The 144,179-nt window shown below is 27.8% G+C and overlaps 2 protein-coding genes across 2 annotated transcripts; one reads left to right on the top strand and one right to left on the bottom strand.

Annotated features, from left to right (window-relative positions):
• Nucleotides 1–5,592: 5,592 nt before the first annotated feature.
• LOC136091662 (uncharacterized) lies at nt 5,593–77,474 on the top strand. Its single transcript, XM_065819370.1, has 10 exons — nt 5,593–5,700; nt 7,457–7,505; nt 25,284–25,754; nt 49,678–49,735; nt 49,856–50,018; nt 53,534–53,762; nt 64,008–64,083; nt 73,186–73,235; nt 76,637–76,873; nt 77,041–77,474. The coding sequence occupies exons 1-10, from the start codon at nt 5,680–5,682 to the stop codon at nt 77,127–77,129; spliced, it is 1,443 nt and encodes a 480-aa protein (XP_065675442.1). The 5' UTR covers nt 5,593–5,679; the 3' UTR covers nt 77,130–77,474.
• Nucleotides 77,475–106,738: 29,264 nt separating this feature from the next.
• LOC136072135 (adhesion G-protein coupled receptor G2-like) lies at nt 106,739–137,706 on the bottom strand. Its single transcript, XM_065820628.1, has 12 exons — nt 137,582–137,706; nt 133,347–133,456; nt 130,934–131,001; nt 130,708–130,850; nt 129,643–129,887; nt 129,380–129,526; nt 128,756–129,281; nt 127,069–127,282; nt 120,644–120,912; nt 110,205–110,286; nt 107,025–107,443; nt 106,739–106,890 (listed from the first exon to the last, which is right to left on the bottom strand). Exons 2-12 carry the CDS (start codon nt 133,410–133,412, stop codon nt 106,835–106,837), a joined length of 2,235 nt encoding a protein of 744 aa, XP_065676700.1. The 5' UTR covers nt 133,413–133,456; nt 137,582–137,706; the 3' UTR covers nt 106,739–106,834.
• Between the last annotated feature and the right edge of the window lie 6,473 nt (nt 137,707–144,179).

A 144,179-nucleotide genomic window follows, 5' to 3' on the forward strand; every position in this document is an offset into this window, starting at 1 on the left:
TTACATGTTCCATATAAATCTACGAAACCAGAAGAAGTTACGGTTCAACCTAAATTTTGAGAAGGCTGATAAGGCGTACATCAATATTTTTCTTTATATATATTATATGGGATGAAAATTGGATATTATTCTAATGGAAATAATTTGAATAATGAATTGGATAATAATCTATTGGAAAATTTAACAAAAAAAGTGATATTTGTTTTTTTACTGAACATTAAAACTTTACAGAGTATTAAAGTCAAAAAATTTAACCAAATATAGGTGAATTATGGCAATTTTTGTAATAAAAATAACTTCATCAAAAATAGCTTTTACATTTGAAGAAGCAAGTTTTCTAAAAAAATATTAATATTACATCAAAATAAAACATGACGCATCTCTGTTTTTATATTATTAAACAAGAGATATTCACAGAAATTTAAAAAAAGAACCCTTTTATTTATTGGTTATACCAAAAATTAAATAATGAAACTATTTATAAAATTTGTAAATATGGAGTACATTTTATTTAAGGTTTTTTTTCTAATTTTTTAAGAGCAGACATATTTTCATTTTCTTCTGGAGTATATAATCTAAAATAAATTATTAGCATTATAAATATATAAAATTTATCAAAGTTTGCTGCTTTATTTAATATTATTTACCATCAGTTGCTATTAAAGGATACACATTTTATATTAATTATAGAATACAATAACGAGTATTTTGTTCAGGTTAAAAGCTATATATCAACAAACATGTATTGAGTTTTGAAATTGAAATAAACAACAACATGAACTTGCATGTTTGCAATCTTTTTTGTTTCTACCTTTTTACACTTAGTTTTTCATAAAGGCGTGGTAAGTTAAGAGTTATTGCTTTTGGTAATCAGTTTATTTTATCAAAACACACTTGCGAACATCAGGTTATAGATTTTTTCTAATAGCTTATTAGGCTACAATGCTTTGTGATCTTTTATTACTATACATTATTAAAGGATATCTAAATTCGCTCTTGCTTACAGTTGCTTTTAATTTAAGAGTGTTGCAAATCATCTGGGCTAGCTATAACAATAAGCATTATTCTCAAACTTTTTTAGTGTTGTATATAATTGATATATGGGAGTAATATGTGTAAAGTTCTAAAAAGATATTAAGCTATTTTTTCAAAATACTTTTCTTGCTAAATGATTGGATAAATGGGAACTTAATTTGAAAAAAATTATACCATGTTAATAATAGTCTATTGATATTAGTAGGTAAATTTTAAAACTGTTTTAAAGAAATCTATCGCATGAGAATCACACCATAGTCAAGTTTTACCATCTGATTTATAGTTTGTTACAATGGTTGTCTTTTTTATATCTTAGAGTTAAAACAATTAGAAAAACACACTAATTTTTTTATATCTTTATTTTTTAGAAAAAATTCTGAAAATCACGGATGTTTTGAGTTGTGAGGGTTTGTATAAGTATTTGAACTATATTGCACAAAATTAAATAGAAAAATCATAATTTTTTTTGCTATTATTATTTGGCTTTTATGAAATTACTCAAGTTCACTTTTATTATTCAATATGCTTTTTGACATTTGTTTTGATTTAAACATACGCGCTAAAGCCTCTCTTTCAAAATCAGCGAATCAGATTGCGCATATCTCTGTCTATTCTGAGTCTGTATAGGGTTTCAAATTATGCGCCCCGTCATACATACCATACATAGCATAGCTTTTAAAAACCGTGTAAGATAATGCAAAATCTTTTAAATATTAATTAAATTTTCTTAAAAATTATATTTTAAATAAAGAAAGAAAGAAAAAAATAAATGAATAAATAAAAAAAAAAGTTCAAATAAAAAAAATAAAAAATAAATTGTATTTATATTTTATCTTCCTGTTTTTTTTTTTTTTTTTGTTTTTCTTAAATTTCTTTTGTTGGATTGAAAATAGTTAAGAAAATAAATGATTCAAAGAAAAAAAAAATTGTTTTTTATATTTTATCTTCCTGTTTCTTTTTTTTTAATTTCTTTTGTTAGATTGAAAGTAGTTAAAAAAAAAAAGATTCAAAGAAAAAAAAAAATATTAAAAGAAATATATATATATATATATATATATATATATATATATATATATATATATATATATATATATATATATATATAGATAACAAAAACAAAAGGATAAAAAGTGAATGCACACACTCACATATAAATACATGGCAATCAATTAGGGGTACTTTTCACATAAGATTTCAAGAATATATAGTATAAACTTTTTTCATCCTCGATAATAAACAAATGATTAAGTTAAATCGTGTAAAAATCGTTAAAAAGTTTACAATAATTTTTTTTTTTTTCTTTTATATGTGCATATATAAAATTAATAAATATATTCATATTTACAGTGTCCGACAAAAAAAAAGGTTAGTTAAACTCTCAAAAAATTACTACAAAAAAGAATGACAATCAAATATTTTTTGCAACATATATACGGTAGACAAATTATATTCGGTAGTGGTGTAGTGGTGGTGCGCTCGCTTCATAATCAAGAGGTTCCGAGCTCGATCCCCATCACGTCCCTGGTAGTATCGCGCTCAACTTGTTTCTCCGCGCAGCGACCTTGTTCGTCAAGGTTCGTGTTTCGGAGCTATAAAGTTGAGCAAGGGTTATAACCACAATTAAGTAGCCTCCTCATCTGTAGTGGCCTTCTGGGCCTTGGGGAGGTGAAACAACAAAAAAATATATATATATTTTTTAATACTATTTCAGGAAGAAATAATTCATTTCAATAGTATCTTTAATATTCTAGAAATATCTTTGGACAAGTGTATCTTTAATATTCTAGAAATATCTTTGGGCAAACTACAACCACGTGTTTACGTAATTTTATTATTTGTCAATTGGAGCTTGACATGTCGAATTCCGGACAAATTTTTGGCGAGTTGTGAAAAAAAATATTTATTGTGAGCGAAAACGTAATCCTAAATTATTTTTTTTGCTTCAATTGTCGCTATTTCTATCAAAGCACCCAAGTGGAACAATGCGCCAGACAACTGTAAAGCACGATAAAAAAGTGAATGTATGGGGATGTTTTACTTCATCGGGTGTTGGTCGTTTGTATAAAATTCCTGGTATTATGGACAGTAAAATATACGAACAAATCTTAATTCATCAACTGATACTTAGTGCAAATGAGCTCTTTAAAGATAAAAGTTGGGTCTTTCAGCAAGATAATGACCCAAAACATACGGCAAACAATGTGAAAAATTATTTGAAGAACAAAAAATTAGTGGTTCTTTCTTGGCCAGCTCAAAGTCCTGATCTGAACCCTATCGAGAATCTCTGGAGTATATAGGATCATGGAATCAAGACAAGAGCTCCAAAAAATGAAGAAGAGTTGTTTCAAATTCTTCAAAATCAATGGAAGAGCATTTCTAGGGAACTCTCACAATCACTTGTTGAGAGTATGCCTCGTCGTGCAAGGCAGTGATCAAAAGCAGTGGCTTCACCACAAAGTATTAGTTTGGTCTATTTCGCTATTTCAATAAAAATTCTCAAATTTTCGTCATTTTTTTCTTGTTTTTTTTTTTTTATCTAAGAATCAATGCACCAAATAAAAATTTTTTGTTTATTTTTTTCTATATCCGTTGTAGAAATTTAGTTGAGTTCTCTTGCATGTCTATCTAAGCTTTTTTTTTGTCGGTCACTGTATATAAATCAAATCAAATAATAGTACTCTTATTTAACGCCTAAGAAGAAATTCAATTCATTTAGTAGAAGAGTTTCCCTAAGTTTTGTTTTAAATTGGTTGAGCAAAGAGAGTGTTTTAAGATCATCATTTAAAAGTATACTTCATAATTTAGGTCCTCGATTTTTGATTAAGTATATAGTAGCTGAATAATAGGTTTTGGATCGACTAAAGTTATTTTTTGAGAATCTTGTGCTGTATATATGATTTATTTTTTTAAAATTTGAGTAAAATAAAGGTGGTGCTGTTTTTTTTATCAAGTATAATAAACCTTGGTTTAGAGGATTCAGCATATTTCCAAAAGATGTAAAAAATAAAGAAAAAATATGATTGCGAAGTTAAATCAGGTACTATTCCTTCAAAAGTATCATCAATAAAGTTTGCAAAAGAAGTTGCGTTTACAGCTGTTTCTAAATATTTCATTTAGAAATATGATGTAGTTGCTCTCTGACACAGTAGTTAATTCTGGAGCAGTTCAACAGATATCTCGAATCCACTATCAGACGTGCAATAAGAAAGCAGCATTTACAAATGCAGTTAAGTGTAGATAAGATATAATAAAAACTACGAGTTTAAAAGCTTTAAAAATACGTACCGGAATCAGTTTTCCATACACATTTAATGGCAAAATTTTTATACTATCTTGTAATTCGAGTTTTGAGAAGTTATTTGCTTTACTAAATGAAGGCTAGTTTACAAAAAGAAATTAGTAGAATGGCTGAATTTATATGTATATTTTATACTGTGTAGTTTGTGCGTTTCTCTTAAGCTTCTTTGCACTTTTTCAAGATATAAAAGCATACGGGCAGATAGTCTAGTATAAAATTTAGGTAGAATTTTAAGATCCAGAGCTAATGATGTACTATAGGCTATTAAAGGAACATTAAAATCAATGGAGAGACATACCTGGTGTTTGAATCAAATCTTGGTTTCATTATGCTACGCAAATAAAGAACTTGATAACAATGAGAAAAAAATATTGCAAAAGTTCTTTTCTTAGTATCTGTTCATATGCATTATAAAAAGTCTGACAATCCAACCTTTCTAAAATATATAGACATAACCCAGAAAACATCACCTCGACTGTCACAGTCAGTAATTAAAGTTGCGTCATATTCTGTTAATTTATTCACAATGAAGAAGACAGGATATAATGTAAGCCGTTCAGCAAAGTAAGGATCAACTCACGGAGGTCGAAAAAGTACAAAAGACGGAGTATGGCAAAACAAACAAGAACACTTACAAAGCATAATTTAGATAAAGTTATTTAGTTTTTCACCTAAAACAAGGAAAATATTTTGTTAAGTTATAGTTTTACAAACTGTTTTTAAGATCATTTTTCTTGATTGATTTATCATTGTTAACATTAACAATTTAATTTAGTTTTTTTATTGTTAATTTTCAGCATTTCTTATACCTTCAAGAATCTTAAATTATCTAACTTTAAAGTTCAAATTCGATAAACAAATATCGAAACTTAGTCATTAAAAATGATTTAAAAAGGTGATACTGAGTAAGAAACTAATCAAAACTACAATGTCTTAAAAAATTGTCTATAAATTACGCAACGCTTCGACTCCTAAGAGTACTTTTCTCCTCTCCTACTGCTGTTTTTAAATTGAATTTAGCGTTACGTAATTTACCCATGATCCTTACCTCAAAATAAATAACAAATGAATCTGGTTTAAAATAACGAAGCAAAATTTTAAAAATTAAAGTTGTAAGTTTAACATTGTTTTTATCTTTTTGCCTCGGCCATTTAAGATGAATGATTCTAATATAGTATAAAATTGAAATTGCTATTAAAATGATGAATTGTATCTATGCACTCTATATTATTAATGTATACCAAGTCGGAATTCATAAACAAATAATCGAAACGTGTTGTAGATATTTTTAAACAAAGTTTGGAAATGTTTTAAACTAGTGTTAAAACTGATATTAACTTCAAAATATGTACTTGAATCTAGTAACGGTATTACATTATTTTTTTAGTTATAGTTTCATTTTGTTTGCATTTATTCTTAGAAAATATATATAGTTTTAGTTATCTTGTTTGGTATAAAAGCTAAGCTTATCTTTTAAAATCAAGTTAGCCAAAAATATGTCTAAACTAACCATTTTAAAAAACCTCAGAAGTAGCTAGTACAAAATCTTTTAAAGTTTTTTTTTTTGGACAAATTTATTATGAAACTTTTTTCAAAATGCAAATAATAAGTCTGAAACGTTTTGTAAAGTTTAATAAAGCTTACACAAAAAGCTAAATTTGCAGTAACAGATAAGTACAAAGTGGTAAAATCATTTATCACAAGGGCTAACTGAAACTCTCGTTGTGATATGATTATTTGACATTTAAAAAGGTTACAGTACAAGAAAAGTGATTTTTTCTTTATTCTTTTAGTTGTTAAATGGTAATTTAGATAATTAACACAACTAAATACCAGTTCTTTCATTTTTTTTTTTTTTTTAGTTATTTATAGGGAGTTTTTGTTAAACTTTTGACTAAAAGCTTTTTTTTTTAATTTTAAGCTAACGGTAAAGTTAATTTTCAATAGTTCAATTTAAGGAGGCTTTATTTTTCATAACGTAATATCAAAGAGTATGGCTTCCAGAGTTGTTTTTTGACATCTAAAACATTACCACCCATTTCGGGTCTGCATTAATGAAATAAGCTATTGAATTTTTTTTTTTTAATTTTGTTGGTTCTATTTTTTTGCTTTTGCTTTAATTTTATATTGCATAATTAAACCATTATAATTTTAATAATATTCTTGACACTCACGGTGGCGCTCTAGATGGCATGGCAGCTTCATTGAAAGTTAAGCTATTTTCTTACAGGGTTTTTGTTTGACATTATTTGCAAGAATTTATAGTTTTCAGCGAATCTTTATTTTAAGAAATTATTTCTTTTCTTTTGTTGGTTGAGTATTTAAACAGTTCAATATTTTATTTTTATTTTCAATTCAACTGTGTATTTAATAAAATGGTATTTGCCGTTTATATTATATTTGATGAAAACAAAGGACTATGTTTCAATTGGAAAATCATACATAATTTTCATCTACGTACATATGTTAGTTGATTTATTTTTGAAAAACTGCAGGAAACTCTGCAAATAATCTCACAGGTCAACTCTAGACAAATATTCTTACTCGAGGAAAATATTCCCACAGGTCAACTCTAACTCTTATAAGGCCCAAATGTATAAGCTAATAAATTTCTTTATTCCAAAAAAACAACGTCTTAATAGATCTTGAAAAATAACACATCTCTTACGGTTATTTTAGTTCTGATATGCTTAGTTATGCTATTTTAAATAAATTCTCCAACATATAAAGAAATATTTGTGTAGCCTATCACGAAAAAACAGATAGTATAAGTTTACAAGACTATAAAACATTTATATTACATCATTTGATATATTTTGTAATTTAAATAAAGTTGATGAGTTTTTTAATTTTGATAAGGTTTTATTTAAATTAGTTTAATTATTTTACTTAATACTGTTCTAAATATATATATATATATATATATATATATATATATATATATATATATATATATATATATATATATATATATATATATATATATATATATATATATATATATATTTATATATATATATATATATATATATATATATATATATATATATATATATATATATATATATATATATATATATATATATACACACGCGTAAGAAATTTTATATTGTATTGTTTTAGGTTGTGTTGATGCCGGCTTTGTTATACAGATATGTTGATGGAGATTATGGTACACATTTGTTTAAAAAAATAGTTTAATACAAGTAATACTAATCAGCAAAAAAAGACATTTGTTATTATTTTATTTTGTGTTGTTAATTTCAATAACAGACTAAAATTGAGTTATGCAATATTTTAATTTTATATCTATGGTTGTTTTGTATTTTATTCAATATTTAAAAAAAAAAAATACTCTCTTTAATATAATAGCCATTTTTAATTACCTCAGTAAAAACTATTAAACTAAAATATTATCTTAAAAATCTGATTAGTTTTCTTTGTTGTAACAAAAATTTTAGGAACCTTTAAAAAATAAAGATCTTGATTTAATTAGAAAATGATAGTTGCCAAATATATTTTATAAAAGTTTTCAATTAAAAATAATAATGTTAAATTTAAAAACATACGCAGATATTGGTATTAAAATATCTACTATGGAATAAAATCCCTTTCATGTAAAAAGCCTATATCCGAGCAGAAATGTTGCAGAACAGCCATCCAAAAAAGCGAAGTTCTGTCGTGTAAAAGAAGCAACGTTACATTTTATTCAAATCTTACTTTTAATGGTAAGCCGTGTAAAGTAAATTACTTTGAAAAGTAATCTTGGCTATAACTATGTAAAAAATTTAAATCGAAATGTAATTTACTTTTTAAATGTAAAAAAAGTTGTTTAAGAAGTAAATTTACGTAAATATAATATTTAAAAAACAAAACACTTACTTTACAAAGTAAAATAAAACTACATCTTAACAACAAATTACTTTTACGTGTAAAAGTAACTAATTAGCAAAGACAGCTTACATAAAAGTAATTTGAAAAAAATTGTTGTTCACATTTACTAATAATAGTAAATATTTTTCTTTGAAATTTTATACTTTACTTTGTAAGTAAGTAAAGAGTAAGTTATATTATTTACTTTCTCAAAGAACAGTCATTTCATGTTGATTTAAAATAAATTTTGAGGTAGGTAATGTATTCAAATCCATTGCCTGTTTGAGGACACTTCTGGGTAATACACTAAGTAATACTCTGATGTATGTGGGCAGTGTTTGTGGAGGGGCATCGGGAAAGGATTTTTTTTCACGCATATCATAAAGGGTAGTTCTATTATAACTAGAGACAAATATAGTCAACATGCGGATATACCAGTAGTGCAGAGACGGGCTCCCTCTTTTTTTTTCTTTGTATTCGCCTTTTTAATTAAGTATTTTGTTATGGTAATATAACTTAAATAACATTTTTATCCGCAAGGACATCGACTCCTAAAACAGCTTTCAAATATTTATAAGTCACTAAAACTATCTGATATAATTTATATGATTAAAGGAGTGTTTATTAGATATAATCTTTTATTGCGTTTTATCATATATAATCTATTTGAAAAAAGATGGTAAGGAAAGCTGTTCAATCTTCTACTATAGGTTGTGGGCACCCTAATAACCTCCTTTTTGTTGCATCAGTGTCCAACATGCACAAGGATGATTAGAAAAATAAAATCTTATTCAGATAAAATGGTGCTTTAGAATAAACTAGCATGAGTTACCCGGCGTTGCCCGGGCCAATATTTAAACTGGCTTACCTGATATCTGTACACAAAAATGGGCCCAAAAAATGGTCCCCCCTGACCCCGGGGTCAGGGAGGCCCATTTTTGGGCCCCCTTGACCCCGGGGATTGGGGTACGGGGTCAAAACCCAGCTAAGAACCTTCTCCCCCTCGAGGACTACCCCCATGCCAAATTTCATCGAGATCGGTCCGGCGGTTTGGATTTCTATAGAGAACAAACAAACAAACACACACACACACATTGCCTTTTATATATATAGAAGACTAGTAACTTTTTTAAAAAATGTTAGTTTGACTTTACAAGATATTTGTCGGCTATCAGTTGTCCCTGAATCTTGCGATTGATTTTTCACCCTTATTTCTTTTCTCTAATATTTATTTTTCTTTTTAGTTAGGGCTTATAACTTTTTAGAAAGAAAGATTTTTTGCAATAAAGTTTTGAAAAAGTATTTTTTTGATTTATTTGCTTTAAAACAAATTTGAAAAAAATAATAGTAGTAACTTTTTTATCGGGAAGAAATAACTTCGTTGCCCTGATAAAAATTTACGGTACAGGAGCCGGGCATATTTGTAGCTATGCTGCTGCTTTTCGCTTCTCTTAATCAGCGTGGTTGTTGTTAGGGCCGTCTCGAAGAGGTCTCTCATTTGGGGAGGGGGATTGGGGAGGCGGGTTGTATGTGTTTTTTGCCAACGAGACACACAAAAAAAAAATGCTCGATATTTGATATTTGCCAACTATACTTCGAAACTTGCCAGCTAAAATCCTGAACATACAAATGCGCTAACTCAAATGCATATACAACAGCTTGAGGGGGGAAGAGATATACCCTTTCACCCCCCTTTTGGGACGGCCCTGGTTTGCTCTGGTCAGCCCTTGTCAGCCCTATTTATTTTATTTTATTTGTTTATTTATTAATAGCTATTCATTAAACTGTTATCTGGAATGAATTAATTTCAATGAGTCTTTTCCAAACAACAATAATTCCTTTATTATTCTATTATCCAACAATTATTCTAGTTAGTCATTTCCAGAAATAACTATATATGGTTGATTGTGACGAAAAGTGTCTTGGTGTTATTTTGTCATACAAATGAAATAGCATCAAGTTCTTTTTTTTTCAGTAAATTTTTGTTCCTTTTTTTACTTTAAATTTTCAAAAGTTTAAAGTAAAAAAGTTAACAAAAGTGCAAATCACAATATTTAAACAACCAGATTCCAATCACATATTTAAAATCAGGCCCGTAGCCAGCTTTTTGTTTTTGTTTGAGAATTTTACTTTATGTAACGACATGGAGCAAACTCCAAACATTTATATATTCATGTTTATGTAAAGATTTTCATAAGCATTGCGATAATCGAAGTCTGTTAACAATAAACCCATAAAATGTTAGCTTCCCTTTCATGCCATTAACATTTTAAACTAAATTTAAGTTCATTAACAAGTCTCTAATGTCATGTAATAATCTCTTAGTGTCCAAAAACTATGACCATATAAATTTTGAGCAATCTCCCTAATTATTTAGGGGATTTAAAATATTATCTCTAATAAAGTTATAAGTTCGTCTTACAATCAAATTCAAAAAAGTTCGGAGCGAAAGTTAATTTAACTCTTGAATAAGTAATCAAATGACGCGGACTTAAAATTTGTCAAAAACTAACGAAAAAAAATAAGTTTTTATAAGTGACTTTAGTCTACAAGATCATTTGTGTTTTTCAAAAAATAATATAACATTGTTCAAATTTTTATTATTTTTATTATTATTAATTTGATAATTATCAAATTAACTTTCTTTTTCAAATTTTGTTTCTTCATCGATTTTTGTTTGTTTTTTTTTATTACATAAAGACATTCTTTAATGCAGTGATTGATTTTTAATTTTTATAACTTTGTTATTTTTCTAAAATTACCATTACATATTATTACTTTTCATATGTTAAGTATGCGAACGCCGGGGACAACAAGAACACAAAAATAGTCTCATTGACAAGCCCCTAAATATCCGTTCATAATAAAGTCATTAAAAACTTGTCATTAAAAGTTGATGATCATGTGTTTTTCTAAAGTTTGAATTTAATAAGTTTATTTTAGTTGACAATTATAGTTTTGTATTTTTTGGGAACATATCTAAAAAATTAATATATATGTAGCTGAAATACCAAACTCTTTTGTTTTAGTATGTTATTTTAGAAAAAGATGAATCTTTTTCTAAAATAACATACTAAAAACAGAAGAAATATTGCATAAATAACAGAAATTTTGAATAATTTTATTTTTTTAACATATAAATAAAATGGTTTAAAAAAATTTGATCCATGAAAATGTATGTTAAACAAAATACAAGATTTAACTTTAAATTGATTCAAATATAAGTATTGCGTGGTATTATACCACGTCAAAAGCGATGTTAAAAGGTTTCATAATTTGAAAATGCGGCGAAAAAAACCGATAAGAATTACTCTAGACCTTGATGATTTTTAAATTGTAAACAGTGTCTCAACGCAATGGTTACTGACCCGTCAAAATGAAGAATGCTAAACTTTTGTTTATCTCCTTGTACTTTTTTATTTAAACGGTCTTTAAATAAGCTTTTTTAATTGACACACAAAAATCATATTTAAATGAGGGATATCTATTAAGCACTTTAAATTAAACTACATCTTCTATATGTATTAAAGAATAGACATTGTAAACTAGTTGATCCTTACGATAAAGTTCACCAAATGAGTGCACAAAATAAGTTCAAAATAAGTAACTGACAAGCAAAATTAACATACTTTTTCATAAAAGTAAGACATAATAAAATTAGAACTGCAACTGAAAAATCTAAAAAGTTTGAAAAGAGTTTTTGCTTAATCTACCCCTTCAAAATAACTAGCCCAGTGTATATTAGAAAAAGTCTAAGTTCAGTTGCTTTCCATTTTTTAATATCTAACAAAGACCTTGCTTTTTTAAAAAATTCTCTTGGAATGTAACAACGTATCTGGAACAATAGATCAGATAAAGTATTGACTGTAATCTGTGACAATTTACAACATTTGTACCATTTAACCCTAAGTTGACAAATCTTCGCATTACCCCTTAGCATACTAGATGCATTAAGTCTAAAGGAACCTTCGCCACCATGTCACAATTTAATTTAATTAAACACGCAAATAAACAAACTCTTAATTTAATTTAACACAACACTAAGATGTTCAGAATGCTTTTCATGAAAAAAATTCAAATCATTTCTTAAAACTTATTGAAAAATGTGGGAGTATTATCTTGCCGCACCTCTTTCTTTTCTGAAAACAATGCTCCCTTAATACACTTAACAAATGCTAGGGCATTTGTTAAGTGTATTAAGGGAGCATTGTTTTCAGAAAAGAAAGAGGCTAGCTGGGGCATCACATTTAATAACAGCAAGATTAATTTCGTACTTAATATTTTAATGGATAAAACCATCTTTTGCAAGAACTTTGAACTCAACAAAAAAATTAAGTAGAATCTAGTATCTAAGATAATCAAAAATAGAATTAGGTTCTTGGGTACCACTTTTCAAAAAAATCTCTAAAATCCCAATTTTAGGTCCCCCAAAATTGCGAGTGCTAGGTCTAGGTTCTGACAGGAACTTTTATAAACAGCAATAACTTTCGGCAAATTTTATTTAAAATTTTTTACTTGTATGTTTAAATTGTGTCACTATTTTCGATTTTCATTGAATAATTTCCTACATGTTTTTTTATATAATATATTTATGGAGTATTATTCTATTTTACTACTAGCTTTCAAGCTGATTAAATTGACTTCATCACCTTCAGCTTTAATCTGAAGCTAATGAGATTAAAGCTGCAACCACTACTTTATAGACAACATAGTTGTTTTGATCCATATACTTTATCATAGTACATGTTTTTTTTTATACTTAATACTTATTTTTTCATTTTATAATACATGTTTTTTTTTTAATATTTATTTTTTTATAATACTTATTTTTTTATAATTCTTAAATTCTTAAGAAAATATTGCCCATTCTTTTTTAAATAAAAAAATATTATCTTACATTTTTCAAATCGCGGTAATTAACAAAGGCAATATTTACTCTAATCATCATATTTGTCCCTAAAGTTTATGCAATTCTATCATACGTAATTCTCTCTAAACTGTCATTACTAATGTTTATCAAAAATACATTCTGATTGTTGAAGTCACTTTAACTCATATCAGAATGCAAATATTGTCAACAGTCAGTGTGCACCAAGAAGGTCCCATATAATTTGCATCTTATGTATATAATAAATGATTTGTATCTTATGTATATAATATAAAAAAATTATTGGAAAAGAGTGGATCTGTAAAAACGATTTAAAAGCATTACATTTCTTAAATATAACCTATCCATCACAACATTCGCAGGTTTACTCTTCTTGAATGTTTTTGACTAAACCAATTTTTTTCACAACTTCAAAGCAGTTATTACCATCACTAGCAGAAACAAAATTCTATTTTGATCATTTTAAAAATGCAAACAGTGTCTCAATAAAATAGATACTACTGTTTAATAGTTACTGGAACATAAGTTAAATATATATGTTAAACTCTGTCAATTTATTTTTAAAAAATAAATAAATTCTTTTATAATGGTAATAAGTGAAATTCTAAACAACATCTTTTTAATGGAGTTTCACAGTGAAAAAAAAAAACAGAATTAGCAATTTCTCTTTAATTAAAATGGAAATATAATATACACAAAAAACTTTTGTATACATTATATTTTTTAATTTTTAGTTTAAAACTTTTTGGAACTTTAGTGAAAACCCGTCAAATCCCAAGATTTTCATCGGACCCTTCGACCCTTATAAAAACCAGATAAAACCCAATCAAGCAAATTTACTTGATTTTTTTATCATAAAACTCCGGAAAAAAATACCTGTAATAAAATTACCTGTCAAAATCCCGTTCCCGTAAGCCCAGACAAAAACCATACGGTACATTTTTGTCAATGTCGGCTGAGTATATATATATTATATATATATATATATATATATATATATATATATATATATATATATATATATATATATATATATATATATATATATATATATATATATAATATATATATATATATTATATGTATATATATATATATATATATATATATTTATATATATATGTATATATATATATATATATATTTATATATATATTTATATATATATATATATATATATATATATATATGTATATATATATATATATATATATATATATATATATATATATATATATATATATATATGTATATATTTATATGCTTACCTGGTTTACAATCAATGTCAAGCTGACATTGAGACAGCTGATTTAATGCGGCATATTAAATGCTTTAAATTGAAAGAAAATAAAATAATAATAATAATACAAAATTTAATCATCCATTTTAAATGACTTTTATTACTAAGTGTTACTATACTTATTTTATGATATGCATTTAGCTTTATACGTTCTGTTATTTTAGATAAGACAATTCCAGCTTTTCAAATTTTTTGCAAAAGCTAAAACTCAGGTTAAAAGCACAAAAAAATTACTGCTTTGACCACAGTGTGTAGCGCGGTCTAAATACTATATTTAACACGTGTCTAGAACTACCGGTGTAATTTTAAAGATATTTAACACGTTTTGAGGACAAATGGTGTTATTTGACACGAAATGTGTTGGCTGAGTTGGCGCAATTTTAAATATCTTGTCAGAAGTTTAAAATTTAGCTAAAAGACTCAATAACGCACCATTTTTGCACCAATATTTCTTGTTACTAGGGAGGCATGCAAATATAATCAAAAGTTGTAATGCTAATTAGTAACCTTTAAGATGTGAAATTTATCCTTCTTTTGAGCACCGGTAAAATATATCTATACATATTTATATGTATATATATATATATATATATATATATATATATTTATATATATATATATATATATATATACACATATATATGTATACATATATATATATATATATATATATATATATATATATATATATATATATATATATATATATATATATATATATATATATATATATATATATATATATATATATAGCATATACTGCTCTCTTAATTTCATTCCAAAAATCTTCAATAGGTCGCAATTCTGGTACGTTTGCAATATTTTGACTTCTGGGCGCATATTCGACATTTTTGGACCTCAAAAATTCTTGAACTTTTTTTGAGTAGTGGGATAATGCAAGGTTAGGCCAAAAAACTATTTCATCATCTTTATGAACAGTCTCTATAAATGGGAGCAAGCATGATCTCAAACACTTGTCTATGTACACATTTTCATTGACAGCTTGACCGGAAGGTGCAACATAATGCTTTTACAATCCCTTCGGAGAAATCGCAACCCAAACCAATAATTTTTGTTCAAATTTTGATTTTCTTTTTAATTTAACATTATTTGGTGTCGTAGTAACATCTGATGAATAAAATCCACTGTTTCCTGAACTATTACAATTACTTAATCCAAAATATGATTCATCGTCAATGATCACCTGTTTTTTTCGAAAAATTTCAACCAATTTAGAGCACTTTGGACGAACAAAAGATTGTTGTTCAGGAGTTCTTTTTGGAGCCTTAATTTTTTTTGATAACGAATGATTGTTTTCTGCTTTATCGTTTTGTATATGTATGATTGATTGATATTGAATTTTTTAGCAAGAGAACGTTGACTGATTCCATGTTGATGGTCGATTTTTTTTTCCAATTGTTTGATCTTCTTTTTTGTCATCTTAACTGCTTTCCTACTGCTTCCAACTTGTCGTTCGGGTAATATGTTGTTGTCTTTTCGTTTTAGAATATTGTAGAGCGTAGATCTTGGAATACTTTCCATCATAAAATGTTTTACAATTGCGTTTTTGGAAAGTTCTGGGTTAATTTCAATAAACTCGTACACTCGCTTTCTTACGTCATCTTGTTTCGAAGTAACTTTTTTCATCATTTCAAATTTGTTGCTCAGTATAAAGTTAATGAGTTTTGTAGAGAATTTAATTCTCTACAAAACGGCGTGCGAGCCAATCAAAATTGATAAATTTACGCAGAGAAAAAATTGGCGGGAAGTTTGTCCAGATTTTTTGGAATCACATGTTTTATATATATATATATATATATATATATATATATATATATATATATATATATATATATATATTACCACGCGGATACCCATCATGTTTGACAATCTCTACATATATCCCAGTCTGGTCAGTAGCTGCACAGCAAAAAGCATCTTTCCAACTTGCACAACTTATTGAACCAGCAATCAGTCGTTGCACTACTAACAGTGAACCACTAATTTTTAAAAGTGTATGCTATAATTCAAGTAATATATTTTAATAATAAAATTTAGCTACGCAAAAGACAATAAAATGTCAATATTCGCCATTTTTTTTGATTTTTCTAAAGCTTTTGATATGGTTGGTTACAACAAATTGCTCGTAAAACTTCAAAACTTGCTCTTAGCTGGCTTACATCGTGGATTGCTAGCTACTGTCAGAACCGTCGCCAATGAGAAAAACAATTGAGCATATAACCGAATGGAAATGTATTAAAGCAGAAGTCATTCAAGGTAGTGTTCGTGGACCTACTTTATTTAGTTGTTCATACATGATATGAACAATTTTTTACCACTTGAGACAAATCTACAAAAATACGCGGATAATATATTAACTTAAATCATCGATAACAAAGATGCAATAAACCTACCTCAATCTATTCTGGATAGCGTAGCGAACTGGGCTACTGTTAATGGCATAAAACTCAATCGTTTAAAGTGCAAAACATTATCGAGAGGGGGTCATCACCCTAATCAAGTTGCAACTCCTTCGCCAGTTCTTTTAAACTCTAAACTCGAATCAATTGATTGCCACAAGTTCCTAGAATCCTAATAAACAAAAATCAAAACTTGAATGATCAATGGATAAAAGTTCATAATACTATTAAGTACGTACCCTACTTACTGAATCGCCTTAAAAAGATTGGTCTTACTCAATTAAACGTACTTCAAATTTATTGATCTTACGCACTCAGATTCTGTACAGCGCCCCTAAACTCTCGTCTTGCAGTATTGCAGCAAAAAAAGAGCTACAACTAATCCACAACCAATCACTCAAAGTTATTGAGATCGATGTTATAAACTCACACCAATTCAATATCTGTCACAATATCGAAGAGCTTATGGATAAAACAAATATAAAATTACTTAAAAAAATCTAACCCAACACATGCAATAACTTCAAAACTTAAACCTTAGGCAGAAACCCTGACAAATTATTATATAAAACTAAACTGCTAACACTACATTGTATCAAAAAACGTTTGTTCAGAAATATTTACGTATATTTTGAGATGGTATTGAAAACCTCTTACCTTTGTAAGTAATTCACTATAAGTACATCTACCACTTTTCATTTTTAACCTAAGATATTAATACTCCAGATGCATTATAAAGAAAAAATTGTAAAATTGATTTATATGCTATGCAAGTTAAATAAATACTTATAAAATGAATAAAATAAGATAAAAAATATATATATATATATATATATATATATAATAAAAATATTATAAATATTTCAAAAATCAATTATAAATATTTCAAGTATTTCTAGAAGGAGTTATTACAGTTTAGCCTCTAGTAAATAAAATGTAACTAATTAATTTGATGGAAATACTGAAAATTTTTACCACAGATTCTAAATAATATTTTCTGAAATGAAAAGTTTCTTATAAAACCTTAGTCAAAATTTTACGTTTCTTTTAACATAGTTTGAAAATTTTGGGTGAGAAAAAAACACCCGAAAAAGTCCTTTGGAGGGGTGATAATATGAACCCTTGGGATACTATTGCAAGTGGTTTTAAAATCAACCATAACCGTCCGAAAAAGAATTTTTAATTTTAATATTTTTATAGTAAAAATGCTCATATTATGAATTTTTTTAAAGAGTTTTATGAAGTAAAAACATTTTTATAAGACTAAATTGATTTTTTATTGCAAATATAGAATAAATAACAACAAACATTCTTAAAAATTCCAACTCTAACAAAAAAATTGCTTTTTCTTCTACAAAACTAGAACCCACCACATCTCTAATGTTAAACATCAGTTTCGTTTTGATTTCTTGTTAATCCACAACATTTTATTAAGTTCATCATTTTTGTTTAAGTATTCAAACTAAAATTTATAAAATTTTGTTGGAGGAACTAAAAAAATAAATTTAAAATGCCCAATTCTGCTAAAACTCATGCCGAGTGTCGAAGCACAGTTTGCATTCTTTGCATGTCAAAATGTGATCGAAGTATAACTCCTTTCTTGAAAAGCAGATCGGCAAAACACTCTCTAAAACCATTAGACTTTAATGATGATCATCTTCCAAATGGAATGTGCCCAACCTGTTGTTTCATTCTGCAAAAAATTGATGACGGAAAAACATCACAGCCATTTTCCAAATTGTATAATTTCAGTTCAACTGCTGTAAAGCAATCAACAAGAAATTCTCCTGCATGTGACTGTATTATTTGTCAAATTAGTAACTCAAAGGGCAAAAATTCATCTACTTTGCACAGTAGTACTACTTAAGAGAAATCATATAAAGTTAAAGAACGATGCACAAAATGCCTTGCCGGGATTTTTTTTAATATTTAATATTTTTTATATATATATATATATATATATATATATATATATACATATATATATATATATATATATATATATACATATATATATATATATATATTATATATATATATATATATATATATATATATATATATATATATATATATATATATATATATATATATATATATATATATATATATATAAATATATATATGTATATTTCGCCGTCTGACAATAATTAAAATAACTAAGTGTATAGAAAAAAATTCACATGACAGGAGCAAAAAGAAGACTATTTTGTCACAAAGCCCCGTATGTATCGTATATAGGGGAAAGGCGCCTATGATGGCATAGCACCTATGATGGGATACCGGTCATATTTCCATTAAAATTGGTTTTGGTAAAAAAATGATTAGACCTACATGACAATACTGACTTTACATTAGTTTTAGTGAAAAAACGTCCCTTGTGCACAAGTATTGTTTTTATAATCAACAAAAATCGATTTTGGGATGTGCTGTTGTAATTTTATTTCCTTCATATATTTAAGATTGTGATTTTACTATTTACTGTGTAGAAATGAAATTTTCATGCATTTTATATTCAAGTTTTGTGCATTTAGTGAAATAGCTACTTTAATTTTATCTTTTGAACAAAGCAGACACAGCTTGTTTTAATGAAAATGATGACTTTTACCCATGATGGCATACTGACGAGTTGGGGGTGTTGAAATATTGACGAGTTGGGAAAACCTTTTTTTTTTATAAGAAAAACTTATTTTTAAGTAAAGTTAAAAGAAAGCGATGCTCCAAAATTTTTTTTTGGTCCAAAAAATACGTAAAACGTAATATATCCTATGCGCATGCGCAAAATTTTACAATGCTGGTGTGTAGCATGAAATGGTAAATTAGGATGGTTTCGAGTAATTTCTAGCTTTTCTGAGGGAAGACTCTAAGGTTAAATGAAATCATTAAGTTACCCTCGATCCTAACTAGCCCCATCCTCCCCTATGCCATCATAGGAGCAGTGGTTGCCTATGATGGCATACTTGTGCTTTTTTTTGCAATAAGAATAACTTATAAAAAAAATAAAACTGATGAAAACTCCTAGAGTAATTACTGTTCTAGATGTAACAAGGAATGTATCCATATCAAAACTTTTATTATTGGTCTTCAGGATACTGAATAATGAAGCTTCAAAGTTAAGTATGCCATCATAGGCGCCTTTCCCCTATACCATACATAGCATAGCTTATAAAAACCGTATAAGATAATACAAAATCTTTTAAATATTAATTAAACTTGCTTAAAAATTATATTTTAAGTAAAAAAAGAAAGAAAGAAAAAAATAAACAAGTAAATAAAAAAAAAAAATTAAAAGAAAACAAAAAAAATTGTTTTTTATATTTTATATTCCTACTTTTTTTTTTTTAATTTCTTTTGTTAAAGTGAAAATAATTAAGAAAAAAATAGATTTGAAGAAAAATAAAAAATAAAAAGAACAAAAAACATACATATATAGATAACAAAAACAAAAAGATATAAAGTGAATGCACACACTCACATATAAATACATGGCAAACAATTAGGGGTACTTTTTACATAAGATTTCAAGAATATATAGTATAAACTTTTTTCATCCTCGATAATAAACAAATGATTAAGTTAAATCGTGTAAAAATCGTTAAAAATTTTACAATAAATTTTTTTTTTTTCTTTTATATGTGCATATATAAAATTAATAAATATATTCATATTTATATAAATCAAATCAAATAATAGTACTCTTATTTAACGCCTAAGGAGAAATTCAATTCATTGACGTTTAGTAGAAGAGTTTGCTTAAGTTTTGTTTTAAATTGGTTGAGCGAAGAGAGTGTTTTAAGATCACCATTTAAAAGTGTATTCCATAATTTAGGTCCTCGCTTTGTGATTGAGTATTTAATGGCTGAATAATAGGTTTGGACTGACTAAAGTTATTTTTTGAGAATCTTGTGCTGTATATATGATTTATTTTTTTAAATATTGAGTAAAAAAAAGGCGATGCCGTTTTTTTATCAAGTTTAAACATAAATATAAGAATTTGATAAAGATTTATTTTGAAAACATTTAATATATTGAGTTTACTAAAAAGTATTTTTGTATGGGAGAGTTGACCTTCATTTGTGATAATCCTAATGGCATATTTTAGTTTGCAGAGAAGTTTTTTTATTTTTGTGAAAACCGGATTTATCCCATAAGTGCACCCCTGGAACTAAAAGTACAAACCTAATTGCACTTGCAAAAACAGATGCAAAACGTGCAGAAATTCTTGCATCTTCTGTTTTTGAAACCCAGGATGCATCTCCAAATGACAAAGTGCGACTGAACATATCAAGTGGGGGACCTAAATTTCCACTGAAACTTGGTAAGTGTTTTTTCACTTCTTTTTGCGCAACATATTGGTTTTCATTAGGTACAATTTAATCCATTAATCCGTTTTAAAATTCAGGCAGAGCCACTCTAACACAACTGTTTAAGGATCCTCATCCAACTGAAAGCCTTGTGACAGTTCAATTTAACACTGGTTTGTCCAACAACCAGATGAGGCAACTTGTTTTAAATCTTAACTCTGCAGGCCAACAAAAAATTGTTGAGTCATATTTTGCTAGGAAACTTGCAGAGCAAAGAAAGTTGCTCAAAGATCACTTTTCTGTTATTAAAATTAAATGTTCTGACATTGACCACCTTAGAGATGTTGTTAATTGTAATAATATTGGCAGCCTTCTTCAATTTATGGTATCAGCAAGATCTGTCTCCGAGGAACATCTAATTAAGATTGGACTTGATGGTGGAGGTGACTTTCTTAAGATGAGTCTAGGCATTATCATCGTAGTCCCAGAACCAACCAGTTCCGTCCTGAAAACTCATAAGCTTTGTATTTCTTCCTTTAAAGATTCTGGAGTAAAGAAACAGTTGATTATGGCAATCTTTGAACGAATGCCATAAAACTATGAGAAGATTACAAACCTGTTGAAACTCGCCAATATTGGTAGTTTTTCCTTTGTCTTGTCTTGTGACATGAAAGTTGCTAACATTCTTTGTGGACTTCAGTCTCATGCTAGCAAATATCCTTGCTGTTGGTGTGATGCAGACTCTTCAAACCTTGGAAAATATGGTGCACTAAGAGTTTTTGGAAGCATCAGAAAGGCTCACTAAGCTTTTGTTGCTGAAGAAAAGTAATGAAAAGGGTGCTAAATGCTTTTGAAATGTCATCATTGTGCCCTTGCTCAATATTTCATATGAAACACTCATTCTAAAAGCAATACCACCAATAGAACTTCACCTACTGATGGGTGTGATCAACCACCATTTCAAGAGTCTAGGCAAAGTTTGGTCAGAGCTCAAAATATGGCCAGAGGTTTTAACCATTCCTCTCCAACCCTTTCATGGAGGACATTTTCATGGAAATCATTGTCGAAAGCTGTTGAAAAATATTGATATTCTTCAGCAAAAGGTTGAAGCAGCAGCTGTGAGTGCAGCATTTCCCTATGTTGAAACATTCAGGCAATTTGATAAGTTAGTTACTGCATGTTTTGGAACCCATCTGGAAGAAAATTTTCAAGAACACATTGAGAACTTTAAAGCTGCATACCTTGCTTTTCCAGTCTCAATCACTCCAAAGGTCCACACTGTGTTCTTTCACGTGTTCCAGTTCACCTCCATGAGGCATCAAAGTCTTAAAATATACAGTGAACAAGCTACTGATACTTTTCATGCAAACTTCAAGCCTCAATAACAACGATTCAAGAGACATGCACTTCATCCAGAACATGGACTGCAATTACTTAACTGTGCTGTAGACTACAACAGCAAACATGTATAGAAGTCAAAATCAAAACATATAACGGGTGACAACTAAAAAAACGAGACTGGATTTAAAGACACATCTCTTTAAAGGAATAAAATTTTAAAAATAGGAAAACTGTTTTAGAACGTATTTTTATTCTAGTTTTTAAACATTTTATGCGTTTTTATTTTTTATAGAAAAATGAATAAAAAAATAAATTCAAAACAAGAAGAGATTAGAAAACGTGTGTATGAATTTTATTTAAATTACAAAAATGCTGGTAAAAAGTTCACTTATGACCACTTTAAAGTTGAGAATATACATAAAAGTACTATCTACAAGATAATTAAACGTGCTGAAAGTGAATCTGGGTACCAAAGAGTTCAAGGAAGTAAAAGCTAAAAAATGACCTGGACAAACATTGAAAGGCTCAAACTCATGTTTGACCATAAAGACGGAGTTTTTCAACGACAGGCAGTTAAAAAGTTCAACTGTACTTAGCAACACATTAGTAAAACATTAAAAAAATGAACAAATATTAAATCAAGAAAAAAAAATGACGATTCCAAAACGCTCTGACCAGCAAAAAGCAGCAGGTAGAACTAAGTGCAGTCGATTGTGTCAGAAATTCAAAAATCGTAAACCAATATTGACGATGAGTCTTATTTCACGTTAAATCACTCCAGTATCAATGGAAATGATATATTTTATACAAGTGATGTAAAATCTACTCCGTCTACCGTTAAATACCAAACAAAACAAAAGATTTAAAAGAAATTACTTCTATGGATTGCTTTTTCTGAAAATGGAATTTCTCCACCTTATTTTGTACCAAATGGACAGGCTGTAAATCAAAAAATCTATTTAAACAAATTTATTAAGAAGAGACTTATTCCATTCATCAAAAAGTATCATTCAGATGGTCCATATGTATTCTGGCCAGATTTAGCATCATCTCACTATGCAAAAACAGTAATCATGTACCTAACCAAGGAAAACGTGGATTATGTTGAGAAAGCGGATAACCCTGCAAACTTGCCACAATGTCGTCCTATCGAAAATATTTGGAGTATTTTGAAAGGCCTTGTCTACAAGAATAATTGGCATGCAGAAAATCTTAAAAAATAACGTTCTAGAATCAAGTATTGTCTAAATAAAATTGATATTGAGCTCATACGGAGCCTAGCTCAGTCTATGCCAGGCCTAGTTGATAAAGTCAGAAGAAATGGTTTAATTGAGAACAACTGATTATATATTTAAAAACTAGAATAAAGATACTTTCTAGAACATTTTTCCTTTTTGTTTTATCTTACTTCTTTAAAGAGATATGTGTCTTTAAATCCAGTCTCGTTTTTTCGTTGTCACCCGTTAATAGTGGAAAACGTGATTTTATTAGAATTCAGATGTTTTAACTATATGATGAAATCCATTATGATATTAGGAGAATCAAATTGTAAAATTATACAGAAATTTGCTTTGTTGTTCTTGCTTTTTCAATTGTTTTTGTTAAAAAATACATATTTTTGAAAAAAAAAGCTCAGAATTGGATGAATTATTAGCCTTATTAATTATTAGTACTAAAGATAGTTTTGAAACTTAGCCAGTATTGAGAAAAACAAAAATGCTATCTCTCACGGACGGAAATCGTTGATTTTAAAATCACTTGTTATGATATCCTATGGGTATGTACTACCATCCCTCCAAGGGTTTTTTGGGTGTTTTTTTTTTTTGATGACTCACCCCAAAATTTTCAAACCGTGTTAAGTTTTGAAGAAACTCTTTGTTTATTTGACTGGTACCTCTTTCATCAATGATATTATTTAGTTTAAGCATGTACCCAATACATTACTAAACAAAATGTTATATTACGACTTAGTGGAAATATCCATTCGAATCCAAAACCATTTCTTGAAATAAAATAACCAAAACTTGTCTGATTTGCTTCTGACATTTTATTATTTATCCCAGAATATAAGTAACTTAATTATAGCAAAATTTAATGTTTACAATTTGATGCACTCTAAAGTTGACTGAGCACAAGTATAAAGAGAAACATAACCGTTAAAAAAACGTTCCATGTTTCCAGGCAAGTTTAATACTATGACTATGGATATACATATTAGATATGTATTGATTTATATGCCGGGCCCTCCCCAGTTGGCATGCTTTGTCCGGAGGACGTCCGCCAGACGTTTTACGGACGTCTGGACGTCCATGAGACGTTCAACGGACGTCCCACAAACGATACGTGCCTACTGGGTCTGTACCTCCGGGCCCTAGTGGAACTTTTTAGATGAAATTTCTAAATAACTCCAATATTCTTTCTAAGTAGTCATTGCAAATATCTCCAACAAAGTTCATACAACCTTTATTTAAGCCAGTTACTGTTTCTCAAAAAAACATCTTGTTCTTTTTTTTGATATTCATTAGTTCTAGCATTGTTGTGATAAATACATATCCCTCTTGTTTAATCTTTTTTAGTTAGTATTATAAATATATACACAAACTTAAAAACTTTTTTTTATACTAAGTTTAAAGAATTTAAATAAAAATTAAAGCGCAGGAAAAACATCTCCAATCACTTCTGTGTTTTATAGCTCTTATCTTTAACTTGTGAAACTTATGAAATAAAATTTATTTAAAATATTGTTATAGTGATCTTTTAATTAAAATTTATGTTTCAAAAATTCTTTTACAATCAGAAATTTAAACTTATAACTCTTTTTTAGAGTTTCTATCAGTACAAACCTTAGAAGTGGAAAAACTTCTTACAACTTTTAAAATACTACCTAAAGAATATGTAGTATCGCTTGAGGTTTTTATAACTAGTTCTACTGATTATTGGGTTAATATAATTCATTTTACTATTGGAGGTAACTATGGAAATTACGGAGACAGAACCCCCAGCATTGCTGTTATTAATAACGTAATGCAAGTTTGTTCACCTGTCAGTGGTATTGTTTCGTATTGTGACTTCTCAAAAGAACTCATGCTTAATCAGTGGATAAAAGTCAGAATAAGTCAGTTATTATATAATGGCAACTACAATTATACGTTTCAAGTAGATCAGGAGACTGTTAAGACATGTATTAATACTCAACCACAAGAGTTTACTAATGTCAAACTTTATGCCAGCGATCCATGGACTTCACCACTACCTGGATATATAAGAAACCTTGTCGTAAGAAATGCTTGCTCAGGTATAACTTTTTATTCAACTTTACTATACTTTATTTTAAGTTAAAATTATTTTGTGTATATATATATATATATATATATATAAATAAATATATATATGCGTATATATATATATATGAAGAATACACGTGAAAAAACGGCATAGTCGCATTTAAAAAGTTTTGAGAAAGTATATATTAATCATTTAGAAAAGTTTTCATATAAATCATAGAAGTAAACAAGAAAAAATTATTTCTTGAATAATTTATCTGAAGTTTACATTTTTAATAAAATATTTGTAACTTTTATTAAAAACTTTTTTTTTCTAACTTTATACAAAGACTTTTATAAATAATTCATAAATACTTTCTTAAAACCTTTTAAATGCGACTTTGCCGTTTTTTCCCGTGTACTCTTCATATATATACAGGAGCGAATACAAAAGTGTCTTATACCATGTTGTCAGTGACGAAACCTGACAAGTTTCTGCAAACAGATTACTTCTTTCGAGCCATCAACGAATCAACTTTGTTTATATTAACAAGATTGTCGGTTTTAAATCTTATTAGAACATCTTTGATCAATTTATAAGCCAAGTTTTGATGTTTAAACTGATATTGTATTCTACCTGTCGAGGTTCCACAAAAGTATACTTTTTTGAGAACACTTTTGTTAAATAATGATGCGGTGGAGTACAACTGCAAGCAATCAAATGTTAACTGATGGAGTTAATGTGTAGTATAGTTTACTCTAAAGAATTTTTTTTTAAACAAATCAGAATGCTACTTTCAATATCAAAGAAGCAATTTACCTATCTAATTTTCTCATATCCTGCAAAGTCTAATTTTGATTAGCATGTTTTGTAAATTAATTTTTGCAACCTCTGCGAACCATAGTTTTAAAAGCAAAATTTTTCAAAATTCATTTTGTTGCAAAAATATTGAAGATTGGCAATCTAATATTAAATTTTTTATATTTTGTTAACGAGTAATTGCAGTAAAACAGAGGAGCATACTTTCTACTTTTAGGTCATTGCTTGCATTTCTCTTAAGTTAAGAATTTTTTCATCTTATTATTAATAAAACTATATTGAGAGCCACAGTTTAATTGTACTGAAACTGGATTAATGTTATGCGCGGCGGGATTTTGTCTGCTTGTTTCTACTGAAACTGGATTTACTTTTTTTCGTAAGGATAGGTCTGTTTTGTTTTTAGGGAAAAAAATTTTTTATCCCTCCATCAATTAAAATAAGCATACGGCAAAATTTGAAAAATGATGATTTAAATGGCATTGATTCTTTTGTCCAGCTTTTTTTAAAAATATATTTCCCATATCATAAGCTGCTTTTTCTGGATGCAATGCCTTCCAGTTGCATTTCGTGCTATGTAGGGGCTGGGACTGTTAAAACATTTATATCATTTTCAAACCCAAGTTAATTGAGTCAAAACAGGATTATTTTTAAAGTGTCTGTCAATTTTTACGAAGTAATTTAACCTCTCTTAAAACCCGTTTTTATCATTCTTATAGGTTAATCAGGAAATCAAATCTTTTCAATGAAAAGTTAAAATATGTAAAATGTGGCTCTTGATAATAGTCTAGCAAATTACTATTATTCAGATTTTTACCAAGATGCTTAGTTTGGGACAAGTAATAATACTAACTTTACGCTCTCCGTTTTTAGCTAAAACTTGTTCCACCACTAAATCAGTAGTTTTATCATTTGCGCAGGTTTATTGGCGAAAAGAAGGACATTATTAGCAAAAATGCTGCTTTATTTGCCAAAATTGCAATGTAAAACAACCATACGAATAAAAATTAAAATAGTATAATCACACGCGGTCCTACTGAGTCAGGAAATTTAGAGGATGATCATCAATCTATTTATGATAATTGATAAATTGATAAATATTTGACTATCCTTAAAGTGTATTTTGAATGTGTATAAGTTAAAAGAATGCTTAAAAGAGAAATGCCTCATTTTCTTCTTCTTTCTCTAGTGGGATTATCAATCAATTTATTCCCGCGTCTTCAGGTAACGCATTTTTGTTAATTAAAGTTAACAACTATGGAAAATATTAATTGGATATTGCAAAAGAGCTAAAATACAATTTTTGTTTCACAAAAGTGTGACCTGGCGCGGTCACACTGGTCTGACTGATTCTTTCAATCAGTCGATATTGAAAGAATCTTTAAACGTTATGCTGAATGTAGAAGTAAAAATATTGTTTTTCCATATTCAGTTAATGATCTACAAGAAAGGCAACTCAATTAAGAAAATAGAGATAAAAAGAAATGGATTCAGTTGTGTGCAATCTGTCTTAATTCAACGGGTTGAACATAAAAAATATAATCCTTAACCCAAATGTTTATAGTCTTCTTACCCTTTGATCTATCTATTAAAAATATCCAATTCCAGTCACAGAAACGTGGTTCACAATGGCATTCCTAACAAATTTGTTGACTGGACAAGTAAAAATATGGGTCTTTGTAAGTCTATTCCGACCTTTTCTATACTTAACTATGACACATCAATCAATTATATACTTATTCCATATTTATTTTGATATTTTTAGTAGTAAAATAATTCATTTTAAAATATTGTTTTAGGAGGGAAAAAAATTAACATGCGCATTTTTTCTACATGCGTAGAGCTATGAAGAGATTTATTAAATACTTTTCTTCTAAACGCTTATCTTTGATGGCTCAGAGGTTTTGTGCGATGTCATCAATTTTGTTTTGGGGGTTCTAATCCTCAGTTCGGCGTAATAAATTTTGATATTATTTTAAATTTGCCTAAAATATTTATTGCAAAAAAAATATGTATAGGCAAAAAAAACTTCTCATTATGAAAATGAAATTTTAAAATTTTCTCATATTATCTGCTCGATTGTTCAATATAAGCTTGTTTGTAACACTTATGACGCTTTTTTAGCAAAGATGATACCATTTTAGTAAATAGAAATTATCAAGAGAGGAAGTGTCATGGTAAATCTAAAATCGAAGTTTCAAATTTTTCATTAATGAGATAATATGTTTTATGTTTTTTCAACCTTCTCAATTTTTTTAAATACAATACATACAGTGTTATATAAGTGGAATTTTTACACTTGCATATAAAGTATTTGTACATATATATATATATATATATATATATATATATATATATATATATATATATATATATATATATATATATATATGTATATATATATATATATATATATATATATATATATATATATGTATATATATATATATATATATATATATATATATATATATATATATATATATATATACATATATATATATATATATACATATATATATATATATACATATATATATATATATATATATATATATATATATATATATATATATATATATATATATGTATAAATGTATATTTATATATTTAAATATTTATATATATATATATATATATATATATATATATATATATATTTATATATATTTATATATATAAATATACACTACGTCCATATTTAATCGAATAGTCGTACTTTTTGATATAAGATATCAAAGTTTTACTTACTATTGGGAGAGAAACTGTAAGTCTACCTGAATTATATGCTACCTACCTAATTATTAAGTTAACAAAAAATTTAAGTCCCATTAGATTAGTTTATAATATACTTGTCTTTTAATCAGCCTTTACGAGAATATCCACTATACATGTTCTTGGCATTCTATCTAACGACTTATCCAAATTGTCAAAATAAATATTATGCCACTAATTAGTAAGTTTTTTCCACATCTTGTGCATTATTAAACATTAGTTTTGACATTATGGTTAATTCCTCCCATTAAAATCCAATAGGAGAGAGATCTTGTGATTGGAGAGGCTAAATCGTTTTATTCAATATTTGATCGTTCTCGAACTTAGTCAAATAACTTGAAAAATTTTTTGAAAAATTAAGTTTTAGATATAAGCATTAAGTTAATTTCTTCTAAAAAAGAAATAGCTTTCTATTAAACCATTTTTCCGAAGGGTAGAATTTGATTTTATGATTTTTTGTCATTATTCTCTCTATTTTAACTAAGTAACCTGTTGCGTTCCAACAAAAACAACCCCACACCTTAACATTACATTTACAATGTTTTAAACTCAATAATACACACTATTTTACCATACATTCAACTATTCTTTTTTCCAGACAAACAATCTTATCTTGAAAACTAAAATCTTTCATTTAGGTTTGCAGGAGAAAATTGCATTTAATGTTTCCGCCTAAATACGCTGAAAAATTTTGTTTCAAAAAGCGTTTGCACAGTCAAAAGTTCAAAAAAACACTTTTTTTTGCCTTAAATTTTACAAATATCACAATCTAATATCCCTTAGATTCAAAATTATGTTTTAATAAAGAATATTTGTATATGCATTCCAAAACTACTATATCAGTATACAATATATTAATATCAAACTTCTTTTGATTTTTTAGTAGGATAAAAAATCAAAAGAAATTGATGTTAAAAATTTGTTCTTTAGCATGGCATTATTTAAAACAACTTTTTTAAAAAAGAATTGCATGTATTGCTAAATATATATAGATTGAATTATAAAGTAGCTTAAACCAATACAAATTTGAGACTGTAGATCTTCTGACACAAGTAAGTAATTACAAACACAAAAAAATACTGTGACTGAGATTTTTCTCATGAGTGTTTTTAACCCACAACTATTTAATTTCAAATGTGTTTGCTGTTAAGATCAACAACACAACTCAGAAGTTTGTCTTTTAGGCCTTTATCAGTGGATCTTGAATTCGGCATGCATCGATTCAGTGGTTTACTCATTGAAAACTCCAAGCCCAGTTTCATTTTTTTCAAATTCCTTAATGTGATTAATAATTGCATGTGCTTCGAGGGTAACTGGAATTCCAAGAGCTTGGTAAGAATGCTTAAATTCTGAAATATTTTGACAGAATCCTGCCTCCAAGATCTTTAAAAGCTTTTTTTACACATTGAAGCTTTCTGAAGCAATCAACAAAAGGCATTGCTTGTTATTCACAATGCTTTTGGGCAAGACTCTTAAGAATGTCAACATTCTTCAACAGTTTTTTGCATTCATTTCCATTGAACTGTCCCCCATGATATGCTTGCATTTGAAGGTGCAAGAGATTTGGCCATGCTTATGCTTGATCCTATATTTCAAGGAGTAGTTTGAAAATATGGTTGAAGATTCCAAAAAAAGATGGAGTTCCATTGGAGGAATTACATCAAGAATAAGCTCATATTGTGTGTTAGGGTTATTTAATGGAGGATGGACACCATTTGCATAATTATTAGTCGATTTAATTTTTGCGCCTAAAGAGAGGAATCCAGCATAGCTGTTGCATAAAAGACTAAATACTCTTGATTGGCCAAAGTTTGTAAGGTTGTTAAATTCGAAATCACACCAGCAGCATAGGTGTTTGCTAATAATACTGGATACAACATAAAATGTTGGCTACTTTTAGGTCGCATAAATATATGTAAGACATTTTTAACTTGTATGAGGCTTAATAGTATCCTAATATTTTCATATGTTTCAAGAATATCTTCTGCTGCAGCAACACTCAGCTATTTTTTTACTCCACCATCCTGGACAGAAAAACTTGATTGGAGACATAATGATCCTTGAGTATGACTTTGCTTGGAATATGTGTCAATTATGCTGATAATAATTTTCAAAAATGAACCAACTCCACTAATTCCAAGTTTAATTAAATGATGTGATGTTAGTCCTCTTACTGAGAGAATATGGTTGATTAAGGCATTTAAGATCTTGCAGTGAACAACTTTTCGAACTTGGCTTTTTATTTCTTTGTCAAGAATGAAAACATTTGATTTCATGAAAAAATCTTCAAATTTTTTCCGGAGGTTGTCAAGTTTTCGCTTCACGTTTGCCTCTAGTGCTTATTTTTTTTCCATTGAGTTGTTTCAAGCTGATGCAAGCCTTTTCCCACCAACATTGGAAATATTCGTATTGTTTTGAATTTTGATCAATGTTTTAGCTGTTTATCATGTCAGAACTTTAAAAGATTTACCTCCACTTGCTCGACTATGTTTGGCAGTACCTCCTGGAGCACCATCTTTTTTAAAGATTAAATCAGCTGCTATTTGTTCAGCACACTTATGGTCCTCTACAGCAAGTTTCTGTACATTTTTCCACCTTGTACCTTTATTACAAAAGTAGATGTCCTTTCGCAAGTGCTGACAAGCAAATACTGCATCTTTTTTCAGCTGGCTATAATGATGAAGGCTTGAGACTGAAAGCTTTAATACGATCAGTTTCAGGGTAGACTTAAGCTTTGATTTGCCCACCCTACAAATTGTATACTGGCAAGCACCAGAATACTTTGTAGATAGCTTAATGATAACAAAATTGAAATTGTACAAGTCTGGTATTTTTTCAAAAATACTAACAGTGTCAAGCTGTTGTAGTTTGCTTCTACATGAACTGCAAATGCCTGTTGGAATTTTATCATCATTGAAATTAATATTACACTTAAAAATATTCTTGACTCTTTCAATCAAAAATCAGTTAATATGCGATCACTTTTCTTCAAACATAAAAAGCAAACAAGTTTTCAACAATCATCATGATTTTTTGCTGATTTGGGCATTTTTTGACAAAGACAAATTAATTTTTAACAGAAATGCCAATTTATTTGTTTACAGTATTTCAGCGGCAAAATTTTGGCGCCAACTTATTTCAATTATATTGCCTTTAAATTTGAAGTTTGAATAAAGAAGGAAAAAAAAGTCAAAAAATAAGTTAATACAATCTTGTAAAAAAATATTTGCAAAATTTAACACATACAAAAGGTTTTTTTAGTGACTTTTAGCAGTGGAAATGCATTTTAAAAATTAGGTTTCTTAGTGCAAATTAGACAAAAACTTTAAATGCAATTTTCTCCTGCAGACCTAATTAAAGGATTTTAATTTTCACCATAATCTATAGAACCACCCCTCTAATGGACTTTTTGGGTCATTTCCAAAGAGGTTAGGATCACTTTTTGGACAACTTTGTCGAGTAACTATGAACCATTGTATATATATATATACATATCTATATATTTATATCTACTACAGCATATAGCAGCAGGCTATTTCAGTATGACGTCACACTGCTGACCTAAATCAGCAGTATAATATATATATATATATATATATATATATATATATATATATATATATATATATATATATATATATATATATATATATGTATATATTTATAGGCCCGGCGAAAGTTGAGTACAATGGTTAATTTTCACCCAGGCACCAAGGCTTTGAAGACGCCAAATTTCATTAAAACTTTGCTTTTCACGATAATATAAAAATATATAAATATATATTTTAATAAACTAATATACTTATTCTATGTAAGAATAAGTATATATTAATTTATAATAAAAACTATAATACAGGGTTATTCATTTGTATTTGCGCCTCTATTCTTTTTTATATGCGTGTTTATTTATTCTTATATGCGTATTTATTCATTCTTAAATGCGTTTTAAGAAAGCACAGTTTTTTTAAAACAAGTTGTTCTTGTTTACTGATAAACGAGATTATTAAGCAAAATTAACGGAATTTCAAATGAAAAACTTGTTTATTTGAATGAAACTGGACTTAATGTGAACACCAACAGCACTTTTGATTATTCGCTAAGAGGTGCGCCAGCAGTTTTACAGTTGTCTGCAAATCGTGGCGAGAATGTTAGTTTAATTTCTGCTGTTTCAACCAAGGAAGTGCTGGCTTATGAAATAAAAACACTGATAAACAAATAAAACGTTTATGCTGAGATCTATTAACTAGGTGGTTTTTTGAGACAAATTAAATATGCTGATTTCAAATATGAAAACCACTTTTTACCATCACGTCAAGTTGTAAAGATATTTGGGTTCAAATCTTTAGTATTTGGGGTAAAATATTGTCGAAAAAAAAGTTTTTCAAAATTATGTCAACCTCGGTCTCAAAAGAAGCGTATTTTCATATGGATTTAAAAAATGTAATTTATTTGTAATAAAAATAAGTATTTTTTTGTATTTTTCCTGAGAAACATATTGTTAAAATTTTTTTAAGAGTCTTTAGCATTTTTCACATAATTTTTTTTTAATAAATTTTAAGAAAAAATATTTATCTTTTCTAAAATTTCTATGAAAATAAGCTTCGTTTAAGACCCAGGTTGACATACTTTTGAACAACTTTTTTTTCGACAATATTAGGGACTTTACCCCCAAATACTAAAGATTTGAACCCAAATATATTTACAACTTAACGTGATGGTGAAAAATAGTTTACATATTTGAAATCAGTATATTTAATATGTCTTAAAAAACTACCAATTTAACAAGATTTCCACACAAAAAATTTATTGGTTTATCAGTGAAATTGGAGGCTGAAATGCAGATTCATTTTGTACTTTCATCACTATATGTTGGCACCAGCGATTAGGAAGGCAGATGTGGAAGCGCTTGTGCTTGTTATGGATAATTGTAAGTTCCACTTGAATCTTTTTCTGTTAGGCAAGCACTAGCCTCTCATTGCATTACTGTTAAGTATCTGCCAACAAACACGCCACAGCTCAATCCAATAGAAGAATTATTTTATTTTTTAAAACATACTTACAAACAGGGAAGAAGGCCTCAAAATACGGGTGGAGTAATCAGGAAACCTAAAAATATTTTGGATACTAAAGAGTTTAGTTTCATTTCATTTTACAATCAAATGCGTAGTTATATAAATCCATCGCTGGCTCGGCAACTATTTTTTAAATAAATAGCAGTGACAACGATCTAATTTAAATATATCTATATAAAAACATAAAAGCCTATCTATTGTTTATATAAAATTATACAAGAGATTCTATGAGTAGTTGACTCACGAACAAACGCGCATATAAGAATCAATAAACACGCATATAAGAATGAATAAATATGCATATAAGAATAAATAAACACGCATCTAAAAATAAACAGATACGCAGATAAAAATAAATAGACCCGCATTTAAAAATGAATTGACGCGCATATAAGAATGAATAACTTTGTAATTCAAAATTTTTAATTTTCTTAAATTTATTCAGTTGGTATAAGTGTCAAATTAAAAATTTTTTTGCTAATTCAAAAACAAATCCTGACAGGGTTGCCGAGAGAGAAGGGCAAAAGGGACATTGGTGCTCCGGGTGATAAGATATTAGGGGCGCTAGGAGACGACAAAAAAAATCCTAATGAGATTTTAATGACAAAAAAAATTTGTTTTTATTGATGAGACATAAAATATATATAATTTTTTTTTGTTGTTTTTTTGTTTTTTTATAAACATCTTTGCTTCCAACAAGGCTGAAAGCAGCCACTAATAAAAGTTGGAAGTTACTGAAAGAGGAAAGATGAAGATTGTAGAGTAAGATAACGATTGACAGACGACTTAAAGGATTGCAAATTATATGAGTCAGGAAAGCAAGATGAAGGAAACGAATTCCAAAGAGCTGATGTTCGAGGAAAAAAACTAGACGAATAAGCGTTTTTGGAGCACTTAGGAACAGTCACAGAAAAAGGATGACCCTTAATTGAATGACGATTAACACGAGAATGAATTATAGTAGATGGCACAAGAGACGCTAGCTCTTTAGAGCAGTGCCCATTATAGTATTTGTAGAAAAGGGAAAGAGAAGCAACATTACGACGATGTGATAATGGTTGGAGGTTGGCTGCAAGAGCAGGTCCAACTATGTTTATAACGCGTTTTTGCACCTTGTTTAAAAGAGAAAGGGCATCATTAGAGGATCCGCCCCAGATATGGCAACATTATTCCATTCAAGGCCGGATTTGAGATTTATAGAAATAGAGAATAGAATTTGAAGTAAGAAAGTGACGAGCTCGATAAAAAGATGCAACCTTAGCAGATGCTAATTTTGCAACTGAATATATACTTGGTAATGCGTATGGCAAATAACTTGCTTTATTTATATTACCAAAGAGTTATAGTTTTAAATAATTTATTGCATTAATAAATTATTTAGCAAATAAATTATGTAAAACTGTAATATAATCATCAAGTCCTATCACAAAGAACCGCTGTTGAAGAAGTTAAAAAATTGTTTAAAACCAAAAACTTTGGTGCGTTTTACGCTTTCTCATCAAACTTAGTTTATAATTTAAAAGTTTTTTTTTAAAACCGTGTTGCAAACCGTTGGAATAAATTAGCGCGTAGTGTAGTTTGACGTACTTACAGTAAATTTTTGAAAAGGATTTTTATGATGCTATTTTAGCTGCTTTCATGTCAACCGTCTGCATATAAAAATCTGATGTTGGTTTTCTTCATCAATATATAACTTTTTATGAATAAGTTTTATTGATTGTCGTAATAGATAAATAAAAATCTAAGATTTTTTAGATTTCAGCTGCAGTCCCGCTAGATTCCATCTAGCGGGATTGCAGATTACCGCTTTAAAATTAGCTGAAGCTCAGATTACCGCTATAAAACTAATTGTAAAACAACCACGGGAAACTACTGCTGCTCTAAAGCTGTTGCTTTACCTTCAATCAAAACATCGACCCATGATAAGCAGATGACTCGCCTCAGCAATAAAACATTATATTTTGCAAAGCGAGTGTTGATAGCGAAATAGAAATGAACCTGGATATGCAATTTTTTTCCATGAGTTTTCCAAACTTAAGCTTAAAGTGATTATCTTTAATGTTTTTATTACATTTAACAAGATCAATTTAAAATTGGGATAAACTGTTTTGTTAAGATTCTCACTCATCTGATTGAAAGATCAAGAACCGGTAAAAATTAAAGCTAAAGATATTTTGCATCTTATTAGTTTAAGGTAGTCTTCATTTTTCCTTTCTGCTAAAAACTTTAGGGTTCTTTCAACCAAATAAACTCAAAGAGTATATATCCGATTTTCAAACCTATATGCATTCTAGTTCAAACTTTTTAACACAATGCCAGTACCTGTTGTAGAAGATGAACGACCTTTAAGTAAACTGAAATTGATTTAAAAAAAACGATTTCAGGGCCATTATAAAACAAAAGATTTAAGAACTTTATCTTTTGAAGAATTGTTTTTAAAAAGTTCTATTTTTAAGATAAATTATTTATAATCTTTTATAAAAATTGTATAAAAATGCATAAAAATTTTAAAAGTTATTTTGTTAAGGCGCAAAAATATTTTTTCACCTACCTTCAAAATGTCTAGCCCCGGGCCTATATATATTTATATATATATGTATATTATATATATATATATATATATATATATATATATATATATATATATATATATATATATATATATATATATATATATATATATATAATTGATTTTTTGGCAAGATTAAATAAAAATAAATACATAATTTTTACTACTAAAAGTTTCAAGCGTTTAGCAATCATCAGGTAAAAATACATTTTCTTTTTTCGTTAAAAAATATGTTCGTAGTTAGAAGTATATTTTTCATTAATAAGCATCGCGACGTTCAAAAACAATTATAAAACTAATACTATTAGCGAGCGTGGTTTGGCTTTTTAATCCATGGTTCGTGGTTGTCAAGCAAGAACTTGTTTTCATGACGACAGATATTACTTCTGTTTTTTTATTTAATCATTCTTGCGTACCTTTGTATGATGTGATGCAATATGATATTTGTATGATATATATATATATATATATATATATATATATATATATATATATATATATATATATATATATATATATATATATATATATATATATATATATATATATATATATATATATATATATATATACTTATATATATATATATATATATATATATATATATATATATATATATATATATATATATATATATATATATATATAATATATATATACTTATATTTATATATAGTTTAGTAAAAACACTTATCTAGATTTTTCTTTAACAATTTATTTATCTATTATCAGGAAGAATGTCTAAACATCAATAAAATTAAACTATGGAAAAAATATTTTACAGGAAGTTGAGAATTGTTGTAATAATTAAGCAGGGTTCGGAAAATTTTGTATGCGCAGATTAAAATAATGTATTCACCGATAAATTGTGCGCATACTTATGCGCAAAACTTTTTTTTAATTTCAACCGTAACTGCTTTGACAAGACTGTCAGACAAAAAAACGAATTTTAATTCTAGTTTTTATGAAGTTTCCAATGTGCTTTTGAAACAAAAAAATCATCAGTTTTAATAGTGAACTAGTGAATGTAAACAGTTGTAAAAGTTTTAAATGAATTTAAAATAGCGAATTTAAACAGTTTTAATAGTTAACAACTTTTAATTTTACAATTAAATCTCTTTAATTAACACACTTTTATAATTAATAACTTTAAGTTATTAATTATAAAAGTGTTTTAATTAAATAGATAAGCAAGTAAAACGATAAAAAACTGAAAAATGTATAGTTTAATTATACGTTATTCATCAAACAGAAAAACAATGGAAAACTTTACAATAGTTAGATATTTGCAAAATCTCGATATAGTAAATTATATTATATTTATTATATTATTAATTTATTTTGCCGTGTTTTAAAAATTACAAAAAAAGATATTACATTAATAAAAAATACTGGCCGGAGCAAGAAGAAGACAAGATGTCTTATCACCGAGCCCCATCACCTTAGTGCTCTAAAACCTGATTAAAATTCACATACCTAATAAATGATAAATAACACAGTATAAACACACACATTTTCAGCAATAAAATAATTTTTTGCTAACAATATTCAGCGAAATAATTTGAAAAAATAAAAAAGTGCAAACAAGAGAAAATCATGAAAGTTATCAACCCACACTTTGTATAAAAATGCATAACATATAAACAAGAGCTATGTCTTACTAATACAATAAAAATAAGAAATAAAAAACTAATACAATAAAAATAAGAATTTGGGCTGGTTAATAAATATCAACAAAAAAATAAATGTAAAAGCAGATTTGCTTTTATGTGTATTGTTCATTACTAATGGTTTTTAAACCATTAGTAGCAAAAGCTAAAGAAAATGCAAAAGTTTAACTTATTATTTTAAGTGATTTAGTTCAAACCTTTTTAAATTCTCAAAAAAAATATTAAAAAAGATATTTGAAATCTAATATATCAAAATCCATGTTTAGCAAATGCCGTTTTAAATTCGCCTTAAAATTTTCCAAAGTACTATTTAAAACGAAGTTTTGTTTTTCATTAAAAATTGGATAAAAATTTTTCCAAACAAAAGGTCCCCGATATTGAATTTGGTACGAACTTAATTTAAGATGTATTATTGGAACGACAAAGTTATTCTCTGAAAATTTGGTAGGGTATTCATGAGAGATTTCATTAAAATAAGATTGAAATGTTACTGGAGATAAACCACGTTTTGCTTTAAACATAAATAGTAAAACTTGATGAATATTAAGCTTATAAATATTTAAAGCTCCAAGCTGACGTAAGTGAGGTTCACATTGAGCATTTCTGGTTGCCCCAAATATTATCCTGCAAGCATGTTTTTGTTTGTTATAAATATTCTTTAGTTTAGTGTAATTAGTGCTACCCCAAGTAACGTCACAGTATGAATGATAACTGTGTATAAACGAAAAATAAAGATTTTTTAAAGACTCATTATTATGAAAAGGTTTTGTTCGGTATAAAACGGAAATATTTTTTGAGATTTTACCTTCAATATACTTAATATGAAATTTCCATAACAGTTTTTCATCTAAAAGCACTTTCAGAAAGTTTGTAGTCAATTCCATTTTAATTATTATGTTATTGATTAAAAGATTGGGTAATTTAAGAGGAATATTCACGGCTTTACTAGGCTTATGGAATAGGATAAATTTTGTTTTCTCTGCATTTAATGAAAGACGGTTAATAAATCACTCATTGATCTAATTTCTCATTTACTATTCTAAAAAGAACATCAATATCTTCGTGAGAATAAAATAAATTAGTGTCATCTGCAAATACAACAGTATTGAATAGTTTTGATGCTAAATTTAAGTCATTTACATAAAGTAAAAATAATAAACGTCCTAAAATAGAACCTTGAGGTACCCCACAAGTTATTAAGTTGTTTTTTGAGTTTTTTGATTCTTTAAGTATAAATTGCTCTCTGTTAGTTAGGTATGATTTAAACCAAAGTAAACTTTGATTTTTGATACCATAATTTTCTAGTTTTTCAAAAGTATCTTATGGTTTGCAGTGTCGAAGGCTTTAGATAAATCAATAAAAAAACCCTCTTGTATAGCAATCACTATTAAACCCATTTGATATATGCTTAACCAATTTAACTATTGCATGGTCAGTGGAATGGTTTTTTTTAAAACCGATTGATTAAAGTATAAAATATTATTTTCAGTTAAATATTTATAAAGCCTGTTATACATAATACGTTCAACTACTTTCGAAAAGCAGAGCAAGACTGAAATTGGTCTGTAGTTTGAAACATTAGTCTCATCACCAGATTTGAAAACTGGTGTTATTTTTGCATTTTATCTGGAATATGACCTGATTTAAGTGAGAGATTAAAAATATGGAATAACGAGGGTTCGATAATATCAAAAATAGATTTTATTACATTGACATTAATTTGATCTATGCCTGCACTTTTATTTTTTATTCAGACTATTAAAAACATTATGCAGTTCTTTTTTGTTTAAAATCGGTTTGTCCTTAATTATATCAGTCGTAGTAAGATATGAATCAAATTTTTTTTGTCCCAATACAATTTTTGCTACTAAGCTTGGACCAACATCAAGGAAAAAATTGTTTAATTTCTTATTAACATTTTTGTGAAATACTAGTTTTCCATCAATAATAAGTTTTTGGGGTAAGTTGTTTTTTGCATTTTTTTTTCTTCCCAATCAAATCTCTAATAACACTCCGCGTTTTTCGAGCGTTTCCTTTGATTTTTCTAGTAATTTAGCGTAATAATTAACTTTTGATTGTTTTTAAGTTTTTTCAAATAAGGTTTTATAATGTTTGTAATTTATTTCATTTTTATAAGTTTAATTTTTTAAATATCTATCATACAATTTCTGTTTTCTCCTTGATGGTTTTAGAAGGCATTTGGTCATCCACGGGGATATAAATGACTTTGAATTTATTAATTTTGCTTTTAAAGGAAATGTTTTTTCATACATTTTACAAAATTGGTTTAGAAATAAATCATGAGCATTAATAACATTGTAGGATTGCAGAATAAGATTCCAATCGACGTAATCATTTAATAATTCTTTAAATTAGCTTATGGAGCTTTCATTGATTTGTCTCATTAATACTGTTGATTTGAGGGTATGATTATTTAGTATTGATATATAAAACATATTATAACTATTATTATTTTGAAATCTTGATAAAACTCTTTGCTTGGCTTTTAGAAAATAGATAAACTCTATTAAGAGATACACTGGTATGAGAAAAATAAAGTCAAGTTCATCTTGCATGGTGTTTGTAATTAGATTAGTTTGATTCTTTAATTAATATCTGAAATATTTAAATAACTGATGAAAAACTATATAAATGCTACTTCTTTAATAAACTTTTTTTTTTCTCACCTATCTCTTTCCTATACCCAACATATATTCGTTTCCTATTATGTAGCGATATGTTCTGCTATAAATCAGACGACTTGGCTTGTTCATGGCCGGCGCGGCCAAAAAAGTAATTAAATTTATAAATAACCCTCGTTAGGACCCCAAAATAACAAACAAACTTCCATTTTTAGGGATTATATAAAAAAATCTTTATATTTTGAAAAAAGTCTCCTTAGTTTGCTAAACCCCACCACCCCTAAATTAGGGGCGTGGGGTGCCTAACTGCGGTACTGCGTAAAAATAATGACTAGCTAGAGAAAAATTATATCGGTTTCTAACGCAGTGTTAATAAAAAATGTATTCAATATATTTTTATATATAACATCTGACAAAATAGCATTTTTGTATTTAACAAAAGAACAAAGTGATTTTGTTATATCTCCAAAAAAGGGAGGGAAAATATTGGCGTTAAAGTAATTTAAACAACTTTTTTTTATTTAAAAATGAGCAACGGAACAATCTCAAATCAAAGGAACTTTGATCCCCTAACAACTTTTTTAATTTATCAGCGAAAAAAACTCAAACTTTAAAATAGATTGTCTTAGTTTGAAAAAACATGGGCTTAAAACAATATAATTTTAACGTCGCGGTTCGTCAACCCACACAGAAGTTGCTTGTTTGAACAAATTTTTGTTCTTTATTGCTATGATTTAATGACAAAAAAGGAATGTTGCTCTTTTTTTAGGATAAAAAAAAACCCTTTTAAAAGCAGAGACTTGATTTGATGGCATTAAAAACCCTTTTAAAAACAGAGACTTGATTTTAGGACTATAAGAATAGCGCTTTAAACTCTATTTATTAGTGACTATTAAATTAACAATACAAAAACATTAATTGAAATAAAAAACTTAGAGCATTTGATTGTTAACTTGGGTAAAGCATGCTATATGTGAATATAACACCCAATACCAAAACATTCCTGTGTTATTCTGTGTCGATAGGTCTCAATAACTCGATTAGTTAGATATTTCAAAACGTCCGACATAACGAGAGTTTTTCTTAATTTAGACATTCATTTGAACAATATAGGTGAGGTGGTATATATATATATATATATATATATATATATATATATATATATATATATATATATATATATATATATATATATATACATATATATATACATATATATATATATATATATATATATATATATATATATATATATATATATATATATATATATATATTTATATATATATATAAAAATTTATTATTGCTCTGTTCTTTTAGAACATTGAGCACTCTGTTTGTAGAATACACTAGCATAGTTTATATATATATATATATATATGCAAATGTATATATATATATATATATATATATATATATATATAAATATATATATACCACTTTTTTAAAACAAAAGTGGTATATATATATATTTATATATATATATATATACCACTTTTCTTAAACAAAAGTGGTATATATATATATATATATATATATATATATATATATATATATATATATATCATATATATATATATATATATATATATATATATATATATATATATATATATATATATATATATATATATATATATATATATATATATATATATATATATATACCACCTCAGTGACCGAGTAAACGTGATTCTACAATCTTTTTTTGAGCCAAAAAACTGTTAATGTATTACATAAACTTTGAAAAACTGTTAATGCATTATATGATTTAAAATGTTGTTAACAATGATATTAAATATTATTTCTACTGTGAGCCATAAAAACCGCCATAATACAACTATATATTACATAATTATAAAAAATACCTAATAAAATATTTAATAAAAGTATTTTTTCAAGTGCAGGACAATTTCTGAAGTAGATCAGCAGAGTTTAAGACTTAACTTTGAAAAAACTATAAAAACCAGGGGTAAGGAGTCGTAAAAAAAAAAGTACTGACTCCAACTCAAATTGTCGAAATTTTTAGAATACGACTCCAACTCCAACTTCAAAGCAAAACTTTTGAAAAGTTCCTTGAATTCTCTAAAAATTTTAAATAAAAATTAAAATAATAACATGATAATTAAAAAACTTTTTTTTTTTGTCAAATTTATGAAAAGTTTTTTGAAGGTCTAATATGAATATAAGGTACATGTGTACATGCACGCGCAATACCGAGAAGTTTTACTATTGGAGATAAAGTTGCAATTTTGTTTAGCGACTCCGACTCCACTAAAAATGTCGCGACACCGCGACTCCGACTCCACAGCCCTGATAAAACCCTAATAATTTAAAAACGAATAAAACACTCATTTTTTTTAATTTTAGCTCTAATTTTTTCACTTGTGTTAAACTAGAGACTAGAGATATTAAAAAACACATAAAGAGAAGAGAGAGTTGATTAAAAACAGCCTGTTTTCGCTGCTGTGAAAAGAATTAGGCATCTCCTAAAATTAAAGTTTAAAATTAAATTAAAGTTTTAATTAAAGTATACAGATGTTAAGTTAGTTAAGTTATGTAATAAATCATAAACTTGTTTAATATATAGTTTTAAATTGGAATGATGTCAAGAAAAAGACGCAATGCTGAAATATGTTATGCTTTTCAACTATATTGTTTTAAAACACACAAACTGTAGATTCACTTAACAAAAACGTTTGCTGAAGCTTCTTTCTCTACTTACAAGAAGTTATTAAAGAAACATTGCAACAAAAATTTTTAAAAATTATTAACTAAGAATTTATTGAGATAAAAATCTTTAAGATGAAGTTAATCACTTAGTTACACCATAAGAATACATATTCTTAAAGGGATTCCCAGTTTTACTTCCAATAAACCAAATGTAGTCTATTTGCATATTTTTGCTACACATATGAGAATAATAAATTTCTCAGAAATATTTGTGCTGGTATCTGATACAAGTTTAGTATCTTAGTTAATTACGTCAAATGGTTTTTGTAAGTTAAAGAATGCATCTTATAATTAGAGTTTTTTTCTTTAGTTTTTAAAGAGTTCAAAGATATTGTTTTTAAACTAACAGCATGCAAAGTGCAGAGCTAAAGGCTACATGGAAAGTGAATATAGCTGTCTTGCATAACTTCCTATATGTGAAACTATTTACTGTTTACTAGGGTTCTATGCTAAAAAAACTGCAAATACTATTAGTAGTTCCTTCAACCAAATTTTCAAAGTAAGCGAAAAAGAAGACATAAAAATAAGTCAAACATTGATATTTGCTGCTCCCGCATTTTTATCATGATGTTAATCAAGATGTTTAAGTTAAAATATAAAGTCATCATTGATCCTTTGTCAACGTTAAAATATATAATGTCAAATATATCCATCAAGGTATTAGAGTTAAAGTATAAAAGTAATGATGTCATTATTTTTGCTGCATTTTTTTTTTTTTTTTTTTTATTTGACTTTATTAATTTATGGCTTTTCTAGTTAATACTATGTAGGGGTGAGGTGTATGAAGGTGGCTTAAAATCAAAATATAATCATTTTGTGATCATTTATGTGTTCCATGAATAAATTTACTAAGATTATCACAGCTATACCAAATGCCAAATAATAGCGATTATTTTAGTCTTGTTTGGTCTGCTAATTGAGTCCATTATATGACTTAAAAATTTTAGTTTATTTTGAAAGATACCTTTTCCACTTTATCTACCTTGTGTTACGGCGCTCTGTTATCAATATTTTATAGTTTTAATACATTTGTTGACATATAAAGGGGAGACAATAGTGACCATGTTTATGTTGTGTTATAAGTCTTAAAATAATACTATTTATCCATGTTTTACATGATATTTATAAATCTGCTTCATCTGAAAGTATAAAAAATTTTGCACATTTCTTCAATTCATCAACTGGTTGGTTGCGACATCATTTTAGATGAAATAGAGCAGAAGCAAGGGTATTTTTTTTTGGTCATAAGAGCAATTATGTCAACAGAGAATCTGTTTGAAGGTTGGTAATACCTAAACTTTTTTCCCAAATAAATATGCCCAAATAGTTTATTTTTGTATATAGGATCTTAAAAACTTCTTAAGAGTTTTTTTTTTCTTAACTTTTGAATTTAAAATTTGAAGTAAGTTTTAAGCAGTTTGTCTAACGTATATATACTCACTGGTGTTTGACGGTGCTACAATATGTAAGTACCAAGTTTATAGATTTTAATTTAATAAAAACTTCAGTATATACTACTATTTAATAATAGTTCAAGAATAAATAATGTTAATAGGGAAATTGATGGCAGAACCGCATACACTGCGCGACGTAATGATAAAACGCCCCAAAAATATTTATGAAACTCTACTATACATTTATATTTAAAAATTAATTTTTATGGTATATGAGAGCAAAAGGATCACAAGACTAAACAACATTTAAAAAAATTTATTTTAAAACTAACTCGCATTTTATTAAAAAAAAAAATTGTTTTTTTAGTGCCACAAAATTATGACACTTTTGGAAAAAAGTCATACAAACTGTCATTTATATAAAAAGACGTCTCAATTTTAACCAATCACTAAGGGTACTTTTACCATTTTTTTGAATCACTTCAATCATTCTAGAAGGTAAAGAATCATACAACTTTTTTATGTACGAAATGTCAATTGCATCCAATGCAGATGCGATGGATGATTTCAAGTTTGCTAGTTTACTAAAATTTTTACCACCTTCAAACACTGCATGTGACAGCTGTGCCAAAGCATTCTCAATAATGTTCAAGTCTGGAGATCTAGCTGGCCAATTCAATGTTTTAATTTTACTGCTGGTGAAATATTTCTTTACAATCTTAGCTGTATGAACGCTAGCATTATCTTGCTGAAAAACAAAATTTTCACCACCTATTACAAATGCTTCACGTCTTAAAAATTCTTGAACAATAAAAGATAATCCTTAGCCTTCATTTTTCCGTCATTAAAATTAATTTTTAATTATCATGATACCCAATCGCACGCCAAATCATTACACCACCACCACCCATTTGACGTCGTTGCTGTGTTACTGGTTCTTTACGCTAATCGTAAAAATAATAGTTCTATCTATCCAGCCCATCAAAAAATAATCGTTTTTTGCCATAAAATACTATTTGTTGCCACTCTTCTTTCCATGTTACGCGATTCTTTGCAAAAGTTATTCGATTGTTTATGTGATTTATTGTCAAAAGCGGTTTTTGCGGAAGTTTTTGCGCGAAAGGTAAAAAGCATTATGAATAACTCGCTGAACTGAAAGGTAAACTAGCAATCACACCTGCTTCTGCAGCAATTTGATTTACAGTTAATGAAGAATTTGAAGCTTGTCTCAACAACCTTTGCCTATCACGGTAACCTAATGTTGATGGACGTCCGGGACTTTTTTTTTATTCTATACATATGAGGACTATTAACGTAGTTAAGAGTCCTCATATGTATAGAATAAAAAAAAAGTCACATTTCGGCTGCGTCCAATAGCTCTAGCCATGTAACTAACGGAGTGAACCATTTTTGATGTCAGAGAGAACTTTTTTCTCATCTGGACTCAACGGTGCAGCACGAACCATTATTAATTAATTTGTTATTTTATACTTAATAAAAAAATACCTAAATTAAATTTTTGACAGTTCACAAAAAATTACAGTTAAATAATCGTCTGTGGTGTTTACATCAAATAAATATTCTTAATTGCCTACAACTGCGGTTTGCAAATTAAAGTTTTTTGTAAAATTGTCTTATAATTTTGTCGCACTGAAAAAACGGTTGTTTTTTTTTAAATACGAGTTACGTTAAAAACAAGTTTGTTAAAATGTTGCTTAGTGTTGTAAATCCTTTGCTGTCATGTTCAATAAAAATTAGTTTTTTAATTTAAATGTATAGTAGAGTTTTATAAATCTTTTTGGGGTGTCTTATCATTACGTCGCGCAGTGTATGAAGGCACAACCGTTTTTTAACATTTCTTTATGAAAAATGATATCTAATAATACCACAAGCATACGTTTCGTCGGTAAAAAGTTTATCTCATTTTTCATAAGTCAAAAAGGTAACCTGCTGTCCAAATGTTTCTATTCTGGGTTAAGCAATATTTGATTTCAGTATTAAACATTTGTGTCATCAGCATTATTTCATCAAGTGAAAAGATTTTTGTTATCAAAATAACCTAATGAGCTAAACAATTTTTGTTATTATAAAACAATTTAGGGATTTTTTTACTCTGTTTTACGTTTTAAAACGTTTTGATATATAAAAACAACAACAGGCTAATAAACTAAATAAAATGATTAATGTTTTATTTAGAATTTACAGAATACTATACTATAAAATTTGTAGGTTTCAACTATCTTTTAATATTAATTACTTTCTTTTAGTCCGAAATACAAAAATTAATAATAATAAAAAAAATTAAAAAATTAAAAACTATGTACAAACCATTATGTACTTATAGGCCAACTTAATCCGCAAACGGATTTAAAATATTACAATTATAACACAGCTCAACAAAAAAAAAATTTTTTCTGGTTCCGAGCAAACAATTCGTTTTTTGTATAGCATTTCTCATTTTGATTTCAAATATGCAACTCTTTTTTTACCATCAGGTCAAGTTGCAAAGATATTTAGGTTCAAATCTTAAATATTTAGGGTAAAGTCCCTAATATTGTCGAAAAAAAAGTTATTCAAAAGTATGTCAACCTGGGTCTCAAAAGAAGCGTATTTTCATAGAGATTTTAAAAATGTTATTCATTTGTAATAAAAGTAAGTATTTTGTGTATTTTTGGTGAATAACATTCTGTTGACTTTTTTTTAAGAGTCTTTAGCATTTTTTCACATAATTTTTTTGTCAATAAATTTTAAGGAAAAATATTTATGTTTTCTAAAATCTCTATGAAAATACGCTTCTTTTGAGACCCAGGTTGACATACTTTTGAATAACTTTTTTTTCGACAATATTAGGGACTTTACCCTAAATACTTAAGATTTGAACCTAAATATCTTTACAACTTGACCTGATGGTAAAAAAAGAGTTACATATTTGAAATCAAAATGAGAAATGCTATACAAAAAACAAATTGTTTGCTCGGCACCAAAAAAAATTTTTTTTTTTGTTGACCTGTGTAATCGGATTAAAGTACATGATTGAGAATAGGTTGCAAAATTTATTTTATAAAACTTTTTAACGTAAGTTATATTTTGCAGGAGAAAATTGAACAAGTTAGTTAGTTTCTCGCTATTAAAAGTAGTAATCTAATACATTTAAAAATAAATTCTGTAGTTTAAACTATACTTTAGGCATCTGCAGCAGGTATTTAATTAGTTGCTAATGTACTCCGGTTTAGCAAAAATATTCTCAAAATTTTATACTTTTATTAAATCATAATAAGTAGGGTACAATATAAAGCACTTTTAAATTTTAACTTCAAAGCATGCCTTATAACTTGAATGAAAGAGTTCTGAAAAGATTTGAGTTTGTTTTTCTGAAAAAACACAACACATTGTTTTACCAAATCAAACCAAAAGTAGCGTAATCATTTTTTACTTGTTTTTTGTTTTTAACATTTTCTGTGTTTTCTGAAAACAAGCCAAGTTTAATAGAACCATATCCCAGCAGGCACACAACGTTGAATTAACGTTGCATACACGTTGAAACTTGAACTTAACGTTAATACAACCTTGTATGCCTGCTGGGATAATGATTTTTTTTTCTTTTTTAACATATTTAAGGATTTCCAGCCAACATTGACATACAGGTTCCGTACGGGGCTCATACGGGTTGTTAACTGAGTCCCGTATGGGAAGACAAACGGTATCCCGCCAGATCTTAACCGCGGTTTTTATATGGGGGTCCATATTGGTATGCCCGCAGGGTATCGCGTTTGGGTCCCAGTCAAATGCCGTACTTTAAAACCGTAAGGGATCCATTTGGGTTTGCAACTGGGATCCATATGGGAAACCAATCAGGAACCCGCCTGATCTTGGCTGTAATTTTCCTCTGGGGCCATATGGGTATGCCCGCCAGGTATCCTGTAAAGGTCCCACGAGGTTTACCCATTGCAAATCTTGAAAAACAACGTTTAAATGTTTAACATTTACAAAAAAAGCAAATTTATATATAACTTGATTAGTTTATTTTTTTAAATAAACTAAAATTACAGTCGAAATTAAGCAAACTTTTAAACGATTCTTTAATCGTGTATCGAATGTGTTCATGGTTATCTCGTGGCAGATAACGTGGCACACTAAAAAACTGCGTCCGCCCCTGGTAGTTAAAAGTATTTAAAAGCTCTATTTGTATATTATATGCTTTTGCAAGTAATAAAAACCTAATCTAGCTAAAAACTATACAAATTATAAGAAAATATATACATATTTTGTTTCATTGATTTTAGAAAACGATAGATACTGCAAACCTCTATTAAACTTGTTGTTTAATGGATCATTATTCGGGTAACTAATTTATACAACATTAAAATAAATTTTCTATAGTATTCAATTCATTTAAATAATTTAATACTTTATCTTTTTATTTTGTTTTAAGTGTTGTTTTATTTTACCTTATTTTTTCAGAAGTATGCTTAATCTTACACTTCAAATAAGCTACATGTATGAGTCTAACCACTTGGCTGTAAACGTTACATGGCAATATTTCTTACCTATGTTACTAAAACTTGAGAGTGAATCATCATCTGACAGTTATATAAAAGTTGATTTAGGCAATCTTAAATATATGGTACATTTCTTTTAGCAATAATATGTGTCTTTAGATGCTTGAATTATGGCAGGGTGTATGCCGTGTATGTAAAATTATGGCAGGGTGTATGCCGTTTGTAATAATGCCGTTACGATCTCTGTAAAAATGACTTGATTGATTTTTAAAAGAACAATCATAAACAAAAAAAATCTTTTAAAATAAATTTAATAAGTAAAATAATTTAATTACGCTTGCTATTAAAATTATAAACTTTAATTATATAGAATTAATTAGTGATAATAACTGCAAATAATTTAATTAAAGTTATGTTACTGGAGGATAAAATTTAATCTTAAAATTTAAACGCGGATTTTAAAATCCCATTTAACTACTAACAAAACAATATTTATTGACATTAAACTCAAAATCTAAAAATGAGTTAATGTGGTTTTCATTTGTCAAAACCAAAAATAGGATAAAGTCCAGAAAAAATAAGGAATAATATTGTAACAAAACTTATAAATCATTTAACAACACTCTTATTTTATATATTCAGTCTTTCCTAAGAACAATTATTTCCAGAAAATACTAAATTGCAAAAGTTCTTTTCACTCATTATTTAAGATATTAAATAACGAGTGCGAACAATATATATTCATACTTCTAGAATCTCTAAAATACTAGAACGAATAATAAATAATTTTTGGTTATTCTCTTTTGTAAAAGCACGTAATATTCTTGTAACAAGCTCTTTAGGTTCAATATAGATCTGATCTATCAAAATAGATAGAGCTGATCATGGTATTCTAAATTAGATATTTTTTATAGATTTTAGCAAGGTTTTTGACGCAGTTGATGATTGTATTTTATTATAAGAGTAAGTAAAAATGAAATTAAAGATACAAACAAATCTTGCTTTAAAACTACTTATGTAATAGAACACAGCATGTTTCTTATGATTGCGGTAAAACGAACATAAAGATAATTAATTGTAAAGTTTTATAAAGATCCATATAGGTTTTGTTTTTGAATTGTATCAACAATTTTAACAAAACTTTTGATTTTAGAATAAATTTTATTTGCTGGCAACACTAATTTGTTTCAAAAGTCTCTAAAACTTCTAAAAGTTTTTAAATGAGAACACTTAATGAAGTTTCTTGGTGACCATCTCGGTGGAAAAGTCATATGAAAAATAACCATTATTAAAATTTTATATTGATTACATTTTTAAATTTAATGTTAAAAATAATCAGCATTGAAATTTCTAAAAACATTGCCAGACATTATAAGTCAAAACCTTACATAAAAAGAGATATATTTATTTTTGGTTATTTTAAATACGCTATCATCGTTTGGTGCATCACAGTTAAATAAATCTAAAGAAACATTTAAACGAAAAGAAAAAATTCAATCTGTCAAAAACCGAACGTACGCCGTAGACATACACAACCAATATTAACTAATTTAAATGATTTGAATGATTACCAAATAAATTTTTATCATTCTTTAGTTTTATGTAAAAAAGTAACGAAACAGCAACAAATAATTATAAAACGTTGTTTAATGTGTATTTATATTTTAAATAACAGTTATATTTAAGCTAAAACTCACTTTAAAGCAACTTTTTTATCAATACCAAAGGTCCTCACCATTTGCATATATGAACAGTTGTCAATATTTTAATAACGACAAACTTACAAATTAAACAAAGTTTTTTTTTATCTGTAAATTTATTCAATAAATAATTTTTAGCGCCCACTGTATAAAAGTTTTTATAACGAATTGCCATCAACGTAGACTGAATCTTACAAAAAATACCAAACAGGTTATCTACGACAAAACTCAACTATTAGTAGTGAAGAAATATAAGTACATTGGTACAGCTGAAAGGTCTGTTGGATCTCGGAGAAAGCCTAAAACATTAAAAAAAGAAGATCTGTGGATGGTAATATGGACCAGCATTTGTACCACAAAATCTTAGTTTATCAACTTGGACCAAATATAGAAGAACTTTTCCCTAATAATGACTACATCTTTCAACAAGATAACAATGCCAAACATACAGCACGGTTGAATAAAAGACATCTGGAATCGAAATTGATACCAGTTATGTTTTGGCCAGCACACTCTCCTGAATTAAATCCTATAGAAAACCTTTGTTCTATATTAAATAGAAAACTGCAAGATCGTCGGGCAACATATGAAAATGAACTGTTCCAAATTCTTCTTGCTGGTTGGAATGCTTTACAAAATGACTTATTAAAAAGACTTGTAGATAATATGAATAAAAATTGTCCTGAATTACTTTTATTATATGAGTTTAAGACATTTTTTAATAGTTTTTTTTATCAAAAAATTTAGTGTGGCTTTTTTTTTGCACCCCGCTGTATATCTTACACCTCAGCACAGAAGTCACAGATGTACCCGGCAGCATGTGAATCCTTACTTAAGCATGACTCGGGTTTTTTATGTAATCTGTGTTTTACCTTAGGGCTCAATGTAAAACGCGGAGTACATAATCCACTTTTCAACCGAAACGTACTAATTAAATAGTTTTATGCATGGTGGTACTCATTAAACAGGTTTATGCATAATGTATAAACGTACTCATTAAACAGGTTTATGCATGCTGCTTCTTGACTCTGCTTCTTTTACGGTTTTTCAGTTTTTTTTGTCTTCCGTTTCCTTTAAATAACGCTTGTTATTAAAAGGAAACGCAAGACAAAGAAAGTTCCAAATAAGAAAATACTTACAGCTTGAAAGTAATTTCTTATCTGGCACTTTCTTTGCAGTTTTTACCTATTTCATCTTTTCTTTTGTTATTTTGTTTCTGTTAATCTCGTCTTTCTCTGGTGTATCTGTCACTACTTTTGTTATTATTACATATTGCTACACAAGTTTACTAAATTCGCAAACAACTTTGTCAATATATTAATATTTGTAATCTTATAGATTATACAACTCTACACGACATCTGTTGTTGTAAACCGATGCAAATTTTCTATTAATACTTCCAAACTTTTATCATTTTTTGCTTGTAGTTTTTTAATTTTTATTATTATTATTTTTTTTTTCATAGTTTGTTTAAATCAACCATGATGGTAGTTACAAAGCGACGATATGTAGCTATCGAACAAATACAGACTTGTAATAAAAATAATAAAACAGACAATTATAAAAATAACTTATTGCAAAATTATATATTATTCCAACGGAAAATAAATTTTTTACGAATAAAGTTTTTATTGTTTATTGGAAAAAAAAGAGAAAAAAAGGTAAAAAAAAAAATAAATAGGAGAGAGATAAATTTTGAGAAAAAGCTAAAATTTTGGAAAAAAAGATTCATGATAAAGAATGATAAGTGCCCTTTATTTTTACAGTTGTAGTGCTTTGGAATTTCTACATTCAAAATTTTGAAAGTTGTGCAGTTTTTCTGTTTGAAAAGGTCTTTTAATATACAGTTTCATATTTTAATGTATATTTAAAACTTTAAATCTCTAAAAAATAACTCCCACTTTAGAATTTAATTCTATTTCTTTGTTTTTTCATTTTAGATTCTACACGAGTTAAGTAGAAATGGAGCAAATCATTCAATTGTTACAAAACTTCTCAATACTAGCTGCTCACCTGGTATATACATCATTGAAATTCCAATGAAGTTATCTTTTCAAAACTCAAATGGAAATTCTTGGTCGTTATATCAAACAGTAAAAAAAAATATATCTGAAAACTGTAAAGGATTTATTTCATCTCAAAAAGATATACAAAGTAATCATCAAACAGGTGTGTTGTCAAATTTATCTGTTATATAACCTATTTAATTCAATTAAGTGAAAACTGTTTGAAAATTATTGTATACTTTTCAATTATAAAAATTAAATCTAGAACAATACAAATTTTTTTAAATCTTATTACTAGAAATAGCGATCCCGGAAGTTTTTTTTAATCACAGGACTCTGGGGTCAAATACGATCACTCGCGAGATTAATTTCGGAAATATAAGTTAAAACTTCCAATCAGCTGAACCTCTTTTAATTTTAAAATCTAAATACGTCATGCTTATTTTATATTTAATTTTAAATATTTTAATATATATAGTTTGAAAAAAATTACATAAAACAATTTCTTTTATGAATGCAAAGTTTTGAAACATCTATAAACAACAATAACTATTACTAAATAAAAAGTAGCTTCAAAAGCAATAGTTTTATAGTTAAATTTGAAATTTTAGTTATAACATTAAATATTAAAAAAAAATTATTGTCAAAATACTTTTTTTTTAATTTATAGTTTAAATTTATAACTTGAAGAATGCGTATAACGGATTTAATACAGCACTATATAAATAAATAAACTTGGTATGGAGTATGAGTTCTAAGAGTTAAAACTTGGACTGTATCATGTAGACATTATTTTATACAGCTCTAAAATAAATAAGATTAAAAAAAAGTTATACTATGCCAGATTTAATTACGAATTACGTAATGAAATAAGATGAGATAACATTCAACAAATCAAATTAAATTACTTGATTTTGAGTGTTTAACTTGATTAAACTTCAATGCTACTGTATATTGCATAATTATAATTGGTTAACTAAAATAGTTATTAAGTTTCAAGTATATTTAAAATTCTAAATAAACATAAAAAAATGAAAAAATCTTTTTGTTATTTCTTTCTTTAAAATTAAAGTGAATGATTTAATAAAAATTGAATTATCATTTGTAATTATTGTACTCATTGATTTTTATTTCAATATTTATCTACACCCTTTTGCATTTAAGAGCCATTATGTGAGAAATATAAACTGAGTCTTGAAGTGATGTCTTCAAAATGCCTTCTTTTTTGAATATTTTGTTGAAAGTAATTAAGTTAGGCCGCTGTTAAATTTCTTTTTGAAAACTCTTGTTAATTGGGGAAATATTGGGTCCCGTAATTCGGCCCTTTTTGTAAAAATGTTTGTGCATGGAATGCAATTGATACTTTAAAGAGCAATATTAGCAACATAAATGTTAAAGAGGCATTTCTTTTTTATATTATTTTTCTGCTACTCCGGGTAGATTTACACACAAAAAATAAAAAAATTCATCACGGTTCTTAACCTGCCAAGAATGGGTCTGCCAAAAATGTATATAAAGTTGTTTAATTTCCTTATACATGATTCTTCCAATATTTAAAAAAAAGTCTATGTACTAAAGCGAAAAAAGTACTACAGAAATCCTAGAAGTAGTCTTATCTTGACACATTTTGAACTTACAAAATACCCTAGCAACGGTATAGATATGCTTAGCAATAACTACTATACATCGTTAATAATTAGTACTCTAATTAAGATTAACATAAAAGATACTTTTACAACGAAACTCTACAAGAGTGTTCGATAAAAATTATTTTCGAAGCTTTTTTAATGTAACAAAGTAGTTAACAATAGGTTTAAGTAACACGATGGCAAAAGTGTAATATCCAAAGTAAGGAAGAACTATATTTTTAAAATGACTACAATTTTGGTAAAATATGTGTGACTGTAATGATTTCAACACGACTAATTGCAAAATAATGATTGCTACAAAAGCAACTCCAAGCAATCATTGGTAATAATAATCTTTAGACAATTATTAATAAGTGCTTTTAAGCAACTTGATGAGGAAACTGGATTTTGGCTGAAAGATTTTTTTTTAGAAAAACTTTTTTAGCTAAATTCCATGAATGACAAAAAAATAACTCTACATGTTGATTTATTCTTTTTTAATGAAAATAGTGAAATGAGAAAAAAAAAATCTTTTTTACTGCTGCATATAGACGTGAGCAACCTTTGTTGATATACTCTGTCTTGCTGATGTTGTTTTGTCAAAAGTTAAAAATGATTTTTCTTATTTAAAAAAATTTCATACAAAGTCAGACTATGCACCATCTTATCATGGAAACATCTACTTAAAAGCTCTTTATAAAAATTGAAAAGCAAAACAATGCTTTCTGATTGGTAGATTACAATGAGCCTTCACGTGGAAGAATTGTGTCATCAGGAGTTTTGTTGATGCAAGAGACATTTAATTGACTGCAAAAGATCTTTATGAGACTTTTTATAATGGTAAAGGAATTTAAAATACTGATGTTGCTGTAGTCATAATAGACTCTAAAGCCTCTATTTATCAGGACACAATCTGATATCCAACATAAGCAGCTATCATTCTTTTTAGTTTTTCCCTGATTATATGTTAATTTGTAAATAAATTTGAATAGGTGAAAGTAAAAAATGGCACTATACAAATGTAATATTCAATATTTTAGTTGAAACTGTTATGCCCTTTAGTTCAACTTGCAAAAGTTGTACTGCACAAACTAATTTCAAAAAACTTCGTGTTGATAGAAATATTTTTGATAGAAACACAATTTAGTTGCGTTGAATCATTTTTTGATAATAAATCATGAGAAGAACACATGCTATCAGAAGATCACAATTTTAAATCTGTGCAGAAATCTTTGGTAAAAAGAGCAAGACTATCTTATATCAACAAAATAAAAATCTTGAACCTAAGTTCAAGAAAGTGAACCCAGAGCATGTTTGCCTGCAGCTCAGGACAAAGTTAAAGCCAATAAATATATGATTACTCAACAAGTTCAATCATTATTTTCTAGACAAGTAAATTAACTAAGAAATTTACTAATAAACAAAGTGTATATATAAAATATATGAAACGTGACTTCTTTTCTAAGGACTTAAGATAAATATTTTGCAATTTTTTTCTGGCTTCGAGTATATTTTTTTAGGTGGAGTAAACAAAAAAGAGCAAGATTACTGTTTACAATTTCTTGTGAAGAGTTTGTTCTAACTGGAGATAAAATTGATGCACTTGATGATACGAGATATAAAACTCAAAATAACAATATAAGCAACGATATTCAACTGATAGCATAGAAGAAAAAAAAAATTTATATATATATATATATATAATATTTATTTTTTTAATAATAAATATATATATATATATATATATATACATATAGATATATATATATATATATATATATATATATATATATATATATATATATATATATATATATATTTATATATATATATATATATTTATATATATATATATATAATTTTATTATCATTATATATTTGTTTTTTAAATATTGTGACGAAATGCTTATTTAAAATGTAATAAAAAGAACAAAACAATAAAAAAAATAAAAAATAAAAAAATATATATATTAATTTGTTGTAAAAAAAAAAGGATATTTAAATATCTATATATATATATATATATATATATATATATCTATATATATCTCTATATATTTAAATTTTCTGTTGCAGCTAACTTTTATGCTGTTTTTGCAAGTCAATAGCTTTCATAACAAACGTTTAAGTTTATAGGCTTCAGCGAAAGTCGTTAGAAAGTTTAGAACTGATTTTTACTGTTATTAACTCTTGCAGGCGATTGGTGGTTTAGTTAAAAAGTAGGATATACCTCTATATATTTTCCATTTTTAAATTTTTTTTGTTTTGAATGTTTAATTTAATCTCAAATTTTCTTTCTTAACATTCAAGGAGAAGAAATGAAATAAGGTCTAATTTTTTTTTGTTGTCATTACCCAGTCGGAACACTTCCGTCAAAAATTACGCATAGCTTCTATTGCGTATTTAAAATCCTCTAAAATAAAAAAATAAAAACACAATGTTCAAGAATAGAGTTTTAACTTCGTAAAATTAGCATTAACATTTTTCCAAATACCAACCTGGAAATTATTGTTTTAATGATTTTATCATTACAGAAACCTAGTATAAAATTAAATTGAGTTTCCTTTGAAACTTCAAAAAATACGTGTTAAACTTGATTAAAACTAGTAGAGAAATAAAACTCATTTTGGTTTACACCTTTTTTTAGGTTTTAGTTCTCAGAATAAAAATAAATCTTCCGGCTGAGTAGTTTTCTGATATTTTTGCTTGCACGGTTTTGTTTTAGTAGATTTCAAACAACCACTTTTTAAGTTGCAAACAATATTTAACGTTATTTAATTTAATAGAGAGCATAGAAAATAGTTAAAAACAATAAATTGATGAACAAAAGATTTTAAAAAACTGTAAAGTGTATATATCTGTATAACATGAGAAGGAAAAAGATTTCCTGTCAGAATTCAGAAAATAATCAAACATTGTTAATAATTGTGTCTCAAATATACAAAAAATCATTAACAATATTCTCTTATTTTCGAAATTTTTTTTTTTTTTAATCTAGTACAATTCAATCATCCTACAATTTAAATCTATTACACTTTAATCATCAGTATAGAATTCGCCGATAAATTCAGCAGAATGCGAACCGATACTTAAGAATGCCGTCCAAAAAATACAAAGTATACAACTCAGTGTTCTGCCAAATTTGGCATACCAAATATTTTTTTGGCAGCAAATGTGTGTTGCACTGGGCTCTCTATTATTGACTAATGCATGCTTTTTACCGCTTTTAGGTTTTTTGTTTCTGCATTTTATTGTTATACCCTTGTCCTCTATATTTTTGCCGTTCTTTGGTGTAACTTTGATGCGTTTTGCTTCTCAGGCATTTTTGTCTATATTGCAATAAATAATTGCAATTTTTTTTTTTTATGTTAATATTATCATAATCAGAAATCAATTCACTAATTTCTTTGCTGTTAGGTAGAAAATATCCTAGGTTCAACTTTGTAAAAAATAGCCTATTCTTTCATTTGGTAAACAAAAACTAAATAGTAAATCAAAATCAAATCAACAAAAGGTAGCAGAGCTGGTTTCATAAGCTATAAACAAGAAACATAAATAGTAAGTAACAGATTACTTGCAGGTTTCAGACTTTTTCTTTAAAAGAAACAATTAATTAAAGTATCAACAACCAGTGTGAAATTACTATCAAAAAAAATCATTCTAGTTTGCTGACAGGGTATATTTTCAGAACACAAGCTAGATGCCAAAAATTCAGGGCTTAATAAGTTGTGATGGGACATTATCATCTTAATCATACAAGGGTTCAAAAAAATTATTTAAAACAATCATTTTAGCCAGACTGCAAAATTTCCAAACAATTAGAAAGAGAAGATTATTAAATTTGTTTTTATATAGTGTCTTATTTTTCAAGTATTCTAGTTAAAAAAAACTAAATTATCATTTGAAGCAAAAAATAGTGCAGCTAAAGCAAACCATACTTTTATTTCTGTTAATTTATAAGTTTTTTTTCAGTATGTTAAATTTTAAATGCTAATATATAATCTTTTCAAATCTTTCCACATTGAACTTTTTTGCTGATTGTTGTAAAATATATTTATAAGTGTTGAATAAATTTATGCCAATGGAAAAAGAGCTAAAGACTTGCTAGCAAATAAAGCGCGTCACTTTATAACGATTTTTGAGTAAATTTTTATTTTCTTACATTATTGTTTCATTTTGTATTTTTAGTTTAAAAAAAACAATTTTTAGTATTGGGTCAATATTTTTGATAATAATTAAATTTGTAACATGGCGATTTATTACCACATGTCGCTATAGTTCTAGCAGCATTTTAGCTATCGATATTATTAAGATACATTGTTTGATATTATTAAGATGCATTGCAGCTAGTTACAATATAATAACAAATCTGTAGCTACTGGATGGCTATACATACTTATGTTTTGTAGCTGGAGATTACGATATAATGATGACTAAAGATTGTGGTGTCTATACTCACCACAGCTTTTTAGCTTGCGCAATCATTATTAATTGCTATTATTGCGCAATTATCATTATTATTTAATAATATCAAAAATAGCAATATTTTTGCTATTATTAAATAATTCCAGCGAACCGTAACATAACAACAAATCATAAACAAATTTTGACATTAAATAATAGTGACGTCTCTTTAATATTTTAAATTTGCATAGGTCTAAAAGCAATAGTTTATTTAACATTGCTCTAAAGCCACCTTTTTAAACGGTTTAAATTTGTTTTTAGTCAATCAATATATTCTTAAAGGCCCCAAAGGCTCAAAATCTTACAAGCTAATATATAAAAACAAACTAGTTATATAAAATCGACTAAATGCAAAATGTGGAAAAATAAGTATGACTTAAAAAAGTAAAAAAAAAAGTGTGCGTGTATATTCAGGTGCTCTAAGAAGTCTTTATTGTCTTATCACAAAGCACCGCGGAACATCATTTAACTACACTTTTTCAAGTAATTGAGTAATTAAACTAATTGAGAATTAAAAGTTACTAAACAACTTAAGATATAATTTAAAAGATGAAAGTTGTAATTGAGAAACGTAAGATGTAATTTAGAACACGAAAGTTGTAAATAAGGAATCGTAAGATGTAATTAATAACATAGTAGTTGTAATTAAGTAAAGCTTATAATATAGAATCTCAGAACAAGGTTCTTTGTAAATTATTGCCTTGATTTATCTTGTAAATTAAGGTTGGATCCTAATTTGACCGAGGTGGAAAGGTTGGCTTTCAATAAATAATAACACAGTTAGTTTCAGATTACTGGAATCTTCAAAAAACCAAGGAAAATGGTTCGACTTGACGAATGTTTGACCAAAGCAGTTTTCCGCTGAGTCAAACTTTGGCTAATATGAGATATTAGTTTCAGTTAAATCAATTGTTCTTTATACAATGCTTTAGCATTAACATTAATATGAAACATTATTCTAATAAAAGTGTGACACACGTTTCAATGAACGAAGTTATTTATTGTATTCTTGCTTCACTCAGAACAACATTCAAAAAAGGAACACAACGACATCCTTATTATTTGGTAATAAAATTGCATTTAAAAGCTAGCGGTCGTTAATTAGGAAATTTCTTAAACTATAAATTAATTTATTTTTTAACGATATTTTATTATAGTTTTATTTTCACTCTGATAAGGATCTATTGTATTGAGATCTAAATACAATGGAAAAAAAAAATTAGGCTACTGTTATTAATGTTTTATATCAAACGATTTCTTTTTAAAAAAGTCAGTAATTTTAATTTTTTTTTTCCCATGCAAGTTATTCGAATAAATTTGCTGAAAAAAGAACGAAAAAAATGGTTCATCTTAACAAAATTTGAGTTATCCAAGATTCCACTAAACCGGAGAACTTTTATAGTAATCAATTAGAGGGTTTCAAGGGACCAGATGAAACTATTCGAGATAACAAAAGTTCACGTTAACAGGTATTTGATTTACGGGGAACTAATTGTGTGCTATTAATAAAATAAATAAACTATTTTAAAAAAAAACATCAAAATTTAAATAATGTCATTAAAAATAATTCCATTTATAAGTCAAACACCAACTTAGGCGTTTCCATATTTGAAATTAGAGCATAATGCGTGGACGAATCTTGTACAACACGTGCACAATGACCTCCTATTATTGTACTTTTTGCCACAGTAACAATTCTTTCCAAATTTTGCTTTCTTTTTCCACAATCCCAGCACCAAATACGGGTGGAATGAAAATTGCATTTTTAAAGTTACTTTTAATAACCAGGTTGTTTCCACCGGGTTTAACATTAGACTGTTGGACCCTAAACGTAATAACTGACCTGGTAAGTTTTCAAACACCTTTTCTAAATTAGTTTTACATGGAGCATGTTACATGTTACAACAACAAAACTCTCTAAACGATTACCAGATGTAACCCACGGATGAAACATACCCAACATCCACTAGTTACAAGAATCTGCATTAAATGATCTTCTGTGAGTTTCTATCATGACGACATCTGTTGTTGCAATCAAATATATAGCTGCAATGAAATGTATAGCTGCAACCAAATGTATGTTTTCACCTTTTGAAGGAGGTATTTCCATCATTTTTCTTCTTCTCTGTTTGGCACTTCCTTGCGTTTTTCTACAAAAAAGCCTAAAATTTGTTTCATCCAATCAAACTGTCTAAGGAGCATTCAGTTTTCCTGGTTGTTGTTGTTTTTTTTATTTAAATTATAATTGTTGTTACGACTTTTAACAAATTGACTGTCGACTAAATCAACAAATATATTTTCTAAATATGATTAAAATCGGCTAATACATTTTTGAAATTGACTAAAAGTCGATTTACTCGAAATAGGGAACAAAAAATTTTTTCGAAATAATTACAATAAAAGTAATAAAGTAATTTATATTAACTTTCTATTTTTTAACATCACATCATTAAAATATAATGTAGCAAAACAAGATGATTTAGGGGCGCACCAATAACGAGACCCTAATGACTCCCAGACCTTAACGATTTAGGAACCGCTTTAAATACTTGATGAATATTAAAAAGTCTATAGATATTTACAATGTTATTGTATAGATGACATTTAGATTTTGGAGCTTCACAATTTAATTTTGCCTCAGAACCCCGAGCCAGCTTGGAGCTGCCCAGTATGAAAGTATTTATGAAAATAAAAAGCATAGAGTAAAAAAGCAAAGGGTAAAAATATAAAAAAGTATATATAAACTGAAAGTTTAATTAGGTTTAAATATTGCTAACATGTTTGCAATACTTATAATAGTATTGTTATTAAATGAACAAACAAAAGTTAAAAATTGAAAAAATTAAATTGAATAAAAAGATATTAGAATTTTAAGATTATTACTCGATTAAATCGAATTTTAATCGATTAGTAGAAAATCCATAGTTGATTAAACCGAATATTCAATTTGTCAAAGTCAACTAGTTTCAGTTTTTGACTAATCGGCTTTTTTTTATTATATTTGCAATTCAAAAAATGCGTCTACCATTTGTAAAGACTCTTTATATTTTTTTAATTGGATTAAAGGTGCTTTTGTGTTTAAGAAACTATAGTTATTATTAGACTACTAAACAATTTCGATAAAAATTGAGAAACCTTTATGAGTCAAGGAAAATCTAAAAAAAATGACTTTAAAATGAATGATAATGATGGATTCTTACTTTTTATGCAACTAAAACAATTTAAATCTTGTTTAAACAAGATTTAAACTAAAACAATTGAAATCTTGTTTAAGCAAGATTTAAACTAAAACAATTTAAATCTTGTTTAAACAAGATTTAAACTAAAACAATTTAAATCTTGTTTAAACAAGATTTAAACTAAAACAATTTAAATCTTGTTTAAACAAGATTTAAAATTGTTTCAGTTGCATTAAAAGAAATTTTTTTGCCTACTTTTTAAAACGTTTTAAAAAGTAAACAAAAAATTTCTTTGTATTATTCACCCATTCACGACGTTTAGGATTTTTTTTGGTTTTTCAAACTTCTGATCTTTTTTTTGTCTCCTGACATAAAACAATTCATAAAAAGCAGAAGGGCGTTTAACTAGTAAGTTACCACCGCTGTTCTTACAGATGTCGTATAAAAGTCGTATAAGACCAAAGCAGGCTTTAAAAATTGGATACCTTTTTTATGAAGCAATCGATAAACTACTGCGCCTCGGCTGGTTAAGTTTTTTAAACTTATTCAACATTGAGGCATCGAGCCTTTTTTTTTTTTTATTTTGCCTAAAATAGATTTTTTACTATTATATGTACCTCTTTAAAATATATTAATTTTTGTTAACAATTTTAGGTGTAAACACAATTATGTTTATTTGTTTATTCAATTATTTTTATGATTGTAGTATTAAAAGTAAATTAAAAAATTATTGCTTTGTTTTTAAATACATTCCGTTCCGAAATACTGTTCCGATTTGCATTCAACTCAAAGAATTATTGAAAAATAAATTATGTTGTTATTTTTTACAAAAAAAAATTTTTTTTTTGAACATTTTGAATATTTAATACTCCATTAGTACTAAACGTTCAAAAAAAAAAATTATGTAAAAAATAAAAAAATAACAACTATTTATTTTTCAATAATTCTTTATGTTTAATGCAAATCGGAACAGTTTTTTGGAGGGAGTATAATGTAATTTTTTTTTTTTTAAAGTTTTTTTTATAAATTTATATAACAAAATTTATTTATAATAAAAATTTATTTATAATAAAATATTTATTTATAATAAAATCTATAAACGTAAAATATATAAACTATGCACTTTTATTACATTAGAATATTATGGACGTGGTATATATTGGGATCATGCAAGTTCTCAATTATATCTTTGTATAAACCAAAATGTTCCGAGGTATTGTATGTAACTTTTTCTGATTAATAAAACTTAATATTTTGATTTTATAAATAGTTTAATTAAGGTAGTCCTATTATAAAAAAAGTGAGAATAGACTATATTTTATTATAGTTTACTTGCAAATTAGAAAAAACTATTTTAAATCAATTTTATCAAAAGTAGTAATCAAAAATTAAAATTACTTAAATATTATTAATTTTTGATTCTAAACCCTGTTAAATCATTTACACTCCATTGCAATCTGCTGCACTGCAGTCTCCAGATGGTCAACCTTAACAGAGGCGATTCTAGGAATAAAATTAAGGTGGAGGAGGGGAGCAGGGAGGGGTACCAACTGCATTTAAAAAAATATATAAGGTCTTCAAAACTTAAAAAAAATTAGTCAGTATATTCCTTAAAAAACTGAACACAACTTGAATTTCGTCTTTTCTTAGAAGGTTCAAACCTCCCCTTCCCCCATTTTGATCCCAATACACACCTTCCCCGCCCCCCGCCCCACCCCTCTCTGCGCTCCTCCTCTCCTCTAATACAGTTCATTGACGTAAGTTATTTAAATGAATATTTAAAAACTCTTAGTTTTTTAAATTTTCATGAATTTGAAAGATTTTTTTTATGAAACGTGCAAATAGACTATTAAGTTTAATGTTGTCTAGGAGTACATCAAAAGTGTGGGAACAGATACTCTGATTTTTTAAATTAAAATTTAAATACAAAGGTTTAGCACAGTTCATGTACTTATCTATTGGTGTATCAAAGTAAATGCATATTTGCTTTTATACATAAATAAATACACAAAATTTATACAGATAGGCATGTATTTAACATATATTAATGCTCGTAACAAAGTGTGCATTAAAATCAAATGCAAAGTACATTTTATGTCATAATAAAACTCACATAATATAAACAACATTTTTTAATAGTTATAGGAAAAATCATATAGATATGATATAGTATATACAGGCGGGGATGTAACATTTTTTGATGTTTGAGATACCTAGCTTCCAGACATCAAGCAAACTCTAAAAATTTATATGTTTAAACTTATATCAAATAAGGATGGTTTGCAAAAAGTTGCAATGATTGGAGCCTGGGAACAAAAAAGCCCTAAAATTTTAGCTACATCTGCCCCAAACGTGAGAGCAACAAGTAGACAAAATATCTTTTATATCACTCTTAACTAAATCTATATTCATCAATAAATTTTAAAATTCACACAATAATCTTTTAGCGTTCAAAAACTGACCATAAAAAATTTGAACCCAACTCAATTTGAGGGGGTTGCAAATTTTATAAGGCCATAATTGTTGAACGCTAAGAAATTATTGTGTGAATTTTAAAATTTATCGATGAATATAAACTTGGTTGAGAAGAGTAAAAAAAATCTTTTATCAAGTTGTTGCTCTCACGTTTTGGGCAGGTGTAGCTAAAATTTTAGGACTTTTTTGTTCCCAGGCCCCAGCCATTGCAATTTTTTGCAAGCCATCCTTATTTGGTTTAAGTACAAACATATGAACTTTTAGAGTTTACTCCATGTCTGGAAGTTATGTATCTCAAACATCAAAAAATGCTGAAACCGCGCCTGATATATTAAAGCGTACTTATCATAAAAGTAAACCTATTTGTTTACGCTAATGATATATTATATAACTAGATGTCTAACTTCGATCCGAAAAGTGAAGTCGCTTTTAACCCTTTTTACAAATGGCGGATTAAATTTGTAAACAAATATTTTTTAACTTTTCTTTTCTTAAATGATGTAAATATATTTTAAATTTAAATACTATTTACGTAAAAGTGTTAAGCAGAAGTTATATTACTTTTAAAATAATATATTATGATTCCTTAATTTATTTACGATTAAAAAGGGATTAAAGTTTTGAATAGAAAAGTAAAACGACAGACGCTTTTGAAGCATTTTTATGAATTAAAATACTTTTTAATAAACATAGGCTCATAAAAAAACTTTTGCAAGTGTTTTATAATTATTAAAATTTGTTTTCGAATTATCTTTAATTTATTGGGAACTTTTGACTAGCATTTTTAACTTTTATTACACACTTCGACTTTTACAAATTTTACAAACTTCCTTTTTACAAATGGCAGGCTATTGTCATAAACAAAAAAAAGGCGCCTTTATTTTTGTCCAACAAAATCCCGCAAGTTAAATGTCTACTTATATAATATATCATTGGTTTACGCTAGTTTTGATTGGATACCATTTTTTATTTTTCTTAATATTATAGAAAACTAGCAGAAAGCAACCCGTAATACGGGTTATGGTCGGTCTGTTACATAATTTATAGAGGCTGTCTTCCACAATTTAAAGTTGCGATACCTTAACTAATACCCTTTTAGAAAAACGCCTTCAAATTAAAAAAATTAAACCATCTGTAAAATTAACATAAAAAGTATGAGGAGGTAAAATAATTTACCAATTATTTAACATTATTTGAGTAATTTACAACTAACGTGTTCAAATGGTTAATGGTCAAATTATTGTAAGGCAGAACCATTTTCCTCGACATTCCTAAGTTCATCACACAATATGCTTTTAGTTACTTACACAAAATAATAACACTTCATCGTGCGTTAAATTGATGAAAAACTAAAGCTAAATTCTTGTTATATTTTTTATAAGATGAACTTTATTTATTATTAAGATTAATACGAAGTGAACTTATATTAAATAGGAGTTAATTTTTTGGTATCCCCTTGATTCATTTTTGTTTAAAAAAGAAAATTGTCTTTAAAACGTTAAATGCACACAACTAAATAAATTTATTAAAAATAACTAAGATTATTATAAATAACTTAGCAATTGAGTACAAATACGTTTCAAACATAAAAATTTTTATTTACAATCAAACATGTGTATTTTAATCTAAAAAAATATGTAAACTTTGATCTTTTATATTGCATTAATGCGCCATAAGACAAACCTAAAATAAAAACTGTAACAGATAAGTAGACATAAAAGAAAAAAAACCGGAAAAAAATTAATCTTGTCCCTGTTGGCTCTTAGTAAACTTTAGTTTAATTTAAAAGACATCATAACAGATTTAAAATATTTTAATTAAAAATCAAAATAACAAATGCTTCAAGGAGCCAAACTATAAACATTAAAGATAAAAAATCAAATTGAGATAAAAATAAATTGCATTTATATAGCTAAATATATTGTCTTGGCTTATAGTAAATTTTAAAAGCAGTGAGTTCAATAAATTAAACTACCAATTAATTATTTTTAACATTAGAATGTTGCATCATTATATTATGATAATTGGGTAATGAATCAATTTAAATATATTTAAGTTTAATTGGTGAAAAAAAGTTAGAATTTTAATTAAAAAAGACAAAAAACAAATCAAATATACAACATAATATATTATTTAAAAAAATTACAAATTTAAAAAAAAAATTACAAATAAAAAAAAATTAAAATAAAAAAAAATCACCGAAGAAAAAGCGGCAACAAAAAAGTTATAAATATCTTCACTGATTGAAGACATTTACAACCTTTTGGTTGTGGTCTTTTCTTCGGTGTCTCCTAACACCCCGGTATGGATGAGCCCTCCATTTGAAGAAGGGCTCATCCATACCACTATTACAACACCACTTATTGAAGGACCTCTCCGAGAGAGCTTCTGGGTGTTGGGAGCGATAATTTCTGTAGTGCTCAAATGTTAACAAATCTAAAATCACAAAAGCTCTCAAATGTTAATGACTCTAAAATTACAAATAAAAGGATATAATAAAAATTACAAATATTTGCAATTTTATTTAATCAAAATATAAAGCATAACCTCACCATTTTTACAGGAGGAAGAGGATGCTAAAAATATTAAAAATGAACAAAAGAGAGTAAATTAAAAAGGGTTAAATATGTGAAAAATTTTATTTAAATAAAAATAGAATATCTTAAGTTTCCTTTTAAAGCTCTAGGACTTTCTACATAAGTTGATAGCAAAACTACAACACATCCTGGTCTAACATTATGATAATTTCCATGGTTGTTTACATGTTCATGTAAGGCATCATACTGCTCGCTTCTCAGTTTGTTTTGGTTATTTCTGATGAAAGCAAGGCGTTGGCCTTCAATTTTAACATACGCATCAACAGCATATTGCTGAAACAGTTTTTTGCCATAAAAGAGTGAAGAAAAAATTTTCTAACTGAAAAATTGTAATTGTAATATTGAGATAATGTAACATGATTTCTTACCAATGTAGCCCGTTCAGGGTTGTGAACCAATTGATCATGCCAACCAGCATCACCCCTTGAAAAAAATAGAGGATAAACCATAGGATCTAAGTTGGCAGACATACTTGATATAGTTTTAAGAGGATGACCTCTTGGGTGAATAACAATTTCCCTGGAAGCAGGTGGTGTACCATATTCACCAACAAATACAACTGCAACTTTATTAAGATTTCAACTGACACTGAGCTACCTGCTATAGCTACTCGATGAATTTCTTCATTTTCCACTCGAGCCAGATTCTCTTTACTAATAAGAGTTTGCAATCGAAACATTAAATCATTTAAGCAAAGATCATTACCACATTGTTGCATCCTAATATTTATTGCTGCAAGTGGATCATAGATGTATAGTTGACAATATGTCGGCGGAACATCTTGATTTGACAGCCCATGATTCATGGGTTGAACTACATTAGCTTTAAATGAAGCAAAAGAAAGACAGGCATTATAATTTCTAATATAATTTAAAAAATTCAGATTGGTTTTTCTATCTGCATTATTTCCTTTAAATAAATCTTGTAAATCTTGTCGAAATGATAAAGGTTTTGACAAAACTACCTTTTCAATGCATTCTTTTGTATCTATCAGCAATTCTAGAATTTTATTTAAAATTTTATTTAAGAACTGTCATTTAAAATAAATTATACAATAATCTTATGACTTTAAAAAAGTATATATATCAGCTAAGAGATGTTGGAAAAAAATTAACTTAGCAAATAATAATATAAAAAATTATTAAAAACCTGCAATTTTAATAATAAACATACTGCTAACACAGAAAAATTAAAAAAAAAAACGTTGTAAACTCTTTTTTGCTAACTTTAATATTGTTTCTTTAAAAAAATTATAAGTAAACGTTTTTAAAAAATTCACAAAACTTTACAATATTTTGTTCTTTTATACCACATAAATATATCATCTGATAAATCCGAAATAAAAAATGTAACGAATAAGTAAAAAAATAAGAAAAACATTACATACAAAAAATTAAAATCTATGTACCTTAGAGAGAAAAGCTGTTGTGATTTACCAGAGTCGTAGTTGTTAAATATTACTATTTCATGTTAGCTTTTAGAAAATAATTTATGCTGGTACATCAAGATTCCAAAATATTTATAGCAAAATCATGTAATAAACAGCGCTAAAGACAAAAAATCAAATTGAGATTAAACAAATTGTATATATGGCAAAATAATTCATCTTGGCTTTTAGTGAATGATTAAAAGCAGTAATTTTCAATAATAAAGTTACCTATTTATCATTTTTAACAATAGACACCAACGTGAAGGTAAGCCAAATAACTATCAACTCAAAAGATAACAAAAAACGGCGCTACTGCATTTTACCCCCCCCCCCCCTTTTTTTTTTTTATTGCTGATTATGATAGAGAATTTTATGCTGATTAAGAATCGTATAAAAACATAAGTCTGAAAATTAACAAAAAGTGCTCTAATTCGCTGTTGAAGTTTAAAAATTTACACTAAAAAACGCTAATATTCGCCATTTTTTCATACTCTGTTATAAATAAAATTCTTTTCAACGATGAATTTAAAAAAGCCTGGTTTCTATTAAAAATGTAAAACAAAACTGTTTAAAAATGCTGAGCGCATCATTTTCTGATTTATCTCTAGCCCAAACCCTAACCCTGTCTCAAATGATGTACTTTTAATCGCGCCAATCCCTATTTGTCAGTCGATTTATGTACATTTAAAAAGCAAAATCTTAAATTAATTTTTAAAAAATTAATTAAAAATATATAAAATATATTATTAAAAACAATTTAATTTCAATATAATTTAATTTTGACGACAATAAAAACCGGGTTGCGTAATAAAAAAAAAGATTTTCTAAACGATTGATTTCAAAATGTAAACTTTGATATAAAACGTTTTAAAAAAATGGCGAATATTAGCGTTTTTTAGTGTAAATTTTTAAACTTCAACAGCGAATTAGAGCACTTTTTGTTAATTTTCAGACCTATGTTTTTATACGATTCTTAATCAGCATAAAATTCTCTATCATAATCAGCAATAAAAAAAAGGGGGGGGAGAAACTGCAGTAGCGCCAAAAAAACAACATCACAGCAACAACACACAACAATAGCACACACCATAAGTTAATATAATATGCATATAACATAACTTAAGTAACATAACATTCATATATAACAGAACATAAGTAACAACGTTACGCAAAATGTTATTAAAATACATTGTTACGTATTTTCAGAATAATTAATAATAAAGGGTTGAAAACACCTAAAGCAGTAACAGTTTGACACTAAACACTGTCGTGTAACCAGGGCCATACCAAGGGCGGGGCCGGCCGGGCCGCGGCCTGAGGCGCCAAAATTGGGAGGGCGCAAATTTTAACGCTGTGTAATTTTGAAAACAGAATGCGACACTTCAGCTCAAAACAATATGAAAAAATTTATTCCAATGGTGAAAAATTTGTTCGCACTTGGCTGCAGTACAGCAACAAAAAAGATTCTTTATTTTGTTTTTACTGTTTTTTATTTTCAACAACAAAAACCAACAATTTCTCAGAAATTTACAAAGGGTTTTGTGACTGGAAAAAACTAAACCCAAGAACTCCTGACCATGAAAACAGCAATGAACACCAAAAATGCTATTCTGATTGGAAAACTCTTGAAAAAAACCTCAAGGAAGGAATGACCCTGGATTCTGATCTGCAGAGAGTTATCAGTGGAGAGATGAAAAAGTAGAGAGACATCTTGAAAGTGATTGTTGATGCAATTTTGTTCTGTGCCAAGAACAATCTTGCCCTTCGGGGAACAACAGAAGACATCGGTCAACAAAACAGTGGCATTTTTCTGAGCTTAATTGAGTTGATTAGCCATTATTATCCATTAGTGGCTGAACACATTGTGTCCATTAAAGCAAAAAAAAACCACAACATCCTACTTTTCTCCTTGAATTCAAAATGAGCTGATTGAGTTACTTAGACAGAAAGTCAGGAACGAAATTTTGTCAAACATCAATGAAGCTAAATACTACTCTATTCTGTTTGACTGCACTCCAGATGCCTCCCACAAAGAGCAGATGCCTCCACACTCAGATCATCAGGTATGTCCACATCAGTGATGAAACCTGCACAATTAAGGAAAGTTTTGTGGACTTTATTGAATCTCACCAAAAAACCGGAAAAGGTCTTGCAACAGAGATAACTGATAAATTGGAGAAGGATGGTCTAACCAATGACAATGGAGCCAAAATGTCTGGAAAATACAATAACGTCAAAGTTCGAATCCATTCTCTTAATGAATTAGCAAGATTTTTTCCATACGCAGCTCACACTTTGAATCTTGTTGGTGTTCATACTGCTGAGGTTTCCCCACTCATGATTACGTTTTTTGGAAAGGTTCAAGCCATCTTTAACTTTTTTTCAAGCTTCACGTCAAGATGGAAAAATTTGATGAAAAAGTTGGCCATCTCATTAAAGGGAAACAGTGACACAAGATGGTCTGCCAAAAAAGATGCAATCACACCATTGCACAGACAAATTAAAGACGTTCTTCAAGTTTTGGAATCCATTATCCACAATCCCATGACAAATGCTGTCACAGTTAGCAGTGCAAAAGATCTTCTCATTCAAATTGATTTCAGTTTTTTGTGTTTGTTGGATTTCTGGTGTCAAATTCTTTCTCTAATTGACCGGGAAAGCAAACTGCTTCAGTCAAAAACCATTTCAATTGACATTGCCGCAAAAAAAAATGAAAGGATTGAAGGCTTCCATTCAGAATCTTCGAGATGTTGAGGTGGACAACATTATCAAAGATGCCATAGAAAAAGCTAACCAGATTGGAATTGATGGTTGCTTTCCAATCAAGAGGAAGTGCAAAGTGAAGCGGATGGCACTTTATAAAGCTGAAGATGACTCTCACCTTCTCACAGCAAAAACAGAATTCGGACTCAGTGCAACCATGTGTTTGACAGCATTGTTACACAAATTGAGTGGCAATTTGAGGCTATGTCTGCTGAATCCTCTGATTTTGACTTCCTCAGTGGGCATTCACTCTCTAAAAGTTCAGTGGATGAACTCGAGAAAAAAGCTGCAAATTTATCTCAAATTTACAAGGCAATAATATTTCTAAACTAATAAATAATAATTAAATTCCAAAAGGTAAAAAGTTTTAACTCGCTTAAGAGAGCTTTCTCCAATGACCGCGTGTGTAGTGAGACGAGCTCTTTCAAAGTCTAGTAACTAATGAAACGACGTTAAACGTTAAACGTTTCTGTAGCAATTATATTATAGATTTCTCCGTTGACGGTTTTAGCTGTAGGGTATAACAGGGTTAGATTTTGGCGTTAACAGCCCTCTGATAACTAAATTTACTTTTGCCGTTAACTAAACGGCGACATAAGAATACGGTTTTATTTTATCTAACGTTAAAAACAACTGTTTTATCGTTTCGCAGGGTTAACGGAGGGAAGTGAATACGGCTGCCAATTTGCATTCACCATAAAAGAATTTTTTTGAAACAAACCTTTTTACTTTTTTTTATTTTTTACTAAAAAATATATTTTATACATATTTTATTACATAAAAAAAAAATATTTTTTATATAGAAAACAAACAAAAAAAAGTAACAACAATTTATTTTCAATAATTCTTAACACTAAATGATAATCAAAACAGTATTTCGGAACGGAGGGAATAATTTATTTGCCCGGAAATACTTGGCTTATTCTTTAAAATTGCAAGAACCCAAATAGTTATAATAACTAACCTTGTAATTTTAAAATAATGAAATAGACCATAAAATATTTTAGTATTTTATCATAAAAAAATCCTTTTTTTACAAATTTTTTTGTAGGACAAAAACAGCTTGTTATTTTACGGAAGATAATGGTGTGTTATGGGCAGGTTGTCTATTTAATTTTGTAATAAATATCATTTATTTCTATGTTTTTTATATATATATATATATATATAGTTTTCAATAAACAATCAAACTTTTTTAAAGTTTTATTATTAATAAAAACAATGAATATTTCGACCACCACTGATCATCTTCAGTTGAATAAAAATAATTTTAACCATTTAAAGTACGAAGTTTTAAAATCACTTATATTGTAACTGGATTAGTTACAATAATAACATATGTCATATAATAAAGTAAATTTTTCACTTCTCAAGATTTTATTGCTCCAGTGTCCAGATTGTTCGTAGTCTACAAAATCGTATATGCAGGATGTAATTCCTGTTATATAAGCGAAACAATTTGCCATTTTAAGATGTGGATATTTGAATATTACAGAATGGACAAAAAGTCTCCTATCTATAAACATTTACGTGCTGGTGAAAATTTTTATATATACATACATACATACATACATACATACATACATACATACATACATACATACATACATACATACATACATACATACATACATACATACATACATACATACATACATACATACATACATACATACATACATACATACATACATACATACATACATACATACATACATACATACATACATACATACATACATACATACATACATACATACATACATACATACATACATACATACATACATACATACATACATTCATACATACATACATACATACATACATACATACATACATACATACATACATACATACATACATACATACATACATACATACATACATACATACATACATACATACATACATACGTTTAAATCGATACATTTTATAAAGATCTCTTGAAGCGTTCAACGCTGTAGTTTATTGTTTGTAATTATACAAAGTGATTTATTAATAACTTTTGAAAAAAATTTCGTGAATGCTTGTTCCATAATGCCTAAAACTTGTTGATAAAAACGTTGATAGATAAAACTTTTGATAAAAAAACGTTGATAGATAAATCTTTTTGAAGTTTTGCTGTATTGTAGTAAGCAATTGCAACATTATAAACAGCAATTAAATTCATTGAATGGCATACACATTGTTGATGAGAGGGCAGGTGATATTCAAATTCTGATGTTAAATTAGGTTTAGCAAGAACCTCATTACGCACTCAAACTCGATTTCTTGCACTTCATCAACAGTTTTAGGTACTTTAGATTTAAGTGCTTTATCAGGGATACTTACTAACTCTTGTAAATGCAATTTACATATTTTTTTAAACTTGACCCATTATCAGTTGTTGCCTTTGTAGTTTTTGTCTTGAATGTCGAAATCAAAGTGGATTTGTCCTAGGGTATCTGCTAATAAGTTTTTCACAAAGTTTACTGTTTGCTAAAGTTTAACTGGTTGAGGTTGACTGCCCTTATCATCAATATTTTTCTTTTTATTTACAATCAGATGATCATACTCCTTTATTTTAGTCAAAAGAATTCTCTAAAGAAAGTCAAATTATAATTATGTCAACAATGGCCTTTATACACCTTAGAAAAGATACCATTAAACTTACAGAGTTTAAATATCTCTACCTCCAGCGTAAGTATGTTCTTACAATTGAACAATAATTATGTAATAATGCTACTAAAATCTGTTTTAAAAATTGAAAAGATTTTGATATTTTATTTATAATTTTTTCTAAACGAATTATCATTCCGCAAATAGGACAAAAATCTGAGCTCAGTACACTATGGAAACTTTCCAGGATCAAGCTATTAGCAAAATTTGGTTGATTTTCTGCCCAATATTTAATCAAACATGGCAATAAACAAAATAGATGCACCTTGTCCCTATCTAAAAAAATTTTGAAAAATCATCCACTTAACTACAATCAAATTTGTTGAATTTTTTGCTTATATGATCATCTCTAACATAAAATATTGTATTGTATACTTTTTATTTACTTCAAACATAATTTCCTAGTTTTCAAAATCATATTTGAAAATATTTCTAAATCATTGTTGATTCTTCTCCCGTTTATTGACCAACTATATTTGCTCAGTACTACGCTTTACCATACGGAGAACCAGTTTAGCTGTTTTCGTCCTTAATGTCTATATATAATTACCTGGAGTTTCCAGGCTTAAAAACATTTTGGAAAAGTTAATTGAGCATGGAACAAATAATCGAGTTGCTGTAACCAGTCATACGACAACACCATTAGTATGTTCGGAATCTAATCTAGTTTACTACCAAGAACTTAAAATATCATTTCTTTTGCCAAGTACATTCCATATGCTGTCCACTTTTTGAGCCTCATAGAAAAAGTATCAAAAAATCCAACGTAGACGCCGTCAATTTCTTTTGCTTTCTTCAAAAAATCTTTGACTCGTTTTCCGCACCAACTTTTCGATGTGATACCTTAAAGTTAAGTTTTTTCCTTCAAAACTTTCAATGTCTCCCATAAGTCATAGATTGTAAATACTTGTCAATAACTATTTTCTATTTAGTACGCACTTATGAGCTTCCAATGATTCTGCTTGATAAGCAGAAACAAAAGCAGAAGTTTTTGACTATTTGACCAAAATTTGACCAACTTAAAACAGCTATTTTTACAGTTACTTGAAGCAGCATTATGGAGTAGTTCGTTAAAGTTAATAAGAAACTGCAGTCCTTCGAGATTGATTTTCGTATGGTTGAAAAAAGGCACAACTTACTACAGCCGAATGAGACCAATTTCACTCCAATTTTCAGCATAACAAAGATCATGAGGAAGACTTTTTTGATTTACACAGACGATATGCTTGCAATAAAAAAATGTCCAAGATCACGCAAAAATTATCCAATGAAATCAATAGTGCCAAACATAGAGTGCTTCCTGAGCGGCTAGAATTGATTTCTGAAGCTAACAAGATCTTTAACAAGCTAATGAGTAAATTAGACTGAATAAAAAAATCTATTCTGGTTTTAATTTTAAATAACATTTTCCCCAACATGGTTATATATATAGATATATAGATATAGATATATATATATGTATATATATATATATATATATATATATATATATATATATATATATATATATATATATATGCATATATATATATATATATATATATATATATATGCATATATATATATATATATATATATATATATATATATATGTATATATATATGCATAGATGTATATATATATATATATATATATATATATATATATATATATATATATATATATATATATATATGTATATATATATATATATATATATATATATATATATATATATATATATATATATATATATATATATATATATATATATATATATATATATATATACACGTGTGTATACGATCTTTGATATGATCGTTGCCTAACTTTTGTTAGACATAAATTTAAAAATTTTTAGAGATGGATATACGCCTAGGTTGCATTTTGGGTCATCACACTTTAACAAGAGAACTATATGCTATACATAAAAATCAAATAACGTATTTGATGTTTCACAATACTTTTAAAAAATGGCTAGCCGTAACGGATGACGAGTTTACAACAAAGATTTCAAGCAAATTGAATTGGAACTTGTTGAAAACATTAGAAAGTGATTATGATCAAATTGTAAACTTTGGAACAAACCAATGGATGGGTTAGATTATTTTGAACATTTATAACTTATGACATATGTATATATATATATATATATATATATATATATATATATATATATATATATATATATATATATATATATATATATATATATATATATATATATAAACATTATTTTAGTTTAATTTCTTTTTGAACATTTAGGAAACAAAGAAGGATTGTTTTTTAGAAACACTTCAAATAGTATCTGGGTTCAAAAAGTTAAATGGAATGTTCAAGGGTTTAATCTCTAACATATTAAGATTGATGTCTAACATCTCAAAATATATGGGATATATCTGCGGCTTAAAGCGTAGAATGAAAAATGCCGAAATATCAACTTTTATCTGTCTAAATCTATTGGCTTATCATCTCAAAATGTACTTTCAAGATTTTAAAAAAAAGCGCATTGTTTTGAATATTGTTTTCAATATTTATATAGGGTAAAAAATAATAATTGGATGAAATGTATTTGACTATAAAAGCAAGTTACAACATTATAACTATATAAACATTATTTACTAGGGAGCACTGTATGATAGTCCAAAGTAAAAAAGTTTTTTTTGCGTGTGTGCATGTTTGCTTCAAGAAATCTTGTTGGAAATTTTTTTTTAAGTTTTTGATATATATATTGCTCTCTAATAGTCAAAATTTTAAAATTCCAGTATGACGGTAAGTTTGGATGAAAAGTTCATTTAGGACAGGATTGTATTTTGAATTTTGATGGAATTTTCAGAGTATCACAGTAAAAGTAATTCCAACATCGATAAAAGCCTAATACTTTTTCCCAAAGTATTAACCGTAAACAAACGCAGTATAAAATAAAATTTCAATCTACAATGAGAAAACTTGACGCTCTTTAGCGCAAAATTAGTTTAATCCTCTTTTTTTTTATGTTACTTTTAAAAATATATACTTGCTTTGTTTTGCTTCACAATATACAAGTATTTCATTTCCCAACGTATTTTTTTAAATTTGACTTGTAAACATGCGTTATTATAGAATATGACTTTATCGTCCGCAAATAAATATTTGTAAATGAACTTGAGTGGTTTCGTTTTTTGATTATCAAAATATTTTGACACATTTACATTATAACCATATTGTTATCTAGTTTTAGCGCTTAATCAACAAAATGTGCGTCATATTTAGTTTTTTCTTACTTATAAATAATAATAAACAAATTTAAAAAATGGTTAAAGTTTTATCATTTCATAAAATAATTATATACCAAATCATCATTATTGGCATAAAAACACGCCGGGTTTTATTTAGTGTCAATCAAATGAAACCAAAAGTATTTGTCATCATAATCACAGATGGTGATGTATATTAGGGTGCAATAAATTTTTTTTATCTTTGTAAAAATATATAATAGTGAGGAAAAGTTGTCCTGACATATTATAAATGTGTAAAAGTTTCAGTGGTATTGTGATAGATCTTGAGGGTCCTCATTAAGCTTTGAGTTGGGGAAGGGGGGGGGGAGAAAAGTCGACACGTAAAATTCGCATGTTTCCATTTTGTGCTATGTTCGAGCAGATGCACTGTTGGATGTACGTGAGACATTCAAATAATAATGTTGGATATGGTAGAATTGATCCTGGAAATTCTAAGATTACAGACCAAAAGCCATTGCAATGAATACTGACCGAGGCATAATTCATCAAAGGAGACATAAAATCAACAAAAATAAACCGATTTTGCAAAACTCCCATTTTTTATACAATGTCATTGTTCAAATGCTTTGTTGCTTAATCTTATTTGTTTCTCAAAGATACCAAACTAAATCTTCTGTTTAATAGCAACTCTTTATTTACATTATTGTTTGGAAGAAAATCAATGAAATAATATTTAATTTTTAGTCCTACCCAGAATAGTATTCTGGATATTCTGAACAATATTCAGAATACTATTCAGAATAGTATTCTGAATACTATTCTATTTTTACTGATTCATTTATCATTCACAAATAGTTTTTATAAAATAGAGTTATTGCTTGTATCAATGTGACAGTGTATTTGGTTCTAGTACAAATAGCGACATTGCGGAATACTAGAAAGGTGGTAGCCCATAGTGTATTTGGTATGCCAAAGGATATGACTGACATTGTTCTTCCGACTTATGAACATGTTATGCTTTATTACGCTTTAATCAAAACATCAGATGAAACTAACAGCAGCTACAAAAGAGCCAATTGTTGCGGATATATTGGAGAAGGTCGCACAAAACATTGAACAAATTTGGTTAAAAGCCTCAATACCTGTTGTCTCACATACTCGGATTTTATAGATGATTTGCTCGTATAACGACAAATTCATGAAGCTCATGAAAAACACAAAGCATAAGAACAGTGAAGTGGCGATCGATACTTTCAGAAACAATGCAAGAAGTAGACTTTTCGATGTTTTGACCTGCAGGATATTTAAAATTCTATTGCTAGCTTCATTGCAGATAGTAACATTGACGTTAAACACATTGTGGCTATAGGTTGTGATGGAACAAACGTGAATACCGGCCAAGCAGGTGGTGTTATATCGTTACTCAAAAAAGATTACAGAAAGCCGCTGCAGTGGCTAATTTGCATGTTACATGCAAATAAACTGCCTCTACGGCATCTGATACAGTACTTGGACGGATCGATGTCAGGTCCACAAGCGTTCAGTGAACCGATTGGTAAAGCGCAAACAAACTGGCAGATATTGCCAGCTGTGTAACTTGATCAACATGAGGTGGTTCTGCCGATCATTATTTTAACAAATCTCAGCACCGATCAACAATATCTGTGTGAGATGTGTGAAGCTGTATCGAATGGAGAATGTTCTCCGACCATGTATACGAGAAACTCTGGAGCTTTTAATCATTCACGGTGGCTTACCACAGCCAATAGGGTGTTACGTCTGTATGTCGCTAGTGAAGAGCCTTCTATCAATCTTGAACATTTGGTCACATACATTGTAAAGGTTTATGCTCCACTTTAATTCAGCATTAAAATGCATCTTCATGTAAAGATGGTGCGAGACATCTTTTTTGCACAATTCAGTTGTCGTGTTACCCAACACAAGAGTTGCTAGACATTATAGACCCTGTACTGCAACGTAAAGGGTACTTCAGACACCCCGAAAATGTGTTGTTGTCAATGATCAGCGATGAAAGAAAAAACATCCGCGAGTTAGGCTTACGTTGAATTCTCAAAGCACGACTGGAAAAATCAACTACTCTACGTCAGTTCAGGGTTCCGAAGCTGAACTTTGATGCTGTTGAATATTTCGATCACATTGACTGGAAAGATACAGCAGTAACAGAACCACCTCTGACAATGAATGTCACAGAAGCTGATACTCGACTTTCTGTAGCAACTCATGGAGACTCCACTTTTGATTTTGATAGATGCCCGTGACACGGATTGAGTTATGGAGGCATCGCTGGCTTTTTGTGGACAATCGGCTCGCGATGGTTTTATACGATCCCGTTTAGAAGCTCGCATCATAATGCCAGTTTTTAACATTTTTCTCTCTCAATAGACCTAACTACTAGTAGGTGACTTGATCCAGTGCAATTTATACGAGTCAACACGAGGCTAGTGTTAAATTAACTAAATATTGTAGATTATTTGTTGAAATCATAAGCATTCATTTCTGCTAAAATATTGTTTCAAACGTTCGTTTTGACTGGAATGAGATACAACCTAAATAAATAAGATTAAGAAATTAATATTAAATAAACATGATACCATGCTAATTCGAATTTAGCAAAATTGGTCGATTTTATTGATTTTATGCCTACTTTGATGAATTATACCTCAGGCAGTTTTCATTGCAATGGCTTTCTAAATGTATTTGTAGACATTTCAGAATCAATTCTACCGTATCCTCGATTATTATTTGGATGTCTCATGTACTTTCAACATTACATCCGCTAAAATATCGCACAAAACGCAATCATGCGAATTTTACGTGCCGCCCCTCCCTCCCCAACTCAATGATTACTGAGGACCCTCAAGATCTATCACAATCTCACTGAAACTTTCATACATTACTTATAATATGTCAAGTCAATTTTCACTCACTATTATATATTTTTATCAAGACCTTTTTTTTTCTTCATTGCAAAACGCTGCACCCAAATGTATATTCCTATCATCATGAAAGATGGTGGTTCATGTTTTTTTAACTAATGATATATAAATTAAAAAAAAGAAGGAAAATAAAAGAAATTATCAAAGAAAAAAAAGAGTAAAAAAATAAGCCATATTATAAACACTCAAAATTAACACTTCAAAAATGAAAAAACAAAAAAAGTTGAACATCGATTTCAATTGAACTCAGTTGTTACAGCATTCACTTTTTATTATTATTATTACTACTATTGTTGTCATTGTTATTATTATTAAAATTAATATCATTGTTAATATTTCTAATAATATTGTAAAAATGATTTACGGAAAATAAATAGCTTGTTGTTGTTGTTGACGTTGACTTAAATACTAGCTTTAAACAAAAAGCTATTTTAAAATCCGAACAAAGGGCTATAAGTCATAATTGGGCCAGAAGGGTAAAAATGAGAGGGCTCTTAGTCCATTAAAGAAATTTAGGCGTATATTAAAAAAAATTTTATCCAAGAGTATTTGTTCTATAAAAATAGAAAAGAGCGTTAAATTACGCTAACGTTGCTTTGTGCAGCACTAGTGCATCTAAAAATAATAAACCGCTAATTAAACAAAAACACGTTGTAAGAATTAATGGAAATGTGGATTGCTTCTCATTAAACTTCTTTTTAATAAATTCAAAATACTCAACGTATTTCAACTTAACTTTATCAAATTCTTACATTTATGTTAAAAGTTGATAATAAAATGGCACCCATCTTATTTAGCTCATTTTTCAAAAAAAATAAATAATTTATACCGATTTTCGAATAACAATTATATTCAACCAAAAACAATTTATTTTGCTACTAAGTTCTTGAACTATGAGTTAAAAACTATTTCTTCCCTTGATCAATTTAAAAAAAATAATTTAAATAAAAACCTTTGATAATTAACAACGAATTAGACTTCAACTGAAACTTTTATATGAGTATTTACTTGTTTTTTTACTACATTCTTAATCATATTTATTCTCGATATTGATCTCAATCTTCATAAATCTGAAATATAAACAATTGTAACAATAATATGCTTGCTTAAAAAAGCAGGAGATCCGGGTTCGAAACGAATTGTGGAAATATTTTCGCGTCACGGTTAGGAAGGAGGCGTGACCTTCCTAGTTAAATTCACTTCCGCGGTGTTCTGTGACAAGACCGTTAGGTCTTCTTGGGGCACCTAAATAACAAAAAAAAATAATAATATGTTTTATAAATTGTGTGTTTAGAAATGCGTAAATAACTGAGTACCTGTATATTTTTTGTATAATCAATTTTTACATTATAACTTTGTGTTTTGTACGATAGAGTTTCTGAAAAACTTATTTCTTAGTTCATATATTTTTAAAAATTTATTCCCACATTTATATCTATTTCTTATAAATATACTTTTTATATGTTTTATTCAATTTTCACACTAGATTTTTATGTTTTGTATAATAGAATTTCTTAAAAACTTATTTTAAATGAATACATTAAAATATATAAATATTCTTCATGATAATAGCTCCAAACCTTCATTTGTTTGTTGCTCATGTTTTATCTCATTTTTAATTGAAATTTGAAATCTTAATGAATACAAGTTAAAAAACAATAATAATAATAATAATAACAATAATAATAATGAAAAATAATAATAATGAAAAAGTCTTTTTATATTTGTATCTATGTATGTATTATTTGCATATATTACATTGCTATGTAACGAAAAAGTGTAATTTAACGACATAACGTAATTTTTATTTATATTCATAAATTTTACATGATTTTATTCAAATTATACTCCTCTACGAGTTTAAATCTACTTCGCATAGGTTTAAAATTGATATAAAGTATCCACACGTCTCAGCAAACTGAGTGTAAACTGCTTAGAAATCTTGAATGATAGGAATATAGAGAAGATAGGATCAAGTTTTTATTATAGCAAATGCAAACTTATACTCAGTTGTAAGAGTTTGAACAAAGAAACAATTTTTCGCTATTTTATATTCCTTCATACATTAAACTATAGGTATAAGTTTAGAAAACGGAGATTTAGAGATATTTTAAAAGACTCTATCTTATCTATCCAAGAAAGTTTGCTGAAAGGTTCACACCTTTTATTATTGCCTTTATTCTACATAGAATAGACTTTATTGTTTATAAAAGTAAACCCGACACTGAGAATGACTTTGTAGATAGTTTCATGGCCTACTATATTACACGGCCGTGTATGTTACTTTTTAAAGGCCGATTCTAAGAGGCCTATTATAAAAAAAAGATGGCTGCGCAACTATCGAGAAAACATATTAATATATATCATATAGACTAAATAGATAGTATAAATATAGTATTACGAGTAGGAATATTATGAAAAAAAAAACATTCACGAAAAATTGGCATTTTGTGCTTTTATACTAGCATAATATACTATGTATATTATATATATATTTGTATCTATAATATATATTTTTATACATTTGTACGTTACACATTTAAATTGACAACACTGAGAATTTACAAAAAAAAAAAGGCTTAAATTTGTGTTTCTTTTTATTTTATTGTTTTATGTTATTATCTATTTATGTTTTTTTTTCTTGTTTTTTTTTTAAGTATTATTTTTCTCTCTGTCAACTTTTGAAACTTTTAACAGAATCTTTTCGTACAGTAGCATTGATTATCTTCTGCTTATTGTTAAAAAAGACACTAATTATAATTTTAGAAGCAAATTTGAACCTCCATTCTTTGTTTAAATCGCAAGTAAAGCAAACTGTTGGAAAGTATTTTGATAAAACAAAGCTTGATGCATCTTTGACATTAGCAACTTGTTTAGCTATTAAATTTGAAAGATTATCTAAGAAAACACCCACAAGTGAAATCCTTAAGTGAAAGTAAGTCCACCTCGTCAAAGTATTTGTAGATATGGACAAATATTTATATTGCTTGCATCTGTAGCAAGCATAGACTTGCAACCGCTACATTTGCTTTTTTTTATTGATTTCTTTGCTATATAACCAGCAATTGTTGTTGCAACTTCTTCTCTTTCAGGTGATAGAGTTAATTCTGATATCTTATTTGAGTTTAAATCTAATGTTATTAATAATTCATCATTAATTGGGTTATCATAATTGTTCTTTAAATCTTCATCCCAAAAATTTACATTCTCCTTAGTTAAAGTCCGACATGCTAAAATAATTTCTGAATGTTGAACTTCTAGTAAACTTACAAGAAATCTCCTACCACTCATCTGTTGATATTGAGAAAATCTACGCTCTATAGGGTCACTTTGAAGTTGTGAAAAAAACACATACAAATATCCTTCTTTGATAACCTCGTCTATAAGCATTTCTTGAGAACGCAGAGTTGTGATGAGAGAAGATGATGTTTGTTTTGATAAAGTAAATAATGAAGATTTCTGCCAAAGTTCAATCCAATCAGCTAGTTGCCTAAAAAATGTGGTTTTACTATCATCTAAAATAATTGCATTACCAAGTTTATTAGGACTAAATTGTAGTTTTGAATTTGAAACAGTCCACCACTTTTAAAAAATCCTTAAAAAACCAGAAATGTCATTTCGTTCTGGAAAATAACTTTTAAAACTTGCAATTATTGCTTCATCAAAAATCGAGAGTGCAAGATACACATTTTACTTTTTATTACCAGGGTTTAAACTTTAATGTGTAATTTTTGAAGTGTTTTTCAAATTATCTTGAAGTTGTTCATCTTTAGAATGTAGAAGATGAAAATCTCCCCAAGTTATGTAACCACCTGAACAATTATAAACATCATCTTTTATATTATAAGTAAATGATGGAAAGACAAATTTTTTGCAGTGTAATAAATTATTCTGATATTTTTAACAATATGAACACTATCATAAAATAAGTATATTTTAATATTTGGACTATCAGGATGATAAATAAATAAATTTGACTGATTACCATATTTGGAATGAATTAAACTAAATGCATTTACATTTGCTTTATGATTGCCAGTAACAACTCCTATAATTTTAAAACCAGATAAAGAAAGAGAACTCATAGAATCTGATATTTGCTCTAAAAGCCATTTACCACTAATGGTAACTTCGGGTACTGCTTTTATAACATAAGGAATAGATTTCTTTAAACTAACAATCAAAAATGCAACAACTTCTTTGCACCGAGTACCATTGTGATCTGCACCCACATAGACACCACTACAATATTGTGTCTGTTTCTGAAAATAAAATTCATCTACAATTAATATTACATCTTCATGTATTGAACTCTTCTCACGAAGTGTTTTAACAGCCTTTAATGTATCAACTCCACCTTGTTTTTATTTTATTTAATAAAGATTTTGAAGGTAATGGAAATGACTCAAGTAAAATTTCATATGCTTGTTTAAATGTATGTCTTAATAATAAAGCATGTCTGATCATATCTGTAGAATATTGTGGTTGACCCTTTGCCTCATAGTTTATTCTATTATTTATTTCTTTAAGAAGTATATTTCTATTAGTAGAAGCTATGTTTTTTATGTACGATGCAAGGTTTTGTAGCAAACTCAAACTAGTTAACTTGCCGTTATGACCTTTAGTTAACCATGGAGGAAGTGGAACATTATTTCCTATGTATTGCAAAGCTACACATAAACAATGATCAATTTTTATTGATTCAAGAACAGAAGGAAAATGCGTTAAAAGATCAAATATTAAATTGTAATCAATAACACAATTAATATGTTTTTTAAATTGAAAATCTTCTGATGAATGTTTACTGTTTAACTTGTTCCATTCGGTTATTTTATCATTTTCAGAAAAAAAACTAAGTTCATCATCTTGATAAATTCGAGTTTTAGGTGATCTTCTTAAAGCAATAGTGGGGAAAGCCGTATTAAACATTCGCGTGAGAAAATTTAAGGAATAGGGTTTAAATTCCAATTTAACTTGCATTTTATACCTCGAATAATGTACTTTTCATTACTTTTCACATAAGACAGTATTTGATAATCCGATAAAACTTTTTATTTGATAAAACGAACCCGATAATTTAGCAACTGTTGATTTTTCAACGGAAGATGAATAGAAGCAACTTTTATATCTTCTAAACAACTGTTGTATCCAGTTTTATAATCATATGCAATACATTAGTTAACCATATTATTCAGCTTTGCTAATATTAATAAACTGTCTAAAATAGCTTTTTATATATATATATATATATATATATATATATAAATATTAGGTACGTAGCATGAAAATTTTAAATTAATTATATACTAGAATGTTATATATCATTAGAAAGCCCTTTAATACAGTATTTAAAAGATGAAAAAATTATAAAAAACGAACAATTAAACAAAAAGTTATGTCGTTTTTAGTACCAAAATTTTGTTAAGCGGATTTGTTGAAGAAACTGTGATCAAAATTTAGTTTTCCTTTACCTAAATTGTTATAACTTTGTTAATTATTATTAAAATGCTTATAACTTGATTATCAAAAGATAGGTGTAACAGTGGGCTACAAAATTAAAATGACCTCTGCTCACCGGGCATATCCAGGGTGCTAGAGGGAGTGCCGAACCACCAACTATACCACCTAAAAAAGCATATTGAAGAACGTCTTTTGATGATTCCATGCTTTATATTAGGTTACTTTCTATAAACATATATATGTTTGTGTGCCACAAAATTTGAAATCAATTTTTGAAAGCTTTTTTCTCAACCAATTTTGCTCAAATTTTGCACACTTAATCATTTTCGATGACAATACAAGGAAATGGAAAAATTTGACCAAAAAAAGTTAATTAAGTTAACAAAAATTTAATTTGTATTTCCCCATAAGAACACTAAATTAATAAAAAAAATTTAAAAACGTAACAGTAATTTTTCCTTCTGCAAAAGATAACAAAAAAAGAATTTCTAGGCCCAATAGAATTCTGCTTGCATAAAGCATGGATTTGAAAAAAGAATTTTTTTTTGATTTACTAGTTGTGAAACTTGTCATTTTTATATATAACTTTTATTACAATTTGCTCCTAACCAACACCACATATAAGTGGTGTATCTTTGTGTTATCTTGGATATAAAAAGAGTTAACACCTATTATCAAAACTCCCTATAAATATTTTTATCTTTATAATAAAAAAGAAATCTTTTTTATAAATAAAAAACAATCATATTTTACTACTTTATACAATATATACTAGTGGTGAATACATTGATTTAGGAAAAGGGTGAGTGCCATCTTTCTCCAACCTAAATAAAGTAAAAAAAAAGTTATAAAATGTGATTATTTATAGAAACTTATATGAAAAAATAAAATTAATATAAGAATTATTGAACTTTTTCAAAAATTATAATATCCAAACTTACCACTGGCATCAGAAAGAGGCAAAACTAAATGTTACACCCAAAACATAATTTGCAAAATTTAGCTTTAATTCAAAACACTATAACTTCCAAACTTACCATTGGCACTAGAAGTAGTTGCAACTAAATATTACAAAAAGACTATTAATTTTAATAATTTTCAAATTTAATTATGAAACAAAAATACTCTAATTTACACAATTTACTATTTTATATAACTAATCGATAATCAAAATACTATAATTTACAAACTTTCTAGTGGAGGTAGAAGTAGACGCAACTAAAGAATACATATAAAATTTTGCATTAAACAATTTCAAAATTTATTTAATTCATTGACAACCAAAATACTATAATTTACAAACTTACTGGTGGTGATAGAAATAGATTTAACTAAAGAATACATACAAAAAATTTGAAATTCAATTACTTTGTTTCTTTTTTAGTTAATCGACAATTGAAATACTAATTTACAAATTTATGAGTGGAGGTAGATGTAGATGCAACTGAAAGTTACATTAAAAAAATTATAGCTTTATTAATTTCTAAATTTATTAAATCATTTTTCAAACCAAAAAACTTTAATTTACATTCTTACCATTACTAGATGTTGGGGTCACTAAACATGACAAAGAAAAAAAAGAATACAAGAAAATGGCATTTTAAAATTTGTTTGCAACTTTTAATCATTTATAGGTATATAGACTTATTTAGTTATTATCTTCAAAAACTATACAAAATTCAAAAGGTTTAGTTTTCAAAGTTCAAAAGGTTTAGTTTAGGTTTCAAACTTCAACTTATGTTAACTAAAACTATAAAAGTTTATTATACTAGGAATAATAAAAAAATTATAAATGGAATGATAAAAAAGTAATTTTTTTTTACTCAATCTTTTCCCTAATTGATCTATATAAAAATGTAATACTAATTATATAAATAAAATCAACAACAATAAGCAATAAACTAAAAAATTTCTATTATAATTAACTATTATCTATATTAGTAAAAAGTTATATTAAAGTTATGCACTGACTGAATAAGGGTAGAGCTAAAAGATTCATTTTAATTATGTAATATTTCCTAACATCCTAACATTTTCTTAATATTTTCATTATCTAATATTACCTTCTTAGCTTTCTACTTATAATAAGCAGCAAACCAAAAAAGAAATATTAGATAATGAAACTGTATAAAACATTCACATAAATTTGACTATACATTACTATATGTGCGGCCGTGGCGCTTAGAGCGCTTGCTAAAGAATCAGGAGATCCAGGTTCGAAACAAACTCTGGACATATTTTTGCGTCACGGTAAGGAAGGAGGCGTAAACTTCCTGGTTAAATGCTCTTTCGCGGTGCTCTGCGACAAGACCGTTAGGTATTCTTGGGGCACCTAAATTTTTTATTTTTTATTTTTAATTTTTTTTTGTTCCATAGTATACATTTTCGTGATTACATAATAAAGATTCGTTAAGATTGAATAAACATATAAATATTAAAAAAATTGTAAGAAGAACGCGGGAAACTTGCAGAAGACCAAAAAGTCTTATCATCAAGAACCGCTTTACATTGCCATACATACATATATATATATATATATATATATATATATATATATATACAGTATTGGACAAAACATTTGCAAACAACACCAAACAATGCTAAAAAGTGTTCCTAATTTTATATGTCTTAAAAACAAAACGAACTATCACAGCAAACAGTTCAGGAGTCTGGAGTCATAGCATGCCATGACATTAGCAATCAGCTGACAGGTGACAGCACACAGGCAGAATTTCGTTGACAAGTGCCATTTTGCAGCGGACAAAACAAGTGCAACTTTTTTGGTTTGTTTCATTTTCTTAAGTCTGGTCCGTGTCAACGTCACGGAAGTTTTTTAATAATTAAAGGAAGTATCCAGAAGTTTTCAGAAGCATGCAGAAGCTTCCAAAAGTTTCCAGAAGAAGCATCTGGAAGCATCCAGTAGCATCCAGAAGTATCCAGAAACATTCAGAAGCATCCAGACGCATCCAGAAGCTTCTAGAAGCATCGAAAAGAAGCATCTAGAATCTTCCAGAACAGGTTCACACAGGTTCATTTTACTATATAAGAGACATGTAAATCGACATGTAATTCAGTCAGTATATGGAAGTCAATCTGTCAGTATTATCAAGACAGTTTATCGAAGTGAGTTTTATCAAAGTGTTTTATCGAAGAACATCAATACAAGAAGTGAAATACAACAAGTGTTTCATTACATACGGTAAGCCTTGAGAAGCGTGATTATTAATTTTTATTATTTTTGTGACTTCAAGTGCAAAAATGGCTCCCGACAGTCTTGGATTGGAACTAGGAAAGAAAGTTATTGGCGATTATGTAAGTGGAATGTCACAAAGAAGTATTTGTGATAAATATCGCGTGAAAAAATGGATCGTATCAAGACTATGTTCCAAATATCGTTCTACGGGGAAGTTGGCAGCAGATAAAAAAAAAAGGTGGAAGACCGCATTCCACCACTTCTAGAGAGAATTCTATGATCGTCAGATCCGTCAAGAAGGATCCCTGGATATCATCAGTCGAGATACAAAAGCAATTAGAGCTGCCTGTATCGGACCGAACAATCAGACGACGTGCTGTTGAAGCTGGATTGTTTTCTCGACCCCCTGCAAAGAAACCGCTAATTTCACTAAAAAACCAGAAGAAAAGACTCTTGTTTGCTACATCTCATACTGACTGAAATGTGCAGAAATGGCGAACTGTCCTGTTCAGTGATGAATCGAAGTTCAACATCATTGAGAGCGATGGCATTTGCCGTGTACGTCGATCGGCCGGAAAACGCCTCGATTTACGTTACTGCCATAAGACCGTGAAGCATGGCGGAGGCAATGTAATGGTCTGGGGGTGTTTTTCTGCTAACGGTCTAGGTCCAATACATCGAAATGATGGAATAATGGACCGTTTCATGTATAAAAATATCCTGAAAGATGTTATGTTTCCTCATGCTGAATGGAATATGCCAATAAAATGGGTTTTTTAGCAAGACAACGATCCGAAACACTGCAAAAGTAGTCAAGCAGTGGTTTCAAGACAACCACCTATCGGTGATGGATTGGCCACCTCAATCTCTGGATCTCAACCCTATCGAGAACCTGTGGGAAATCGTCAACCGCTGAATTTATTGTGAAGGTGTTCGTAATAAGGATCAACTGTTTGAACAAATCCAAAAGCCCTGGGCAGCGATTCCACAAAGTTTCATTGATTACCTGATCGAATCTATGCCTCGAAGATGCAAGGCTGTGATCGACAACAAAGGATTCGCCACGAAATATTGATAGCGAAATACAGCTTGGTTAACATTTTGTCGAGTTGCACTTGTTTTGTCTAGAAGGAAATCAACTTTTTTTAATACTTTTGATTAATTTATTAATTTTCGTGTACAAATAATGAACTTTGTGATGAATAAAACTTGAGGAACTTTGTCTCTAAACAGTTACATAGTTATTTCTCTAAATTGAAAAAATGCAGCACTTTTATATAAAGAAACTAAATTAGCATTATTTGGTTGCACTCGTTTTGTCCAATACTGTATATATATATATATATATATATATATATATATATATATATATATATATATATATATATATAGATATATATAGATATATATATATATATATATATATATATATATATATATATATATATACGTATAGAAAAATAAAAATATTTACAAAACTTTTACGTTAAATTGTTACATTATAATTGTATTAAAGTGTAAGATAACAATTATACAAACATGTATCGTTACTTTTTCTTAATATTACCACATTTATTGCTAACGCAGTGTTTGAAATATATATTAAAGTATATTAAATAATAAGAGTTTATATAAGAAGCTAGCAGTGAACAAACTTAGAAAAAATCAGTAAGTAAATTTTTATACTTTAAAATACTCTTTTTAATAGTTTTTTTAAAGTCATTTAAGTTTTCAAGGTTAATAATATTTTGATTAAGTAATAAAAACTTATTCCAGATATGAAGTGCACGGTAAGTAATTTTAAATTTCTCAAGCTTAGTTTTGCATAAAGGCTCTAAAAGGGTACTATTTGTGCGCAACAGGTATTTATACTCTGGTTTTTGTTTATAAAGACTATAGAAAATTGAAGGAATTTTTTGCATTTTACTATTATACATAAGACTTAGAACATTATATATATTTAGTTCAAACAATGTTAGTATAGACATCTGTTCAAAAAGAGGCTTTGTGTGTTCTTTTTTATTTTTGAAATTAATTACTCGTATAGCATGCTTCTGTTTACGATAGAGAGGTTCTAGTTTGCTTTTATAGGTACTACCCCATGCTGTATTACCGTAATTTAAATAACTTTGAACAAAGCTTTAGTAGATTTGTTTGAGTAGCGGCTTTTTCAATAAACGGCGTGATCGGTATATTATTCCGATACTTTTAGATATTTTACTACCGAAATAGGCGATATGTTTATTCCAATTTAGATTTTCGTCAATAAAAACACCTAAAAATTTAGTAACATTATCCCTACTTATATTTCTATTTTCAATAAACAATTTTGGAAGAGAAGATTCGACTCGGAAACGGTGAAGGATTGCGTGTTCAGTTGATGTATTTTTTTGAAAGCCGAATTGCTTGGAGTAAATAAAATTATTTTTTTAAAAAAAAGTATATACTCTATTGTGCATAATTCTCTCAAGTATCTTAGAGAATGTAGAAAGTATTGATATTGGTCTGTAATTGCCTATTTTACTTGTATCTCCTAATTTAAAAACAGGTTTTACTTTCGCAGTTTTCAGTTTTTCAGCAAAGATACCTTCCTCTAAGGAGTGTTTAAATATTTTAAATAAAGGAACTTTAAGCTCGTTTTGGCAGTTAATTATAATGTTGCTGTTGATATCGTCGATTCCGGTTGCTCTGTTTCTTTTTAGGCTTTTAAAGCATTATTAAATTCTAACATGGTCAGTTTTTCGTTATTCAATTCATTTTTATTACGATCTAAATATTTATCAAAAGATTTATTTACACTAGGAACTTGGGATGCAAGTTTAGATCCTATATCAACAAAGAAGTTGTTAAACTCAGTTGCAATGACGTTTTCATCATCAATTGTTTTGTGGTTGATTTTTATAGTTTTAGGAAAGCACGGTTTGTTAATTTTTGGTTTACCAATAATTTCATTTAATAATTGCCGTGTTTTCTTAGAATCTGTTTGACACTTTTCAAGTAGTTTATTATAATAATTAGCTTTAGCGGTTTTTTTAATTTTCTCAAAGAGACTTGCATAACTCTTGTATTCCAATTTTGTTTTATCGCATTTTTTTTAAGGTACTTTATATATAATCGTTGTTTCCGCTTAGATGATTCTTTAAGACCTTTACTCAACCAAGGTGAATTTATGTCTTTAAATTTAATTGTTTTTACTACTTTGGGGAAGTGTTTATCATAAAAAAATAAAAAAATATCTATAAATGTATTATACATTAAATTGGTATCATTTGAGGATTCTAAATTTGACCAGTCAATATTGGCTAACTCACTTTTAAAGTTAACCTGACTACCCAAAGAAAAATGCCGCCTTGTGATTGTTTTATTTTTTCTTTATTTTAATTTTATTTGAGGTATTTATTGAAATAAATATTGGATAGTGATCCGATATAGATGTTTTAATTACTCCTTTCTTTAAGGAGATTTCAAATAAAGAATTTGTTAGTATATTATTTATCAGTGTTGCCGAATTTTTTGTAATTCTGGTTGGTTTATTTATAAGAGGAATCACACTAAATTGAAATAAATTGTTGTAAAAACTTTGTGTTTCTTTATTATTTTCATAATTTAGAGCATTAAGATTAAAATCTCCTAGGATAAATAATTTTTTTTTTTCTTGTAAGCTTTTCAAAATAATATTTTGAAGATGATTTGAGAATATTTCTGTTGATGTTTGTGGCGGTTTATAACAGCATGATATCGAGGTATTTTTAGAATCATTGTTAATGATTTCAATAGAAACAAATTCCCTATCGTAATCAGATGTGCATAGGACGTTTCGTAATTTATACCACAAACTATTTTTGATGTAAATTACAACACCCCCGCCTCTTTTTTTCGATTTCCTCTGCAAATGCACTCCTTCATAGTTATTTAATTGAAAAAGCGTACTTTCGTTAAATTCGTCATCAGTTAACCATGTTTCGCTTAAACAAATAATATCAAAAATAAAATTGCTTTCCTCTAAGAATACTTTAAAGTATTCAAAATTTGCTTTAGCACTTCTAATATTAAGATGAACAAGAGAAAGGCTCTCATAAGGTTTAAGGTGGTACATCTCTAAATAATTTTCATATTTTCGATTTTTCACAAACATACTTTTTAAATGGTTTGAATATCAAAGAATTCAAAAAAGAAATTTGTTTTTTTTAAAAAAAGTTATAAATACCTAAAATGACACTTTATTTTAAGGTAGTAAAGTTTCAGCGCCTAGCAACGCTCATAGCAACCATGTAAGACTCTTAGATAACCCTAATAGGTGAATATTTTCTTAGTAAGGACACAGTGGATGTTTATACAAACTGCTATCCACTTTGTTTTTGCTCTAAAATCCATAACTTTAAACAGTTTTAAACATAGTTGATCAAGAAAGGTGTGTGTTTTTTGGTGGATTTTTCTAACCATTTATTTATATTACGACTTTAATATGGGATCATCTGATTGAAGAAAAAAGTCGAAAACAAAGAGACGTCCAGTTAACTTAATTACAGTACAAACCTCTCAAAACAAATCAGCTTCTGCAAAAAAAATAAAAATGGGCTCTATAGCTTCCCATAGTACAATTAAAAATGACTCTGAATGCTATGTTTTTATGAATACTGATATACTTAGAGATTTTATCGATTTTATTGGGACTTGTCCATGTTGTCAATGCAAAAAATTACAAATAAAGCATGACATTTCTCCAAAGAAAAGATTAGCTCTTTTTTTTTTATTTACTGTCGATACCCAAACACTGTCCAAAAACTGTAAAGGTTGCAAATACTGGGAGTTAAAAAAAGAATCTTCTGCCTATAATATATGGCATGCTTCACATAACTGTTGCATTAACCATAAAAGAAGTGCTGGAGCAATGGAGTCAGCTTGTGTCCTTTTAATGTTTAAACGTTCTGTCCAAATAAATAGTTTACGATATACAAAATATAGAGGTGGTGGTGATAGTAAATCATTTAAAGATATATTTGATGCAAACCCATATCCAGGATATAAAAAGTGAATGTGTTGGGCATGTTCAGAAAAGGGTTGGATCACGATTAAGAGCTTTGAAAGTTAGTTACAAGGGCAAACTATTAAGTGATGGTAAGCGATTGACTGGCGAGGGAAGAATGACTGATAAAGTTATTAATACGCTTCAGATTATTATGGCATCGCCTTACGTCAAAATAGAGGTGATATATATGGCTTGAAAAAAAGTATTGCTGCACTCATACATCATTGTTCAGCAAACGATGATCCTGAAGACCGTCATAAATTTTGCCCTCGAACTATTGACTCTTGCTGTAAGTACCAATTGGATAAGCTAAACAATACTTCTAAATACAATGACAGTATATCTCTACCAAAGGCTATAAGTGATATAATCAAACCAATTTTTTCTTGGAAAGATCTTGGTTCAGACAACCTTTTAAAAAGATGTTTAGATATGGAGACTCAAAATGTTAATGAGGCATTGAACAATATTATATGGACGTGTGCTCCAAAAACTGTTTATGTTGGTAGAAGTAAAATTGAGATTGCTGTAGCATCAGCAGTTTTATTATTTAACAATGGATCAAATGGTATTGTGACAGTTTTTAAAAATTTGAATATTCAAACTAATAATGTTCAATTAGAAAGTTTAACTGAAAAAGACAAATTGCGTATTTATCAAGTAAACAAAAAGTCAACCGATTCAGGAAAAAGGCAACGAAAAAAGTTAAGAGCAAATAGAAGATGTTTTGATGATAAGAATAATGAAGAAGAGGGTGAAATTTATGGGAAAGGATAATTTTGAATTATTTTTATATACTTTTCATATTATATTTTTAGTTATTTTTCTTTATTTACTGTTTTTACAAATTATCTTTTTTAATTTTCTGTCGAAGGTTGTAAATTATGTATTCTACCAATTGTTTTGAAATTTGGCACAGTTTTTCCTAAGATGATTGTTTACGTTCTGACAATTTTGAAAATTTAAAAAAAAAATTATTATATGAGTTATTTTAAAAAATAACCTCCTTTTTTTCTATATAATTGAAAATCAAAAATGTCTTGAAGCATTATTGGTAAAATATTTATGATATGAAATTTTTGTAATTGCCAGAACGTGCAACTCAATTTCAACATTTCATGTAACAATTTTGAGCTTTTAAATGTTATTTGTTCAAAAGTTATTTTTGACAGAAGATTACCCCTTTTTTACCAAAAAAGAGCTAAATATGCAAATAACTTATTTTTTTATTATTTTAAAAAAAAAAAAAAAATTTTTCTTTTTCTTTTTCAATACTACACCAGAAAAATATAACTTTAAATCAGTTTATTGAAATTTATTTATTTAGAGCCCTAACCCTAACCCTGTACCGCCTTAACATCTTTTAAATACTTATTTATTTCATCTGGAAACATGTAAGGTGTTTCCATATTCATTAATAAAGAGTTATCAATAAAGTTTTGTCAAGGTCATATTTAATCAAAAGTGTTTTGATCATTTATTTTAAAAACCTTATCTGAAATGTTTTCAAAAAGACTTTCGTATTCAAACGTTTTCGGATTCATTTTAAAGGGTTTCGTTATTGATATATTATCAATAAAAATATTCAAAAAATAAATAAAAATTAAATAAACCGTAAATAAAATAAGTAAAAAATTACTTTTCATTTGTCTTCCACTCGCGTACAATAAGCTTGTCGTATGATATGTAAGCAAATTTTCCCTATTTTCTTTCAATTTTTATTTTTTCACGCAATTCCTTTCTTATTTTATTCGTGCAGTACTCCATGCAGTAATCTTCATTAATATGCATATTTTTTCCTTTTAACTTTGAGGCATTTCTTAAAATTTCCTCCTTATCTTTAAAGTCCAATAACTTCAGAACAATTGTTCTGTTCTCTTTTACACCTTTTTTACCAGCTCAATGTGCTCTTTCAATTTTTACATTTTCTACACCCAAGTACTCATTAAATATTTAACAAAAAGTACAAAACCTGGCTGGAAAGCGAACAAAAAGTAAAATTTTTTTACTTTTTGTTCGCTTTCCAGCCAGGTTTCATTATCATCTTCTTTAATTCCGTCAACTCTTAGATTGTTCCTCCTTGTTCTATCTTCAATTTCTCTTAGCTTACTGTTATTTTGTATTTCATTTTGGTTATATCTATTTTTTATGAAAATATCTAACGCATTTTTTATTTTTTTTTCAATAAGTTCCTCATGAAAATTTAGACTAACTTTTATTTCTTCAACTTCTGTTGCCAGTGTTGATACCTTTTTAGCGTTCTCTAAAATACTTTTTTCTACTCTGTCTAATCTTTCGTTTAAGATTTTGGTGTTTGCACTAGCGATACTTATAAAGTTGCTTTCTTGTTAAATTACAAAAAAAAAAATATAGTCAAATAAGTGTTTTTTTTTTAATAACTAATTTCTCGAACACTTTCAAAAATAACTAAACCTAAGAGTATTAACTCGTCCTTTCAATAATTTATCCATCTAAACAAGAAAAAAAAGTTATCAATTTTCAGTTTTTTAAAATTTTATCCCTGTTTTTTAAAATTTTATCCCTGTTTTTTAAAATTTTATCCCTGTGTTTTTAAAATTTTATCCCTTTGATGCTTTACTGCCTGATCTGCTTAGTAGACGATTTATAATAATTGTTAAATCGTCTACTAGGCAGATCAAAAACCTTTTTAGTTTATATTTTAGTTTTTATTAAATGATCTTTTATTAAGTGTCCTGATTAGATCTAATTATTATAATTAGATTTAAAAAATTGCTGAAATTTGGCAGATGCAAAGAAATCTTGTAAACTTAACTTAGTGAAAGGTTAGAAAAAAAAGTGAGCATATCTTTAACATTTACTAAATGCACGATGTACAACCTAAATTTTGTTATTAATAAATCCACTCAAAAAAATCTTCATTTTAATTTAAATATACAGATTAATAAAGTTTAATTCATCTAGTTTCTGAAAAGATATCTATGTTAATATATAATTCTATAAAATAAAACAACAAAATATGTTTTTTTTTATCACTGGCAAAATACAAACTTCAAAAAGCATGGCAAAGAATTTTAGCACAAATATCGGTTCCGTAAAACGCGGAATTCTACGTCTCTCCTCTCTCTCTCTCTCTCTCTCTCTCTCTCTCTCTCTCTCTCTATATCTATATATATATATATATATATATATATATATATATATATATATATATATATATATATATATATATATATATATATATATATATATATATACATATATTTAATGCTTTTTTAATGTTGCACTGTCATTATTTTGTTGCGTAATTAGGCCTCTTAGAATCGGCCTCTAAAATGTAACATACACTACCGTGTAATATAGTAGGCCATGATAGTTTTAATGGATGAAGTGACTCATTTTTGCATACTGCTCTAGAGCAGTGAGAAAATTTATTCAATTTTTAATGGGTTTTGTACCATGTATACATTTTTTATTATAAACATTTTGAAATACTTTTGCTGTCTTTAATTTAATTCAATATATTCTTTTTTAACAAGCATTTAAAGTCTAAGTTGGCTTTAACCCCTTTACTTTTTACTCTTTTCTCAAATTGTGAAACCTTTTTTTTAATTTTATAAACTCATTTTTCTATTTTTATAGAAAAAACACTCAAAAAAAAAATTCATTTAGATTCTTTGACAAAATATAAAATCTGGCGGTCTTTTCAGACCCTCGTGTTATAGCTATATAAGCACAATTAGCACGGATCCTGATAATGCCAACCCAGCTGACCCAAGAACTCCACTATTTATTATAATATAGGGTAATAGCGTAAACAAGTGATGCAAATTTTGGAATCTTTTAATTTTGTCCGCGGAAAATAATTTACTTGGAATGTTCAAATTAAGTGAAATTTTGACTTTATAGCACGATAATAAAAACACCTATAAAATGAGAATTACTCTATAAAACTTTATAAAAGTTAGTTTAAATGTAGCATATGGCCGCACCAAACGTTGGGTAAAATTTCAGCTGGATCATTTAACTGGTTAAAGATTTATGGGAGTTTTAATTTATATTTTGTTAGTTTTTTACTACTTATACCTTAAAACGTTATCGAAAACTGTAATATTTAGTATTTACTTTCAAATAATGGTTACATGAGTGTTCTACTATGTGATACAAACCGTTTTTATTATAGTTGTTTTATTGCTACAACTACCATTTTCAATTTACAGACCATAATATTGATTTGCTATTTAAAGCGTGGTTTAAAAATATAAGCATTTTTTTTAGGTATAAACTACTTTCAAAATCCATGAAAAAGTTAAAAAACGGTTGAAAAACTTTTATAAAGATACCACATTAAAAAAAAAGATATAAATTTAGATAAGATAACTAAAGTAATTGACAAATAAAAATTTTGGAATTTTCCACTCTGAGGAAATATGAAAGAGAGAATAGTCCTTTGGAGAGCAGTACAAATCTTTTGTAGGAATGTGTCATCAAATGAAATCTAAATTGTCAATAAGTATGACAAGTGTCATTAATTTAAATAATTATTTTCATTTAGTGGAAAAATTTATATAAGAATTAAATCTTTGAAATTTAAGTAATTAATTCCTGCATTTTAATTATTTATGACTAATAATATTTGTTGGTGTGTCAATGGATTGCTATCCAATATAAGTTCAGGTTATATTTTGAAAAAGGGATATTTTGATTTAGCAAAGTTGGACTTGGTGAATTGGAACAAATGCCTTTTTTTATTTCGAATAATAATAAATAACTGGTTTTCAGAATATTATAAAACTGTTTTTTATTATCTTAGTTACGTGATCAAAATCATGTGAAAATAAACGAAAATATTTAGTTTCTTTTTTATAACCTTAAATAAACAAAGGAGGGATACATAAACATATAGTATATATCAGTATAACTTTTTTTTTAATTGAATTTTGAGAGATCTATAAATGCAATTTTCACATGGTTTGAAACGTCAACTTAAGAAATTATTCACATTTTATAAATAAATGTGATGAAATGTAAATGTGAATTTCCCTAAATGCCATACATGTTTTAGAATATTCAAAATTGTTTATGAACCGCAAAACAGTTCATAAACAATCTTGAATATTCTAAAACTTTTCACTTGTCATTTAGAAACAAATTTTATGAACACCCATACGGGTCACTTGTCACGAAAGGTTGCGTATTACTTTTGACCATTGTGTGTTTTAAAAACAGGTGAAAGAATTTTTTTTGTTTTTTTTGTTTTTTTTAGGTGCCCTAAGAAGTTCTCACGGTCTTGTCACAGAGCACCGCGGAGGTGCATTGACGAAAGGTTTTTCGTTTCCCAGGCCCCCAGTGAAAAAAAAATTTTCTCACCGGGAACTTGGGGAAAAATCACGTATTTTAGGCGAGTACCCTGTAGTTTTGTTGTTTAAGATTAATATTTAAGAGCGATATGGCAAACTAAAATTTTTAGTATTTTCATACTGGTATCAAATAAAGATGACTTGCAAAAAGTTTAGGTAATTGGAGCTAACTCAACCGCGTCCAAGCCCTCTTTTTTTTTTTTTTTGGTGCCTTAAGAAGTCCTTAGGGTCTTCTACGGTATCACCGAGCACCGTGGAAGAGCATTTAATAGGAAGTTCACGCCTCCTTCCCAATCGATGTCGCAAAACTTACCCAGAGGTGGGGTTAGACCCCTAATTGCCCCTTTCCTAGACCTGCGTCTCCTTAGATCTTAAAAATATTTTTCAAGTTCTATCATTAGTTAGATCAAAATTTATCGACAGATTTCAAATTCATCTTCTTTCTTTTAAGATTTATGACCACAAGAAGATTAAAACTCCGCTCATTTGGTCCCTGAAATAACTTTGAATGGTCGTAACGTTTGAATGAAAAATGTTTTTTTGATGAGTTTTAACATCTGTCAATGAATTTAGCTTAATATAATACAAAAAAAATTTTAAAAATACTTTTTTAAGAACCTTACCCTAGGGGTTGGGGGTGTTGGTGGTTAGGGATTTGACGATCTTCTCTAACACCACAAAATTGGATAAAAAAATCATGCCCGCAAGCATGTATTTTGAGTTTCAAAAGTGAAATCGGAAACTGAACAATTAACTTTATTAACTAATTATAACTATTTCAGTTTTTACTATTATTAAGTTCACTTATTACAATTACTATTTCAAACATTAACAATTAGCATTCGCTGAATATTAATTAGCGAAATTTGCATCGCTGTATGAAGTTAGAAAAACAAAAGAATTCGACGTCCATTGTAAGATCAACATCCCTAACAACGCAAGAAAGAGTTCTATCAAAGGATTAGGCATAAATAAAATAGAGAACTCATTAACTTTAAAAACTTTTGATTTAAAGCAAATTGTTGTCTCTGTTGTAAAGACTGAGGTTAAGCGACCTTTCTTTTCTTTAAATGAATTGAACAAACTTCAACTAAAACTACATAACTGGTAAGGTTTTGATGCTTTAAATTTTTTTTTAATAATTTACTTGAGAGTTTAATGCCAATTTTTTAAATAATTTTGTTATGACTTCTAAGTAATTGCTATATGGTTGAAGTTGCTCTCTGAGGAGTGAATGAGGACAGAAAAGTGTGGAACCTGGTTTCTATATTAAACTGACTGAGAACAACAAGCTGATTTGGGAAATTATTTAATGGTTATAAATTACCATTGTTCTAAGGAGTAAATGAAAACAAAGAGGTAAGTAATTTATTGCCTACAATTTTTTTAGATAACTAAAATGCAATCTATATCATTCATTTTAATTTTTTATGCATGTTGGTAGAAAAAGATATTCCTATCGTGTACTGCAATGACATTGAATGGCTTTTAGCAATGGTGCTAGATGGAGATTCCTTAAAGTTATTCCATCAATCACCCTAAAACCAGAATTAGAAAATACAAAAAATATAATAAAAATTACAAATAAATTAAGAAATTGTGACGGATATGCGTTTTGCCTTCACGAAAAATACCATATTTAGCAGATAATTTTGAATAAATTGAGTATTTCTTCCTTAGATTATTTATTATCTGAAAATCTCCTAATATCTTCAATAAGCTGATCATTATTCTTTAGACAACAATAAAAAAATATTAGAGCTTGTTTTCTATTTCCGGTCTACACGAACCGTTAGATGTTGTAGACAAAATTTTAAAAAATTGAAAAAAAATTGTTTGAAAAGGAGTGTGATTTACAGTTTGATATCTGCGTACAATAAAAAAAATAATAGGTCATAAAATAAAATCAACTAAAAAACAATGTAATTAATTCAGATTAATCTTAAATTCAACGATCCTATAAGTTCAAAAACTAAACTAAGTAATCACAGATATTATTCATTATCATTAATTGCATTTTTTTTGCAATACATATAACAGTATAAAGAATAAACTAAGAAATATGTTATTTCTTAGTTTATTCTTTATACTCTTGGAAAAAATTTTGTAAATATATATATATATATATATATATATATATATATATATATATATATATATATATATATATATATATATATATATATATATATATATATGTATATCGTTGAAGAAATATTTCAATCTACATAAATTTACAAATAAAATAAATGACCGGAGCAAGAAAAAGACATAATATTTGTATTGACGCCGAGCTTCGTGTTACAATATATATATATATATATATATATATATATATATATATATATATATATATATATATATATATATATATATATATATATATATATATATATATAGTTTTGTAAAATTAACATAGAGCAGACGTGGCGCAGTGGTAGCGCACTTGCCTCAGAAACGTAAGATTCTTGGTTCAAACTTCACCTCTGGGCAAGTTATGCGACATTGGTTGGGAAGGAGGCGTCAACTTCGTATTAAATGCTCTTCCGCGGGTCTTTGTGATAAGACCGTAAGGTATTCTTGGAGCACCTAAAAAAAAAAAAAAAAAAAAAAATATATATATATATATATATATATATATATATATATATATATATATATATATATACATATATATATATATATATATATATATATATATATATATATATATATATATATATATACATATATATACATATATATGTATATATATATATATATATATATATATATATATATATATATATATATATATATATATATATATATATATATATATATATATATATATGTATATATATATATATATATAATATTTTCAAACTTAATATCCATCTTGTTCTACTGTTCATGTATAAAACAAAATATGGACTGTCCCCCAAAATATTTGAAACTTATTTTAAAGTAATACACCATAAATATGCTACAAGATTTTCCGCTAACAACTTTGTTATACCAAAATCTTATTCTAAACAAGTTTCTTATTCAATTCAGAATCGCGGACCACTTTTGTGGAAAAGATTTCCAAACATTGTTTCCGGAAAAAAAAAATCCGGAAAATTTCCGGAAAAAAAAAAATGATTCAAAACTTGATTTTGACTTATATTATTATAAGTCTTTCTTTTAAAAACAGATCAGATATATAATTTAAAAACTGAAAAACAATTTAATTATTCGTATTTTCGTAATTATTCGAAAGAAAAAAAAAAAAAAAAAAAAAGGTTAAAATTTTTGACAATAATCATTATCAAAAATCACATTTTCTCGCTTTTTATTTTATTTTTTGTGCGTATTTATATATATAAAATTATTATATATTCACTTTTTCTTTTACCTAATCTAGCTATGATATTTTACTTTATCTTTTATATATTTTACTTAAAATTTATATAAAGTTTTATATATTAACTCTTACTTTTACTCAATCTATTTATGATATTATGTATTAAACGATATTTTATTTTATTTATTATATATCTTTTGTAAACATTCATTTAATTTTTCTTTTATGTTATATATTCTTGAAGCAACTTTGTAAAAATTATAAATTGTAACACGGTGCTTGGCGATAAGGCAAATTATGCCTTCTTCTTGCTCCGGCCATTAACTTAATTGTAAATTTATGGAAACTGTCAAATTTGTTAAACGGCAAAATAAAATAGAAAATAGAAAAAAAAAAATAGAAATATATATATATATATATATATATATATATATATATATATATATATATATATATATATATATATATATATATATATATATATATATATATATATATTATATATATATATATTGTAACACGAAGCTCGGCGTCAATACAAATATTATGTCTTTTTCTTGCTCCGGTCATTAATTTTATTTGTAAATTTATGTAGATTGAAACATTCCTTCAACGACAAAATATAATGTTCGAAAAAAAATTGTTTGGAAAGCGATGCTTGCAAAAAGTTCCTTAAAAACATAGACATTATTGAGATGTTTTTTCAGGAGTTCCCACTGCCAAATACATAGATACCGAACACATAGAGGTACCTAAAGATTTTGAAAAAATAATCCATAGTTGTTTTGAAAAGTAATTAAGCTCTACTAGTGTCTAAGATATAGAGTAATTCTCTACGAGCGATAGAAATATAGAGGCTACGATTCCTTTGAAGGTACACGTAGTTAAGCAACGTATTATCGCATTCATCGAAATGAAAGGTGAAGTCTTCGGTATGATAAATAAATTTTATGTTTAATAAAGGGTTATAATAATATTAATTGATTATGATAAAAGTAGTTGAATGCTTATTATTACAATACAACAGCAGTTTTTCAAAACTACGATGATTATTTATGATAAAAATTTATCATGATAAAAATTTATTTTGTACATTTTATATATATATATATATATATATATATATATATATATATATATATATATATATATATATATATATATATATATATATATATATATATATATATTTAGGTGTTTCAAAAAAATGGTCATGTCTGAAAAAAAAGAGTCCAAGCCTATTATCTGCTCAGGCCATGATTTAGTACTAAAAAATTTTTGAAAATCCTAAGAGTCCCTTCAGGGTGTAAAATGGCCAATTTTCAGGGCGTTTTGTATCATTTTTAAAACAGATTGTAGGAAGTATTAAAATTATTATTTTTTTTATGTTTTTGTTTGTAAAGATTATTTAATCAAAATAAAATGGGCTCAGATATATTTAAAGATATATTTTCTGTAATCAATAGTCAAAACCATGCGATTTTTACTCTAATTTAAAAAAAAATTATAAAACTGGAAAAAATGTTTAATCAATATTAAAGTTTTGTTTTAAATTAAAATACAACAATCCCAGAAATTTTATGATTCTCTCTATTCTTTCTTAAAAAATTGTAATGAACAAAATAACATAAGAAAGAAGAATTTATTTGTTCCAGCGAATTTTTTGTAATTTAGTTTTTCCTGCCCTTTCTATTTCACTTATGATTAGTAAAAAGACAGATTCCCTTCCTAATCTTCCCAGAATTTGCTCTGTTTATTTGGTCTTGAACTAACTTAAGCCCTCCCAGAGAAGTTATTAACATCAAGTAATTTGAATGTTGCTCTAAATTCTAGATAAAAATTGTTTAATTTCCAAAATTTTAGAGGAGTCTTCATTCACTGAGTTTCTGCCTTTCCATGACGAAGCATGTCAAAAATTAGCCACGACTTTTCTGTTGTTAATGAAATCAAACTTGAAGGCTCATCTTGACTGAAGTTGAGACTATTCAATATAGCTTAGTTCATTATCTGGCGTTCCAAAGGAAAATTGTCACGTGGATATCTTTGTAAACTATCCAGTCTTTCGGCCTAATCACCACATTCCTTACATTCTTTATCTGCTTGGGAAAAAATTACAAAAGTGGAATCCAGATACTAAGTATACCTGAGAAGAAAGCTTGAAACAGCTCGAAAGCCAAAAAGATCCCATTTTTAAAACCTTTTGCTAATAAGCTTTCATTTAATTATTTTATATTAATTATATTAATTATCATTCTAATTCATTTAATTTGCTAATAAGCTTTCATATCCTAATAAAAAGTATTAATTATCATTTTGAATCACTTTAATCAATAATGAGCTTTCTAACTTGTTAATATAATATTAAAAGACCGTATACCTGTGTTGGGGCCAAAGAACCTAGCTCTGTTTTTAGAGACTACTATGTATATAAAAGACAACTAAATATAGCCATAGCAGTTATTTCTTTTTTGTGTTTGTCAATCAGGTTCTAAAAGTTATTCATTAAAGATACAATTTTAAATAGTATAAACCTTTTCCAATAAATCTTTGTTGTAAACATAAGTTTAGGCAGTATACAACAGTCATACAGATCAAATAGGTATAAAAGAAGAATTTTTGCTAGAACAACCTACGAAAACCTTCATTTTTGCTTCACTGTTTGTAGAGATAATATTGAATTATTTCTTTAGCAGTTGTAAATTTTTTTTTTTAGCGGTATTTCATTAATTTTTTAAATATATAAGACAAAAGAAAATTTATAAAATATATTTTAAGAAAACATTATTTACTAAAAAAAGTTAAAAACTTTATTATAAAAAAAAAGTTCTGTGTAAAAATATTTTTATTTGGTATTTATGGGTTTTAAGATTTTGGAAATAACTTTTATAAGTTTAAATTTTTTTTTGAACAAAAAAAATTTATTTTGAATAAATAAGTCTTTGCAAACATAAATAAAAAAATAATAATTGAAAAAATTCATGTTAAGACTTCCTACAAATAGTTTTAAAAATGGTACCAAATGCCCTTAAAGTTGCCCTTTTTACTCCCTGAAGGGACCCTTAGGATTTTCAAAAAATAAAAAAAATCATTAGTATTTAATCATGGTCTGGGCATACGATATACTAAGGCTCTTTTTTGTTTTCAAACAAGACTTTTTTTAAAACACCCTAATATATGTATTTCTCTCTCTCTCTCTCTCTCTCTCTCTCTCTCTCTCTCTCTCTCTCTCTCTCTCTCTCTCTCTCTCTCTCTCTCTCTCTCTCTCTCTCTCTCTCTCTCTCTCTCTCTCTCTCTCTCTCTCTCTCTCTCTCTCTCTCTCTCTCTCTATATATATATATATATATATATATATATATATATATATATATATATATATATATATATATATATATATATATATATAAATCGTTATATAATCATTGTATAAAAAAAATTCGACGAATTCAATAAATTAATTTTTAAAGACAACATTATATGAACATTAAAATAACATAAATTTTGGGAACGAACAAAACACAAATTTTATTTAGTCCACAATTCACGAAAAATGTATTGATTTGGTCGAAACAGTGTTGTCCAGGTTAGAAGAACTCTCTAGACATAAATTCATAAAAAAACATATAAATATATAGATTTACACATATTTTTGCGGAGGTAAATCATACTCTTAAAATAATTAGGGAAAAACAATCAAAAAAGTGACGCAATATATTAACTTAAAAACTTACGATCAAATATTGTCATGTTTTGATTTGGAATGCTTTGAGTTGAAGATGACGTCATATAATTTTTAATATTAAAAGTTGTCCAGCATTTCTTCAACTCGTTGTTTCGCAGAGTATAGAATACAAAGATAAAAAGTCCTTGCAAAGAGTTAAATATACAAAATAACCATTGAAATATGTTCCGAAAACTTCCAACAGCTAAAATTGCAAACAGCCAAGTTACGCCAATCAAAATAGAAAACCCAAAAGCTATTCTAACATTAGCAAAACCAGGATTTTTTTTCGATGAATGACCTTCAGTTAATTTCGAAGAATGCACAATTCCCTTTTGAACCAACACAAGGATTACAATATTGCTCAAAAGAGCAATACATACTGGTAACAGAACTGCAAAATAAAACGGAACGCCTTGGACAACGCATCTAATAAAAAGTTAACACTTACATTTTATTATACAAATATCATTGCAAATCAATTTTTTTGAAATAAAGAATAAAATAAAAAACAAAACATAAATTAAAAAAATAAAAAGGAAAACAATTGTGTATGGGGTCCTTCATAAAGTACGTACACCAAAAATTTAGAAATTTGACTCTCCCTCTCTCTGTTGCCATGCGTACTTTTAAGTCCCCACCCCAAAAAAGTACGAACACATTTGAACCCAAACACACTTTTTTTTTCATTAAAAAAATTTCACATAAATTTTGAATATGTATAAATAGAGAATTTTTTTTTAATAAGAATTTGCGCTTTTAAAGCTCATCATATCCACCACCCCCATCGATAAGTTTAATAAATGCTTTTTGCAGATCCCTCCACCCCTTAGATACTTTATACGACCCCAAAGCACTTGGTTTTCGACACAGGATTCCGATTTAAAAGACATATATGTCTTCATATATATATATATATATATATATATATATATATATATATATATATATATATATATATATATATATATATATATATATATATGTATATATATATATATATATATATATACATATATATATATATATATATATATATATATATACATATATATATATATATATATATATACATATATATATATATATATATATATATATATATATATATATATATATATATATACATATACACAGAGAGAGAAAGAAAGAGAGAGAGAGAGAGAGAAAGAGAGAGAGAGAGAGAGAGAGAGAGAGAGAGAGAGAGAGAGAGAGAGAGGAGAGTAAACTGGGGTAAGAGTAAATTGAAAAAAAAGGTGAACGGTTTAGCAATTTTGTTTCTTATCCATTTATTGAAAGCTAAAACAAAAAATCTTTAAAAATGCGAAGCACCGTTTTGTAGAAAATTTTGTCCTCTATCTAAAGGTGTAAAAATCAGTTTTCATCATCCTCAACTGAGACTGTTCATCATCCTCATTCCAGTCTATATCATCATTTAACATCAGTCAGCATCAAACTCCAACGATTCGCCAACTTCAAAATTTAACAGCAACACCAGTGATTCCTGCTCAAACGTATCAAATGTTGCAACACTTCACAGAAAAACTCGAAGGCAATTTGAAGAATGTTCTACAACGTCACCATATTAACAAGCAAAAAAAACCTAAAAGAGTCAGCATTCCGAGAGTTGAAGGCCAGTGTCAAAGTACATCTGAGGTGCTCGAGAAACTAAAGCAAGATGATGAGGCTAAAAAGTCAAAGCAACTAAAGAAACGCAAAATTTGCTTCGGTGAAGCTTCAGATGAAACTCAGCAAGTGCAACGTTCAAAAAAATCGAGACAAGACAAAGACATCAAAAGGTGCAAAAAGTGTCGCAGAGTTTGGGAAGAAGCATTGCCAACTCAAAACAAAATGTGGTACCAATGTCTTGGGTTTGTTGATCGTGTTTACCCAAAAAATACAAAATAGGTGAAGAGTTTTTTAGCATGAAAAATGCGAACCTGCTTCTGCAGATGAAACAACTCTTTTTTTTTAATTTGTAAATAGTTTTTTTCGTATATTTGATTAAATAGTTTTTTGTCAACTTAACTTCTAATAAGATTAGTTTTCATTTTATTCTTAATTAATTTTGCTTTATTTTCTTATTTAGTTTTGATTTCCTTAATATCTTAAAAAATTGTTAATAAAAATTAACTAGTTTACTTTTCCCCAATTATAAGGGGAAAAGTAAACATTTTTTTTCTTCATAAAAATCAATTTTTTTAAAGATTTTCAAAATGTTTTTTCTTAATTTTTTATATATTTATATAATGTAAAAAATTCTCTTTAAAACAAAAGAAAATAAACATAAAATATAATTTCTTTAAAAAAATATTTGAATTTGAAGCTAAACCGTTTACTCTTACCCCAGTTTACTCTCTATATATAGATTTATTTATTTTAATAAGGTTAAATTACGCATCAATTTATGTGTTCGTTTGGCCGAGAGGTCAAAGCTAGCGATTCCGCGGCGGAGATCTGAGATCATATCACAGTCAAGTCATGATTTACTTTTTATTTAAAAAAAATTTATTTTACTAATGACGAATTAAATAAAAATAAAATTTTTTAAGGGTCGACGTTTTATTCAGTCATCCCTATTTAGCAAGTCTGTGAAAAACGAGTCTTAAGTGAGATTAGTAATATTAAAAACAAAACCTAAAACCCAGTGCCGGGGGTAGGCTTCCCATACCCCCTAAATAAGGAGTGGTGGGGAGAGGTTCAAGCAAATTTATGGATCCTTTTGCAAAGTTGAGGAGCTTTTTATTTTAGCAATACCTAGCGGTAAAATTTGGAAGATTTTGAGATCCTAATGACAGTTTTTTTTTTAGAGGAGAGGGGGGGGGCCTCAGACCCTATAGCCACGGCACTACTAAAACCTGTTTTTTGCGGACTCAAAAATGGGGTTGACTGAAAACCAACTTCGCTTTACTCAGAGCCAGTATAAAAAGGGTGGCATGTGTGTGCATTGAGGAACATTATACTCTTGACTCCCCTATGCCATACATCTTTTCATGTTGGCAAACTAGGATCTTTAGTCAAAACCTTTAATTAATGAGCAAGTAAATGTGAACTGCCACCTCAATTTTTTGCGTTTGCCCTAAATTATGTACCCCCTCGGTAGGTACGTAATTTATGGATGGCCCCTATAATAACTATACAAGTATATAAAAGTATATATTTCAAATACGGTGATTTAAGAACAACTTACATTTGTGGCTTATTTTTAGTTGCTGGACCTAAAGCATCAGGTTTTATGATACCTGTTGTAACTGTTACAATAAGTGGCACACCTAAAAAATGTAATTAAAGATTATGTATAAAATTTAAAACTTAATATACATATACATATATATAGATATATATACATATACATATATATATATATATATATATATATATATATATATATATATATATATATATATATATATATATATATACATATATATATATATATATATATATATATATATATATATTTATAAATATATATATATATATATATATATATAAATATATGTATATATATATATATATACATATACATAGATATATATATATATATATATAGATATATATATATAAATATGTATATATATATATATATATATATATATATATATATATATATATATATATATATATATATATATATATATATATATATATTATATATATACAGGCACTCTTGATCTTTGCTTCAAACAGTTTTTGATATTTCAAAAAAAAAGATAATATAGCAAAAATTTCTTGAATTGCTGTGAAGCGAGCAAAGAGTCCACCAATCACAGAATCAAGAATGTGATAAAAAAAACCATTTTTTCCATTCATCATATTGCTCCCCAGAAAAATCTTTGCGCTTCACTTTTTGGTGAATTGGAAATCCTGAACTAATTTTTGCAGTATCTGAAGCTAATTTGACTTTTTCTGAAATTATTAGACACTCCTCCCAAACAGATTTGAGGTGACTAATTAATGCTTAAATATTTTTTACCTTGGTATAAATAGTTGATTTTCTTGCCTGAATAACCTGGTTGCAGCGATCAATCATTGTAAAGACTTTCATACAAATTCCGCACATAAGAACACATTTAAAGGAGTTCATATATTTCAAGGCACCTCTAATCTAAGTCCTCTAATCTAAGCACCTCTAATCTATGAAGATTCAATGATTCGGCTTAAGTGATGGAGGAAGGGCGAATGCTCTCAATTTTCTTAGTTTATTGTGTTCCAGATTGCCTATGCAAAGACACACCATGCAGCCACTTTTACAATATTTCCCAGCGTTGTGGACTAGCAGAGAAGATTGCATATTCGGTTTGAACAGTTCCAAAGTAAGTCTCAGCATCTGTACAGCTTAAGACAGCAGTTTGTCTACACAAATTAAATGAAAGACAACCACAGGGTGAGAATATAAACAATAGATTATTCTTTTGTAGAACCGTTTAAACACCCTTATATGTTGGCTCCATTTTTATAGCCTTGGCTACAGTAATCTTCAAAACAAATTTTTAAAGTTTCCAAAGTTTCCAGAATTAATCCTTTAATATTAGATGCAGTCTTTTTGGTACAACCTGCAAAGATCAAAAACTGCTCTTCAAGGTTCAAGGTTCTTCTTTAACTACATATCAAATGACAAACAGTTTGTTCAATATGGTTCACATCAGGAGAAACATTAACCATGATTGAAAAATACTTTGCAGATTTGTATTCTTCTATAATTTGCCTGCTAACCTAAGCTGCACAAAGCCAATGAATTTATTTTTAGAACAGATTAATAGGTAATGCGCCAGAAGCCATTGACCCTTGTCCTGTGATTGTTTAACATTCATCACATGTTACTTGAGAATCGGGTTATAATTCGAAATCAGTTCCAGCAACCCTAAGAAAATTCCATTATGAGAATCTCCAATAAGGTTAGATTTTCCAAAAAAAGCCAATCCATTGTCATCAAGAAATAGAATAGCAACTAAGCTAATTCCGTTCATGTTCAATTAACTGATCAGTTTTCATTCAATATATATATATATATATATATAACCTTTGAAAGTCATTTTCTTGTTATACAATAAAATGTATGTAAAATTCAATAAATACGGCTGCGTAAAAACTTTTTTGAAAAAATATTTTTTTTGTTTTTATTTTAATATACATTATTCGGTATTTCGCTGGTCTATTGTGATCAGTGTCATCAAGTATAATAAATAAAAATCATTACAAAAAAAATCGCTGCAACAAAAGCAAACCATTAAAAAGACAATATTAAAAAGAACATGAGAAAATAGAAAATAGGATTTAAATGTTGACACCAGATAATCTAATTAAAAATGGTCCCCAAGCTTTTGTTGTCAAGTTATCACTATCATCCCTATTAAGAACATTTTCTCCACTTTCCAACTCTTGTCAAACTTTAGCTTTGTTTATTCATTTCCAGTGATTCTCAAATATTTCAAATATAATTATGAATATATTGGAGCGGATATGGTTTTTAAAATATAACCAGTCAAACATACCTTGGCATGATTTAGAATGTTCAGTAGCACCTGAACTGGCTCATTTTCCTTTTATACTATTTTTCTGGTGTTCAATGCATCTTGATATAATTTTCTTTTTGGTTTTGCCAATGTATATAGAGTTGCATGAAAATTGTATTTGGTAGAGGCCTGAGTCTGTATATGGAGGAAGTTTTTTTGTATTGTTGCAGAATATGTTGTTTAAATTTGGAGCTGATGTGAATATAACTTTTATGTTTTATTTTTTAATTCTTTTCTAAGTTTAGGACCAAGAATTGGTATCCATGGTAGTTTTATAAATGGTTGGTTGTCAGTTGGTTGATAATTGGTATTTTTTAAATCTATTTTTATATAGTCTCTGGCGATATTAGTTAAAAAATTATTCCTGTCGTGCCCTTTTTCAGATAGTTCAATCATAGTTTTATGATTATAAAATGTCAACAACTCTTTAAATGTTGTATTACTAAAATGTTGTTTGACAATATCAGTGTATGTTTCAATAGCAGCCAGATGTTTAAAAAACCCAATCAGGGCTACTTGTGACTTGTTGTTTCAAATGCACATTTTAAATCCAGTTCATAAACGTGATGACAGCGAGCAAAAAGTAGTAATACTCTGCCTAGTTTTTGTTCCAAAAACGTGCAAGCCCCTTTTAATGGCCCTGTATTAGACGCTGTTGTGTCACAGCACATTTGTACTTTGTCATCAAGATTCTAGTCATAAAGTGCGTTTAACACAGCTTCAGCTTAATCTGCGCCAGAAGAGCTCTCCAGTTTGAGTACAGCCAGCAGTTGTTCTTTTTCTCCAAATGAAATTAGAATTGCCAGACTTTCTTCTTTAAAACTTCTTACGCCCATTCCAGGTAATAATTTTTCATCCCAAAAAACGTTCACCATTTCAGGCATATTATTCTTAAAATTTATAGATTTTATAGATTCCGCTCTGTCTTTTCTATTTGTGTGCAAATGCATTAAATTTACAATTTGTTTATCGAGAAATCATCACAGCTCAGATCTAGTGCTTCTACTACAGCCTGAAGTATATAGACAGAATCCTTTATGCTTAAAATGTGATAAAATTTTTTTCCTTTTTTTGTTGTAGTTTCAGAACTTACTAATTGAGAGGTTAATAGTAAGGGTTCCTCAAGGCTTTTATTGATGCTGGTGTGTTGATCGTGATGTTCTTGCGTTTGTATAAAACCTTGTGTAGTAAGAGACAACACTTAACTCCTGAAACACATTTGCTAATGTCTTTTTTTTTCTTCTTTTAATTTTCTCTGTCTTGCCCTTTCATCTTTTTCGGTTAATAAGTGTGCTATATCAAATAAATTATCTAAATTGTTTTAAAAGTCCTGATCATGGTGCTTGTAAACATATTGTTTTTTTTTTAATTTTTTTGCAACTCTCTCCAAGCGTAGAAAAGATCTACAAGTTTTTTTAAACAGTACAAATACAATTCACTCTTAAATGACAGGATTTGCCCTTTCACTACCAGTGAATAACTAGGCAAATATTAAAAAAAAGCACAACTAGAACTTGGCGGTTAGACAGTGACTTTGCACCTGTTATTTCATAATTCACGTCACCAACTAAAAAAATATTTTTTCTATTGATTCTTAATTCCACTGCCGTTTCTTAAATGTAAAACAAAATGTGTTAGTCACAAGAATAACTGAATCAGTGTTTTCCAAACATGCAAATTTTTAAGCAAAAATAAGTAAATAAGCAAAAATGATAATAACTATCTATTTACAATTATTGTAAATAGATAATTACTATGTAATTAACAACTATTATCAAATTATCAAGATATTAATTATCTATTTTCAATTATCAATTTTGCAATTATTTAAAGTTATCAATTAACAAATAACGTGAGTAAGCATAACTATTGCGCAACGTGTATGAACATGATTCGACACAAGTCGGTACAGGTTATCGTACTCCAAATAAGGTAAAAATTTATTTTCAAATGTTTTAGAAGCAATGAACAAAACTAAGACCTATACATTAGAAAATAAAAACTTTGAAAAACAAGGGACATCCTTATATATATATATATATATATATATATATATATATATATATATATATATATTTATATATACATATATGTATATATATATGTGTATATATATATATATATATATATATATATTTATATATATATACATATGTGTGTATATATATATATATATATATATATATATATATATATATATATATATATATATATATATTATATATATATATATATATATATATATATATATATATGTATATATATATATATATATATATGTATATATATATATATGTATATATATATATATGTATATATATATATATATATGTATATATATATATATATATGACTGCGCAGATGGTGAGTCACCCAAGCAATTTGCTTGGGCCCCCAACAGTGCATATGATAACATACATATAGTACAAAATGTTCAATGCCACCAACAATAGAGCAAGCAAATTTTATCATAGTCAATAGATATAACGCTGATCTGAATAAGTTTTTGTTTAAATCTTATTTAACTTTTTAGCTTATCTATTTAGCTGACCTTGAATTTTGTCGTAAAACTTATTTTGTGATCAAATTTAGTGCAAAACAAACTTTTAAAATGCCATACTTATAAGAGTATTTTTACAGGCAATTTACTTGATTGAATCTAATAACTTGCTTTCTGATTATTAATATGGATTTTAATCTTATCGCTCTACAGCTGATTTAATCTTATCGCTCTACAGCTGATTTGCAAATCAGCTGTAGAGCGATAAGATTAAAATCCATATTAATAATCAGAAAGTAAGTTATTAGATTCAAGACAAGAGATTAAGTGTTTGTTAATTAAAGATTCAAAAACCTTGCTTATGATAGGAAGAAGACTAATGGGATGGTAGTTAAACAAGTCAGATTGCTCTCCAGAATTTTTGAAAATAAGGATATCAGATGCCGCTTTCCAGCATGCCGGAAAACAAGGCTCTGATAAGCAATTGTTAAATAGTTTTGAAAGTATAGATGACAGCTCCAGAGAACTTCTGAGAGATTAAGGCTATCACTCTTGACATTTCCAAAGCTTTTGATAAAGTTTGGCATGCTGGTCTTTTCCATAAACTTTCTTCTAATGGTGTATCTGGTAACATCTTTAAGATTGAGTCCTTCCTTTCCAATCGTAGTATAAAAGTTGTCCTCAATGGACAGCTCTCTTCTTTGTATCCTGTAACTTCAGGGGTCCCTCAAGGTTCAATCCTTGGCCTTATACTCTTTTTAAAAATACATTAATGATCTTCCAGATATTCTCACATCTAAGGCGGCATTGTTCGCAGATGACGCTACCATTTATTCTTGTCATGATAAGAAGCAAACACTGTCTAATTGCTTGGAGAGGGTTCTGAGCTTGAAAAAGATCTCACTTCTGCTACAGCATTGGGCCCACAGTAGCTGGTGAACTTTAATTCAGATAAAACTTAATTTTTTCAGTCAATTTTTATTGCAATAGTTTAGATCTTCCTATATTTATGAATGGTGGTGTGCTCAATGAGTCATATACCCTTCATCTTCTAACTCTTACTTCCGATCTTTCTTGGAAACTATATATCAAAGGTTGCATCTTTTTATCGAGCTTGACACTTTCTTAATGCGGACTCTATTCTTTATCTCTATAAATCTCAAATCCGTCCTTGTATTAAATATTGTTGCCATATCTGGGGCAGATCTTCTAATGATGCCCTTTCTCTTTTAGACAAGGTGCAAAAATGCATTGTAAACATAGTTGGACCTGCTCTTGCAGCCAACCTCCAACCATTATTACATTGCCCTAATATTGCTTCTCTTTCTCTTTTCTACAGATACTATAATGGGCACTGCTCTAAAGAGCTAGCGTCTCTTGTGCCATCTACTAAAATTCATTGTGTAACTCGTCATTCAATTAAGTCTCATCTTTTTCCTGTGACTGTTCCTATGTGCTCCAAAAACTCTTATTCCCCTAGTTTTTTTCCTCGAACATCAGTTCTTTGGAATTCGCTTCCTTCATCTTGCTTTTCTGATTCATATAATTTGCAATCTTTTAAGTTGTCTGTCAATCATTATCTTGCTTTACAAAATTCACCTTTTCTCTTCCAGTAACTCACAACTCTTATAGTGGTTGCTTGCAGCCTTATTAGAAGCGAAGATAAAAAAAAATAAAAAAATAAATCAGGTTCCAATCTTTTAACCATTCTTTTATGTGCTTCTGCTTAGCACCTTTTCACTCTATTACATTTCTCTATGTTCTTTATTGTTTGCCTTCTTCCCAAGACTGCACTCTTTTAGATACAATTTCTGATCAAATTGACCATGCTCTCTCTCTTTACCCCTCTGACAGTATTGTTGTTATAGGTGACTTTAATGCTCATGACACTAAATAGCCAGGCTCTAACGCCACTGACACTGCTGGCACTAAAGTCTATAAATTCTGTATTTCTTAATCTCTTACTCAGTTAACTTTGTAACTCATTTTCCTGACAGCCCTTATCATTTACCTTCACTCTTTGATTTGTGTCTTGTCTCTGATCCCAGCTTGTGTTTAGTTTCTACTTTTTCTCCTCTAGATGATTCTAACCATGATCTCTTTAAATCTTTCATCTCGTACTTCCATTTCAGACTCACCCTATCATCGCACTACATACTATGGTAAAAGATTAGTACATCTGTCCAACAATATCTGTGGAGTATTCCAAGATCATCTGTACACTTTTTTCCAAGATCTGTATTTTTCTTTTACTATAACAACATCTGTTCAATATCATCTGAAAATACAACAACACCTAACAATATCTTTAGGAAGATTTAACTACATCTGGTAATTTTTCTCTAAGTCCAATAATATCTGAAAGAATTTTCTCCAGATGCAGTTACACTTGAAAAATTATTTATATGTAACTACATCTGGGTAAAATAATGCATTATTAGTTAATGTCTTTTTCCAGATGTAGTTGCATTTGGAAAAAGATATTAACTAATAATGCATTATTTTACCCAGATGTAGTTAAAAATCAAAGTCAGCTTTAGGGTAGTGGTATGGGGTAAAAACTGAGATTTTTACCGTGACCCCATACTACTACCCTAAAGCTGACTAGAATTTTTATTGTGGTTATGTTTGTGACCGTCCTTGGGTTGATGTTTTCTCTCTCACAGATGATAAATGTGCCTCCTACATAACCTCCTGGATTTAGGTAGAAATGGATGCTTTTATTCCTTCTAGTCAACTCCAAGTTAAGCCTCATTATACTCCATGGTTTTCAGCTACTTGTGCAGCTGCTATATCCAATTGTAATTATTTTTTTTCATCTTTCTCAAAAGAAACTCTCTTGAGAACAAACGACTATTTATTATTGCAAGATATTGATATAAAAAGGTACTGTCTGATGCTAAGCTCCATTATTCTCGGTTCACTTAATCTTGTATCTTATCTTAGAAGTTGGGCTCTAGAGATTTTTTCAAAATCTATAACAGCTTTGTTAACAAGCTTAGGACTAACATTCCATCTAAAGCCATATCTCAATTAAACTATTCTATGGCATGTGGTCCAGACAACATTCCTGTCATAGTCCAAAAAGCGTTTCTCCAGAACTCTCTTTAATTTTATTTAAACTACTTGATAAATGCTTGACTGAGTCATGTTTTTCTGCCTGCTGGAAAATAGCATCTGTTGTTCCAATTTTCGAAAACTCAGGTGAATATTCTGATCCTTTAATTATTGTCTGATTAGTCTTCTTTTATTCTGTTTTATTCTATGATTTTCTATCCTCTTGCTCTACAGCTGACTTGCTAACTGCTGTGACTGAAAGCTAACTGCTAACTGCTGTGACTGAAAAAAATTCATCATGCATTAGATGGAGGCAGAGAGGCTAGAGGAATTGCTCTTGATATATCTAAAGCTTTTGACAAAGTTTGGCATGCTGGTCTTCTCCATAAGTTTGTTTCATATGGTGTATCTGGGAAAGTTCTTGAGATTATCAAATCATTTCTTTCTAATTGCTTTATTAAAGTCATCCTTAAAGGCCAACACTCTTCTGCATTTCCAGTAACTTCTGGGGTACCTCAAGGTTCTAACCTTGGTCCTGTTTTGTTTCTTATCTACATTAATGATCTTCCTGACAACCTTACATCTAAAGTAGCTCTTTTTGCTGATGACTCAACTTTATACTTCAGTCTTGACAAAAAGTCCTCACTTTTCGATCGCTTAGAACAGGCACCCAATCTTGAATCTGATCTCACTTCTGTAACAGATTGGGGCTTTCAGTGGCTTGTAAATTTTAACTCCAACAAAACTCAGTTATTTACTGCAAATAACTATCGCAATACTGTCAACATTCCTATATTAATGAATGGCAATCTTCTCGCTAAGTCCTCTTCTTTACGTTTTCTTGAATTATCGTTTACTACTGACCTTTCATGTAAACTCGATTTAGAGTGCATTGGTATCACTCAAACAACTTCAACTTTGGGCCATAGGTAGATATTACCTTTGAGACAGTACCTCTTGAAATGCTAAGCATTTTTATTATTTTCTTCATTTGCTCTAAAAATTTTATACAAACACATAATGAGGGCTTTTTATCCATATAAACATTACAGCATTCATTTTTCTCCTCTGACAAAATATTACAACTCTTTAACAGTAGCGTGGTTTTTAAAATTACAGTCGCTTTTAGTCCAGCTATTTTTTTGAAGTGGTGCTTACATGTTCTATGTTTTTGAAGTGATGTCTACATGTTCTATCTTGTTTTAATTTATTAGTAAGAAAACTTGTTTTCTTACTAATTAAACTATAAAATGTTATTATTCAAGTTTAAGAACATATAATCTTTTTTTTATTTTTTATTTTATTTTTATAATTTACCTCCCCAAGGCCGAGAAGGCTACTACAGATGAGGAGGCTACTTATGGTTATAACCCTCTCTCAACTCTATAACTCCAAAACACGAACCTTGATGAACAAGACCGCTGCGCGGAAAAAAAAGTTGAGCGCGGTACTACCAGGGACGTAGTGGGAATTGAACTTGGAACCTCTCGCTTATAAAGCGAGCGCTTTTTTATTTTATAAATATTTTTACTAATATTCCCTTTTTCTATGATAATTGGCAAAGCATGGAGCTACACAGTCTTACATCACATTCTACACATTCATATCTTGAATCTTTTCAAATTTTGTATTTGTAACATACATCACAACTTCTCTGAGCATTTATCTTTTTTTCAGATGCTGGAACACATGAAGGAAAATGCCAACCAATTAGTCGTAAGGGGTTTTTTGCCACCGATATAGATCTATTTTATAGGCTGTTGACCATACTGTTGAACCATTGATGCAATTAACAGTATTCAAAACTTCAAAGGTTTTATATTACAACCCATTTTTTTACAAATTATTTGAGCATTGAAGGCTGCTTGTTAAAGGTTTAACAAGTGAAAACAACTATATTTTAAAGGAAAATCTTTTTATGTTTCACCAACATTTATACAAGCGATTTCGCATTTTTGTAATAAAGAATAATACAAAAAAAGTACTTACCGCTGGAAACTGATTCAACACACTTAAATGAAAATGATCTAATTGAAGTATTTTCTTGGCAGCTTATTTAAAAGCCTGGATTGCTATTCTTGTACAACAATTATAATTCTTTTAAACTTAACTAAATTAGTTATGCTTTTTTAATGCTTACATAATCTTTTTTTATTCAGTTTATGTTTGTTCTGCAAAATATTAAAAATGATTTTATCTACAAATGACAAGTCTAGAAAAAGAAAAAAAAGATAGAAACAATCTTGTTTGCATGCATATTATTTAGTATTGCAATCAATATTTCCACTCTAGGAACATCTTTACATTTTTAACCAAACAATATTCTTGATTACAAAAAGTTAAATTCTAAAATAAAATTAAAGTCTCAAAAAAATACTTCAAAACCAAATTTTTAAAGATTCTTTAAGTTAAACTTTACTGTTTTAAATCTTCAATTTGTTAGAAAAAAATGTAGAAAGTAAAAAATACAACTTTTCTAGAAGAAATTTTATTAGCTAATTAAATAACTTAAATTAATTGTTCAGAACATACTTCGTTTAAAAAAAAAATACATACCCCAAGCAAATGCTGCAGATTTCAACAAAAACTTATATGAGCTTAAAGAACCTCTAAAAACTTTGACAAACATTTGATAAAGGTTAAATGCTTCAACAGACATCCAGCAAAATGTTGACAAAAGAAAAAACTGGATAAGTGAAGCAACCACTTTACAAAAAACAGGAGGATTTGTTTTTTCAACAAAAGCCAAGAAGAGGATAAGTGTGACCATTAAATTACTGGAAAGTGCCACTAGTATTTTTGGTGCAAGCTGTGATCTAAGTTTCCTATTAAAGAAATCAAAAATAGTAATAAAAAAGTTAAAAGTTTACAAAATTAGAAGCACTTATAGTAAAAATTAAATAAATAATAATTAAAAAAAGTAAAAATGAAAAAAAGTAATTAAGGAAACTAATTAAATTTCATTCTTTTTTTAAAAACTATGAAAACGCAACATTATAGACTCGATTGTTTTTACTGTTTTTATTATTTAATTTAATTTGATTTTTTTTCTTTTTTCTTTTATTGACTGACTTTAATAGATAGAACATGCATAGGAGTGTTCATACATACAACTGACTGAAATAAAGCATGAATTTGCAAAAAATAAGAATAGAAAATCTTTTCAAAAATATTTAAAATAACTGATTTTACAAATTTCATTAATTTTTACTTAAAGTTAAGAAATTAAAGAGTATAAAACTTTTAGTTTTAAAATAAAAAAATGCTTATTATTTTTTCTTTATTTCTAAAAAAAAATTTTGTACATAAATGGTAATTAATGGTAGTTAATGGTAATGGGGCTTATTATTTTCTGCACAACTGCTATTGTAATTTTCTTATTTATGGTTTGCCTTCAGCAATTCTTGTAGAAATAGTCTTGCCTGTTTTACGCAAATATCCTTTCCCAATACCCCAACATTTTTCCATGGGCTGGAATTGTAGCAATTTAGTGGATTAGGCCTTTTTGGTACAAGATTAACCCTTCTCAATTTATACCACTCCAAATTTATTTTAGTAACATGAAGCAAAGTCAAGCCAAAACAAACAAGGTGTAGCGTGCGATCGAATGAGTGGCAAAAATCACTTTTGAAGGCACTCTTGAATATAAAATTCTGATGTCAAAGTTAACGACATCACAAAAGCTTTACTCTTTATTCCACAACTAAAAATTACTTGCCATAGAAGCAATTATTTGCCATATTTGTCTTCAAGATTGTATTTATGCTTGTTGCTTACACTGCTACAAACATTTGAAGTATAATATTTGTCACCGGGAAGTTGACTAAAGTCACATTTTATGTAAGTCTTGTCGTCCATGAAAATGCAGCGATTCAATTTTGTCAAAACTTGGGTGTAAAGTTTTTGTGCTCAGTTTTGGCAGTGGAATTTTGTTTGACAGAACGATTTGGGTATTTAATTGCTTGGGAAGAATGGTAATTTTAGTATTTCTTCACTATCCTTACCAAAAAATCAGAAACTTTGTACTTTTTAGCCTTTTCTATATTAGACAAGGCTGGATTTCTTTCAAAAGAACGACAAATCTTATTCACCACTGATTTATTGTAAAAAAAAATTTTCTTCCTGATCATTTAGCTCATTTGATGAATAAAATCTTCTTATACCAGTTTATAACCTTTCTAACAGTAGATTTTTGACAACTACTGTCATTATTTGATTAAAAATTTGTTATTGTCTTTTTTTTTTTTAATGTGTTAGTAATTTATTTTGAAAGTGGCTTCTGTTGCTTATTTTTTTCAAACTCATGCTTTAGATAGAACATGCATAAAGTGTACATAGATTGACTGACTTAATTAGGTAGACCTAGATATTTAAAGAGTAGACAAATGTGTGATCAATTTAATTGGGTGTTTCATTTTTATTGTTTTAGTTGCCATGTTTTTGACAAAAAAAAAAATTGCGAGTGAAGACTACTACTAACTTTTTGTTAAGTATTTGTAAAGAATGAAAATGACAAAGAAAAAAAATGACATACACAAATGGCATACTTAAAGCTAAGATTTAATTTATGCTATAAATATACACATGTATGTATATAACATAAATTAAATATTAGCCTTGTGTATGTCATTTGTGTATTTCATTTTCAATAAATTATGGATTTACCAAAAACATATTTAACTTTGCAAGAGACTGTATATATATATATATATATATATATATATATATATATATATATATATATATATATATATATATATATATATATATATATATATGTATATGTACACTGAGGCATATTCGTTTAGACGCATCAATTTTTTTCTCTTTATCTTGATTTTTTTCTATGTATTGTCAACTGATATGCAAGCAAGTTATTACCAAAATAATTGTTGTGTTGTGGGCTAATAAAAATCACAAAAAAAATTTTTCTATGTGTCTTTATTAACATGAGAGTATGTTTGATATACAAAAGTACATTTTTTAATTGGAATATATCTATAGACGCAGTCATATTTTTGACATTAAAAGATGGAAATTAGTAATGCGTATGTCCTCCATTACATTGGATCACCTCAAAAATTCTGCCTTTCATTAACTCCACTAGTCGTTGAAGTGTAGTTTGATCCAACTCGGACCATGCTTCAAGGATTTTACACTTTAACTCAGTAACAATTTTAAATTGGTGTCCGGCGGCTTTAGCGTCATAAACTTTTCTTGATAGCATTCCCCACACTTTCTCGATTGGATTTAAGTCCGGGCTACAAGCTGGCCATTCGAGAACCAGGATGTTGTGGTTTTTAAACCATTTCATAGAATGCCTAGATGTGTGAATTGCAGCATTATCTTGCTGAAATATGGCATTATCGTCCATGTTTTCATCCATATAAGTTATGAGAACATCATCCAACATTTCTGTATACTTTATTGAGTTCTTTTTAGGTAAACCACAACACAGAGTCAATTTTCCTGAATAAGAAAATCCACCCCAAATCATTAAACTTCCTCCTCCATAATTTCGTTTTGTTTGTGGGTCTTTTATTCCTCTTAGATTATGCCAATAACAACTGTAAGAGTCCGGACCATCTAAATTGAACTTTTTTTCATCTGAAAATATTACCTTTTGCCACTCATGAGTTCAATGCATATGGTTTTTAGCAAACTGTAATCTAGCAATTTTATGGTGTTTTTTTAACATTGGTTTTTGGTGTAGTTTCTTCCACTTTACATTTGGTGTTGTACGTAGAATATGTGCAACATGTTTATTGGTGACAGGCAATAATAATTTATCCTTTATTTGTGTTGCATTCAATTTATTTTTGGTTGCTTCGAAGCGAATTCGATTAATTTGCCGATTTGTTAATACTTTGTTGCCGTTTGTTGCTTTTTTTACACCGTAATTGTCACCTTTTGCAATGTAGTTTCGTACAACATGGTCAGATCTTCCAATTTTTCTCGCTATTTCTCGTATAGAAAGTGCTGGTGAGATTTCTGAGCCACGATATAAATTAATTTGTATTTTTTCGGCATCTGTCAAATACTTTCCTTTAGGCATTTCGTAAAATGCAATAAAAATGATACTGGCAGAGCAAAAGATCAAATTACACTAAAATTTATCAATTTATTTGTGTAAAAGTGATTAAAAATCAATAATTACCGTTATTAACCTGATTGCGTCTATAGATATATTCCAATTAAAAAATGTGCTTTTGTATATCAAACATACTCTCATGTTAATAAAGACACATAGAAAAAATTTTATTGTGGTTTTTATTAGCCCACAACACAACAATTATTTTGATAATAATTTGCATGCATATCAGTTGACAATACATAGAAAAAAATTAAGATAAAGAGAAAAAATTTAATGCGTCTAAACAAATATGCCTCAGTGTATATGAATATGTATATGTATATGTAAAAAAACAAAAAAACTTTTTAAAAACAAAACAAGGCTCAGACATTTTTTTATTTGTGAGTATCAGCGCCGTGCTGTAACTTTTAGGGGCCCTGTGCAGAAACTAAAAAAAAAAAATTTTTCTTTTAATTCGTAGTAATTTATGGTATTGGAGAAGTTTTTCTAATTTATTTAATAGGGGGCCCAGTGCGATTGCACTTGTTGCACTTGCGATAGTACGGCGCTGGTAAGTATGTATAGCCAAGTATGTAAATCACTGAATGGAAAAAAGTTTTGTTAATAAAGCTCAACCTAGAAAAATGCAAGGTTACTACCAGTTTATCATTAGTAGGTGCAGAGACAAATATAAAACTTCTCTAGACAACATAGGGTCCAAACTTAAATATAATAGCCATGAACTAGTCCGCTCTGGTTTACTTTCATGTCAAGAATATTGTTGCCTTGTTTTTAAGTTAAAAATGATTGGGAGAAAACAAGATTTGGTTCAAAATTTGTAATATTCTAACAAAAAGTGTTAAAACTTCACTATCAATACAAATATATGATGAAAATGCTTTTTCTGAACTGGGACAGTCTTGAGAAAATATCAAAACTGGAAATAGAATACCAAGTTCTTTAATGTTTCAAACAAAGATTTTGTAAAGGACATTGTGGCTAATGAATGAGAAGCAGTGCTGCAAAAGATAAAGATATAAGGTTATATAATGATCAAAAATCTGAAAGAATAGGTTTCATTGCTTAAACGGCAGATAAAGGTAATGTCAACAGAGTGAAAAGAACAGCAAAAAAAGAGAACTACTTAAAACAACTTAAAGAAATCGAGAAAGTAGAAAGATTGAACTGAGTAAAATTCAAGAGTTCAAGTAGGTAATATTAGTTAATATAATAGTTTATTTTGATAAATAGACACATTTTTGTTTAACTTTTACTATTGTGTTACTTATAATACTGTTACATATACTATTTTTTTTTTTTTTTCATTTCTTTTTTTAAAATTTAATTTGTTTATAAAAATGGAATATTTAATAAACACTTTGTGACATGAGGTGAGAATAATGATGATGATGAAAAGGAAATAAGTCACTCTTCTGAACCTGAGTGGGAAAATCAATATCTACTAGACCAGAAATTACTATTAAAAAACACCAGTTAAATTGAATTAGAAAAGTGTTGATAAATTAAAAGACTAAAAATATATTTGAAAATATTTAAGTTGCCAGTCTCAGAAAATAACAATCTTACAATAAGTTTAGACAAATAATTGAATGCACTTCAATCCCCTCCACACTGTTAAATATTAGTGTTAGACCTTATTTAGCTATAGTTAGTTCTATTTTCAAAGCTAGTGGTGTGGATATTAATGTTGTTCCAATGTCAAAATAATCTCTTCATGAATAAAGATTCAAGCATATTAAACATGTAGATGACTTTGAGAGGAATGAAGTCATGAATCATCAAGGGAAGGAGCCTTATTGTTTATTTTTACAAAATACTTGTAGATCAAATGATCATAGAGTCAGATATTAAAAACTGTGAAAGAATTGCCATTAGTGCATCAGCACTAGATGATGATATAAAGACCACCTGTTAGGTATAGTTCAAAAGCCAACTTCAAAGGGAGTTGATCAGGCAGAACAAGTTTACAACTAATAAGATTATTATGATTGTAAAGATCAGGTGATAGGCATTTGTTCTGATACAATAAATAGCAACACTGCTATACAAATTTTGTCAGATATTTCGCTGGTTTCTATATTGTGGATTATGTGCCAAAATCATATACATATATAGAAGCCATCTTTTCACTGTACAGGAGCACTAACAGGCAAAAAAGCTAAAGGGCCAAGAAGACAACTATTTAAAACTGAAGGAACAATGACCAAATATCTGTGAGGATATTTATCTATTGAAAAGAAGAAAAATACCTTGAACTGACTATTGGAGTATAATGTTCTTGAGGATTTAATCATTCAAAACCAAAAGCTGTCCTTTTTTTATTTTTGAAATTATTATATTTACATAAATCTCTTAAAAATTGACTATAAATATTAATGGAAATAATTTTTGGAGCTGTTTATGACACAATGGAGTACTATTCTACAGTTTTAGGGTCCCCCACAAATACTGTATCAAGTTACCCCATACTTGCTAAGAGAAAAAAACACTTTATTTTTAGTATCAACTTGTTTTTCAATGAACATGTTTAATGAAGTAAAGACCCTATGGATTGTAGTTTAAAAAATAAGGTTATTTACAGATAGACGCATTGAACAAGATAACTTAAAACTTATCAACTTTAAAAACTAGTTAATTACTTGTTATCAAAAAAACATAAACTACAACTCCTCACAGGCCTAATGGTGTCAAATGATACAATTAAAAAATATATATATCTAGTAGAAACTGTTTCACCATATGAAAGTGGTTGTCGAAACTCCTAAAATGCCTCCACAATTGCAATGTATATATAAATTAGACATTATTAGACATTAGATATTTAAACACTAAATTTTTATTAAATAAAATTTTAAAAAATTAACTACAAAATAAATAAAAGTAATACCTGATTGCTATATGGAAAATGATTGTAATAAACAAACAAATTATGGAAATGACACAGCCTATCCAAGTGACAATTTGAAGTTCTAAAGGATTATATCCTGATTGCTCAACATCCAAAATCAATGCAAAGTTAGTAAGATGGTTACATTCACATTGCACAAATTCTTTTATATAGCTTGCAACAGTGTGGCAGCCATCAGATGACCATTTGCTAACTATAAAACAATAAAGAATAAAAAAGCATATGCTAACAACTCTAAAATAAGAACACATTTACAGATTTGTTTCTTGATTTAAAAAAATAAAAAAATAAATTAAAGAAGCAAAATCATCTGGTCTGCTCTAAGATCTCCCGAGTCCATGATCACTATTTATTCATCTTGTACTTTATCAAAACTAAACTTTTAAACAAAAATTTTTAAATAATAAGTTTGATTATAATTTTGTGAAAAGATTGCCAGTTGTGTTCTCACACTATTAAACATGACTATCTAAGAGAAAACTAAAAGGTGATTTGCTCATAAATAATAAACTTAAAAAAGTCTGTTTATACTAATTTAAGAAATTTAAAAGATTTTTAAATAATTTTATTAATTATATTCAATAGTCACACTTCTTATTCCTAAAATGCTTGGAACAATAAAAAAGCAATTTTATGTTAAAAAATGCTTTTTGTCCAAATTAGCAAACAAACTAAAACAAATGATTTTGTTTTAAAAAATTTTCTTTATATTTTTAATGAAAAACAAGACTTAGTTTCAAACTACACTTTGGAAAGTTTTAAGGCTGATTAAAAACAGCATTTACTAAACATGGACTTCGATACACTGTTCACAGTAACTAGATTTCAAATATCTTTTTTAACAACAATTTAAAAGGTTTTGAATTAAATAAATAATTCAAAATTATTACATTTTCTTTACCTATTTTTACTAATTGTTTTCATTTTTTGTTTTATGTTTTTGTTGATATTTATTAATCAGCCCTAAATTCTTATCTATATTGCATAAGTTTTAAAGAAACACATTTTTTTGGGATTGACAACTTTTGCAATTATCACACTTTAGTCTTATTTTATTTTTCAAATTATTCCGCTGGAAGATTGTTAGCAAAAATTAATTTTAATGCTGAAGTTTTGTATGTTTTATTTATCACTGTTTTATTTATTACTTATTAGTTATGTAAATTTTTTTAAATGTTTGAAAATACCAATGTAACAGGGCTCGGTGATAAGACAAGTATGTTTTCTTCTTGCTCCGGTCAAGATTTTCTATTATTGTAATTTCTTTTTTGTAATTTTTGTAACCAAAATGAAAAGAAAAAAGAAAAAAGAAAAAATAGCATTATTTCTTTTTAATCAAAAAAAGACATTTTTTCATTTTTTTAACAACTCTTTAACTCTGAAACAAACCATTATAAACAAATTAATTAAAAAAAAAAAATTAATGGAAGTACTGCCCCATATGAAAAAGATTTTTTATTTAGTTGATTAGTGCATATATTTAAATATTAATCTGTGATATGTTTAAAAAAAAACAAAATTTATATTTGTTGAGGTTTGAAATCATACGCTTCATAATCAATCTATTGTAATTTTTTTTTGTATTTATTATTTTGTATTTATTTTTATGTTTGAAAGGTTAAAGAGTAAAATAATGGGTTTTGAAAACAATTACTAAGTAACTCACTTTCTGGTTTCCAGAAACCACACCTTTTGCTAAAACTAACAATACTATTAAAGCCTACACCAATCAGAGTAGTTGCATTTTCTACCTTAAATCCATTGACTGTTGCAGAGAGAATTAAGCTGTCTACAAAATAATTAGTAGTTTCACTTTCTTTGAAGAAAGTTTTTTTTTTGAAAGCATATGAATAGACATTTCCGCTACTGCCTTTGAATATTTGGGCTGGTAAAAATATATAAGCTTGAAGATTTTCAGAAATACTCCTCTGATCTTCTTTTTTAATAGATAAATTCAAGTTATTTCCATTGAAATTTGCATAAATGAACAATGATTCAGGACTTTGGGGGATAAATGATGCAAAAGCCAAGCTTGTCTTTGAAATTGTGATGTTCTTGGTTTGCAGTGCACCAAGTGTTTCCAATGTATATAAAATCTGTGTTGAGAAGTTAAAATATTTATCTGTAACATCAATTAAATCAGGGCTTGTATTTAGAAGTATATTAACTGATGATAATACATTACTCGTAACCTGAAAAAAAAAAAAACTTTTTTAAAACTAAAAACATTTTGATGCAAAAAAACAAAACTAAAATAAGTAGCAAGTTAAAACAAAATGAAATAAAATACCATTTCGGATAGTAAATTCGAATTGACAACTTTTTTAACTATATTGTACACAATATTAATGTCATACTCATTTGTAATGGTTCCATTTTCTAATATATTTTTTAAGTTATTTGTAATTTGTTCAACATTTGAGGCTGTGATAGTTTCCTATATAATAACACAAACTATTTAAGACAAAACTAAGAAAACATCAAAAATAATAAAATTAAGAAGAAAAAATAACAAAATACTCAATATTATTAAAATATAAACAAATAATTTACCAATTGTAATTTTATGAGGTCATTAGAAGTTTTGGACTTAGGAGGACAAGTTGCTAGATTAGCCACACTCCAATATGGGCTAGTAACCAGACCACCCCGAATGCACTGACGATTAAACATTATACTTGTATTGTACAAACATGAAATTGATACTGTTTGTATAGAGTTCAGTTTTACTAATGTGATTGGAAAGGTGTAAATGCCAGTAAAATTCAGTGTACCAACTGTGTCTTCAACACAACAATCTAATCAAATATTGATTTGCTTTATTAAATATAAATTATTAATAAAAAAATTATTTGACTATATCTTTTCTTAGAATATTCTTATTAAAAAGCTATTTGATAGTTTAATGATTATCGCCAGCAAGAACAAATTATTGAACATCAAATAAGGAAAATATCAAAATTTAAAAAAAAATGTCTTATCTACACTTTTTTATTTATTTCTATAACTTTATATTGTAGTAATTTAAGTTAAAAAACACAAAAAGATAAAATTACAAAAATATATTTATTATAAAAAACTAAAATTTAAAAATATTAAAAGTTAATACTATAAAAAGATAAAACTGTAAAATTTAAAGTTTATAAAAATATACTTTTTTAACTATTTTTACAATTTAAGATTTTTTTTTATTGTTAAAATAAACTATAGAAACTATAGAAATAATCTTTTTTAATTTTGAAATTTGTTGTTGTTAAGCACAGTTTTTGTTTTTAGAGTGACATTTTTTTAAGAGTTTAGGGTTTAGAGAGTTAAAAAATAAACCAAAAATAAAAAAATACGCTTCAATTTTCGAATTTATTTAAAAAAAAAGAAGAAAAAAAAAGCTAATTGTAAAAAAATAAGCATTGTTGAATCTAACACACGTATAGGTTTCCTATATATTTGAAAGTCAACATTTAATCAATAAATTCAAAAGTATGTTTGAAAGAATTTGCAAATAAAACTAGTAACTTGCTAAACTAGTTATAAATAATTTCAAGAGCATAACAAATTCTTTTTTTAATAAAAGGTTTTAGACTTTTTGAAAAATTTGAATGGAAAAGAATAAGTTCTCACCACAAGGTCTTATAACAGCATTTATAATCTTAAGTGGAACCAATCCAAAACTCATGTTCTTCATAAGTTGGCAGTTTTTTAATTGATCAGTTACTGGAATGTTTGAGAAATATACATCAATCAATGCCGCAGTATCTAGATTACTATTGACATAAATTTATACTTTTTTTATTTTAAGATAAAAGAAAGCAACAAATTACAAAAAGTATTTACAATTTAATAAAACCTTTTATAAAAGCCTTGAACTTCAACAACAACATTTTTCATACTAACTAAAGTGAAACGTGATTGCACCTAAACATGATAATTTATAAATTATACTTTTAAGCCAAAATAAACATTTAAAATATAACTCTATAAATATTTACTCTATAAAAAATGTCAAACTAATAAAAAAAATAATTCAAGACATTTAATGGTTAAAATAAATCTTTTATTAATGAGTGCCTATTATTTGGTTCTTTTTAATTCTGGAATGGAATGCAGAAAACACCGCAAGTAATTTGCATATAGCATAAAAATGTTATAACAATCTCTTCTTATCATTTCTTCTCCAGATAGACTCCACTTGACAAATTTTTTTATATATCAAGCGCGTGTAAATTATTTGTTACCAATTTTAATTTTTAAATGGTCAATTTCTTTTGGTTATATCTGGAAAAACTACTAATACAATACCATCTACTTTTCTTTAGGATTTTTCTTTATTTCATATCTTGATTATATTGTTTTGAAAAGAAGGTAAGCTATTTTTGCATTCCCTCTTTTCCAGATATGAAATAATAATACTTGCTCTCGACGCCAACATTTTTAGGAATTTTTATGTAAACATGTTTTTTTATGAAGTTAATGTTAAAGAATGTAACATTTTTATTTATAATAATTGAAGGAAAGAAACTCAAGCTTGATATTTTTTTATTTTATTTTAATAGAAAGACTCTAATAGAAAAGTATACTTCAATGATCTGAAAACCAAATGGTTCTTTATTGTCATTTTTGGCTAAGCAAATAACAAAGCAATCTATTCCTTTCACTATCTTTTCCTCCTAGGAGTTTCATTCCAATTCAGAGCAATTTATTGAGTCGATAGATGATATTATTGATAATACAACTGATGATTCTGACACAACATCTCCAGCACAGTTCAAATTGAGACAAAGAAGCCAAGGTTCATGCTTAAGACAAAATCAAAGCAAAGCTCATTGTTTTGAATCAAGAAATAATAATTGATTGTTGTCAAGAGCAGAAAAAAGTGGCCTAATGACTGATGCTAAAGAAGAAACCATTAAATTGACGATGGACCTCAAACTAATCTGAACAAGTTGATTAACAATATGAAATCAAAGCGAAAATCAAGGCTGAAAAGAAAACTCATGGTATATTATTCATGAATCAGATATTATTATTCCATCATATAATAATAAGTTAAAATAATACTTCTTTTGAAAATTATTAATTTTTGTTAAAACTTTTTTTGCTACAGTAAGTGTTTGCTGACCACCTGAAAGTGAAAAAAGTCTCTTTACTGAAATTGCTTTACAAATGAAGTAGAACAATCTGAGTTAATCCAAATCATCTCTCAACTTGTAGAACATGGATCTGCTGCCCACAACAAAAGATAATTTGAAGTTTATAGGGTGAGAGTACAACTTTAGCTTATAAAGAATTCTAATGGTTTATCTTAGGCCTAAATATAACTTTTGGTTAACTTAATCTTTGGTTTTCAATGGAGCAAAATTATTTGCAAGTTCATTTGAATTTGGTGAGCTCTAAAAAATATTTAATCCGTCTAAATTGTCTTCATTATATTCATCTAAAACCTCACCAGCACTATCTTCAACAGACTCAAAATAATCATCTGTCAAACCACAGCCAATTGGATTCGAAGGGTTAGACAAAATTGTTTCAGTAAGTTGTCAATCAACTTAACACACATTTCTGCTGGGAAATATCCATTAACTTGTACTAAACCCAAAATCCAAAATCTGTTTCGAGAATGAACATTAATGTTCAAATAACATCTATTTTTATAGAACCCCACTTATCAAACATAAGACTAAATCGGCTTCCTTGCCGTTGAAGTTCAGATAGTTCTTTTATTGAGTTTCAAATTTTAGTAGCATATTTCATAACTATTTGGCAAATGAATTCAGATGATTTTGGCGCATCAAAACCTCAAGCTATCAGCAAACTTCTTAAAACAAAAAAATCGTATAGCCAAGCCATTTGTCAGTTTAAAAAAACATGTTTTCAAGTTTTTAAATTTTTCTCCGTCTTCGATATTACCTTTTTTTTTTCAAGCATGTTTACAATTTGTTTTAGAATTTGGGGTGGGTAGTTTGAGTTGACTAACTTAACCAAATTTCACATATCTCATTTTTGAAGAAACTAATGACTTACAAGGAAGTTTGTTTTAAATATTTGGTTTATCATCTTTTACAGTTATTTGGGCAGCATTACGGTTTAGGCAGCTGATTCAATTCTATTTTCTAGATTTTTTAGCAATATCTTAGCTATCTAAACTAATTGTATTTTCCTTAATTTACTGGTGCTTGTTAAAATTTTCTGAAATCTTATGACAAAAAAATAAAAAACAATAAATACAAAAGCTACTATAAACTTTGTAAACAAGAGCTTACTTGAACTTTTAAAGACTCTGCAAGGTTTATATATATTTCTGATAAGTTGTTAGAATACAGATTCATCCATTCCAAATCAATAGTTAATACACCTTTTGCACAAGATAAAACTAAATAAAAAATTATTATGGAAAAATTATGATGATGTTAAATAAAAACTGAAGTACAACAAAATTTTATTTTATTTTTTTACAAAAAATAATTTAAATACACAACTGTTTTTATAGTACAAATAAATAAAAAGATTTTAAAGCAAACAGTCAATACAAATAGTGAAACTTAAACTAAAAATATTTGTTGTTTTTCAAAATTTATGTTCAACATATTAGTCATTTATGGCCAGCATGTTAGTGATAATGTAAAAAACCAATAAATAAACAAAAATTTCCAATCATGAACTTTAATTCCATGTCTATCATCAAAACAATTTTCCAGAAAACAGACGCCTCATAACTTTTGCTAGAAACCATTAAAAAAGGTTTAGTCTTACAACAACGCCCACTATTCTCAGGTCATGTAATTTCCTTTTTTATCTCAAAAATAAGACTCCCCAGACATCTGGACAAACTTTAACAGTGTTTATAGTAAGGAAAAATCTGTTATTTTGCCTCTCTTGCCTGGTTCAGATTTTGTTACCTCACCTAAATACAAAGCTAAATTGTTTATTAAGAACTTTTCATTAATGCGTCTCTTGATTCCATTAATCGCATCCTACCTGATAAAGCCATCAAACAGATTGATCCATGCTTGATATTTGTATTACTCCAGCTTCGGTATCTAAAGTGATTTCTTGCTTAGATTTTTCTAAAGCTTGTGGTCCAGATAACATCCCTGTTATAGTCTTGCAGAAGTGTTCTTCAAAGCTGTCTTCTATACTTTCTAAACTATTTAAAAAGTGTTTATCAGAGTCTTGTTTTCCAGGCTGCTGGAAAGTGGTATCTGTTATCCTTATCTTCAAAAATTCTGGAGAGCAATCTAACTTGTCTAAGTACCATTTCATTAGTCTTCTTACTATCATAAGAAAGAATTTTGAGTCTTTAATTAAGAAACACTTAATGTGTAATCTTGAATCTAATAACTTACTTTCTAATCACCAATATAGATTTTGATCTTCTTGTTCTTTGGTTGATTTGTTAACAGTAACAATCAAAAGGTTTTATTGAGCATTAGATAGATGTGGTGAGGTTCGGGCTATCGCTCTCAACATTTTTAAAGCCTATGATAAAGTTTGGCATACTGTTCTTCTCTATAAACTTTATTCTCACAGTGTATCAGGTGACATCTTATTACTATTGAATTCTTTTTTTATTATTGAATCCTTTCTTATCAATCATAATATAAAATTTTTCCTTGATTGACAGCACTATTCTTGATTTCTCTTATATTCAGGGATTCTTCAAGGTTCTATCCTTGACATTATACTTCTTTCAAACTAAAAAATGTTCTTATATGGTCCACAAAGCTGAACTGTTTGCTAAGAACTTTTCATCGATATCATCTCATGATTCCACTAGTTGAATTCTACCTGATATAACCAACAAACAGGTTGATCGATTGCTTGGCATTCGCATTACTCCAACTTCTATATATAAAGTGATTTCCTGCTTAGACTCTTCTACAGCTTGTGGTCTGGGCAACATACCTGTTATATTCTTGCAGAAGTGTTCTTTGAAGCTATCATCTATACTTTCAAAACTATTTAACAGGTGCTTATCGGAGTCTTGTTTTCCGGCCTGCTGAAAAGCGGCATTTGTTACCCCTATTTTCAAAAATTCTGGAGAGCAATCTGACTCCTCTAACTACTGTCCCATTAGTCTTCTTCCTATCATAAGCAAGGTTTTTGAATTTTTAATTAACAAACACTTAATCTCTCATCTTAAATCTAACAACTTACTTTCTGATCATCAATATGGATTTTGATCTTTTCGTTATACAGCAGGTTTTATCATAAATTAGATAGAGGTGGAGAAGTTAAGGCTATCGCTCTTGACATTTCTAAAGTCTTTGATAAAGTTTGGCATGCTGGTCTTCTCCATAAGCTTCCTTCATATGGTGATTCAATAATTTAAAAACTTTTAGTATTATCTTTTATTATTAAATCCTTTCTTTACAATATATTTTCCGAAGTATAAAAGTTGTCCTTAATGGACAGCACTATTCTTCATATCCTGTAACTTCAGGGTTCCTCAAGGTTCTATGCTTGGTCCTATACTCTTTAATTTACATTAACGATCTTCCAGATATTTAGATATATAAGGTGGCATTTTTCACTTATGATAGTCCATTTATTTTTGTCTTGATAAGAATTATATTCTCTCAGATTGCTTAGAGGGGGCATTTGAGTTTGAAAAAGATCTTACTTCTGCTACAGCATGGAGGCACTCAGTAGCTGGTGAACTTAAACTCAAATAAAACTCAACTTTTTTCCAGCTAACTGTTATCACAATAATCTAGATCTTCCTATATTTATGAACGGTAATGTACTGCATGAGTCATCTACCCTTCGACTTTTAAGACTCACTCTTATTTCCTTTCTTTCTCGGAAACCATATATCAAATCCATTGCAAAATTAGCATCTGCTAAGGTAGCATCTCTTTATTGTACTTGCCACTTTCTTATTCCAGATTTTATTGTGTATCTCTATTAATCTCAAATCAATCCTTATATGGAATACTGTAGCCATATCTGGAGCAGATCTTCAAATGATGGCTTTTCTCTTTTAGATAAGGTGGAAAAATGCATTGTAAAAATAGTTGGACCTGCTCTTGCAGCCAACCATTATCATATCGTAATGTTGCTTCTCTTTTTTTTTTCAATATATACTATAAAGGACACTGCTCTAATGAGCTAGAGTATTTTGCGCCATAAACTAAAACTCATTTTTATGTTTCTTGTCATTCAATTGAACCTCATCCTTTTACTGTGACTGTTTCTAAGTGCTCCAAATATTCTTCTTCATCTAGTCTTTTATATTGAACATCAGTTCTTTGGAATTTACGCTCTTTATCTTGTTTTCCTGATTTATACAATTAGCAACCTTTTAAGTTGTCTGTCAATTGTTATCTTGCTTCATCTTTTCTCTTCCAGTATCTTTTAACTCTAATAGTGGTTACTTGCAGCCTTGTTGTAAGTGAAAATGTTTTAATATATAAATGAAGGCTCCAGGGAAAAAACGATGAGATTCCGAATTTGCCTGAAAAAATTGTGCTAGTGCCATCTAGTAGCATTTTTTGTCGCCTTTCAGAATACCGTATTGCAAAAGTGAAAAAGCAATGGCAATCCTACGAAAAATGCGTTTTAAAATTGCCCATCCATTAATATACGCACACGTTTTTATCAGTTGTGAAAGTTTTTTTGCTCATATCTCAAAATGAGATTTATGTTATCTCATCATTTTCCCCCTGGACCCTTCAAATATATATATATATATATATATATATATATATATATATATATATATATATATATATATATATATATATATATATATATATATATATATTTATAAAATTTATCAGACTATTTAAGTAAACTTTCTTTTACAAAAAATTTATCAGACTATTTAAGTAAACTTTCTTTTACAAAAAATTTATCAGACTATTTAAGTAAACTTTCTTTTACAAAAAATTTATCAGACTATTTAAGTAAACTTTCTTTTACAAAAAATTTATCAGACTATTTAAGTAAACTTTCTTTTACAAAAAATTTATCAGACTATTTAAGTAAACTTTCTTTTACAAAAAATTTATCAGACTATTTAAGTAAACTTTCTTTTACAAAAAATTAGGCAAAAAAAACGTGATACAACTTAATTTGATTTAAAAGTTATATGAGGGCTCAAACAATTGCTATAGTGCATAACTTCATATCCAATGTATGCAAATGGAAATCATCATCATTTTACATTTACTAATCTCTCTAAAATCTGATTAAGGCATTTGAAAATGGTTATAATAATTAGTTATTATCGATTAACATAATTTAATGTTATAAAATACTAACTATAATATATACAAACAATAATATATATAAACTATAATAAATATAAAAAGGTATAAAAACTAGTTACTATTGATATTATTAACATAGTTTTAGTATAAAATACCAACTGCACATGCACTTTATTAAAAAAAAAGAATGCAAAAAATTTATGCAAAAAATAAAAAGTTTAATTATGCAAATAAAGAAACTATATTTTTAACCTACATAACTTGCAATTCACTAATTCACAAACCTTCACAATCTCGAGTAGATGAGTTGAAAACTGTTCCTTTAGGGCAAGAGCAGTTAAATGACCCTATCAGATTTTTACATATAGATTTGTCATATTTGCAATTTATCAGGCATTCATTGATATCTATAAACAATTTTAAATTGATTTTTTAATTTATTATATTTTAATGGAAAAAGAACTAAGTGTTTAAAATAATATAATGCTGTTAGAAAATGTATTCTAACTTTAAAAAAAAAAATTAAAATAAAACTAAAACACTTAAACATAATGCTACTACCATAAATTTGAAAACAAAAAACTTGAACTTGAATAAATAGTTGAACAAAAAAAGAAAATTTAAATTTGAATAAAAACAACAACAACAAAAAAGTAAATTTAAACTTAACTTGACAACCACCAAACGATGCGTTGAAAAAAAATCCTACAGGACAATAACGTTGAAGCTTGCCATTAGATCCTCTACATGTTGAGGTTGTACAATTCATCTTACAATCAGTACTTTCTAAGCAATACATTTACACAATTCATATAAAAAGTATAGTTTTTTATATATAGCATTAGTCTGATTTTGTATTTATGACATATAGTTCATAAAGATCCTATTAAAGTTTATAATATTAGGGAAAAAAATTATTAGGCCCAAACATCTGCAACACTAATGGCTGGTTACCAGTGTTCTAACCCCATGATTCCTATTTTGGAAAATATTATCTAAATAAAGTCTGATAATAGAAAAAAACTGATTAGTAAAACATGATTCATTGGTCTTTAAAATATTGATTTAAGTAAAAAAATTTGTTTAACAAAAATGAACAAAAAAGATGTTATGGTACCTTAACATAATACCCATATGTTTTAGTACCTTGGTACTAATTACTGTTTTTTTTAATGTTATCATATATATATATATATATATATATATATATATATATATATATATATATATATATATATATATATATATTATATATATATATATATATATATATATATATATATATATATATATATATATATATATACATATATATATATATATATATATATATATATATATATATATATATATATATATATATATATATATATATATATATATATATATATACATGACTATATTTATCAAACCTTTCCAGGAAGCGTGTAGGGTCGCAGACCTGGTTTGTCCACGTTTTAAGTAATTTTCTTAGACACTGACCATGGTAGTTCACAACTTTTAACTTTTAAAGTTATAAAGCGTTTCTATAATTTGCCGCAAAAAGCTAAACTTATCTACTAAGGAAAAAAAGCAATCCTAAAAAAAGGAAATAAAATTGTAACAAAATATTAAATTAAACTAGAAAATTTAATAATTAAAAAAAGAAAGTTAAAAAAAAAATTTTTCTCTACAAGATTTTTATACAACTTTTGTATTCTTTATTTAGAGTGGTTTTTTTTTAGCTCCCAAATTTACACAAGTTGATGAAAACATCAAATTATTTATTATAACAATTTTACAACAATTGAAAATTTTGATTAGTAAGTGACCGGGGCTGAGATTTGACTGGGGCTGAGATTTGACCGGGGCAAGAATCGGGACCCCGGTCAAATATCAGAATCGGGGCCCCGGTCAAATCTATATTTTATCAGGTTTGATAAAATATAGCCGGGGCCGGGTTTGTGACCGGGGCTGCATAAACATTTATAAACCCTAAAGTATAATTTTTTTATTCATAATTCATGTTATATTTTGTATATATATCCATAAACATCATTATGATCAACATGATCATCATAATCATCATTATTATTATTTTTTTTTTTTTTTTTTTTTTTTTTTTTTTTTTTTTTTTTAGATTATTCACCTCCTCAAGGCCCGAGGGGGGGCCACTACAGTCGAGGAGGCTACTCATTTTTTTTTTTTTTTTTAGTTGTTATTCGTGGTACAACCCTCTCTCAACTCTTTAACTCTGAAACACGAACCTTTCCGAGCAAGGCCGCTGCGCGGAGAAACTAAGTTGAGCGCGGTACTTCCAGGGACATGGTGGGAGTCGAACTCCGAACCTCTCGCTTATGAAGCGAGCGCTCTTACCACTACACCACTACCGCATATTATGATGATGGTGATGGTGATGGTGATGATGATGATGATGATGATGATGATGATGATGATGATGATGATGATGATGATGATGATGATGATGATGATGATGATGATGATAATGATTACCATCATCATCATAATCATCATTACCATCATCAACAGCATATAAGAAGAAGACTAAAGCCTGATGCATCAGGCTTTAGTCTTGATAATGATTATGATGATGAGAATTATCATCATCATTATTTTGATCATTATAATGATGATGATGATCATCCTCAACAATGATGATCATCATTATCATCATTATAATGAACAAAATAAGATGATGATAATTCTCATCATCATTATCATCATCATTATTATCATCATCATCATCATCATCATCATCATCATCATCATCATCATCATCATCATCATCATCATCATCCTCATCATCATCATCATCATCATCATCATCATTTTTTTAATCTTTTTTACAAGAACATCTCTTTTAAGAACAAATGTCCTTTTATTATTGCAAAAAACCAAAGTAAAAAAGTCCTGTCTGATGTTAAGCTCTGTTATTCTCAGTTTACTAAATCTTGTATCTTATTTCAGATGTTAGGTTCTAGAGAGTTTTGGCTAGTCTTCAACAATGTCATTAACTAAAGTAAGTCTAACATTTAATCTCTAATTCAAGGGTCTGATCTTTTTACTTCATCCCAGAACAAAGCAGAGTTATTTGCAAAGAAATCTTACTCTAATTTGACTCTTGAATATAATGGTCATACTCTTCCTGATAGTTAAACAGATTAACCTATTGTTAAACATCGAAATCACTCTGGCTTCCAATGCTAAATTTAATTCTCAATTAAACACTTCTACATTTTGTGCTCTAGAATAGATTTCCATCATAGTCTTAAAAAAGTGTTCTACAGAATTCTCTTCAATTTTTGCTAAACTTTTAAAAAGTCCTAAATAAGTAGTAATTTTTCAAAACTCTAGAAAACATTTTGACCTCTCCAACTATCCTGCAATTAGTCTTTACTCTGTTACTAGTTTCTTTATATAAAGGTTTTGATTATTTTTTCTTTCTAACTGCAGTAGTAAGGTTATTCTTGAAATCCTACCCACTTCTTTATTTCAAGTAATTTAATTAATTGTTTGTTGTGAAATTGTGAAATAATATAAAAATCATTATCAACTTTTTTACAGTTTACAAAATTAAATAATTAAAAGTTTGATGTTTAGTTTTAATTTAAAAATCTTCTTGGAGTTCAACCTTATTCTGATAAACACCAAACAGATCTCCATTTTGACATTTGTCAACTTTTAACAAGATTTGACATCTAACCACACAGCTTGTACAGTAAAAAATCCATTTTTTTAAGAAAACAAAGAAGAATTTTTGAAAAAAAAGGAGCCCTAGCCTGCTTGATCAACAGATTTGAATCTAATCGAATCTAAAAAAGCATTATTCAAGATACAAGAATTAGCCTGAAGCAAGAATTAGATACCATTTGGAGGAGAATTCTAAGCAAAGTTTGCAACTATCTTGTTAAACCAATGCAAAAAATATGTTTCTTGCAAAAAAAGTTTATGGGGGACATTTCAAATAACAGTTTAAATGTTATTTTTGTTGCATTATTTTTTTTATTTATTGCTGGTTTTTTATTGATATTTTTTGTAATTATGTTCGACAATGTTTTTATATGCAGTTTTATGTTTTAGTATGTCATCATTTTCTTGCAAATAAATAAAAAAACATTTGTTATTAATATTCCCAAACTTCACTTAAGTATGTTTGTGAAGTTGTGTTTGTGAGAGCGCAAACACTCAACAGCAGCTTTTGCACAGTCTTCAACTTTCTTGGTAGCTCTAATCCTTTTATTTTTGAGTCTTGGATGTTTTCAGCTTCTTTTACATTAAACCTTAGCTTTTCTTAGACAATAGCCCAATATCTTTCAAAAGGACGTAGCTCAGACGTAGACAATTTGGTGGATTGCAGTGTTTTTCAACGAAATCAACTTTATGTTTTTTAAGCCGGTTTATAGTTGTACCAGAGTAGAAACATAATGTTATAATGGACACTCGCATGAGATCTTAAAAAAATATTTTTGTGTTAACTGCTCCCATAGTTACAAAACAGGGCCCTTCTTTTATCATACTCACATATTGCTGGCTAAACTAAGAATTAATTAGTGAATTTTTGCATTTCAATGCACTTATATTTAGAATTTAGTTTCTTGCAATTAAAAGCTAAATAATATTGGTGTCCTCAAAAAGATCGGAAAAATGCAGCACAATAAGTTTCATCATTAATAATCAAACAAGATTCTTTAGCACATATTTTTTTATAGTGCAGATTTGAGCAATGAATTGCAACAATTTCATGCTTTTTTTACGACAAGGAACTTTTTTCTCTTTATAAGATTTATAGCCACAATTTTACTTCACTCTTTGTATAGTGGAAGCACTTGTCCTAAATTATTTGCTAAAGTTCGAATAGAAATTTCTCGGTCGAAGGCATCTTTTACTCTTTAAACATCTTCAATTTCATCAAACAAAAACTTTTTTTCTTCCACTTCCTGATTTCCTTTTGATTGTACCAGTACCTTTAAATTGTTTCACAACACTTTACACTGTTTTCAAAGCAATCTGTAACTCTTTCGAAACTATTTTGTCAATTAAAGCTAATCGTTTTAATAAAATGACATTTTAAAACAACTAGCTAATTAAAGTAATGCATGCTTTTTGTAAATACCACATCAGAACACACATCAGATTTTTTCTGTTACATGTCTTATAAAGCTCTAAGTTTCTCTTAAGTTTCTTCTTAAGTTTCTCTTGCTTCTTGGTGAGATAACTAGCTATAAAAATATTATTTTTTAATCTTATTTTGATTCTCAGAGAGTATTGCAACCGCAAGTTATAATTTTTAATCACATATATTTTTAGAAACATATATTTTTATTTATTTTACACGCATATATTTTTAGAAAAGACACACACATATACAGTATACACATAGAGAGCACATATAGAGAAAATAAAAAAAATACACAATACAAATATAAAGATATAAGCCAGAAGGAGAGGGTAGAAAAACATTTAAAACTTTAGAGTTGTAAGATCCAACTATAATTAGGTATTGGACTAATATATGTGCAACTTTATCTCTAAACACCCAAATCTCTACCAAATTAGTGGAACACAAATAATTTTTAGAAAAAATGTGGATATCAAAAAACGCGGATATCAAGACAGCTATTCATAAAAACAATGAACCCAACAAGTATTACAAATATAACATAGATATACGGAGTATATTATAAACATTAAAATAGAAAGACATACATAATACAAAAGATATTAGAAAGATAATACAATATTATTGTATTATCTTTCTAATATCTTTTGTATTATGTATGTCTTTCTATATAATAAACAAAGAAAATGAAAATACAGATAAGTAGCTTGCCATATTCAACACACAAATATAGGTCTAATTATATTGGTAAAAACTGTGTTAAAATTTGATCTAATGTGAATTGCGAAGCTTCTGAATAAAGATGTAATTGAGGGCCTGGCATTTTCATTAGGTTATAAAAGCTATAAACACAGTTGCTTGCTGGCCCCAGAGGCTATGCAGGGATCCTGCATGGTTCTTACATCATTTATCTTAAAGTAAAACTATTCTGAAAATGTTTAACAAATAAGTTCTTATTTAAATTCTTTACTGTCTGGTCTTTGATCACTAATATAATAGTGTTCAACTTTGAGCGCTATTATATTAGTATTTTACATAATAAAAAGTAATCATTACCTAACATTGCCCTCAAAACAAAGCAGAAATTTGCAATAAGCATTTTTTATTACACCACTTAAATCGCTGTAAACGTTCCTTAATTTAAAAAATTGTATCAAGAGTAGAATTAATTGCGGCAGTTAAAAAGAAATTTGAATTGTTTCTTTCAAAAAGAAAGGTGATGAAAAGATGAATTGTTTCTTTAAAAGGTAAAAAATTATCATTGGCTGACTTTTTAAATATTAAAAAATTATTGCTTGTAAGATATAAAAAGTTTTTATTAATTAAAACATTCCATTCTTAAAACTATTTAGTTTTAAATTTAGTTGTTGCTTGTGTGGGTGACTACGGATCATTTAATTGCTACTTAAGTGTTGAATTGAAACTTAAGTTGTAATTTTGACATCAAAATTTTTTTATGCAGTCAAAGTATTTACAAAATGGCATTTATAAAAGACTTTATTTTTCTAAAAAGTCTTATAATTAAATCTATTTTTGAAAGAAGAAAAATATTTTTATCTTTATTTTTAAATAATTTCAAAATAAAATTATACCATTTGAATGGTTAAAGTTATAGCTTCCCTGAAAAAAAGACTAATAAAAGATTTGTATTTTTAATGAAATCTCTAATCTGCCACAATGTAAAAAGTTATTTAAAAATATTTTAAAGCTTGAAAATTATTTTTATCAATAAAATAAAAAAAACTTGAGCTTTTACATGCAAA

This window comes from Hydra vulgaris, chromosome 15, assembly GCF_038396675.1.
Source record: "Hydra vulgaris chromosome 15, alternate assembly HydraT2T_AEP".
NCBI classification, from domain to species: domain Eukaryota; kingdom Metazoa; phylum Cnidaria; class Hydrozoa; order Anthoathecata; family Hydridae; genus Hydra; species Hydra vulgaris.

Excerpts from the sequence above, each read along its gene's own strand:
- LOC136091662 (XM_065819370.1), top strand. The coding sequence starts at position 5,680 with ATGTACTTGAATCTAGTAACG. Across the intron at positions 5,701-7,456 it reads TGTACTTGAATCTAGTAACG|GTTGTGTTGATGCCGGCTTT; the intron begins GTATTACATTAT and ends GTATTGTTTTAG. Across the intron at positions 64,084-73,185 it reads ATAAACCAAAATGTTCCGAG|GACAAAAACAGCTTGTTATT; the intron begins GTATTGTATGTA and ends ATTTTTTTGTAG.
- LOC136072135 (XM_065820628.1), bottom strand. The coding sequence starts at position 133,412 with ATGAATCTGTATTCTAACAACTTATCAGAAATATATATAAACCTTGCA. Across the intron at positions 130,851-130,933 it reads GTTCAAGGCTTTTATAAAAG|TAATCTAGATACTGCGGCAT; the intron begins GTTTTATTAAAT and ends TTATGTCAATAG. Across the intron at positions 129,282-129,379 it reads CGAATTTACTATCCGAAATG|GTTACGAGTAATGTATTATC; the intron begins GTATTTTATTTC and ends TTTTTTTTTCAG.